The sequence below is a fragment of the Pelophylax lessonae genome (assembly GCF_965119305.1).
Source record: "Pelophylax lessonae genome assembly, chromosome: 1".
In the NCBI taxonomy this organism is placed as follows: domain Eukaryota; kingdom Metazoa; phylum Chordata; class Amphibia; order Anura; family Ranidae; genus Pelophylax; species Pelophylax lessonae.
In genome coordinates this window covers 522,031,140-522,175,318 of record NC_138768.1, presented here as the reverse complement: position 1 = coordinate 522,175,318, position 144,179 = coordinate 522,031,140, and the positions used below count along the sequence as shown (strand labels likewise).

Here is a 144,179-nt window from a genome sequence, read left to right as displayed (position 1 = left end):
TATTGCAAATCACGGGCAACGCACAGGCGTCCCGCCATTTGCAATGATTTCTGGATCGCGGGCGGAATCGCAGTGATTCTGCCCATGATCGCTACGCTCACATGTGAACGTAGCCTAAAGTTCACCGGTCACCAGAGACTGCCATCAGTACCGCCGTGCACCATCGCCCGTCACCTGTCACCCATCAGTGACCATCGCCCGTCACCTGTCACCCCATCAATCACCGTCACCTGTCACCCCATCAGTCATCGTCATCTGTCACCCCATCAGTCATCGTCATCTGTCACCCTTTCAATCATCGTCACTTGTCACCTCATCAATCATCGTCACCTGTCACCCCATCAGTCATCGTCACCTGTCACCCCATCAGTCATTGTCACCTGTCACCCCATCAGTCACTGTCACCTGTCACCCTATCAGTCATCGTCACCTGTCACCCCATCAGTCATCGTCACCTGTTTGCCATATGCATGCAATCACTTACTGACCGCCTAACGACTATATGCGTCGGCCATTAAAAGCTAAATACTGGGGTTATGGCAGCAGATAGCCCCCATAACCCCGGTATTTTTTGAAATGGCAGGTGGTCGGATTTCAGATAAGGGTGGTCCCAGTGGCGGATTCGCCGCGGAATTACCCTTACGGTGCAGGGGAAGAGGTGCCCCCCCCCCCTCCTGCCGCGTCCCAGATGTTTTCCCAGCTTACCGGACCCGCCGGCAGCGGGGAAAACTATCCGGTCCCGGATCCTCAGAGACAGGAAGTCGAGTGAGGGCAAGATGGCCCTCACTCGACTCTATGGTCTTGGAGGACCGGAGCTACGTGAAAAGACGTTGCCTAGCAACCGGTTTAAAGGGCCGCTTTTTTTTTTTCTTTTTTTTTTTTCCTCTTTCAACAATTTTTTTTTTTTTTTCTTTTTTAGTGTAGTTGTGAGGTGTGAGGTCTTTTTGACCCCAGATCTCACAATAAAGAGGACCTGTCATGCCTATTTCTATTACAAGGGATGTTTACATTCCTTGCAATAGGAATTTAAATTGATCAAAACATTTTTTTTTTAAACTGTGTAAAAATAAAAAAATAATAAATAAAATAAATAGGAAAAAAAAAAATTAAAGCGCCCTGTCCCCGTTAGCTCGCGCGCAGAAGCAAACGCATACGCAAGTCCTGCCCGCATATGTAAACGATGTTCAAACCATACATGTGAGGTATCGCCATGATCGTTAGAGTGAGAGCAATAATTTGAGCCCTAGACCTCCTCTGTAACTCTAAGCTAGTAACCTGCAGAAATTTTTAAAATGTTGCCTATGGGGATTTTTAAGTACCAATGTTTGGCGCCATTCTGTGAGCATGTGCAATTTTGAAGCATGACATGTTGGGTATATAATTACTCGGCGTAACATTATCTTTCACATTATGGAAAAAAATTGGGCTAAATTTACTGGTTTCTTATTTTTTAGTTCAAAAAATTGAATTTTTTTCAAAGAAATCGCATTTGGAAGACTGCTGCGCAAATATGGTGTGATAAAAAATATTGAAACGATCTCCATTTTATTCTCTAGGGTCTCTGCTAAAAAGAAATATATAATGTTTGGGGGTTCTAAGTAGTTTTCTAGCAAAAAAAATGATTTTAGCTTGTAAACACCAAGTGTCAAAAATAGGCCCAGTCTTAAAGTGGATAAATGGACAACTTTGTGTAAAGCGCTACTTGGATGTTAGGCCTATGTATGTAGCCAGGCTGTGAAAAAGTGTTACACATGTGGTATCGCCATACTCAGGAGGAATAGCAGAATGTATTTTGGGGTGCAATTTTTGCTATGTACATGCTATGTGTTAGAAATATTGCATAAATGGACAGCTTTGTGTAAAAAAAATGTGTTTTCATTTTCTTTCCACATTTTCCAAAAACTTGTGGAAAAAAATGACATATTCAAAAGACTCATTATGCCTCAAAAATTATACGTTGGGCTGTTTGCTTTCCAAAATGGGGTCATTTTATGGGGGGTTTCCATTGTCCTGGTGCTCCAGGGCCTTCAAAAGTACGATAGGTTGTCAGGAAATTATATGTGTAATTTGTGCTCCTAGAATGCCGGACGGTACTACTTGGATGTTAGGCCTCTGTATGTGGCCAGGCTGTGAAAAAGTCTCACACATGTGGTATCGCCATACTCAGGAGGAGTAGTAGAATGTGTTTTGGGGTGTAGTTGCAAGTATACATATGCTGTGTGAGAGAAATAACCTGTTAATACGTCAATTTGTACAAAAAAAAAATCTTCATTTTGCAAAGAGTTGTGGGAAAAAATGATAACTTCAAAAAACTCACCATGCCCCTTATTAAATACCTTGGAATGTCTACTTTCCAAAAAGGGGTCATTTGGGGGGTATTTGTACTTTCCTGACTTTTTAGTGTCTCAAGAAATGAGATAGGCCTTCGGTACATCAGGTGTGGTCAAGTGTGATCAATTTTCAATGAATAGCACCATAACTTGTGGACTCTCTAACTTTCACAAAGACCAAATAATATATACTTATTTGGGTTATTTTTACCAAAGATAAGTAGCAGTATAAATTTTGGCCAAAATTTGTGAAGAAAAATTACTCATTTGCTAAATTTTATGACAGAAACAAAGAAAAATGCGTTTTTTCACAATATTTTCAGTCTTTTTTTATTTATAGCACAAAAAATAAAAAACCCAGTAGTGATTAAATACCATCAAAAGAAAGCTCTATTTGTGTGAAAAAAAGGACGCACATTTTTTATGGGTACAGTGTTGTCATTCAAAGTGTGAGAGCGCTGAAAGCTGAAAATCAGTCTGGGCAGGAAGGGGGTGAAAGTGCACTGTAGGCAAGTGGTTAATGCGATTTGTATAGCCGGTTGCTAAGAGGAGGGCTGGGAAGCCAGCTGCTGCGTCCTTAACAACTGATGAGTCATTCAGCTGTCAGCAAAAAAAAAAAAAAATCTCCGCTCACAGCAAATGCTTCCACGGTCTGCCTGCTCTGCCGTGTTACATTTCTTAAATAGTTAACGGGTGGGGCCAACCGGCGATGTCACCTGGTGGCAACTCCCCCCCTGTGACGTCGGCGGCCCAGCATGTACTAGTCACTGATGTCACAGGGTATTCTATTCCTTTATTTTTCTGTTTTATTTCCCCCTTTGTATTGGGGAATTTTGTTTGTAACGAATACTAGTTAGTTCTGGATAGCCTGTGCCTGTGTGTGCTGGGCTACCAGCTATTGTTTTTTTGTATAACTACGACTGTTCCTGATTTCGAGGGACTGTCCCTGATTTGGAACAAAGTCCCTCCCTCTTTCCTTCTCATTTGTCCCTCATTTTGATCTGATCTATATAGTTATATGTTAACCACATAACAACCGCCCGCCGCAGTTTTACTGCGGCGGGCAGCCACTCCTGGGCAAAGCAACATTATGTTACGTCGCTCGCTCAGGAGACTCTAGGGAGCGAGCACAGACCACAGGACATGGTTCCAGTGCTCCATGTCCTTAGTTTGCTTGTCTTCAGCAAATTGTTTGCAGGCTTTCTTGTACATCATCTTTAGAAGAGGCTTCCTTCTGAGATGACAGCCATGCAGACCAATTTGATGTAGTGTGCGGCGTATGGTCTGAGCACTGACAGGTTGCATTCAACTTCTTTGGTGAGGCCTGTTCTAAGTGGAGCCTGTCCTGTTAAACCGCTGTATGATCTTGGCCCCCATGCTGCAGCTCAGTTTCAGGGTCTTGGCAAACTTTTAGCATAGGCCATCTTTATGTAGAGCAACTTATCTTTTTTTCAGATCCTCAGAGAGTTCTTTGGCATGATGCGCCATGTTGAACTTCCAGTGACCAGTATGAGAGAGTGAGAGCGATAACACCAAATTTAACACACATGTTCCCCATTCACACCTGAGACCTTATAACACTAACAAGTCACATGACACTGGGGAGGGTAAATGGCTAAATGGGCCCAACTTGGACATTTTCACTTAGGGTGTACTCACTTTTGTTGCCAGTGGTTTAGGCATTAATGGCTGTGTGTTGAGTTATTTTGAGGGGACAGCAAATTTACACTGTTATACAATCTGTACACTCACTACTTTACATTGTAGCAAAGTGTCCTTTCTTCAGTGTTGTCACATGAAAAGGTATAAAAAAATTATTTACAAAAATGTGAAGGGTGTACTTTTGTGAAATACTATATATGTGCTGTCTTCAGCTTTCTATACTCGTTAGAACGTGCACATAGTGTTAGACATTTTTCTTCCTGTTTCAGCAGTGGGAGGGGAGTCTGGGCAAACACTGTGTGTGAGCTGATTGGAGGAAAGGCACCCCCCCCCCCCAGTGGCGTAGCGTGGGTTGTCAGCGCCCGGGGCAAGGTAAGTAATTTGCGCCCCCTACACAGACCACTACACTGACACCTACACTGACCTAGCTGACCACTACAGAGACCTACCTTATTCCTACACTGACCTACCTGATTACTATACTGACACCTACACAGACCTACCTGACCACTACACAGACAACTACCGAGACCTACCTTATTCCTGCACTAACCAACCTGATCACTACACTGACCTAACAAAATTCTATACTGACACCTACACTAACCTACCTGACCACTACACAAACCTACCTGACCACTACACAGACCTACCTGACAATTACACTGACCACTACAGAGCCCTACCTGATTCCTACACTAACCTACCTGATTACTATACTGACAATTACACAAAATGAAATGAATGGGCTGCCTACATGCAGAACACAGGTAGCAATGTTATAAAGCTAGCCTCATATCCTTCACATCACAATCCTGTCATTACATCAGTGTTCTGAGCCCCCTGCACATCACAACCCCCACCCCTTCACATTACTGTCCTCAGCCCACCTTCATATCCCCCCCCTCACATCCTTGTCATCACCCCCCCCTTTCCCCTTTTACATTCCTATCCTTATGCCCCTTTATATCATGCCCCTCCTCCTTCACATTTTTGTCCTCCGACCCCTCTGCATTCCTGTCCTTAACCCACTTATATCACCTACCTTCCGCCTTTACATTCCTGTCCTCAGCCCCCCACCCCTTTACATTCCTGTCCTCACCCCCCCCCCCACCCTTTTACATTCCTGTCCTCATCCCCAGTACCCCTTTACATTCCTGTCCCCCACTACCCCTTTACATTCCTGTCCCCCACTACCCCTTTACATTCCTGACCCCCACTACCCCTTTACATTCCTGTCCCCCCACTACCCCTTTACATTCCTGTCCCCCCACTACCCCTTTACATTCCTGACCCCCACTACCCCTTTACATTCCTGTCCCCCACTACCCCTTTACTTTCCTGCCCCCCACTACCCCTTTACTTTCCTGTCCCCACTACCCCCTTACATTCCTGTCCCCCACTACCCCTTTACATTCCTGTCCCCCACTACCCCTTCACATTCCTGACCCCCACTACCCCTTTACATTCCTGTCCCCCACAACCCCTTTACATTCCTGACCCCCACAACCCCTTTACATTCCTGTCCCCCACAACCCCTTTACATTCCTGTCCCCCACAACCCCTTTACAATCCTGACCCCCACAACCCCTTTACATTCCTGACCCCCACAACACCTTTACATTCCTGTCCCCCACAACCCCTTTACAATCCTGACCCCCACAACCCCTTTACATTCCTGACCCCCACAACCCCTTTACATTCCTGACCCCCACAACCCCTTTACATTCCTGAGCCCCACAACCCCTTTACATTCCTGACCCCCACAACCCCTTTACATTCCTGAGCCCCACAACCCCTTTACATTCCTGAGCCCCACAACCCCTTTACATTCCTGACCCCCACAACCCCTTTACATTCCTGATTCCCCACAACCCCTTTACATTCCTGACCCCCACAACCTCTTTACATTCCTGTCCCCCACTACTCCTTTACATTCCTGTCCCCCACTACCCCTTTACATTCCTGACCCACACTACCCCTTTACATTCCTGAGCCCCACTACCCCTTTACATTCCTGAGGCCCACTACCCCTTTACATTCCTGACCCCCACTACCCCTTTACATACCTGTCCCCCACTACCCCTTTGCATTCCTGACCCCCACAACCCCTTTACATTCCTGACCCCCACTACCCCTTTACATTCCTGAGCCCCACTACCCCTTTACATTCCTGAGCCCCACAACCCATTTACATTCCTGTCCCCCACTACCCCTTTACATTCCTGTTCCCCACAACACCTTTACATTCCTGTCCCCCACTACCCCTTTACATTCCTGACCCCCACAACCCCTTTACATTCCTGACCCCAACTACCCCTTTACATTCCTGAGCCCCACTATCCCTTTACATTCCTGAGCCCCACTACCCCTTTATATTCCTGAGGCCCACTACCCCTTTACATTCCTGACCCCCACTACCCCTTTACATTCCTGTCCCCCACTACCCCTTTACATTCCTGACCCCCACAACCCCTTTACATTCCTGACCCCCACTACCCCTTTACATTTCTGAGCCCCACTACCCCTTTACATTCCTGAGCCCCACTACCCCTTTACATTCCTGAGCCCCACAACCCCTTTACATTCCTGTCCCCCACTACCCCTTTACATTCCTGTCCCCCACTACCCCTTTACATTCCTGACCCCCACTACCCCTTTACATTCCTGAGCCCCATTACCCCTTCACATTCCTGAGCCCCACAACCCCTTTACATTCCTGTCCTCACCCCACTACCCCTTTACATTCCTGACCCCCACAACCCCTTTATATTCCTGTCTCCCACTACCCCTTTACATTCCTGCCCCCCACAACCTCTTTACATTCCTGACCCCCACAACCCTTTTACATTCCTGACCCCCACAACCCCTTTACATTCCTGACCCCCACAACCCTTTACATTCATGTCCCCCACTAGCCCTTTACATTCCTGACCCCCACAACCCCCTTACATTCCTGTCCTCAGCTTTACCCCATCTTCAGATTCCTGTCCTCAGCCCCCCCCCCCATCTTCAGATTCCTGTCTTCAGGCCTCCCCCCCCCATTTTCAGATTCCTGTCCTCAGCCCCCCCCCCCATCTGTAGATTCCTGTCCTCAGCCCCCCCATCCCCCCTCTGTCCTCAACTCCCTGTCCTCAGTTCCACCTTCACAGCACCCTCAGCTTCCCTCACAATGCTCATTACTCACAGAGGAGACAGCAGTGGAATGGACCGCTCCGCATGGATGGCAGCAAGCATGAAGCTGACATCAGAAGCAGGACAGCTCTGGAAGGAGGGCGGGATCTGCACAACTTTTCCAGGTAATCAGCTTGTGATTGGTTGAAAGCAACTTGAAGTCCCGCCCGCCATCCGGAGCTGTACTGGCTTTAATATCAGCCTCCCGAGTCCCGCGGTCCATGCAGGGGCTTGTTCAGGATGGCTGAGCAGGCTCCTAAATGGCAGCATGACACTGCGCCCCCCCAGATTTTGCGCCCGGTGCGGCTGGCCCCCCCAGCACCCCCCACGATACGCCACTGTCCCCCCCCCCCTACATAGGCAGAGTAATGAAGAAACTTGCAGAGCTGTGCTGTGAATAGACAAGCGCGCTGCTTATATGTCTCTTAAGTCCCTTTCCAGAAACAAATTTCCAGATGCTTTTATCTCCTGTGTCTGAACTTGTCAGTAATTATCATGCTGATAGCAGAGGAACGGAGCAGCAGAAAGACACAGGACTTGGAGGTTTGGAGAGAAATAAGTAAACACTACAGATATATGTGTTTATTTATCTATATAGATTATCTGTTATATATTATATAACTTATATATATATGTGTCTAGGTCAGATTTCATTTAATAGTTTACATCCACTTTAATAAGTAAAAAAGAAAAGAAAGAGAAAAATAAATCACAAGGTCTTTGTGGTCTTCCTTCAGCAGGTACATAATTAGGCCCCTTTCACACACTCCGTCCGTTGGACGGAGTCCGTTTTTCTCAGCGGGGGATCGAGCCGCCGATCCCCCACTGAGCAGCAGGAGGACAGCTGTGTCTCCGCGCTGTGTGCGGAGACACAGCTGACAGTTCCCCATGCATCTCTATGGGGGAGATCGGATGTCAACGGACCGTCAGTCCGTTCTCACCCGATCCCATCCGATCCGATCCGCTGGACGGATGGAAAATAGGGTTTCCATCCGTCCAGATTTGACGGATCGGATCGGGTCGGATGTCAGCGGACATGTCTCCGCTGACATCCGATGCCCCATAGGAATGCATGGGGGGACCGTTCAGATCCGCCAAAAAAACGGACAGGTGGATCTGAACGGTCCGCCTGTGTGAAAGGGGCCTTAAGCTGTTCAGGGACTTGTGTAGTAATCTGGTAGGTTCAGACTGAAGAAGATTTAGCATATAGCATTAGGTGAGCAGTTAGACCCAAAAGGAAACACCAGAACTACTGCAGGAAGATCTTGCTGCCATAGTCTTCATGATATACAAGAAGTCAAAGAATAACTCCCGAGACACCAACTATATTTTGAATATCAATTTTGGGTTGGCTGACCCTTTAAATGTATTTTTACATAAATTAAGCAGAAACATCTAAATCTGTGTTACCTTTTTAATCTAAAGTCCATTCAAACAGCTATACACACACAGAAGAAATAGTGTACATACTGTATACTCTTTAGGCCTCCTGTACATAGGCCATCCAGCTGCAGCGTGTCCCTCCTGGAATTTTAGTGCACCCGGGAGTGACAGGTGCAGCACCCAACCCTGCCGCAGGCAGCCTGTCATAGTCAATGGCTGGATGGGGCTGAACATTGTACTGAGTGGTAGTCAGCATTTATTTAGCTTTGTCTACCCCTTCTTGCATCAATGTATCACTATCACAATTTTTTTTTTAGCATTTTATTTATTACCAACATGCAGTGCTGTAGGGAGACTACTATATCGTTCCTATCAGACCCTGGGTCAATGCTACAGAGAACTGCTATGACGTCAGCGCCCCTTTTTGCCCCCCCCCCTTCTGCCCATCTTTCTCGCTCTCTCCCCTCTCGCTCTCTTCCCCCCTCTCATCCCTGCTTTATCCCCTTCCCCCTTTTTCCCCTATCTCTCTCTCTCCCCTCGTTCCCCCTTTCAATCCCCTCTGCTCTTGCTTAATCCCCCTCTCCCCCTTCTCTCTCTCTTACCTCTCTCTCCTCTCCTCCCTCTTCATCCCCCTCAGCCCTCTACCCCCTCCCTCTCCTTCTCTTATCTGTCTCTCTATTCCCCCCCTCTCTCTCTCTCCCCCTCCCTCCCCTCTATTCCTTCTCTCCTCTCTCCCCCCCTCTCTCTCTGTCTCTCTCTCTCTCCCCCTCCCAAACCCTCCTTCTCCTCCCTCTATCTCTCTGTATCCCCCTCCTCTCAATTCCTCCTCTCCTCTCTCTCTTCCCCCTCTCGCTCTTTCACCCTCTCTCCTCCCACTTCATCCTCCTCTCCTCCCTTCTATTCCTCCTATCATCTCTCTCTCCACTCCCTCTTCTTCTCCACCCTATCTCTCTTTACCCCCCCCCTTCCTCTCTATTCCTCCTCTCCTTTCTCTCCTCCCCCTCTCTCTCTTTCCCCCCTCTCTGCCCCACTGAATCCCCTCCACCCTCTATCTCTCTGTATCCCCCTCCTCTGTATTCCTCCTCTCCTCTATCTCCTCCACCTCTCTCTCTTTCCCCCTCTCTCCTCCCACTTCACCCCCTCTCTCCCTCCATCCCTCCCCTCTATTCCTCCTCTCCTCTCTCTCTTCCCTCCTCACTCCCCCTGATTATTTCCCACTCTCCCCCTCCCCTCTCTTTGTTCCCCATACTCTCTCACCCCCCTCCTCTTGCTCCCCCCCCTTTCTCCCGTTTCCCTTCCTCCCCTTCTCTCTTTCCCCCCTGTTCTCTCTCTCTTCTCATCCATCTCCCCCTCTCCGCTCTCTCTCATTTAGCCACAAAGCAAACCATATGAATGCCTCTGTCTGCTGCCCTTTCAGCTCAATAACGTTTTTTAACACCTCCCGCACAACTGAGTGTCTAAAAATCCTTACAAATAAAAACATTCCTTCCCCATATTAACACCCAGGAGACAACAATGATGTCGGATGGTCTGGATGACATCTGCGTTTACTGCACAAGCCTCAAATGACATTTGGCCGAACACTAAACAATCTGATGGTACAATCTCTGTACAGTCTTCTTTAGATATGCCAAAACTGCATAATAGGAGGACACGTTTAAAAATATATTCAGATTGTATCAATCCAAGCAGGCCCATGCCCTACGGTAGTTGATGGCAGATCTAAAGAAGAAGATTGTACACTTAGATTGTATAGTGTATGGCCACCTGTAGTGATCACAAATTTGTAGTGCTAATTCTTGCCCTTGTGAACACGACTTATTGCTACCAAGCTAAAGCCCTATCTGCCCTGATAATACGAAGTCAGGGTAGACTGCAAAACCTAAAATGTAATGTGTGTAAGGAAGACATTCCTGGGGAAAAAAAATGCTTTCTGATTTAAAGCGGAGTTCCACTGGTTTTTGTGTTTATTAAAAGTCAGCAGCTACAAAAAGTGTACAAAAACACACACTCACCTTCCCACGGTCCAGCAATGCAGCCAGCAGGAGCCTCAGCTCTCTCCCTCTTCTCCCCGCGGCTCCGGCATCACTAGTGGGGGCACCTGGCTGTGACAACTTACGGCTTCACAGCCGGGTGCGCACTACGCATGCACGAGTTGCGCTGCGCATCCTGAGTGGACGGGCAATCTCCTGGGACCTGTGACGTGTCCCAGAAGATTGCAAGGAGGGAGGGGAGAACTTCCGCTCGGGCTGCCTAGTCAAATCTAGGTACCCACTCCCCCCCCCAAAAAAAAATGACATGCCAAATGTGGCATGTCAGGGGGTCAGGAGGCCTTAAAGCGGAAGTTCCACTTTTGAGTGGATCTCCGCTTTAAAGAAATTCAGGGTGTAAAAGACCCTGGGACTAAGATAAGATATTTAAAATTTAGATATTTGATTGTAGTCTCTGTAATGATCACCTATTTATATTAATAAAAGAAAGATAAAAAAAAATGTTTTGCACCTTTGGGGGTTAAAATTTGAAGTTTAAACACTTGCCGACCAGCCGCCAACGATAAATGGTGGCAGGTCCCCACGAATCGCCTTACCTGTGCGGCGGTTCATGGGAGCGATCCTGGGGGTGCGCTCCCCCATTCGCCAGCGGGGTAGCTAATTCACGGGGCCAGCGGCTGCGATTGCCGCCAGGCATTTGCGGTTGCTCCCCGTGGAGAGATAACAACGGTCTGCTGTTGTAAACATTAAAGACCGTTGTTCTCTCAGGAATCAATACAGAGCTCCTGTGTTCCTCCTATTTAGGATCACAGGTCTCTGTGTTGATTCCACAAGCCCACCCCGCCCCCACAGTTAGAAAACACCCCCTAGGCTCACATTTAACCCTTTGATCGCCCCTGGATTAACCCCTTCCCTGCCAGTGTCATTATTACAGTGACAGTGCATATTTTAGCACTGATTACTGTAGTAATGTCATCGGCCCCCCAAAAGTGTCAAAAATGTCAGTTAGGGGTCCAATCTGTCTACCGCAATGTCGCAGTCCCGCTAAAATGCCGCCATTAGTAGTAAAAAAATAAATAAATAAAAATGACATAAATCTTTCCCCTAGTTTGTAGTCGCGATAACTTTTGCGCAAACCAATCAAAATACGCTTATTGGGATTTGTATTACCAAAAATCTGTAGCAGAATACAAATTGGCCTAAAATGATGAAAACATTTCATAATTTTTTTTTTTTGGGAATGTTATATGGCAGAAAGTAAAAAATATTGTTTTTTTTTTTTTTTTTTCAGAATTGTCGCTCTTTTTTTGTTTATAGCATAAAAAATTAAAATGGCAGAGGTGATCAAATACCACCAAAACAAAGCTCTATTTGTGGGGGAAAAAAAGAACAACAATTGTATTTGAGTACAGCTTCGCACGACAGCGCAATTGTCAGTTAAAGTAACATAGTGCCAAATCGCAAAAAATGGCCTGGTCATTAAAGGGGGAAAACCTTCCGGTCCAGAAGTGGTTAATAAAAGAAGGGTAATAAAAAAAAAAAAAAAGTATGTAAGTATGTTTTGCACCTTTGAGGGTAAAATTTGAAGTTTAAATAAACATCTGATTACATTCCGGTGCACCACCACATATTATATATATGTATGTATGTATATATATATATATATATATATATATATATATATATATATATATATACACACACACACAGAACAGTGGTATGTTGTTCCTATACACTACAGCTACAGAGTTATAAACACTGAGCAGCAGAGTGTCAAGCCAGCGGTGGGCGTGGTATTCCACATTGCAGCATCCCATTGGTTGAATAGACACACCCTCCTTCCCAGCTGACAGAACAATAGGCTGCTATGTCTCCAGTGTTTCTCAGGCAGGGAGAGAGAGAGGGGTGTGTCTGTTAGTGACTGTTAGTGACTCTTCACGCAGCACACAGGGAGGCAGACGTCACACAGAGGTCACTCATCGACCAGCCAGCAGATCTGATCCCTCCGCACTGTGAACTTAGGGAAAAATAGTCTGGTGCTGGCTTATGCTGCAGTGAGGATAGCTGGGCTCATGCAAATTGCAATTCTGATTACAGTAAAGTAGTCTGACTAAACAACAATCAAATAAAAATGCTAGAATGATTATTATTTAGGATTTATAGAGCGCTAACAGTTTGTTCTGCACTTCACAATATAAAGGGAGACAGTACAGATACAATAAAATTCAAGAGGGTAATGGCACATATATACGATCAGAAAATCGGACGCAAAATACCTCTTTCGAAGCAATCTTACAATAATCTGATCGTTAGTACACAGCTTTCGAGAGCCGATCGCGAAAATTTATGCGAAATTATCCAATGGGACAAGCACAAAAAATGTTCTCGTACAATACGAGATCATACGTTTGTCGTTTAACCACTTCTGGACCGGAAGTGTTTACCCCCTTAATGACCAGGTCATTTTTTGCAATACGGCACTGTGTTACATTAACTGACAATTGCGCAGTTGTGCGACGTTGTATTCAAATAAAACTGTCCTTTTTTTCCCCCACAAATAGAGCTTTCTTTTGGTGGTATTTTATCACCTGAGCGATTTTTTTATTTTTTTGCGCTATAAACAAAAAATAAGCGACAATTCTAAAAAAAAAACAATATTTTTTACTTTCTGCTATATAACATTTAAAAAAAAAATGTATAACTATCAATTTTTTTTTATCATTTAAGGCCAATTTGTATTCTGCTACATATTTTTGGTAAAAAAATCCCAATTAGTGTATATAGATTGGTTTGCGCAAAACTTATCGCGTCTTCAAACTAGGGGAAAGATTTATGTAATTTATTTATTTTATTTTACTGCAATTTTTTTCTAATCTAATTGGGACTGTGACATTGCGACAGACAGATCGGACCCCTAACTGACATTATTGACACTTATGGGAGGACCAGTGACATTACTACAGTAATCAGTGCTATAAATATGCTCTGTTACTGTAATAATGACACTTGCAGGGAAGGGGTTAACCCAGGGGCGGTCAAAGGGTTAAATGTGAGCCTAGGGGGTGCTTTCCAACTGTGTCAGGGATGGGCTTGCTGCAAGAACACAGAGACCTGTTTTCCTAAATAAGAGGAACACAGGATCCCGATGTTCATAACTGACAGAACAGCGGTCTGCCGTGTATACAACGGCAGACCGGCGTTCTGTCTCCGCAGGGAGCAATTGCGGGTGCCTGGTGGCAATCGCGGCTGCCGGACCCACTGATCAGCTTTCCCAGTAGCAAATAGGCGCGTGCGCACGCCCCCCCCCCCCCCCAGCAATCCTGCGAAGCGACGTATAGGTACCTTGTTTCACGGGACAGAGCCGACCTGCCGCAGTAAAACTACGACGGCTGGTCGGCAAGCAGTTAATCAGTACAGTTGTTATTCGAAAATACAATACATATACACTACAACACATTACATCTCTTCTGAATTTTTATTCTGTCGCACGAGAAAATTCGTAACTTCAGTAAACTTTTTATTTTCAAAATGAGACTAAAAAAATAAACAGGCGATCATTCATCTGATAATCTCATTGCGTGTACTGGGCTTTAGGAGGGCCCTGCTTGTTAGAGTTTACAATCTAAAGGGGAAGTGACACAAAAAGTAATAACTGGGGAGGATGAATTGATTAAGGATTGAGTAAGGCTTGGTTCACACCTATGCAGGTTGCAGTTTGCATATTCCAGGTGCATTTTGTGTTTTTCAATACACGTTTTTTGATCCATTGAAGTCTATGGAAAGCCAGAAAAAAGTTGCTGGCCCTTTCCATAAATTGCATAGATGTGAATGTGACCCATAGGAAACCATGGTAAATGGACTGTAGTGTGTTCCTGCAAAACTGAAAATGCACTAAAAAATGCATAGGTGCTTGCTGGGCAAAATAAACTTTCCTTACTAGAATGTTTCTTTTTGATGGCAAGGAGAGTAACAAAGGGTTAAAACTCCTGACAATGCTTTTTTATTACTGTCTGTGCCTTCCTGTCTTGGAGACATTCACACCCCCCTATTGGCAACAAAGGAACAGGAAGTGAAGGAAAACCTCCTCCAAGGGGTCACAGATCCTTTCAGAAATGTATGACTCACTCTATCTAAAATGAAAAGAAATTGCAAGGGTTAGGTAAATAGTATAGTTTGGTTCACTAAATGTTTGCATGGGCTATATGGAGTTTTTCAGGTTTTGTGACGGTCTGTGGATATGAATTAACGTAGTGCCTAAGCAGGGGTATGTCCCACATTGCAGCTGAATGGGCGGTACTAAATACTGTATAAAATGGAATGCCCAAGGCTTTTATACACAAAAAACGAAAGAATAAACATTCTTACAACTACATTATTTTACTGATTAAACAAAAGAGAAAAAAGTGTATGAACATGTATTCTATACAGAATCATTTCTCCACTATAGTTGGTGCAAGAATCAATACTCATCCACACTTTGCTAAGCGCATTTTGTACCAAATCACTGCATCCAGCACCCAAGTAGTGTCCGGATAGAATAATATACTTGCGGACTCTGAAATGGGGCACTTTTCCTTCCACTGATAACAACCATGGGGTACTATCAATGATCAGGCACTATTGCTCCCGCCGATACCAACAATGGGACAGTGTTCCTCCCACCGATACCATTGATGGGGATCTATTTTGCCCACTGATTTGAGACACTATTGCTCCCACTGACACCAGCGAAGGAGCACTATTCCTCCCACTGATACTAACAACGGGGCACTATTCTTTACACTGATACTAACAACGGGGCACTATTCTTTACACTGATACTAACAACGGGGCACTATTCTTTACACTGATACTAACAACGGGGCACTATTCTTTACACTGATACTAACAACGGGGCACTATTCTTTTCACTGACACCGATGTGGAAATATTCCTTCCATTGATACCAACAGTGGGGCACTGTTCTTCCCACTGACACTAGCAACCAGGCACTTTTCTTCCTACTGATACCAACGATGGGGCACTATTCCTTCCACTGGCACTGATAAGGCACTAATCCTTCCACTGATACTGATATGACAATATTCCTTCCACTGACACTGATAGGACACTATTCCTTCCACTGACACTGATAGGACACTATTCCTTCCACTGACACTGATAGGACACTATTCCTTCCACTGACACTGATGGGGCACTATTCCTTCCACTGACACTGATAGGATACTATTCTTTCCACTGACACTGATAGGACACTATTCCTTCCACTGACACTGATAGGACACTATTCCTTCCACTGACACTGATAGGACACTATTCCTTCCACTGACACTGATGGGGCACTATTTCTTCCACTGACACGGATGGGGTACTATTCCTTCCACTGACACTGATAGGAAACTATTCCTTCCACTGACACTGATAGGACACTATTCCTTCCACTGACACTGATAGGACACTATTCATTCCACTGACACTGATAGGACACTATTCCTTCCACTGACACGGCACTATTCCTTCCACTGACACTGATAGGACACTATTCATTCCACTCACACTGATAGGACACTATTCCTTCCACTGACACTGACAGGGCACTATTCCTTCCACTGACACTGATAGGATACTATTCTTTCCACTGACACTGATAGGACACTATTCCTTCCACTGACACAGATAGGACACTATTCCTTCCACTGACACTGATGGGGCACTATTCCTTCCACTGACACTGATGGGGCACTATTCCTTCTACTGACATGGATGGGGCACAATTCCTTCCACTGACACTGATAGAACACTATTCCTTCCACTGACACTGATAGGACACTATTGCTTCCACTGACACTGATATGGCACTATTCCTTCCACTGACACTGATGGGGCACTATTCCTTCCACTGACACGGATGGGGCACTATTCCTTTCACTGACACTGATAGGACACTATTCCTTCCAACGACACTGATAGGACACTATTGCTTCCACTGACACTGATAGGGCACTATTCCTTCCACTGACACTGATAGGGCACTATTCCTTCCACTGACACTGATAGGGCACTATTCCTTCCACTGACACTAATAGGGCACTATTCCTTCCACTGACACTGATATGACATTATTCCTTCCACTGACACTGATAGGGCACTATTCCTTCCACTGACACTGATGGGGCACTATTCCTTCCACTGACACTGATAGGGCACTATTCCTTCCACTGACACTGATAGGACACTATTCCTTCCACTGACACTGATGGAGCTCTATTCTTCCCACTGACACCAAGGACTGGGCATTATTCCTTCCTACTGATACCAACAATGGGGCACCATTTCTCAAACATACACCAATACTGGGGCACTATCTCTCTCACTGATATGAGATACTACTCCTCCCACTGATTATTCCTTCCACTGATTCCAACAATAAGGCACTATTCTTTCCACTGATACCACTAATGGGGAACTACTGCTTCCACTAACACCAGCAGTGGGGCATTATTCTTCCTACTGATACCAACAATGGGGCACCATTTCTCCCACATACACCAATTCTCCCACTGATATGAGATACTACTCCTCCTTCTGATACCAACGATGTAATGCCATTACTCCCGCTGACAACAATAGGGGAGTACTATTCTTTCCACTGATACCAGTGACAGCATACTATTCTTCCCACTAATGCCAATAATATGGCACTATACCTCCAACTGATACCAACGATGGGGTACTATTCCTTCCACTGATACCAATAAAATGATGCCATTACTTCCACCATTTCTGACACCAACAGCAGAGCACTATTCTTCCCACTGACACCAGCGATGGGGCACTATTCTTCCCACTCATACCAATGATGGGTCATTCTTTCTCCGACTGATACTTTCTACTGATATCAAAAATAGGGCACTTTTCTTTACACTTATACCAACAGTGGGCACTATTCCTCCCCCTGATGCCAACATTAGGACACTATTCCTTTCAGTGACACCAATGTGGAACTATACCTTCTACTGACACCAACAGTGGGGCACTATTTCTCCCGCTGACACCAGTGGGAGGGAAATATTTGTCCCACTAATACCAACAACGGGGCACTATTCTTTCCCCTGACACCAACAAGGGGGCATTATTCCTTCTACCGACATCAACAATAATTCCTCTCATTATTACCAATGATGGGGTGCTTTTCCTCCTCCTACTGACCACAGCTGCTATGTAATATTTTTACTCCCACCACCACCAAGCCTGAAAATGTGTCCTTTCACACTGACATTGGGGTATTTTCTACTCCCACTGTCCAACGTTCGGCCCCACTAAAGTTTGGAGGACACTAAACTGTCCCTTTGTTTAGAAAGTTTGGGAGCCCCATGCTGTAGTGCAGCCTTTATCAATCTTTGTGTCATGAAGAAACCCTTAAAATAATTTTCAGGTCTTGGAGAACCTAAAATTCTACCCACATATTCATGATATATTAGCATGGTCATTGAGTTGTAGGAAGTTGAGTTGTAGGAAGTTTTAAATTACCTAGAGCAATCGACATGGCATGGCTGATCAATCAGAATCTGTCTGGTCCATACTGACAGCGCTGGATGGAGAGGAAAGAAAGCAGCTAGGAATTTTCAAATTCCCCAACCGGTGGAGCGGCTTGCGGGAGCCTTGACAGCTCAGGATAACAGAGGTAAGTATAGCAGGGACTGGGGTGTGGGGAGGGGTCCGGTCTTAGGTCACCTTTACAAATTTTCTGAACTAACTTTAACAGTCACTATAGCCCTCTATTAAGACCAGACAGATTATGATTGGTCAGCACTGTCCATGTGAAGGTGCTGACCAATTTTAATCTGTCTGATCTGTACTGGCAGTGCTGGGTGGAGAGAAGAGAAAGCAATGGGGATTTACCAGTGGAGCGGCTTCCAGGTCAGGATCATGGGAGGTACTGTAAGTGCACTGGGGATCTGGGGGGAAGGGGGTCCAGTGTTAGTTCACCTTTCCAGATTTCCTGTAAAGGTGAAATAATGTTTTAACAGTCACCATAGTCCTCTATAAGAATATTATTCCTTTTAAAACAAAATGGCGCCACTTCTCTAGGTTTTTTTCTTTCGTGACCCTAACATTTCCATTCTAGACAGCTCTCATGTGCCTATATTCATATTTTTCTTAATTAACATAAAAAACATGTAGATACAGCTTTCCAGAAAAAAATCACTGTGATTGGGGTTAGGACAAATTATAACACTGCAAGGGTGCTTAAGATTTTAGGACTGCAAAAGAGCAAATGACTTGGATGCTGGCAGCAAGATCCTACATAAAATGTTGTCTGTACAGTGGATGCAATGTTGTGCTATGTTTACATGCATAAAATGTTAGCATCCTTGGTTGCTAGGACACAGATGGTCCCTTCCGCCTAGTGGCAGCATCTTTGGTGCCTGTCAACTAGTCTCCTTGGTTTCTGGGATAGAGACAGCATCCTTGGTTGCTAGGACAAAGGAGGCCCCTACTGTCTAGTTTCCTTAGTTGCAACGATGCAGACAGCAGCTTTTAGCTTTTGTCCTTAGTTTCTAGGATGCAGGCAGCCCCTGCTGCCTAATATCTTTGGTTGTCAGGACTCAGGAGGCTCCTGCTTCCTAGTGTGCTTGGTTGCCCAGACACAGGCAGTTCCTCCTGCCTAGGCCGTTGCTTATTGGGCATAGGCAGCCCCTGCCGCCTAGTGTTTTTGGTTTCTAGGACATAGGCAGCTTCTGATTCCTAGCATCTTTTGCTATTGGACATAGAAAGCCCCTGCTGCCTAGTGTTTTTGGTTGGTAGGCCACAGGCATCTTCTGCTGCCTTGTGTGTTTGGTTACCAATATAGCTTGGATAACTTGCCAAAAATCTGTGGCAGTGTTGAATTGTTAGTCTGTTATCTTGCTGCACATTTTACTGGCAAATTGTACACTTGCAGAGCACTTGAAGCACAAGCTCTAGTGGACACGTTTCCAATTTGTAGAAAATTTGCGTGGCAAGTCTTAGCAAGTGGTGACTCTACAGCAAGAGCTCTGCAAGTCTACAGCATGAAAATTCAGCCACAGCAACCCCTGTGGTGCGATAACTATTTCACAACATAACTGAACCAGAACTTGCAGCAGACTTGCAAAAAAACCTGCAATGGTGTCTGTCATACAAGCGAGTCAGAAGAGTAGTAAGCAGTTTCACAAAGCATTTTTAAACTTAGCCACGGGGTGAGTGAATTTTGGCTGGTTCCTAATGAATATGCTCAATTTCAATTTGTGGGTGATACCATTGGCACCTCTCCACTCAACATCCTGTGCAGATTCAGGCAGTTTGGGCATTCTGACAGCTGGAGGCATCTGCTGTCAGAATACAATTGCTGCAGTGGGAGGTTTGTTCACCCAGGCTGTTTAGTGTGGAAGGAGCAAGCTGTTAGGCCCCTTTCACATGAAAGCTACGATCGGGTCCGCCTGAAAAACAACCCGCCATTCTCCTTTATACGTAGTCGGATGTAAACTGACTTGTGCCTGTTTAAACATCGCTACCTCTGATCTGATCCAGCAAAAACAAACGAAAGGGGATCCGTTCCTCTCCGTCTGGCCTGGATCAGGTTGGAGGGTGTAATTAGACAGCCGGTCTGTTTTCATCTGACTGCCCATAGAGCAGAGCCTGATGTGTCCATATCCACTCAACATAAGTGGAGTGGTCATGGACCTGTCTACCAGGCCCCTCTGTTCAGCTCAGCAGGGGATCAGCGGATGGATCCCCCCGCTAAGAAAAAAACGGATCCAGCCCGTATGAAGGGGGCCTCATGGTGGCTATACACGGTGTGATAAAACTAAACGAGCAATGTCTAATTTGACAGTACGATCCAATTGGACATTGATCAAAAATTATATGGCTAAGCAATGAGTGACAGATAGTGACAGTTTCGACCATCAACAACCTAAGTTCAGCCAAGTTGTGGTGGAAGAAAAATCAAATGTACAGGGTTGATTGATGGTCACTTTGTGCCCTAAGCAGTTTACCCCTTCCGACTGCTTAGGAGCACAAAAGGAGACCTGTGCTTCCATCTGATTGAGTTGACAAAATTGATTTATTTACAGAGTTGATTAAAACTCAGGGTGCACATACAGGGGTTGGACAAAAATATGGAAACACCAGGTAAAAGAACAAGATCGCTACCTGATATGGTGTTGGACTAGCTTTGGCATGGCGCTTTTCCATTGCATGGAACCGTACCGGTTCGGCACGCTTTTGTGCTTTTCCACTGCGGTACCGCATGGTATAGGGTCGGAACGGTTCGGTACGGTACGGTATAGGTTTGCTTTTCCACTGCATGGAACCGAACGGTACGGTACGGCTCTGAAAAAACAGTACCTACTCGATTGTGGTTCCAACAGGTACCAAACTGGTACCATATCCCACAATCCTTTGCATGCAGTCACTACTAGCCACTGATTGGTCAGAGAATCACACCCACCCCGTTGTTATCCTACCCACTTAACTTTAGTACTACTTTAGTGGAAAAGCAAACCTATACCGTACCGTACCGAACCGTTCCGACACTATACCATGCGGTACCGCAGTGGAAAAGCAAACCGGGCCAAGCAGGGCCGAGTAGAGCCGATCCGGTACTAGCCGGTACTTGCAGTGGAAAAGTGCCATTATGAGCCTGAATTCCCCTGGGAATTGACAAATAATAATGCGGATCACAATCCTGCGTAATGTCCTGTTGTCTGTTTTGGTCAGTTGACCATGTCGATTGCACTTATGCTTATCAGATGACGTTTTCCCAGAAATTGTATATGCCGTCATAACCTTTGATACTGTACTTCACGACATGGCAAATAAATTGGTAGCTTCAGTCACAGAGGCACCAGCTAAGTGGGCACCAACTATTTGCCCTCCTTGAAACTCAGTAAGCTCTGACATGACTCTGTATTACTAGCAGCGCACACAGTGAATGACAAAGGTGAGGCTTCCCACCTGTTAGCTAGGTGTCTCATCACACAGCGGAAGCAAAATAATGCAAGGAAAGGGGGGATAGCCGGTTCTAAGGCCCCCTCTTTCCCTCATGAGATGGCGCTTGAAGGAGTTTCAAATTTTCAAATTTTTGTGATCGGTCAAAAAAGTTCAGCTGATTCAGAATGTTCTGGAAGTTCTGAGGGGTTCTCTAGGATAGGTTATTTAAGGTCACCTGACCCCCCCCCCCAGAACATTCCAGAAAATTCCCAAGACCAATATTTAAGCAGGAGGCTTGAGGGGGGTCTTTGCCAGTCGGCATATTTAAAGATGCCCTCACTGATTGTGGCTGATTTTCTTTACAGTTTTAAAGTATTCATTGATTATTTCATTGCCGACCACCCAACTTAGGAGTATGGTAGCAGAGTGGCTCTCCTGCGCTGGATCACGTATCTAATACCTGATCCAGCTCTTCCGGGTGGGGGGGTGCACGCACGGTCACCCACCACCTTGGCTGTGCTGTGATTAGTCACAGCACTAGGCAATCAGCGGGTCCCGGCCAATAATTGCCAGCTGGAACCCACTGATCGGCGAAGAGGATGACAAAACAATACAGGGCTTCGTCAGTGTGTATTATTAGCATTGATCACTCTATTAGTGTCAATGGTTCCTTCAAAGTGTCAAAAATGTCAGTTAGTGTCAGATTTCCTGCCACACTATCATAGTTCCGCTAGAAGTCGCTGATCACCGTCATTACTAGCATTAAGAAAAAAAAATTCCAGTATATGTATCATTTGCATAGCGTTGGTAGACACTGTAACTTTCGCGCAAACCAGTCAATATACACTTATTGTATTTTTTTTTACCAAAAACATAGCAGAATACATTTTGGCCTAAATTTTTTGAGAAAATACATTTTTTTCCTTTTTTTATAATTGTATATGTTTTATAGCAGAAAGTAAAAAATATTTTTTTTTTTTTTTTTTTTACCTTTTTTTGCTTATATAAAATACAGAACAGAAAACCCAGTGGTGATAAAATACCACCAAAAAAAAGCTCTATTTGTAAGAAAATAAAATTTCATTTGGATTCAGTGTTGCGTGACAGCGCAATTGCCAAAGTAATGCAGTGCCAAATAGCAAAAAACGGCCTGGTCATGAAGGGGGTGAAATCTTCTGGAGGGCAAGTGGTTAAAATAGTTATGGTGAATTGTTAATTGGTTATATTTATTTAAACCAGAAAACTAGGCCACGCCCATTATTAACCACTTTACCTCCAGGAGACTTACCCCCAGGATTGCCGGAAATGCCAGATCACGTACATAGCCTATTGAATTAGGGTGTGCAACCCAAAGCTCAAACACAGATGTGTTTTTCTGCAGCCTCAGATGCACTGGACAGTGAATGAATGGAAAGTGCTCTGTGCTGAACGGCTTCCTGTTTATTCACAAACTGAAGCACAGGAAACACAGTTTACTATGCTTCAGTTATGATTGAACACAGTGAGTAAGTGTGTTCACTATGTTCATGTAAAAAATGGCAGTAGGGGGAACTGGCACTGCACAGAGCGATTAGGGTGTGCCCAGGCTCAGGCACACCTGGCACACACCCTGTGCGTGCCTATAATCACATAGCTAGTATGTATATCTGTGTTATACTGTCAGCAAGCAGTTAATCCAATTTGGTGTGCCCATTGTTCTTTGTATGCTCAGCATGGAATAACGGAATTTTTGTAAAATCTTACCGTAAAATTCCTTTCTCTGAGTCCTCTGACAGTCGCCGCCTACTCATACAGTCTTCACCAATGGGTATTGACTTCTTATCCATAGGAACAAGCTAGGCATAAGACTTGTTAGAAACAAAGCAATTTACATAGACACACCTGTAGGGGGCTGTCCCTCTGGTCCAATACCCCCCTGCTATCAGCATTCCCAACTCAGTTTGGTAGCAAGCAGTTCAAGTCCAAAAGAACCCCACAAGAGGGGCAGGGGCGGCGACTGTCAGAGGACTCAGAGAAAGGAAGTTTACGGTAAGATTTTACAAAAATTTAGTTTTCTCTTACGTCCTCTGACAGTCGCCGCCCACTCATACAGTCTTCACCAATGGGATGTCCCAAAGCAGTGTAGACATAAGGGGTGGGAAGCGCAACTGTCACAAAGGCAACACAGCACCCAGGTCAGAGAAAGGAACCTTATCTGAGCAGAAAAGGTAAAAACTCTGGGTAACAGAAAAGCTCAACTGGAGCAAACAACCCAGGAAGCAAATAAACAAAGGGAAAAACAACCCCCAACAGGCAGGGACAGGCAACGCCATGTCCCCTTCAAGGCACTGCCGCACACAGAACTTTGTGGCCAAAGGAGGCATCTGCTGATGCCAAAATCAAGTTTGTTGAATTTGGAAAAGGTGTGCACGGACGACCAAGTCGCTGCCTTGCACACCTGGGCCACCAAAGCCTGATGTTGGATAGCCCAGGATGCACTCACCGCTCTGGTAGAGTGCGCTTTGACAGGGAAGGGTGGAACCCGTTCCCTAATTGAATAGGCCTGTACAATCGTCTGTCTGATCCATTTTGAAATGGTTGCCGCAGACGCAGCCATACCCTTCCGTGGGCCCTCGGGAAGGACCAAGAGAGAATCCGACTTCCTAAAGGATTCAGTAGACGACAGGTGCACCCTGATCGCCCGGACTACATCCAAGGAATGCAAAGCAAACTCCTTAGGATGCTTAGGATTCGCACACAGCGAAGGCAAGACAATATCCTAGTTAAGGTGAAAATCTGAAACCACCTTAGGAAGGAAAGATTGGTTAGGTCACAAGACCACCTTATCCCTATGAACCACCAGGTAAGGGGAGCGGCAGGACAGAGCCGCCAACTCCGACACTCTGTGGGCAGATGTGATCGCCACCAGAAAGGCAACCTTTCGTGACAGCACAGGCAGAGGAATCTCCCTGATGTTCTCAAAGGGAGTACGTTGCAAAACGGACAGGACCAAATTCAGGTCCCAAGGAGGTAAAGGCGCTCTCTTAGGAGGAGCCAAATGACGCACCCCCTGAATAAAGGTGTATCAAAGAGTTTGACGCCAATGGGGCGCTGGAAAAGGATTGCCAGTGCCGACAACTGACCCTTAATCGTGGTCAGCGCAAGACGCTGGTCCACACCCAGAAGGAGCGAGGATGTATGCCCCTGGATTCACAACAGGCAAAATAAGCCTTCCAGGTACGGTAATAGATCTTACCAGACGAGGCCTTCCTAGCCTTGAGTAGGGTAGGAATGACCGCCGATGAGAGACCCCTGTCTCTCAGGACCTGGCTCTCGACAGCCACACCGTTAAAGCCAGCGACTGTAAAGCAGGATGGAAGATCGGCCCCTGAGACAGTAGATCGTCTCGCAACGGGAGCCACCATGGAGGCTCGACGAACAGTTGTATGATGTCCGCGTACCAAGACCGGCGCGGCCAGTCTGGTAACACCAGAATCCCCAACTTCGGTTCCGAGACCAACCTGCGAAGGAACCTGGACAACAACTGAATCGGGGGAAAGGCATAAATCAGGCGATACTGATTCCAAGGCACCACCAGCGCATCCGAGGCGTCTGCCAGAGGATCGCGCGTTCTTGCCACGAACCTTCCCACCTTATTGTTTAGCTGAGATGCGAACAGATCCACATCCGGGGATCCCCATCGCGCACACAGCATCTAAAACACCTCCAGGTGTAGGGACCATTCCCCCTGGTCCAGGGTCTGGCGACTCAGATAGTCAGCCTGCCAATTCTCCACACCTGGAATGTGAACTGCCGAAATCTTGGGCCGAGACGTGCGTCTCGGCCCAAGACAGAATTTTGGTCACTTCCTGGGCCGCCCGGTCACTCCTGGTGCCTCCTTAGTGATTGATGTAAGCCACCGCAGTGGCGTTGTCCGTCTGCACCCGCACAGGGTGGCCCCGAAGCTGATCCGACCAACGGAGAAAGCACAATCTGATCGCTCGCAGTTCCAAGACGTTTATCGGCAGGGAGGATTCCTCCTCCGACCAAGTGCCCTGGGCAGACAGAATGCCCAGTACGCCACCCCAACCCTACAGGCTGGCGTCCGTGGTGATCACTGTCCACAACAATGGGCAGAAGGATTTCCCCTCCGTCAGAGCCGGAGACTGGAGCCACCAGAGAAGATCCTCTCTGACTTGTTGGCTCAAAGTTATCCTCCTTTCCAATGATTGAGGATGCCTGTCCCATCTGGCCAGGATCTCCACTTGAAGAGATCGTGTGTGGAACTGTGCAAATGGTATTGCCTCGAAGGCCGACACCATCAACCCCAGGGACCGCATGCAGGTCCTGAACGATGAGGATTTGTTGTCCCTGAGGGACCTGACCTCGTCCTGTAGAGTCCGGAGCTTGTCCTCCGGCAGAAAGACTTTTGCTTGGACAGAGTCCAGGACCATTCCCAAGTAAGGGAGGCGAACAGAAGGGGACAAGGTCGACTTCTGAACGTTGATGGCCCATCCAAACCCCTGGAGCGTCTGAACGGTAGTCGACAGATCGCGTAACAGACTCGGGCTGGCACTCGATCTTAACAGGAGATCGTCCAGATATCCCAAGATCGCAATCCCCTGTGCCCGTAACAGGGCCAGAACAGGAGCCAGCACTTTGGTAAAAACCCTTGGAGCCCGAAGCAAGACCGAAAGGTAACGCCACAAATTGATAATGTTCCTCCGCTATTGCGAATCGGAGGTACCTCTGAGGACCCTCGAATATGGGGATGTGTAAATACGCATCCTTCAGGTCGATGGAAGCCAGGAAATCTCCCGGGCTCAGGGAGGCTACGACCGAACGAAGGGATTCCATGCGCAATTTTTGAACCCGCACAAAGCGGTTCAGAGCCTTCAAGTCCAGAATCGGACGTACCTTGCCCTCCTTTCTGGGCACAGTGAACAAATTTGAGTAAAACCCCCGAAATCTGTCCCGATGTAGCACCGGGACGATTACCCCCTGGGCGAGGAGATCCTGAACCGCCCGTTGAAGATCTTGTAAACAATCTGGGGTCAAATGAAGATTTGAGGGAAAGAATCTGTCCGCTGGACGTAAAAGGAATTCGATCTTGTAACCTGATGGAATGATTTCCTGAACCCACCTGCCCGGAATCCGGAGTAGCCAAGGTTTGAGAAAACTGCGCAGACGTCCCCCCAACCCCTGGTACGGATGAGGGCGTCCCTTCAGGTCGAGAAAGGACCCCTGATTTGGTTTAAAGGAAGGGCCCCGCTTACCGCAGAAAAACTTACCCTTGGGATTCTGGGGCAGCTCTTGCCCCCAGCGACTCCTTTAACCAATTCGTCCAGGGAGTCCCCAAAAAGGCGAGTCCCCGCATAAGGGATGTCAGACAACGTCTTCCTAGAAGTCTGGTCAGCCGACCAGCTTTTCAGCCATACCAAACGATGGGTTATCACCGCGACAGCAGATAGTCGTGCGGCTAAAGGGGCCTCATCCAAGGCCGCGTCACACAGGTACAGAACAGCCTGAATAATCTGGTCCACCATCTCCAAAGTAGTAGGAGGGGCGGAATCAGCCACAAGGGTGCGTCTGAGCACCTTGGCCCAATCTGCCACAGCCTGAGAGACCATCACTGAGGCGAAAATAGGTTTCATCATGAAACCCACCACCATATAGGAGTGGCGAGCAAGAGATTCCATCTGCATATCCGTAGGGTCCCTGAACGCCGGAGAATCCTCTGTGGGCATAAGAGTGGCCTTGTTCAATCTGGACCACCGTGTGATCCACCTTAGGGGCCACAGACCAGCGCAAATCCGTAGGAGACGCAAAGGGATAATGGAGTATAAACCGTTTTGGCACCACAAAAGGGTGCTTCAAATTGCGCCATTGTTTGTTCACCGTTTCGTGAAACTCAGCGGGACAAGGAAACACTTGTGCCGCCTTCTGGGTTCTACGGGTCCCAAAGGAAGACCGCTTACCCGGCGGGTTGGGCTCATCCTCTAAATGTAGTGTATCCTTAACAGCGGTAATAAGCGCAGACATAGCCGCGCGTTCCCTGGCCGTCCCAGGGGGGAATCATCCCCCTCCTCATCCTCCGCCTCCCCCTCCGAGTGAGAGGACTGAGACCCCTCAAGGGGTACACTGTCTATGGCAACCATATCAGACTCTGAATCAGAGGAGAGAGAAAGCCTAGGCCTCTTTCTAGAATCCCGTTCAGACATCAATAGATCCACCTTGGACGCTAAAGTCGCAAGTGCAGCAGTAATCGCAGAGGATTCAGATGTACCTGAATAATCCACCAAAGCTGGGGGGAATTTGCTGTCCTGAGACTCCATAAAAGCTTTTATGGTGCTGGCCCTTTAAATCGCAATATCGGCGATCCCACCGCAATGTACCATAATAGGGACAATACTGAAATACCCCACAGGTTGGAATAAAACTGATAGCCAGGAGATATCTCCCAAAAAACAGCAATAAAAGACCCCCAGGAGTGTTACCACGCTTGCTGATGATCTCTCTGCATGAGGAAAGGAAGTGATGTCACACGGCTAGAGGCTAAACAGGACTCTGGCCAAGGAAAAATGGCTGCCCATAGAAAACAATGGGAGGCTCCGGGAAAATGGCCGCCAAACACATGTATAAATCAAACCACCACACACAAGATGGCGCCCGAAGGGCGCAATACACTGCAATAGGAAATGGCTGCTGAAGTGCCCATAGTGAAGCCAGAGCAGCCGCCCATACCCAAAATGGCGGTCCCGCGGTTTTTCACCACTGCGGGCTGCCCACACATGCCTGTACCCCAGTAAAACACACAGTAATAGTACCACAGGGTTTAGGGACCCCCACAACCCCCTACAGAGCGTCCTGGACGCGGTAGTGCCCCTGCAGGGACCAGGAGGAATGCGAGCCCCAGACACACAGACATGAGGGGAGAGCACAGACACAGCAGACTGTATCCCCAGACAGAGGCCCCACACAGAATGTACTCACCGTTCCATGATGGCGTGGGCGCCTCTCTGCGACGGGAAGCCTCCCACCCCAGGTGGCGGGGTGCCATCAGCCAAACAGGACTCTAGCAACGCACGGAACCGCGGTTGAGGCGTCCTAGCGAGGTGGCCTTTTCGTGGGCTTTTGTCCCTGAGGACAGGGACAGGTCGTTTGCGAGGCCAGGGCGTACGCATAGCCTGCTAAATGCTCGATGGTGGGCTGGGATTCCATAAGGTTCTCTGTCCTGGGACACCAGGACAACCAGTCCGACTCCCAGCTCCGCAAACGCTGTAGTCTTCCGAGGATCCAACTAACTAAGCGCAGGAACAAATAAAAAGCTAGTAGTGCAAAGAAAACACTTTTGCATAAATAAAAGTAATAAAACAGAAGAAAGGCTGAGACCGTAGCCCCAGCACAGGGATAGCCTATCTTACTCCTAACTAGGCAGAAGACAAACTGAGTTGGGAATGCTGATAGCAGGGGGGTATTGGACCAGAGGGACAGCCCCCTACAGGTGTGTCTGTATAAATTGCTTTGTTTCTAACAAGTCTTATGCCTAGCTTGCTCCTATGGATAAGAGGTCAATACCCATTGGTGAAGACTGTATGAGTGGGCGGCGACTGTCAGAGGACGTAAGAGAAATTCGTTTTTAATCACTTTCAGGCCACCCATCGTACATTTACTGCGGCAGGGCGGATGCTCTGTGCCAAATTACGTTTCACTACTTAACCTGACACTTCCGGGGCTGCGCTGCCAGCGACCCGCTGTGTGTGATCACAGTGGGTCCAAGCCATGGGTACCGCAGACTCTATGTCTATTGGCTCCTGCCGATTACAACACAGTACAGAGGCAGAACGGCAGTCTGCCTATGTAAACAAGGCAGATTGTTGTTCTGTCAGAAGGGAAGGCAGGGATCCTGTGTTTCTGCAAAGCACTGTGAGTAAGCACAGTCTAGGCACACAGTTAACCCTTTGATCACCCCTGATGTTAATTCCTTCCCAGCCAGTATTATTAGTACAGTGACGGTGCATATTTTTTTAGCACTGATCACTGTATTAGTGTCACTGGTCCCCAGAAAGTGTCAAAAGGGTCAGATAGGTGTCCAGATTTGTCGGCCGCAATATCGCAATTCCACAATAAGTCACTGATCACTGCCATTACTAGCAAAATAAATAAATAGAAAATATTCCATAGTTTTGTAGACTCAGTAACTCTTACACAAACCAATCATTATACGCTTATTGGGGTTTTTTTTTATTTTACCAAAAATAGGTAGCAGAATACATATTGGTCTAAATTGATGAAGAAATTCGATTTTTTACATTTTTTATTGGATGTGTTTTATAGCAGAAAGTTAAAAATATTGTTTTTCTTCAAATTTCTGATTTTTTTTTTTTGTTTATAGCACGAAAAAAAAAAAAACCGCAGAGGTGATCAAATACCACCAAAAGAAAGCTGTGGGAAAAAATGACTGCGCAATTGTCAGTTAAAGTAACGCAGTGCCGTATCGCAAAAATGGCCTGCCCATGAAGGGGGGTAAATCTTCTGGAGGTCAAGTAGTTAAAGAGGCTGTAAAGGCAATATGTTTTTTTTACCTAAATGCATTCCATGCCTTAAGATAAATAACGTTCAGTGAGCAGCAGCCCCCCCCCCAAATACTTACCTGAGCCCCATCTCGATCCAATGATGTTCACGAGTGCCTCAGCCCGTCCGTGACTCTCCCTTCTGATTGGCTGAGACACAGGAGTGGCGCCATTGGCTACCGCTGCTGTTAATCAAAGTCAGTTAGCTGATAAGGAGAGGGGGGGGGGCGAACCGCAGCTTTGTGTCTGAATGGACACACGGAGCTGCAGGATGGATAGCCATGTTTTTACTGGCATTTCCAAAAGTTACAAAAATTACAGTTTTAGGTGCAAATTTCAGTATTAAGGCTACAAACAAGTACAATATGCAATTAACAAGGTGATTTAAGGTAGGTATTAGGGCAAAAACATATTTCTTATTTTATTTTCGATATAGTAAGTAAGTAGCAAAAAATTAGAATGGCCAGGCATACACACATGAAACTGACTATCATAGTGACACTGACAGCAGTGTGCAGCAGCACCGATCACCAACACGTCCCCTCCTGAGCCACAGTGACAGTCTCTCTCCACGCCAGGTGGACCCTTCAGTCCATAGGTGTTCGCAGCCTATTGCATTAGAGTGTGCACCCCAAAGCTCAAACATTGGTGCGTTTGTATGTACGTACTATATATATAAGATATATATATATATACACACACACACTTATAAAAAACATTTTAAAATGTATTAAAGAGGTTGTAAACCTCCCCCCCAAAAAAAGGTATAATGAGCTAGTGTGCATCGCATACTAGCTCTTTATGAAATACCTTAAAATGAAGCCCCCGCAGCACCGCCCGCACAACACTTACACGGCCGACATGTTAACCCATCTTCTTTCCGGGTTTGCGTCCTCCAGCCATCTGATTTGCCGGAGCCGCGATGATGTCACTTCTGCGCATGTGCACGGGAGCCATCGTTCACGGCACAGAGCTCTGATGGCAAGGGCGGCCATTCCTTCAGAGCGCATGCGCCAGTGATGTCACTGGATGCATGCAAAGTATATATCTCCTAAACGGTGCATATTTAGGAGATATTTACATTACCTATAGGTAAGCCTTATCATAGGCTTAGCTATAGGTACAAGTTACAGAGGAAGCTTTACTTCCTCTTTAAAAAGGACATTACCATCACTAAGAAAAAGTAAACTGCTGTGGTTGTTAACACAGTGTGTAGCAAACAGACACAGCAGAGACTTACAGAAGAATCTAGTTGATAAAGGTTTGTGTGTTTGCGTCACGGATGGCCATGGCCTAGAAGGGCTCATTATTGATAAAATGAAGGAATAATATGATAGCTTCTTTGAGCTTGTCTGTTGCTATCACATGGCCAGCTCCCTTCACAGTCAAAAGAGTAAGGATGGCGTATTGTTTTACAAATCCCCCAATCTGTGGATGGTTCCCTTCCTAATACAGCCTTGCATTGTAGGGTACCTGCAACTCCCGTTTAACCACTTAAGCCCCGTAGGATTTGGCTGCTAAAAGACCAGGGGGTTTTTTGTGATTTTTTTACTGCGTGACTTTAACGGACAATTGCGCGGTCCTGCGATGCTGTACCTAAACGAATTTGACGTCCTTTTTTTCCCACAAACAGAGCTTTCTTTTGGTGGTATTTGATCACCTGTGTGATTTTTTGATCATGCGCTATAAACAAAAAAAGAGCGTCAATTTTGCAAAAATAACAATATTTTTCACATTTTTTTATATGAAATTCCCCCCAAAAAAATGTAAAAATCAAAATTTTTTAACATTTTTGGCCAATTTGTTTTATGCTACATATGTTTGGTAAAAAAAAAAATCGCAAAAAGCGTATTTTGATTGGTTTGCGCAAAAGTTATTGCGTTTACTAACAAAGGGAAAGATTTTTGTCATTTTTGGTGGGTTTTTTTTAACGCGTAATGGCGGCGATCTGCAATTTTTTTTTCGGTACTGCGACATTGCGGCGGACAGATCGGACCCTTGACTGACATTTTTGACACTTTTGGGGGTACCAGTGACATTACTGCAGTAATCAGTGCTATACATATGCACTGTTACTGCAAAAATGACACTGGCAGGGAAGGGGTTAACTGTATTGGACAGGGAGGGGTTAAGTGTGTCCTAGGGACGTGATTCTAACTGTATAGGGACATGGCTATTGGTGTAAAAACAAAGATCAACGGTCCTACATAGTAGAACCGTCTGATCTTCATTTTTACACCAGGGAGAATGACGGGCGGCTTGTTTACATAAGCCGCTCCGCCTTTCTCCCTTCACCGGAGCGATCGTAGTGTGACCGGCGGATATCGGGTCCGCCGGTCACACGCACTGACTTGTCAGTGAACGAGCCTCGGCGGGCGCGCGCCCGCCCGCAATTGGCTCTCAAGTCAGTGACAGGCGAGTGACGTATCCATACGTCACTCTGCCTGGCCGGGGCTGACCGCCACAGTATATAGTCGTGCGGCGGTCGGCAACCGGTTAAGGGAATGCACAAACTATTCAATATCTAGAAAGTTGCACGCCATGTCTGTATCTCCACTGCATACAAATATACAGTAGCCCTTGTTCAGGAGCTCCATGTATTGAGCTCGTACATTCCTCAACTCTCTGATGAAAAGCCAAAATACATCTGTACTGTAAGAAAACAGAAACCCTGTGTCAGTAATTTTTTATTTTATTATTTTATTTTGGTATTATTTTCTCCAATTTTATTTTGGTATTGTTTTCTACATTTTTATTTTGGTATTTTTTCTACAGTTTATTTTGGTATTATTTTCTACAATTTTATTTTGGTATTATTTTCTACAATTTATTTTGGTAATTTTTTCTACAATTTTATTTTGGTATTGTTTTCTACATTTTTATTTTGGTATTATTTTCTACAATTTTATTTTGGTATTATTTCCTACAATTTTATTTTTAGATTATTTTTTACATTTTTTTTGGGAGCCCCATTGGGGGGCTTTGATAAAATATCAGCAGAGGGCACACCTGGCACACCCCCTGCGCACATCTATGCTTAAGTCCACACAGCGCTGACAGTCCCGTTCCCCGTAGGGTGACCACTTTTCCAAACTGCCATTCAGGGACTCCCCAAACCCCGACAACTCCCCCGCCCATTTTTTTTGCCAATTAGTTAAAAAACAGGTTGCTTACAATGTGCACCTGCTTTAACTAAGTCCCCTTCTTGATTACTACCCCCCACTTGCGTCACCTTCTTCTTGATTACTGTCCCCCACTTTTTTCAACTTCTTCTTCATTACAGCCTCCCACTTGTGTCAACTTTTTTTTCATTACTGTCCCTCACTTGTATCTCCTTCTTCTTCATTACTGTCCCCCACTTGTTTTACCTTCTTCTTCATTACAGCCTCCCAAACGGTCTGGTGTGCGGCGGGTTACCCCAGGATTTCTGAACTAACTTCTTTTCAGAGTTCTCTTCACACAGATCTGCACAAAAAGTTCCACACAACTCACTACTGGTTGAAAGGTGCCTAGGACCTCCTTTAAAAAGGAACTGCACACAGGTACTAAGACTCAGAACTTAGATCGGTATTCACTGTGCCACAGAAGCATCCTTCGTCTCCTTCAGATATCCACGAACACTCCTTAACGAGGGAGACACAGACTCCCAATATCACAAGACAGCTGAACACTCTTCCCCCCAACTTCCACCAGTTCTCTTCAGAGAGCTCTCCAGAGTCCAGACCATAAAATTCCCAGAACAGACTTTGAGGATAGGCCCCCAGCTTATGTTCCAGCTGGGACCTCGATGACCTTTGAACGATGCTTCCAGCAACCTGACCTTAGGACTTAGACTGCGGCCGCCTAGCCCGACCGGAGCCAGTCTGCGACTCTGCGTTGAGCTCCCTCGGTGCCTGTGAGCACCGGGAGGGCGGCGCACGCTGATCATGACGTCACCGCGCAGGACGGGACCGGAAGTCCGTAGATGGCCAGCCGGAGGAGTCACCCGGAAGCCGAGAAGAGCGGAGGACTGCACTGGATACGTTCGCTTCTGTGACTGTGGAGCCAAAATCATTCCGGGACACTGCATTGAGGGTGACCGGGACAGACTCTCCAAATGCGGGACTGTCCCGGGCGATCCGGGACACGTGGTCACCCTAGTTCCCGGGCTTGCCTTGTTCCCATCCCGCAGACCAGCACACGAAGTTCCGGTCACTCCCCTCGGCTCCCTTGCACCATGACATCACATACAGCCTCCGACTGGCGCCGCCTGAACATAGTGCAACAGGCACTCGGATGGTCCCTTCGGCTCCGGACCGGAACTGCGCATACGCAGTTCTAAGCTGAGCATCAAAGCCATATTTTTTACTGGCAACCTTTTCCTGTCACTGCCATTTACTGGCCCATTTTTTTTTACTGGCTGCCAGTAAAAATGCTGACGGTTGGAAACACTGATTTAACTACCTCCTGTTGTTCTGGGATGACATCATATGACGTTGCCCCAGTCTCACTGCACTCGTGTGCCCATGGGGGCCCGCAGCGCGGTGATTGCAGGCGTTGTGTGTCACTGGGATGCGGCACGACCCTGATCTCGGTAAAGAGCCAGTGATGAGGCTCTTTACCCATGTGATCAACTATGCCCAATCACAGCTGATCACATGTAAACAAGGAAATGGCGATTGTCAGGATCTCCTCTCCTCACACTGTCAGAGTGAGAGGAGAGCTCATCAGCAGCATCTCCTCACAGGGGAGACCTGTACAGATAATCAGCGCCCTGATTATCAGTGTAGTCCCAACAGTGCCCATCAGTGATGCCAATCTGTGCCCATCAGTGAGGCCAATCAGTGCCTATCATGATGCATGTCAGTGCTGCCTTTCAGTGCCCATCACTGCTGCGTATCAGTGCCACATATCGGTACCACCTATCAGTGCTGCGTATCAGTACCACTTATCAGTGCACATTAGTGCTGCATATCAGTACCACCTATCAGTGCTCTTTAGTGCTGCATATCAGTGCTGCCTATCTTTGCCCATAAATGCCACCTATCAATGCCCATCAGTGCTGCATATTCGTGCTTCCTCATCAGTGCCATCTCATCAGCACCCATCAGTGCCACTTCATCAGTGGACATTAGTGAAGGAGAAAAATGACTTATTTACAAAATTTTCTGACAGAAACTAACGAAAAAGTTTGTTTTTTTTTCAAATTTTTTTTGTTTTTGTAGGCGGAGATTAAATAACACCAAAAGAAAGCTCTGTTTGTGTGAACAAAATGATAAAAATGTCATATAGGTACAGTGTAGCATGACTGCGCAATCGTCATTCAAAGTGCGACAGCGCTGAAAGCTGAAAATTGGCCTGGGCAGGCAGGGGGTGAAAGTGCCCGGTATTGAAGCGGGTAAAGGGGACTATTTTTCATGCACTTTCGATGCGCTGAGCAGGCGTGTTTTAGGTATGTAATGGATTCTGACTCCCAGATGCAAAAATACACTGAAATCTATGGGTGTCTGGTCCTTTGCACCTGTGTGAATGAGCCCTAAAGGTGGAGCCTTTGATACTCCTGATTTTGAAGTAGAACATTTACAAAGGTGAGTGAAAAGAAACAAAAGACTGTGGTAAGAATGAGAAGAAGGCACCCCTGAGGTAAGTGTGTAAGAATGGGAATGTGTAATGAGGAGAAGGCACCCCTGAGGTAGTGTGTAAGAATGGGAATGTGTCATGAGGAGAATGCACCCCTGAAGTAGTGTGTGAGAATGGAAATGTGTAATGAGGAGAAGGCACCCCTGAGGTAGTGTGTAAGAATGGGAATGTGTCATGAGGAGAATGCACCCCTGAAGTAGTGTGTGAGAATGGAACTGTGTAATGAGGAGAAGGCACCCCCGAGGTAGTGTGTACGAATGGGAATGTGTAAGGAGGAGAAGGCACCTCTGAGGTAGTGTGTAACAATGGGAATGTGTAATGAGGAGAAGGCACCCCTGAGGTAGTGTGTAAGAATAGGAATGTGTAATGAGAAGGCACCCCTGAGGTAAGTGTGTAAGAATGGGAATATGTAATGAGGAGAAGGCATCCCTGAGGTAGTGTGTAAGAATGGGAATGTGTAATGAGGAGAAGGCACCCCTGAGGTAGTGTGTAAGAATAGGAATGTGTAATGAGAAGGCACCCCTGAGGTAAGTGTGCAAGAATGGGAATATGTAATGAGGAGAAGGCATCCCTAAGGTAGTGTGTAAGAATGGGAATGTGTAAGAAGGAGAAGGCACCCCTGAGGTAGTGTGTAACAATGGAAATGTGTAATGATGAGAAGGCACCCCTGAGGTAAGTGTGTACGAATGGGAATGTGTAATGAAGAGAAGGCATCCCTAAGGTAGTGTGCAACAATGGGAATGTGTAATGAGGAGAAGGCATCCCTGAGGTAGTGTGTAAGAATAGGAATGTGTAATGAGAAGGCACCCCTGAGGTAAGTGTGTAAGAATGGGAATGTGTAATGAGGAGAAGGCATCCCTAAGGTAGTGTGTACGAATGGGAATGTGTAAGGAGGAGAAGGCACCCCTGAGGTAGTGTGTAACAATGGAAATGTGTAATGATGAGAAGGCACCCCTGAGGTAAGTGTGTACGAATGGGAATGTGTAATGAGGAGAAGGCATCCCTAAGGTAGTGTGTAACAATGGGAATGTGTAATGAGGAGAAGGCACCCCTGAGGTAGTGTGTAAGAATGGGAATGTGTAATGAGCTGAAGGAACCCCTGAGGTAGTGTGTAAGAATGGGAATGTGTAATGAGGAGAAGGCATCCCTGAAGTAGTGTGTAAGAATGGGAATGTGTAATGAGGAGAAGGCACCCCTGAGGTAGTGTGTAAGAATAGGAATGTGTAATGAGGAGAAGGCACCCCTGAGGTAGTGTGTAAGAATGGGAATGTGTAATAAGGAGAAGGCACCCCTGAGGTAGTGTGTAAGAATGGGAATGTGTAATGAGGAGAAGGCACCCCTGAGGTAGTGTGTAAGAATGGGAATGTGTAATGAGCTGAAGGAACCCCTGAGGTAGTGTGTAAGAATGGGAATGTGTAATGAGGAGAAGGCATCCCTGAAGTAGTGTGTAAGAATGGGAATGTGTAATGAGGAGAAGGCACCCCTGAGGTAGTGTGTAAGAATAGGAATGTGTAATGAGGAGAAGGCATCCCTGAGGTAAGTGTGTAAGAATGGGAATGTGTAATGAGGAGAAGGCACCCCTGAGGTAGTGTGTAAGAATGGGAATGTGTAATGAGGAGAAGGCACCCCTGAGGTAGTGTGTAAGAATGGGAATGTGTATTGACTTGAAGGCACCCCTGAGGTAGTGTGTAAGAATGGGAATGTGTAATGACGAGAAGGCACCCCTGATGTAGTGTGTAAGAATGGGAATGTGTAATGAGGAGAAGGCACCCCTGAGGTAGTGTGTAAGAATGGGAATGTGTAATGAGGAGAAGGCATCCCTAAGGTAGTGTGTATGAATGGGAATGTGTAATGACGAGAAGGCACCCCCGAGGTAGTGTGTAAGAATGGGAATGTGTAATGAGGAGAAGGCACCCCTGAGGTAGTGTGTAAGAATGGGAATGTGTAATGACGAGAAGGTACCCCTGAGGTAATCTGTGGGAATGTGTAATGGGGAGAAAGCACCCCTGAGGTGTGAGAATGGGAATGTGTAATGATGAAAATGCACCCCTGAAGTAGTGTGTGAGAATGGGAATGTGCAATGAGGAGAAGGCCCCCCTGAGGTAATGTGTAAGAATGGGAATGTGTAATGATGAGAAGGCACCCCTGATGTAGTGTGTATGAATGGGAATGTGTAATGAGGAGAAGGCACCCCTGAGGTAGTGTGTAAAAATGGGAATGTGTAATGACGAGAAGGCCCCCCTGAGGTAGTGTGTATGAATGGGAATGTGTATTGAGGAGAAGGCACCCCTGAGGTAGTGTGTAAGAACTGGAATGTGTATTGAGGAGAAGGCCCCCCTGATGTAGTGTGTATGAATGGGAATGTGTAATGACGAGAAGGCACCCCTGAGGTAGTGTGTAAGAATGGGAATGTGTAATGAGGAGAAGGCACCCCTGAGGTAGTGTGTAAGAATGGGAATGTGTAATGAGGAGAAGGCACCCCTAAGGTAGTGTGTATGAATGGGAATGTGTATTGAGGAGAAGGCACCCCTGAGGTAGAGTGTATGAATGGGAATGTGTATTGAGGAGAAGGCACACCTGAGGTAGTGTGTATGAATGGGAATGTGTAATGAGGAGAAGGCAACCCTGAGGTAGTGTGTATGAATGGGAATGTGTATTGAGGAGAAGGCACCCCTGAGGTAGTGTGTATGAATGGGAATGTGTATTGAGGAGAAGGCACACCTGAGGTAGTGTGTAAGAACTGGAATGTGTATTGAGGAGAAGGCACCCCTGATGTAGTGTGTATGAATGGGAATGTGTAATGACGAGAAGGCACCCCTGAGGTAGTGTGTAAGAATGGGAATGTGTAATGAGGAGAAGGCACCCCTGATGTAGTGTGTAAGAATGGGAATGTGTAATGAGGAGAAGGCACCCTTGAGGTAGTGTGTAAGAATGGGAATGTGTAATGAGGAGAAGGCACCCCTGAGGTAGAGTGTATGAATGGGAATGTGTATTGAGGAGAAGGCACACCTGAGGTAGTGTGTATGAATGGGAATGTGTAATGAGGAGAAGGCACCCCTGAGGTAGTGCGTATGAATGGGAATGTGTATTGAGGAGAAGGCACCCCTGAGGTAGTGCGTATGAATGGGAATGTGTATTGAGGAGAAGGCACCACTGAGGTAGTGTGTGAGAATGGGAATGTGTAATTAGGAGAAGGCACCCCTGAGGTAGTGCGTATGAATGGGAATGTGTATTGAGGAGAAGGCACCCCTGAGGTAGTGTGTGAGAATGTGTAATGATGAGAAAGCACCCCTGAGGTAGTGTGTATGAATGGGAATGTGTAATGAGGAGAAGGCACCCCTGAGGTAGTGCGTATGAATGGGAATGTGTAATGAGGAGAAGGCACCCCTGAGGTAGTGCGTATGAATGGGAATGTGTAATGAGGAGAAGGCACCCCTGAGGTAGTGTGTGAGAATGGGAATGTGTATTGAGGAGAAGGCACCCCTGAGGTAGTGTGTAAGAATGGGAATGTGTAATGAGGAGAAGGCACCCCTGGGGTAGTGTGTGAGAATGGGAATGTGTAATGAGGAGAAGGCACCCCTGAGGTAGTGTGTGAGAATGGGAATGTGTAATGAGTAGAAGGCACCCCTGAGGTAGTGTGTGAGAATGGGAATATGTAATGAGGAGAAGGCATCCCTGAGGTAGTGTGTAAGAATGGGAATGTGTAATGAGGAGAAGGCACCCCTGAGGTAGTGTGTAAGAATAGGAATGTGTAATGAGAAGGCACCCCTGAGGTAAGTGTGCAAGAATGGGAATATGTAATGAGGAGAAGGCATCCCTAAGGTAGTGTGTAAGAATGGGAATGTGTAAGAAGGAGAAGGCACCCCTGAGGTAGTGTGTAACAATGGAAATGTGTAATGATGAGAAGGCACCCCTGAGGTAAGTGTGTACGAATGGGAATGTGTAATGAAGAGAAGGCATCCCTAAGGTAGTGTGCAACAATGGGAATGTGTAATGAGGAGAAGGCATCCCTGAGGTAGTGTGTAAGAATAGGAATGTGTAATGAGAAGGCACCCCTGAGGTAAGTGTGTAAGAATGGGAATGTGTAATGAGGAGAAGGCATCCCTAAGGTAGTGTGTACGAATGGGAATGTGTAAGGAGGAGAAGGCACCCCTGAGGTAGTGTGTAACAATGGAAATGTGTAATGATGAGAAGGCACCCCTGAGGTAAGTGTGTACGAATGGGAATGTGTAATGAGGAGAAGGCATCCCTAAGGTAGTGTGTAACAATGGGAATGTGTAATGAGGAGAAGGCACCCCTGAGGTAGTGTGTAAGAATGGGAATGTGTAATGAGCTGAAGGAACCCCTGAGGTAGTGTGTAAGAATGGGAATGTGTAATGAGGAGAAGGCATCCCTGAAGTAGTGTGTAAGAATGGGAATGTGTAATGAGGAGAAGGCACCCCTGAGGTAGTGTGTAAGAATAGGAATGTGTAATGAGGAGAAGGCACCCCTGAGGTAGTGTGTAAGAATGGGAATGTGTAATAAGGAGAAGGCACCCCTGAGGTAGTGTGTAAGAATGGGAATGTGTAATGAGGAGAAGGCACCCCTGAGGTAGTGTGTAAGAATGGGAATGTGTAATGAGCTGAAGGAACCCCTGAGGTAGTGTGTAAGAATGGGAATGTGTAATGAGGAGAAGGCATCCCTGAAGTAGTGTGTAAGAATGGGAATGTGTAATGAGGAGAAGGCACCCCTGAGGTAGTGTGTAAGAATAGGAATGTGTAATGAGGAGAAGGCATCCCTGAGGTAAGTGTGTAAGAATGGGAATGTGTAATGAGGAGAAGGCACCCCTGAGGTAGTGTGTAAGAATGGGAATGTGTAATGAGGAGAAGGCACCCCTGAGGTAGTGTGTAAGAATGGGAATGTGTATTGACTTGAAGGCACCCCTGAGGTAGTGTGTAAGAATGGGAATGTGTAATGACGAGAAGGCACCCCTGATGTAGTGTGTAAGAATGGGAATGTGTAATGAGGAGAAGGCACCCCTGAGGTAGTGTGTAAGAATGGGAATGTGTAATGAGGAGAAGGCATCCCTAAGGTAGTGTGTATGAATGGGAATGTGTAATGACGAGAAGGCACCCCCGAGGTAGTGTGTAAGAATGGGAATGTGTAATGAGGAGAAGGCACCCCTGAGGTAGTGTGTAAGAATGGGAATGTGTAATGACGAGAAGGTACCCCTGAGGTAATCTGTGGGAATGTGTAATGGGGAGAAAGCACCCCTGAGGTGTGAGAATGGGAATGTGTAATGATGAAAATGCACCCCTGAAGTAGTGTGTGAGAATGGGAATGTGCAATGAGGAGAAGGCCCCCCTGAGGTAATGTGTAAGAATGGGAATGTGTAATGATGAGAAGGCACCCCTGATGTAGTGTGTATGAATGGGAATGTGTAATGAGGAGAAGGCACCCCTGAGGTAGTGTGTAAAAATGGGAATGTGTAATGACGAGAAGGCCCCCCTGAGGTAGTGTGTATGAATGGGAATGTGTATTGAGGAGAAGGCACCCCTGAGGTAGTGTGTAAGAACTGGAATGTGTATTGAGGAGAAGGCCCCCCTGATGTAGTGTGTATGAATGGGAATGTGTAATGACGAGAAGGCACCCCTGAGGTAGTGTGTAAGAATGGGAATGTGTAATGAGGAGAAGGCACCCCTGAGGTAGTGTGTAAGAATGGGAATGTGTAATGAGGAGAAGGCACCCCTAAGGTAGTGTGTATGAATGGGAATGTGTATTGAGAAGGCACCCCTGAGGTAGAGTGTATGAATGGGAATGTGTATTGAGGAGAAGGCACACCTGAGGTAGTGTGTATGAATGGGAATGTGTAATGAGGAGAAGGCAACCCTGAGGTAGTGTGTATGAATGGGAATGTGTATTGAGGAGAAGGCACCCCTGAGGTAGTGTGTATGAATGGGAATGTGTATTGAGGAGAAGGCACACCTGAGGTAGTGTGTAAGAACTGGAATGTGTATTGAGGAGAAGGCACCCCTGATGTAGTGTGTATGAATGGGAATGTGTAATGACGAGAAGGCACCCCTGAGGTAGTGTGTAAGAATGGGAATGTGTAATGAGGAGAAGGCACCCCTGATGTAGTGTGTAAGAATGGGAATGTGTAATGAGGAGAAGGCACCCTTGAGGTAGTGTGTAAGAATGGGAATGTGTAATGAGGAGAAGGCACCCCTGAGGTAGAGTGTATGAATGGGAATGTGTATTGAGGAGAAGGCACACCTGAGGTAGTGTGTATGAATGGGAATGTGTAATGAGGAGAAGGCACCCCTGAGGTAGTGCGTATGAATGGGAATGTGTATTGAGGAGAAGGCACCCCTGAGGTAGTGCGTATGAATGGGAATGTGTATTGAGGAGAAGGCACCACTGAGGTAGTGTGTGAGAATGGGAATGTGTAATTAGGAGAAGGCACCCCTGAGGTAGTGCGTATGAATGGGAATGTGTATTGAGGAGAAGGCACCCCTGAGGTAGTGTGTGAGAATGTGTAATGATGAGAAAGCACCCCTGAGGTAGTGTGTATGAATGGGAATGTGTAATGAGGAGAAGGCACCCCTGAGGTAGTGCGTATGAATGGGAATGTGTAATGAGGAGAAGGCACCCCTGAGGTAGTGCGTATGAATGGGAATGTGTAATGAGGAGAAGGCACCCCTGAGGTAGTGTGTGAGAATGGGAATGTGTATTGAGGAGAAGGCACCCCTGAGGTAGTGTGTAAGAATGGGAATGTGTAATGAGGAGAAGGCACCCCTGGGGTAGTGTGTGAGAATGGGAATGTGTAATGAGGAGAAGGCACCCCTGAGGTAGTGTGTGAGAATGGGAATGTGTAATGAGTAGAAGGCACCCCTGAGGTAGTGTGTGAGAATGGGAATATGTAATGAGGAGAAGGCACACCTGAGGTAATGTATGAGTGAGAGGACTGTTACATCCTCTGTGAGTCTGTGTACTGTGTACTCCTCCCCCTCCCCTATTCATCGTGCGCGCACACCCCCGCCTTGTCAGCCCTATCACCTCGCACATATCCTTCCTCCTCCTACCGGCCCTTCTTTTCCTCCCCACCCCCTTAGGAAGTAAAGTAGTCCTCCCTTCCTCTTTCTCTCTGTCTTCCCCCCCCCCCTCATTCCTCTGTTGTCACCCCATCAATTCACCTTCCCCCCCTCCCCCAGCACAAGAAGGAGACGGGCAGTTGACCGGGAGAGGCTCCAACCATGCGCCCCTCCAGCTTCCACAAGCACGGAGGAGAAGCCCTCATCTAAATACATGGGGGTGCCGTTTTATAAGACATATCCCTCTTTATTTTTTCATTTGATTTGTATTATTTTTTAATGGACCGGATGATCTCCAAATGGAGCAGTGAAAGCTACAGCTTTGCGGGGGAGGTGAGCTGTCAGATGACCTCCACCTAGGGGGGGGGGCGGGATTGGGATGGATGGGGGGAGGGTAATGTCTTCATGGACTGTGTACTGTACTAATAAACTGTCATTTCTTCTGCACACTATACACTATGCATTGCGTCCTTGCCACTGTGGCAACCTACCTGCCCTTACATTCATGGACATTACATCACTAAAACTGGACTGACCAATCCGCTTCTACCTTCAGCTTCTTCTGTTAAGCTTTGAAAATGAAAGCTAGAAGCTGATTGGTTGCCATGCAGCACAGCTGCTCCAATGCTGTGTCATAGGTCCCTTGTTTAGGATTCATTTGCAATGATTTATTTTTTTTTTTTGAGACACCTGTTTTGTTGCATTGTAAATATCTTTAGATTGCAAGCTCTTGGGGCTAATACCCCGTCTTGATTGTGTTGTGCATGCAGTTTCCAAGCAGTGACATCATCCTGTGTACAGTCAATGCAGTCACATACAGTACTTGTGCAAGTCCTTTTGTTTGGCATTGTTCTCCGTATCCTATCATGTAGTCACTTGTGTGTTTTTCTTTTTTATTCCATGATTTATAGAAGGTAATCTTTGTGCATTGTGAAAGCTCACCATCTATCTCTGTTTTCTTTTCAATGTAGACTCCTTCCTTGCATGCAGTACCATTGTATTGTATTTACTCTGGATCTTGCTGGGAGATAGTAAACAATGCGAGTACGGCCGATGCTTGTGTTTACAACCATGTAGAGGTGTAAACATTCATATATGTGCATATGCATACAAATTTCAAGAATGCTTTTTCTAGCTCTAAAATTAGAAGTGTGTGGGAGGGGGGAATTGCATGCATATTGATTCATATAGGTGCAGAATACTGACCTGCAAGGCCGCTTGTACACGGGAAGTCTAGCTCCTGTACCTGAAATCCTGTGGTTTTAGTGTGCCCAAGAGGCAGCGGCGTAGCCTCCGTGCCCAAGAGGCAGCGGTGCAGTGTCCAGGCCAGGAGGCAGCGGCGGGGCTTGCAGGCCAGGAGGCAGCAGCGGGGCGTGCAGGCCAAGTTTCAGCGGCGTGGCGTGCAGGTCAGGTTTCAGCGGCGTGGCGTGCAGGCCAGGTTTCAGCGGCGGGGCGTGCAGGCCAGGAGGCAGTGGCGGGGCGTGTAGGCCAGGTTTCAGCGGCGGGTCGTGTAGGCCAGGTTTCAGCGGCGGGTCGTGTAGGCCAGGTTTCAGCGGCGGGGCGTGCAGGCCAGGTTTCAGCTGCGGGGCGTGCAGGCCAGGTTTCAGCTGCGGGGCGTGCAGGCCAGGTTTCAGCTGCGGGGCGTGCAGGCCAGGTTTCAGCGGCGGGGCATGCAGGCCAGGTTTCAGCGGCGGGGCGTGCAGGCCAGGTTTCAGCGGCGGGGCGTGCAGGCCAGGTTTCAGCGGCGGGGCGTGCAGGCCAGGTTTCAGCGGCGCGGCGTCCAGCGGCGGGGCATGCAGGCCAGGTTTCAGTGGCGGGGCGTGCAGGCCAGGTTTCAGCGGCGGGGCGTGCAGGCCAGGTTTCAGCGGCGGGGCGCGCTGAACGTTGTACCAGATGGTACTCGCATTAAGGGCCCTATGCATTTGGGGAGGTATGCCACAGGCTACCACTAGGTACAGTGTTGGGCCCATTCAGCTGCAGCATATTTCAGCCTGCCATAAACTTTAACAGACAACTGGCAGTGGGGCTGGATACTGCACCTGTGCCTCTCGGGTGCACTAAAATGCCAGGATTGCACACACAGGAGTTAGACACCCCATGTGCAAGGGGCCTAATGCATATTTTATGTATGTATAGTGTGTATGTATATATGTATAATTATTTCCCAAAAGTATTGGGATGCCTGCCTTTACATGCACATTAACTTTAATGGCTTCCCAGTTTTATGCTGGCCATACACCATACGAAAAATTTTGTCATCAGGTGTCCTAATACTTTTGACAATACAGTGTATATAAAACATTTTCTCTGTTCTGAACACGGCACTATTTTAACTACCTTTACGCATCTGAATGCCTTAGGCTGATTTTACACTGCTCAGTTGTGAAAACATGGTAAAAACGCTTCTGCATTTCCAGTTTGTTTTCTGGGTGCTTTTACCCAGCATGCATCTGTGAAGCTTGGACATGTGACTCAAAAAACACACCATTTCAGTGGAGACCTGCGCACCAATGATGCAGCATGCAGGGCTTTTCAGAACGCACCACACCTGCAGTGCAGTGGTATGAAGAGTCCTATAGAATTTAAAGCATGGGTGCTCAACCTGTGGCCCTCCCAGCTGTTGCAGAACTACTGACCGTTACAAGCACGACTCCCAAAGTCAGAGGCTTGATTGGATTTGTAGTCCTGCAACAGTTGGATGGCCACAGGTTGAGCAACCATGATTTAAAGGGATTGCTTTTTCTGTTGCATCTTTAGCATGGTAAAAAACGCATAAGTGTGAAAGCAGTCTAAGGCCTCTTACACACGATACTCCTGTTTGAGCATCTCCTTTTGGCCTCTTGCACACAATACTCCTGTTTGAGCAACAACTTTTTCCAGAATTTTTTTTTTTTTATGTATTTGCGCGTATTCGTGCGTATTTGCGTGCATTGAGGCTTAAATTACTGACCAAAAATGCAGATTTTTCTATTTTGTTCTTACTGAAGAATGCACAGCGCTTGTTTACGCGCCTGTGTGCACAGGCACATTACAATGAATGGACTGTATTTTAGCTGTACTGAGCTTTTTCAAGCTGCGAGATGCGCAAACGGGAGTATCGTGTGCAAGAGGCCTAAAAATGCTGCGTTTTTGGCCCCAGATGCAGGAGCCCTCTCTGTGTTTTCTATTTTCATGTTTACATAACAAAATGGATCTACTGTAGTCTTTAGGTTCTGTTCACATTTAGGCAATTTTCTGCTCTAAGCCTCAGCTCTAAAAAGGCCCAACAAGACAAATCCTATTCATTTCAGTGGCCCCTGTTCACATCTGAGCTTTCCGTCGCTTTAAGCAAAATGCCCGTCACTCAAAAAAAGTACATGAGCTTCTTTTTTGCCAGATTACAGTCGTTTTTCTGCTTTTCTTTGATCACTTGTCAACTCAAAACGCATGTACAAAAAGCCTGAAAAAGTAGCAAAGCCTAGATGTGAACGGAGCCTTATATTAAAACAGGGTAGTAGTTGTGGATTCCCAGCACACTGTATTGACAGTACATGGAAGAGCTAATGTATTGGCAAGATATTGTTGAATCAATGCAACATGTCTGCAGATTCAATATATCAGTGCAAAAGCAGTGCTGTAGAATAGCCAGCCTCATCCTAATGCTCTGGGTTGCTACAGTCTTTACATTCTCTTTGCATTGCAGGAAACTTGTCTTAAAAGCTGCCCTTGTTGACCTCGAGTCTCAGTACATTGAGTACTGACTGACCTAGAACAAGTATGCAAATGATTTCTGATTTTTTTTTTTTTTTTTTTCCCCCCACAAATTACTCCAGTTTACGTATTTACGTATTTGGTTAAGGTAAAAACATGAATCGACTGGCTGTTTATATTGTCCCTTTATAAACGAGGCCTACATTTCCCAAGCAGCATACTTTAGTGAAATCACCGTGAGGTCACAAGTCTCAGCTACCATCTATACCTCATGTCTGCTTTAGGCTGAGTTCACACTATTTGAAGAGGAGGAGAATGAATGAGGCATATATGGACTTTAATGGTACCTTAACAAGTTCGGTAAGAAAAAAAGGGTTTCCTCAAACATCATTTTATTATCCAGAAATATATAAAAAAATAAAGGAGAAGCATCTCCATATGTAACCACTTTAAGACCGGAAGGATTTTCACCCTTCCTGACCAGGCCCTATTTTGCGATTCGGCACTGCGTTAATTTAACGGACAATTGCGCGGTTGTACGATGCTATACCTAAATAAAATTTACATCCTTTTTTTCCCACAAGTAGAGCTTTCTTTTGGTGGTATTTGATCACCTGTGCGATTTTTACTTTTTGCGCTATAAAGAAAATAAGAGCAACAATTTTGGGAAAAAAAAAACCCAATATTTTTCATATTCTGCTATATAACATTCTCAAAAAAAATTGAAAAATCTAAATTTTTTAACATTTTAGCCCAATTTGTTTTCTGCTACATATTTTTGGTAAAAAAATCGCAATAAGCGTATTGATTGGTTTGCGCAAAAGTTATTGTGTCTATTAACCACGGGAAAGATTTATGTAATTTTTTATTGTTGTTTTTTTTCTAGTAACGGCGGCGATTTGCGATTGTTTTGCGGGACTGTGACATTGCGGTGGACAGATCGGACCCCTAACTGACACTTTTGGGGGTACCAGTGACATTGCTACAGTAATCAGTCCTAAAAATATGCACTGTTACTGTAATAATGCCATTGGCAGGGAATGGGTTAACCCTGTGGGTGATCAAGGGGTTAAATGTGAGCTTAGGGGAGTGATTCTAAGTGTGTGGGGGGGGGTGTGGCTCCTGAAATGACCATAGAGACATGTAATCCTATATAGAAGGATCACATGGGCTCTTGGATCGTTCCAGAGAGAAGAACGGTCAGCTGTGTTTACAACAGCTGCTCATCCTTCTCTCTCAGCGGGGAACGATCGCGGGTGTCAGGCGGGAATCGGACCTGTGCATCGACTTCCCCGCTGCCAAGTGGGGGCGGGAGCACGCCCACCCCCTAGAATCCCGCATGCGACCGACGTAGGTCTACGTCGGTTTGCACAGGAGAGCCACCCTGCCTCAGTAAAAAGGCGGTGGGTTGTCGGGAAGCGGTTAAAACATAAATACTAAATGTTCAACTGCGATTATTCAGTACTTTTACACTTGTGCTCTACAAATAATACATCACAGATGGAGTCACCCCCCCCCCCCAAAAGTATCGCGGCTATTAGTATTAACAATACCATCTGGAATGATTGGTTTCGCGAGACATTTGCCGATTCTTCAGGAGCCTATTATATCCTCATACAGAGCATCTAATACCTTATTCTACGCAGAGCCCCACCCCAGGAGCACAGGGAAAACGCTTTCCCAAGCAAATGTGGGAATTCCATTCCTCAATGGGAGGGTCAGAATGCAGGGTTCCGTTATCGTGTTTGTATATGATGGGCAACTGAATCGTATCCTCCAAAGTTGGCTCCTGAAGAAGCGGCAAATGTCCCGCGATACAAGTTAATTACAAGTGTAGAAGTACTGAATATTTGCAGTTGAACATTTTGTATTTGTGTTTTAAATATGGAGATGCTTCTTATTTGTTACGGTACCATTAAAAGTCCATATACGCCTCATTCTCCTCTTCAAATATTAGGCTGTAGGTAACCCTTTTACCTTTTATTCTATCGACACCCCCTTTGTTTCTTGGGGTCACACTATTGGGAATTGGATGTGGGTTCCCTGCATCCAATTTACATGTCAGGAGCCTGTGTCTAGCCCTCAAAGGAGCCGGTTCACACCGCTCTGGGACGGCTGCGGAGTGAATTGCACAGGAGCCCTTTGCGTCTTCTGGTCCGTTTCAGGACCGGAATCGTACATGAAATGGTAAACAGGGACGCACCGAACCCCTGCTGTTAACTGCTCTGCCTTGAGGTATGAATCCAGCAAAGAGATCTCCTGGTATGCATTGTCTGCCCCCTAGGTTGGTGTCACACAAGTGATCCTGTCCTGGTGAAAACACCAGGACTATATTCCAAAACCATCCATGCTCCAACAGTAGTGACCAATTTACTTCTTTGTAGTGTGTTATCCTGTATTATTGCATGTTAACGTACGTTGTGTTAAGGCAGCCAAAATGCATTGGTTGCCAATGCACCTTTTACCGTGCCGCAAATCGTACACTTTTTTTTTTTTTTTTTGTGTGTGTAATGAAACACATTTAGTCTGTTACCTTGGTGCCTTTTGGGTGCTATTCAAAATGGAAAAAAGGAAATGGTGCCAGCAACCTGTAGTGGTAATAAGAACCGTCTGTGAGAAATCAGTGCTAGACTCCAGGCACTTGTCAGCCCATTCACACTGACGCGACAGGATTTTGTGGGGCGACCTTTGAAGTTGCGGTGCACATCGTGCACCGCGACCTCGGCGCGACTTGCACGGACTTCATATAATTGAAGTCAATGCAAGTCGCCTCCAGGTCGCCCCAAAGTAGTACAGGACCCTTTTTCTAAGTCGGAGCGACTTGTGTCGCTCCTATTAGAACGGGTCCTGTACTATTCAATGGCGAGCGACCTACCGCGACTTGTCAGGCGACCAAGTCACCTGACAAGTCGCGCTAGTGTGAATGGACCCTGTAAGTACCTGATTTCTAAAACTCAGCAGCTACAGTATTTGTAGCTTCTGACTTAAAAAAAAAAATAAAAAAAAAAAAAAAAGAAGATCCTTTTAACCACTTGACTTGACCTCTGGAAGAACTGACAATTGCGCAGTCATGCAACACTGTACCCTATTAAATTTATATAACTTTTCTTCCCACAAATAGAGCTTTCTTTGATCACTGCTGTTTTTTTGGTTTTTTTTTTGCACTATAATCGAAAACAAAATATATATTTTTGAGTTTCTGCTATAATACATATCTGGTAAAAAAATAAAAATCCTGTTCCTTCATAAATTTAGGCCAATATATATTCTACGCATTTTTTGAAAAAAGTGAATAAAATCCCAATAGGTGTATATAGATTGTTTTGCGTGAACATTAAAGCATCTACAAACTATGGGAAGTATACTGGAATTTTTTTTTTATATTAGTAATGGTGGTGATCAGCTACGTATAGCGGGACATTGACACAGTAGTATGGCAGGCAGTCTGGCACTAACTGACCCTTTGTGGGAACCAGTGATACAGTGTAATACAGTGATCAGTGCTAAAAATATACACTGTCCCTGTACTAATTTGGTTGGGAAGGGGTTAACATCTGGGGCGATCACAGGGTTAAATGTGTGCCTAACAGTGCTTGGTGCTTTTACTACGGGATGTGTTAGTTTTTATTCCCTGCTTTGCAGGGAAACACAAAACAGCACATCCCCGCTGACGGGATAGACCTACTGTATTGTTTACATTCACAGAGCTCTGTCCTGTCATCCTCTTTGCTGATCAGTGGTTGCCCACAGTCAATCATTGGCCAGAACCCACTGATTGGCTTATGCTGTGATTAATACCAGTACAGCCGGCGCGGCCCCTACCCAAACGTGCTGGATCGCGTATCTAGTACGTGATCCAGCACAGGAGAGCCGCTTTGGCCCTGTGCTCCTAAGTGAGGCGGTTGGCAAGTGGTTACTGTTGCTGGAAAATCATTTTATTTTACCAACTTACCATTTTTTTTTAAAGTATAAAGTTTTAGTTTAAAAAATAAAGTAGAAAAAAAAAATCTTAGAAATGTAATCACTGTAACTGCCTTTACTATACTATATGGCTGCTTGGCGCCATTCTATCTTTGTTTACACTTCTGCAGGTACCGGTTTCCGAAGCCTGAATCTGAGGAGGCAGTCCTGATTTAGCCAATTACAATGATTTTGTGTCTAGTTCCAAGCTAAACCTCCAGGCATTCGTTTTCATATTTGCTACTGTTGTAGCAGTTTAACCACTTAACGACTATTTACTGCGGCACTCAGCCGCTTACAGGCAAAGTGACGTAGTACTACATCACTCACCCACAAGCCTGTAGGGGGCGAGCGCGCGCCGCTCGTTCCCTGAGGAGCCAGCGCGTGTGACCGGCAGCTCCGATGTCCGCCGGCCACTCGCGATCTCCCGCAGGAGAGGGAGAAAGACAGACGGCTGATGTAAACACAGCCGTCTGTCATTCTCACTAAAGTAATCACAGAGGCTATGTGATCCTGCTATGTAGGATTGTATGTCTCTCTGATAACATCACAAGCCACGCCCCCCCACAGTTAGAATCACGCCTCTAGGGACATACTTAACCCCTTGATCACCAGTAAAGTTAACCCCTTCCCTGCCAGTTTAATTTTTACAGTAACAGTGCATATTTATAGCACTGATTACTGTAGTAATGTCATTGGTCCCCCCAAAAGTGTAAAAAATATCAGTCAGGAGTCCGATCTGTCAGCTGCAATGTTGCAGTCCCGCAAAAAAAATCGCAGATCACCGCCATTACTAGCTAAAAAAAAAAAAAATTACATAAATCTTTCCTGTAGTTAGTAAACGCAATAACTTTTGCACAAACCAATCAAAATACGCTTATTGTGATTTTATTTTTTAACAAAAATATGTAGCAGAAAACAAATTGGCCTAAAATGTTAAAAATTTTGATTTTAGATTTTTTTTTTTTTTGAGAATTTTTATATAAAAAAAAATGTGAAAAATATTGTTATTTTTTCAAAATTGTCGCTCTTTTTTTGTTTATAGCGCAAAAAATAAAAATCGCACAGGTGATCAAATACCACCAAAAGAAAGCTCTGTTTGTGAGAAAAAAAGACGTCAATTTCATTTAGGTACAACGTCACACGACCGCGCAATTGTCCGTTAACATCACGCAGTGCCGAATCGCAAAATAGGGCCTGGTCTTTGAGCAGCCAGATCCTCCAGGGCTTAAGTGGTTAATATTGTGTGTGTGTATGTATGTGTATATATATATATATATATATATATAGCACAATTGACACGATTCTAATCTTTTGGCTCTATACACCACCTCAATGGATTTGAAATTAAATAAACAAGATGTGCTTTAACTACAGACTTTCAGCTTTAATTTGAGGGTATTTACATCCAAATCAGGTGAAAGGTGTAGGAATTACAACAGTTTGTATATGTGCCTCCCACTTTTTAAGGGCTGCTCAGCTGTTCAATGGCCAGGTGTGTGCTATTCCCTCATTATCCCATTTACAAGGAGCAGATAAAAGGTCCAGAGTTCATTTCAAGTGTGCTATTTGCATTTGGAATATGTTGCTGTCAACTCTCAATATGAGATCCAAAGAGCTGTCACTATCAGTGAAGCAAGCCATCATTAGGCTGAAAAAAACAAAACAAACCCATCAGGGAGATAGCAAAAACATTAGGTGTGGCCAAATCAACTGTTTGGAACATCCTTAAAATGAAAGAACGCACCGGTGAGCTCAGCAACACCAAAAGACCTGGAAGACCACGGAAAACAACTGTGGTGGATGACCGAAGAATTCTTTCCCTGGTGAAGAAAACACCCTTCACATTGGTGAGCCTCAAAAACAGGAAGGCCAGATTAGAGTTTGCCAAACATCTAAAAAAGCCTTCACAGTTCTGGAACAACATCCTATGGACAGATGAGACCAAGATCAACTTGTGCCAGAGTGATGGGAAGAGAAGAGTATGGAGAAGGAAAGGAACTGCTCATGATCCAAAGCATACCACCTCATCAGTGAAGCATGGTGGTGGTAGTGTCATGGCGTGGGCATGTATGGCTGCCAATGGAACTGGTTCTCTTGTATTTATTGATGATATGACTGCTGACAAAAGCAGCAGGATGAATTCTGAAGTGTTTTGGGCAATAGTATCTGCTCATATTCAGCCAAATGCTTCAGAACTCATTGGACGGCGCTTCACAGTGCAGATGGACAATGACCCGAAGCATACTGCAAAAGCAACCAAAGAGTTTTTTTAAGGGAAAGGAGTGGAATGTTATGCAATGGCCAAGTCAATCGCCTGATCTGAATCCGATTGAGCATGCATTTCACTTGCTGAAGACAAAACTGAAGGGAAAATGCCCCAAGAACAAGCAGGAACTGAAGACAGTTGCAGTAGAGGCCTGGCAGAGCATCACCAGGGATGAAACCCAGTGTCTGGTGATGTCTATGCGTTCAAAGTCCCAATATTTATGGACCTGACTGTATATGTGTATGTATGTATATGTGTGTGTGTGTGTGTGTGTGTATATATATATATATATAATTTGCCTTGGTGACCATTAGCTCAGTTGCTATGAGCCAAAGACCATATAGTAATCTAAACATTTGGTGATGATTCCTTTTTTTTTAAGTGATTATCTCTTAAGCTTTGCCAAATTCCTGTAAAATATTAAACAATATTTTTTTATTGCAGAGATTCATGTGATATAAACTATTTCATCATGCTTGTATGGCAGGCAGCTTGTAGTATATAGGCCAAGAGTGAAGGTAATAAAGCAGTAGAATTAGTTTGTACTGAAATTCAGAATTATTCAACCTTACTATCAATGAGTCAACTTATTTGTTTTGAAAGCTCTTAAAATCTTGAACAGACCTACTATTGAATGGAATCCCAGACATATTAAACAATTTTTAATATGTAAACCACATTCACCGTTACAATTCCATTTGTTCGATGGAAACTTTCCATCCTTCTCCCTTGAATTTTCTCATGCCTATGGTGGAAAACAATAGTCGATTTGACCCCACTAACCACCATTAGAAAATCAAACTAATGTTCCAAACGCAATGCTATGCTACTAGTGTATGGTCAAGCTGAATGGTAGCAGATTGCTTTCAGACACAAGAGCTACAGTAGATAAAGATAAGGCTGGGAAGTCTGAAATTTTAACTTTAGTTAAAAATAATAAAATAACGTGAATGAAATTCTCTTACACAAAGCTCTACCTGTTTGTCTGCAGTCTTCTCTCCTCTACAACCTTCCAAGGTACACAGTTTAGATGGCCTTTTTTTAGCTTCAAGGAAGCAGGAGGCGGGAATCTGATGTCAAATACTGAACAGAACCATGCAGCCTATAAAGCCTGGTACACAATATTCCTGGGTTAAAAAAAAAAAAAAAAATTGTCTGCTTCTGCCGGAGCTGCTGTACTAATGATCCGGCGTTAGTACAGCTACCCCCCCCCCACCACTGAGCTGTTGTGTTCTGATAGGGAGGGGGCCCACCTGTCAGAACACTGATCATCGCTCTCATCCATTGGCTGGGCTTTGGAGCCATAGGGAGCCTGCTTTTTGAGTTAGGAACACAGTGCAGCTTGAAAAATGTTCTAAAAACCGGTGTGGATGGAAGGTGTATTGGCTATTGTGAAATATGGTGTGTTTTTAAAGGAATTTTACAGCAAAAGTCATAGAGAAGAGCAGAGAATGTTGATAATCTGATGTTGTAAGAAGATAATTTTGCAGGGCTGATTGCTCCGAAAGCTCATTGCATGGTTTAAAGGATGTTACTATCTGGAGCTAGGACCTGTCATTTGTGTTAGCTATTCGTTTTTTTCTGGTTTACATTCAGGCCCCATGCACACGGGGCGTTTTTAACGCCGCTGTAAGTAGCGTCAGGCGTTTTCTTTTTGCAGCCTAAAAACGCACCTCCATGTTGTTCTATGGCCTCAGACGTTTTTGAGCTGTAAGTGGCCTAGGCGTTTTTAAGCTGCAACAAGAACCCACGACCCGCGCATTCTGAGGACCAGCGTTACAGCTGTAAAAACGTCTGGCGCTGCTAAAGGCTGAATAACGTTGCTATAACGTTGCTTAACGTGCGTTAAGCCACGTTATACGTTTTTTTTTTTTCCATTCAAAATCAATGGAACCTATTGATTTGAATATAAGTCGCACCGCAAGTCGGATCCGACTTGCGCTGTGAGAATCTTGAGGGGGAACTCCACGCCAAAATGGAAAAAAACGGCGTGGGGGTCCCCCCCAAAATCCATACCAGACCCTTATCCGAGCATGCAGCCCGGCAGGCCAGGAAAGGGGAGGCGACGAGCGAGCGGCCCCACCCCCCCTGGACCACACCAGGCATCATGCCCTCAACATGGGGGGGTGTTGGTGCTTTGGGGCAGGGGGGGCTCTGCACCGCCCACCTCAAAGTACCTTGCCCCCATGTTGATGAGGACAAGGGCCTCATCCCCACAACCCTGGCCGGTGGTTGTGGGGGTCTGCGGGCAGGGGGCTCATCGGAATCTGGAAGCCCCCTTTAACAAGGGGGGCCCCCCAGATCCTGGACCCCCTCCCTATGTGAATGGGTAGGGGTACACTGTACCCCTACCCATTCACCCCATAAAATATGTGAATTACGACAGGAGACGTTTTGGAAAGTTTATTTAAAATCTTCATCCGGTCTTCTCCACTCCGGTCTTCTCCACTCTGCTCTTCTGATCTTCTCTCTGCTCTTTTGCTGTCCGCTCTTCTGCTCTTTTGCTGTCCGCTCTTCTGCTCTTTTTTTTGTTTTTTATGCTCTTCTGCTCTTGGCTCTTCTCTTCTTCTTCCTCCGGTCCTCCTCCGATGTCTCCGGTGATTATGCCGGTCTCTGCAGCTTGTTATATAGCCATTAGGGGCGTGGCCTATAGATGACGTCACCGGTAGACCCCGCCCCCTTATGCCACAGATGACGTCGTATGTGACATAAGGGGGCGGGCCTCCCGGTGACGTCACCGAGCGGCCACGCCCCTAATGGCTATATAACAAGCTGCAGAGACCAGAGACCGGCATAATCACCGCAGACATCGTCGGAGGAGGACCGGAGGATGAAGAAGAGAAGAGCAAAAGAGCAGAAGAGCAGAGTGGAGAAGAGCAGAGTGGAGAAGACCGGATGAAGATTTTAAATAAACTTTCCAAAACGTCTCCTGTCGTTATTCACATACACTGCCTTTTATGGGGTTAATGGGTAGGGGTACAGTGTACCCCATACCTATTCACATAGGGAGGGGGTCCGGGATCTGGGGGGCCCCCCTTGTTAAAGGGGGTTTCTAGATTCCGATGAGCCCCCTGCCTGCAGACCCCCACAACCACCGGCCAGGGTTGTGGGGATGAGGCCCTTGTCCTCATCAACATGGGGGCAAGGTACTTTGAGGTGGGCGGTGCAGAGCCCCCCCTGCCCCAAAGCACCAACACCCCCCCATGTTGAGGGCATGATGCCTGGTGTGGTCCAGGGGGGGTGGGGCCGCTCGCTCGTCGCCTCCCCTTTCCTGGCCTGCCGGGCTGCATGCTCGGATAAGGGTCTGGTATGGATTTTGGGGGGGACCCCACGCCGTTTTTTCGGCGTGGGGCTACCCTCAAATTCCATACCAGACCCGAAGGGCCTGGTTTGGAACCTGGGGGGGACCCCCACGCCGTTTTTTTCCCATTTTGGCTTTGAGTTCCCCCTCAAGATTCTCACAGCGCAAGTCGCGCCACAATTCGCATCATCCTAATCCGACTTGCGGTGCGACTTCCATTCAAATCAATAGGCTCCCATAGGGAACCATTGATTTTGAATGGAGGCAGAAAAAAAACGCTGCTAAAAGCAACGTGGCAAAATGTGCAATAACGCTAATGGAAAAAGCTACTGAAAGCACGTTTTTACAGCTGCGTCAGAACTAACTTTGACGCACGTTTTTTTTCTAACGCTCTGTGTGCATGGGGCCTCAATTTTGAATGGAACTAACAAAAACAGTGTTTGGTTTAAATAGTTACCTCCTTCCAGGTTTTTTAATGCATGGTTTAAAGTTAAGTTAACTTAAGTTAAGGTTTAAAACATTAATGTGGCTGGAGGAATCTCCCCTGCTTGCTGTCGTATTCTGACACCAGCAATTGCATTTTAGTGGTAACCTTGTTGTAGATCTACCCTAATAATATTTTGTGTGGGCAAGCTAAAGGCTATGTGTTTTGAATATATTCTTTTTAAAAATCCATATTTTTGTATTTCAGGTAGCTGTATCTGGTTGGGTGGCAGGCGTATCCAAGGGGTACCATGAAGTACTCTGGACCCCTGGAGAGCCAGAGACTGTCCTTTCTTTTAGAAAGGGCAGTCTCTAGAGAAGCCCAGATGTGGAAGGTGTGCGTGCACAAGACCCCAACCAACCAGGTAAGATCTATATATATATATTTTTTTGAAATGGAAAAATATGAATGAAATATATATTTTATGTTTAAATAATATTTCCTGTGCTAAAACCGGAAATGTGTACTGAAACTTTGGTTTACTGTTTTTTTCTGTGGTTATATAATTTAACATGGATTAGCACGCTAAGAAGAGCCCATGGGAAAAATAAGGCTTATGGGTGACTTTTTTAAAGCCTGCTTGACCTAAGTTATGCAGCCTTTGTAGATATGCAGGTGCTTCCTATGCTAATGTCATGTTAAACAATAGGTCTTTAGAGAAATAGGTCTGTGCTGTACACAAAATGACTTATTTTAGTCTTGTTAAGGTTCTTTCAGCAAACCGAGAATGCAGCTGACAAAGATGGAAGCTAGTACATGTTTTCTTAGTGTTTTCAGACACGTTGCACTCTTAAAAACCACTTTAAATTTGTTTATTCCCCTTCTTTGGTAAACTTTTTTTTTCTTTAGCATGCATTGCCATAGTAAAATCGCAAAGAAAAATATTTCCTCAACACCACTTGATATTCAAAGTGGTCCTTGCACTAAAAGGCATAGTGGCTTCCCATTTGCCGCATTAAAGCATTAAAAAAAAAAAAAACCCATGTGGGTAAAAAAGTTAGAAAATCTACTTGCCTTATCCCCAGCTTTGGAGTGAATGACACAACCTTTCGGGTAGGATGCTGGGAAGGAGGAGTTTCTCGCATCTTATAAAAAAATGCTCCAGCACAGTGCAGGAGTGTCTTCAAGGATCTTACCAGAAGGATCCTTTAGATGAGTGGATTTTTTAACTTTCTTTCAGACTGTTTGTTTTTATTTATTTTTATTTTTTTTAATTTTAAAGCTGTGACTTAAAAAATGGGGTGGCAAAATAGAAGTGAACTTTTGCCTTTTTAGTACAAGGTCTGCAGTGCAAGGTCTGCTTTAAAGTCTAACCTGTCATAATAAATTGAATTTAGCAAACAGAAGTGCCCTACAGGGGTATATGTACCACCAGACACCATCAGTAGATGTCTTCTGCTATGTCTCAGTGATATGTACTGTAAACCTTCTCAGTATCACTTAAAACTGTTTCTCAGTGGGGGGAAAAAATTTCACTAAGCCATTAGAGGCAATGAAGGGTAAAAAACCTGACATGGCATAAGTGCGGACAAAATCCCGCAGGAAGTGTCTGTCTTCCATTTGTATCACGACTTTCATCTGTGACCAGAGGTGGAAATGCAGTATAGTTGAAGGAACCACTCTAGAATGTCTCCATGGTTCAATGCACCAGATACGCAGACAGAACATTGCAGTAGTTAACAGGTATGTTTTTTCATAATGCCCTTTTTATGGTTGACATACTTCAGCCAAACTGTGTTTAAACTGATGTGATTGTGTACAGCCATTTTCAGTATTTAGTTATATAATTACATTTTTAGCTAAACACATTTTAGAAACTATTTTTAACTCAAACTCCACTCTAGAAAGCAAATTAATAAATTAGCTATTGTCTATTGACTAATGCTACTGACTTCAAACAGTCTTCCTTTATAATAAATACTGAATATCTCAGCGTGGTTGCATTACTTTAACCACTTTACCACCGGAGGATTTTGCTGTCTTACGTCTGGGCCACTTTTTGCGATTCTGCACTGTGCGAATTTAACTGACAATTGCGCGGTCATGCAACACCGCACCCAAACTAAATTTACATCCTTTTTTTCCCACAAACAGAGCTTTCTTTTGGTGGTATTTGATCACCTGTGCGATTTTAACTTTTTGCGCTATAAATAAAAAAAGCGACAATTTTGAAAAAAATAACAATATTTCTCTTACGTCCTCCGACAGTCGCCACCCCTTCATAATCTTCACCAATGGGTAATTGACCTTTGCTCCGTAGGAGTAGCTAGGCAACAAGATTTGTTAATATCAAAGCTTTTAGCATATCACACCCCTAGGGTGCGGTCCCCTCAGTCAATACCTCCATGCTTCCAGCATTCTCAACTCAGTTTTCAATTGCCTAGCTTAGGAGTAGCTGGCTGTTCCTGTGCTGGGGATTTCAGTCTCAGCCTTCTATCCTCTTTTTGATTTTATTTCAAGTATTTTTCTCTTTCTTTTACTTAGCTGTTTTTTTCTCAGCATTAGTTTAGTTTTCTTCGGATGAAGATGATCATGCGGAGCTGGGTCTCGGACTGGCCACCCTGGATCCCAGGGCTGAGAGCCAGGGGTTTCCCCAGCCTGCCATCGAGCGTTCAGCTCAGGTTTCCCTGGCATATTGAACGACCCATCCCTGTTCGCTGCAGGAATGCTGCCTGTGAGGTGGCTACCTCACCGGACGCCATGTGCGGTTTCGCACCGCAGTCCACTGCGTCCTGGCTGCGACACTCCCTGTCCTCAGTACAGTGGTTTGGTCGCTAGAGAAGGCTCCCCACGCCATCCGGAATGGTAAGTGTTTTTCTATGTGGGGACCTGTCTGTTTGGGTGTCAGTCTGTGACTGTGTGACCCGCATGTCTGTGTAAGTGCTGAGCTCCCTGTCAGATTCCTGTGATAGCTGCCTTTCTGTGGGCTGCGGGGGGGGGACTCTCCCGCTCTGCTGTGTGAGAGGTATGGGGCAGACTGGGCTCAGACATGCTGTGCGGTGACCGCTGATGCGGCCCGCCATTTTTTTCGGCAAACTGTGGTGACCGGCCCTGTGTGGTACAGCGCGGTGTTTTGGCGCCAAACGCCGCCATTTTGGCGGCGATCGCTCATACAAGCACATGTCGGCGCCATTTTCTTATTGCAAAAATTCCCTCAGCCGAGCGGCCATGTTTGTGAAGCCTTCATAGGCTATATAGGGCGGTCAGTCATTGCATCACTTCCTTTTTCACTGGAACAGCGATCGGTGGCAGCAGCTGTGTGGTCTCTCCAGGTTTTTACTTTCCTTTTCCTGTATTTCCTTGCTCAGTGCTCCTTATCCCTGCGGGGGTCGGTACATCCAGTAGTGTGCGGCGGGCTGCGCTCGCCGCGGTCTTAAAGGGGCAGTCCTTTATTTCAGTTGATACTGGGGCATGGATTCTCAGGATTGCAAGTTTCCTCCCACCCTGGTGGGGGGCCAAGGGGCTGCTGCATCCCCCGAGGGGGCTGATCTGGCTGCTGTTGTAGCGAACTTGGCTTCTCAGGTGCAGATGCTAATGGATGATTGATCCGCAAAACGGCCCAGGTTGTCTATTTCCTCTGATTCAGAGGGCGATGGGGCTGCTATGGCTGGAGTGCCCTTCTCAGGGTCTCGTTCATCTCTGGACCTTGTGGGGTCTGAGGGGGAGGCTGAGGTAGAAGGAGTTGATACTTCTCCCCCTGGCTCGCCTGAAGAGCTTGCACTCATGGATGAGTTGATTACTTCTATCAAGGAAACACTGCGTCTGCAGGATGAACCAAGTCCTCCTGCTTTGATGTCCTCTTATGGGACGCAAAGGAAACGCAAAACAGCGCAGGCTTTTCCCTGCCCTGCGGAATTTCAGCGCGCTGTTGATGAGCAATGGCGCAATTTAAAGAAGCCCTTTACTGTGCCAAGTAAGTTCAAGCTGCGTTATCCATTTACACCCACCACTGATGAGCGTTGGTGTGTGCCGCCTCAGGTGGATCACGCGGTGGCAGTTTTGAATAAATCTACTGCGATTCCTGCTGAGGATACCCCGGTGTTCCGCGACCCTACGGACAGGAGATTGGAGTCTCTGGCCCGTCATGCTTATACGGTTGCTGGTTCTATGCTGAAGCCTATTTTTGCTTCCATTATGGCAGCCCAAGCTATTGCGGATTGGACGCAGGTGCTCAGGCGCACCCTGGTGGCTGACTCTGCCCCGCCGACAACATTGGCTATGGTAGATCAAATTCATCAGGGTGTCATGTATTTGTGCGATGCGGACATTGGATTTGGTCCCTTTGGCTGCACGCCTCTCCAGTGTAGCGGTGTTGAACCGTCGCCTGATATGGCTGAAATGTTGGTCGGTTGACCAATCCTCTCGCAAGACTCTAGCTAATCTTCCCTACGCGGGATCTCGCCTTTTTGGCGAGTCTTTGGATACTCTGATAAAGGGAATTTCCGGGGGTAAGAGCACTCTCTTACCCCACACTCACAAGAATAAGTCGGTTCGCGGTAAGAAGAATACCTCGTTTAGGCCCTCTCAGGGGTCCTTTCGTGCCTTTCGGTCGCAATACAAGGGCAAGTCCTTCAAGGGCCAAGGCTCCCAGAAGAAGCCGTGGGCAGGTAAGCAGAAGTCCGGCCAGTCCGGGTCCGCTGCCCATGACAATTCGGCCTGAAGGGGCGCCCTCACCCGGTTCTGGGGTGGGGGGACGTTTGCTCGGTTTTCTTCAACCCTGGCTGGCCCGCATTCGGGACAGGTAGGTTCAGGAAATCGTTTGATCTGGATACAAGATCGAGTATCTCTCTCGGCCGGCGAGCAGATTTTTCCCCTCAAATCTTCAGCTGTCTCCGGAGCGTTTGCAGGATCTGCACCTGGCGGTGCGGGACCTGCGGGCCCAGGGAGTGGTGGTTCCGGTGCCTCATCGGGACAGATTTCGGGGGTTCTACTCCAATCTGTTCACTGTGCCCAGAAAGGAGGGCAAGGTACGTCCGATTCTGGACTTAAAAGCTCTGAACCGCTTTGTGCGGGTTCGCAAGTTCCGCATGGAATCCCTGCGCTCGGTGGTGGCTGCCCTGGTTCCGGGGGAATTTATGGCCTCCATCGACTTGAAGGATGCGTACCTTCACCTCCCCATTTTCGAGGGTCACCAGAGGTACCTTTTTGATTCGCCATTGCGGAGGATCATTACCAATTCGTGGCGTTACCCTTCGGTCTCGCTTCGGCTCCGCGGGTTTTCACCAAGGTGCTTGCGCCGGTCCTGGCTTTATTGAGAGCCCAGGGCATCTCTGTCTTGGGGTATCTGGACGATATCTTGCTTCGGTCTGCGACCAGTCAGGGCCTGGTGAACGACCTGTCCACCACGATGCAGACTCTGCAGGAGTTCGGTTGGACGATAAATTTTCCAAAATCAACGTTGTGTCCGTCGGTTCGTCTTCCCTACCTGGGGATGATCCTGGACTCTGTTCAAGCGAAGGTCTTCCTGCCGGAAGACAAGCTCCGGACACTTCAGGACGAGGTCAGGTCCCTCAGGGACACTCAGTGCTCGTCCCTCCGGACATGTATGAGGTGTCTGGGATTGATGGTCTCGGCTTTCGAGGCGATTCCCTTCGCCCAGTTTCACACGCGGGGTCTTCAGGCGGAGATCCTGGCCAAGTGGGACGGGCGTCCGCAATCTCTGGATCTGCGGATTTCGTTGAGCCGCCACACCCGAAGGGGTCTTTTGTGGTGGCTCCAGTCCCCGGCGGTGTCGGGGGGCAAGTCCTTTCGTCCTTTGTCGTGGACGGTGATCACCACGGATGGCTGCCTGTCGGGCTGGGGTGGTGTTTGCGAGCGATAAAACTTTGCCTTCTGCATTGGTCGGAACGGCTTCAGGGCCGTCCGGTTCGGGTTCAGACGAACAATGCCACAGCGGTGGCCTACATCAACCATCAAGGGGGCACCAGGAGTGCCCGTGCGGCTCGGGAAGTAAACGACATTCTGTCGTGGGCCGAGACGCACGTCCCAGCGATAACGGCTGTGCACATTGCGGGGTTTGGAGAACTGGCAGGCGGACTATCTGAGTCGCCAGACCCTGGACCAGGGGGAGTGGTCCCTTCATCTGGATGTCTTCCAGAAGTTGTGCGCGAAGTGGGGTCTTCCTGTTGTGGATCTGTTCGCGTCTCGTCTGAACAACAAGGTGGAAAGGTTCGTGGCAAGGACGCGCGATCCGCGGGCGGACGCCCCGGACGCGTTGGTGGCGCCCTGGCATCAGTATCGCCTGATGTATGCCTTCCCTCCGATTCAACTGTTGTCCAGGTTCCTTCGCAGGTTAACCTCGGAACCGCATACGGTGATTCTGGTGGCACCGGACTGGCCTCGCCGGTCTTGGTACGCAGACCTCGTAAATCTGGCAGTCGACGCTCCGTGGCGTCTGCCGCTTCGGGAAGACCTTCTGTCGCAGGGACCGATAGTCCATCCTGCTTTACAGTCGCTGGCTTTGACGGCATGGCTGTTGAGAGCCAGGTCCTGAGGGATAGGGGTCTTTCCCCTGAGGTCGTCCCTACTTTGATTAAGGCTAGAAAAGCTTCTTCCGGTAAGATATACTACCGTACTTGGAAAGCGTACTTCGCTTGGTGTGAGTCCAGGGGGTTTTCTCCGCGCTCATACTCGGTGTTGAGAGTGTTGGCTTTCCTCCAAACTGGAGTGGACACGCGTTTGGCACTGGCCACGATTAAGGGTCAGATTTCTGCGCTGGCCGTTCTTTTTCAGCGCCCAGTGGCGTCTAATTCGTTGATTCGCACTTTTGTTCAGGGGGTGCGACACTTGGCCCCTCCTAGGAGGGAGCCTTTGCCTCAATGGGACTTGAACCTTGTTCTGTCCGTGTTGCAACATGCTCCTTTTGAAAAGATCAGGGAGATCTCGTTGTCTCTGTTGTCCAAAAAGGTTGTCTTTTTGGTGGCTATAACTTCGGCTCGTAGGGTGTCGGAGCTGGCGGCTTTGTCCTGCAGCTCTCCCTACTTGGTGATTCACTTGGATAAGGTGGTCTTGTGACCTAACCCTTCCTTTCTTCCGAAGAGGATCTCGGAATTTCACCTGAATGAGGACATTGTCTTGCCTTCGCTTTGCGCGAAGCCTAAGCATCCGAAGGAGGTGGCTTTGCATGCCTTGGATGTTGTTCGGGCGATCAGGGTTTACCTGTCATCGACTAAGTCCTTTCGCAAGTCGGATTCCCTATTCGTCCTTCCAGAGGGACCTCGGAAGGGCATGGCGGCGTCGGCTGCTACCATCGCCAAAAGGGTCAGACAGACAATTGTGCAAGCCTATGCTTTGAGGGGGAAGGTTCCTCCTTTCCCTGTGAAGGCGCACTCTACCAGATCTCTGAGTACGTCTTGGGCCTATCGTCATCAGGCTTCTGTGGCCCAGGTGTGTAAGGCGGCGACTTGGTCGTCCGTTCACACCTTCTCCAAATTTTACAAAGTGGATGTTCAGGCATCGGCAGATGCTTCCTTTGGCCGTAAAGTTCTTAGTGCGGCAGTGCCTTAGGGTCCCTTGTTTGGGCCCTTGGCTGTTGGGGTGTTTTTACCCCTGGGTTACTTGTTCTTCCTGGGTTGTTGCTCCTGTTGAGCACGTTTTCCTGTTGCCAGGTTGGTTCTCTTACTTTGGTAAGGTTCCTTTCTCTGATGTGGGTACTGCGTTGCTTTATGCGCGGCTGCGTTTTTTTCCCACCCCTCATGTCTACACTGCTCTGGGACGTCCCATTGGTGAAGATTATGAAGGGGCGGCGACTGTCGGAGGACGTAAGAGAAAACGGTATTTTGTAAAATCTTACCGTAAAATTCCTTTCTCTGAGTCCTCCGACATTCGCCGCCCCCGCCCCTCTTTTGGGGTTTGTTTATGTACTCTACTGCTATGCTACCAAACTGAGTTGAGAATGCTGGAAGCAGGGAGGTATTGACTGAGGGGACCCCCCCCTAGGGGTGTGATATGCTAAAAGCTTTGATATTAACAAATCTTGTTGCCTAGCTACTCCTACGGAGCAAAGGTCAATTACCCATTGGTGAAGATTATGAAGGGGCGGCGACTGTCGGAGGACGTAAGAGAAATATTGTTATTTTTTTTCAAAATTGTCGCTTTTTTTATTTATAGCGCAAAAAGTTAAAATCGCACAGGTGATCAAATACCACCAAAAGAAAGCTCTGTTTGTGGGAAAAAAAGGATGTAAATTTAGTTTGGGTGCGGTGTTGCATGACCGCGCAATTGTCAGTTAAATTCGCACAGTGCAGAATCGCAAAAAGTGGCCCAGACGTAAGACAGCAAAATCCTCCGGTGGTAAAGTGGTTAAAGTAATGCAACCACGCTGAGATATTCAGTATTTATTATAAAGGAAGACTGTTTGAAGTCAGTAGCATTAGTCAATAGACAATAGCTAATTTATTAATTTGCTTTCTAGAGTGGAGTTTGAGTTAAAAAATAGTTTCTAAAATGTGTTTAGCTAAAAATGTAATTATATAGAAAGGAATTTTACGGTAAGATTTTACAAAAATTCTGTTTTTTCACATTTTTCACAAATTCCCCCCCAAAAGAATGTAAAAATCAAAAATTTTTATCATTTTAGGCCAATTTGTTTTCTGCTACATATTTTTGGTAAAAAAAAATCGCAATAAGCATATTTTGATTGGTTTGCGCAAAAGTTATTGCGTTTACTAACTAAGGGAAGGATTTTAACAAGTAATGGCGCCGATCTGCGATTTTTGCGGGACTGCGACATTGCGGTGGACAGATCGGACCCTTGACTGACATTTTTGACACTTTTGGGGGTACCAGTGACATTACTACATTAATCAGTGCTATAAATATGCACTGTTACTGTAAAAATTACACTGGCAGGGAAGGGGTTAATTTTTATTGGTGATCAAGGGGTTAATGTATGCCTAGTGTGTGGGGGGAGGGGACTGAGTGACACGGGGACAGATCGCAGGTTCAGCTATGCTGAACCCTGCAATCTGACCCTGCCTGTCACTTCAGGAGATCCACCCGCTTTGTTTACACAAGCAGGCGGATCTCCACACTCGATTCCCCGACGATCGGGGAAGAGCGGCGGTGATCACCGCCGCTCCTCCCCTGGCCCGACTCCCGCTGTGACTGAATACAGCAGGAGCGAGCATCCGGCGCCGTGCACGCGCCGCCGAGAGAGGGGAATGTCTGGCGACGTAGGTCTACGTCGCCAGATGTTATTGAGCCACTTTGCCGTGTTGGTAGCATTACTTAAATTCATAGTGCTACAAAATAGCTGTAGCATCAGGGCATATAGATTGTGTTTAAATTAGCTGTAATCCCTAGCTGAATGACATTTAGGGACAGAACGTTGCCACCCTTTAACAGGAAGTACAGGAAATGTTTGAGGCAGATGTGTTTTTTAAGCTGCTGATTTAATAGACCAAGATTTATACTTGGTACACACAATGAGATTATCAGACGAATGATTCTGGTTTTTTTTTGCATGCTAGTCACATTTCAAAAATGAAGAGTTTACTAAAGTTACCAAAGTTCTCGTACAACAGAATAAAAATTCGGAAGTGATGTCATGTGTTGTAGTGTATTTTCAAATGACAACTGTGCTGATTAAACAAAAATCATACGATCTGGTATCGTATGAGGAAAAATGTTCGTGCTTGTCCCGTCAGATAATTTTGCATGAATTGCTGTGATCGGCTCTCGGAAGCTGTGTACTAGCGATCAGATTATCGTATGATCGCTTTGAAAGCGTGTTTTATGGTACGATTTTCTGATCGTGTGTATGGCCATTACTTTTAAAATTGCCTTAAAGTATAGCATATATGAGACTTTTTATGAGACTTTAGTAATTGGAAAAAGGCAGGATTGAAGCACTGGCTGGGCTGATGAGGTTTTTTTACCTTCAGAAATTTTATAGTTATCCCTTTATCCTGAAAAGCAGACACTGCGTAGTTGGGTACTTAATTAGGCAAGCGTTTCCATAGTTTTCTTAGTTTGGTATTGCATGTTTTCTATAGTAATGGTACATGCATATACATGTCTTCTGTGGGTATTATATGGTGAGTTATGAGTAGACTTCTTATGCCATGAGACGAGACTAAAACAAGTCCATTTTGTTAGTCACAACTTATTCAGAAACTTCAGCTTCTTTAAAAAACAAAAAAAAAACAGACACATCCCCTTGGCAAAAAAGTAAGTTGTAGAGCACAGTAACATATTGCAGTTGGTAAGACTTTGCCTTTTAGTGGAGGTAATTTTGGTAAGTGGAGTGTGATTGGCCTCTGTGGGAGACTGCATTTCCCTAATAGTAATTTGCACAGATGTAGGGATTATTTTTTAAAGTGATATTTAGGCTCCGTTCACATGTAGGCGTTTTGGGGTGTTTTGGGGGCGTTTTTCTGCTCTAGGATCAGCTCTCAAAACGCCCAACAAGACAAATCCTATTAATTTCAATGGCCCCTGTTCACATCTGAGCGTTTTGACGCCGTGAGCAAAACGCCCAACGCTCAAAAAAGTACACGAGCTTCTTTTTGGGCAGATTACAGGCGTTTTCCATTGGTCTCTATTCAATCTAAAAACGCCTGCACAAAAAACGCCTGTAAAAACGCCTGAAAAAACACCCATAAAAACGCCTGTAATAGCAACGCCAAGATGTGAACGTAGCCTAAAGGTCCGGGTTAAAAAAACAACAAAAAACAAACATGCCTATACTTACCTGCTCTGTGCAGTGGTTTTGCACAGAGCAGCCCCGATCCTCTTCTTCTCAGGTCCCCTGCCGCTGCTCCTGGCTCCTCCCCTTGACCAGTTCCTCCAATAGCAAGCCGCTTCCTATGGGGGCACTGGTGTGTGACTGCTCCCAAACCTTACTCTATGTGTCCATAAAACACAGCCCTGCCCTGACTCGGCCCTAGCCCCCACTCTCTCCTCATTGACTCAACTGACTGTGATTGACAGTAGTGGGGGGCTCAAAAAATGAGGAGAGGGAGTCCTGGGACAGCCAAGGCTCTCCTGCATATCACTGGATCAAGAGAGCACTCAGGTGAGTATTACTAGGGGGGGGGGGGGCTGTGAGGGGAGTAGCATCCAGTAGATTTTTTTACCTTCATGCATAGAATGTATGAATGTAAAAAAAAACCTCGCCCTTTACTACCACTTTGAAGAAAATCTGTATTGTGTGCATTTTTAAATAACCAATTTCACAGCTTGGTGTTGGATGCTTTCTTGTACTCAAAATAAAGTGCTACATGCAATTTTCTATTAAAACGGTGCTAGAAAAGATATCTGTGAAAGGTTCAATTGTAATCCTTCAAATATCAATATTTAAATGAGATAGTCCAAAAGAAAAAATTATATAGAGAACATCCAAAATAGCTTGTGTGAATACGTTCCTCGCTTATATCCGTGCTTCACTCATGCAGTTAAGTGACTATGATCTCCTTCACCTTGTGTGTCACCTCTGAGTGCTCTAGCCTCTCACCTTATAGGCAAGATCAATTTGCCTTTGGTATCTATCCAAGCTCAACGATAGACTCAATTTCTCTCAATCCGGATCCTTTCTTATTTAATGGAGCTGCTTTCTTGGATCCCTCTAAGTGTTTGTCTTGATCGTTTTTAGTACTATCCTCTTTGTCCGATCTTTAGTGTGCCTCAGAGACAAAGACTATTCATGGTGCAGTATATCCAACTCATTTATTAAAATATAAAGATTTACACTTACAATTTAGGCATGATACTTCAGCATGTAAACAAAAAACCAGCCGCCGCTGTGGAGATCGGGCTCCGTTGTAACGTCACTTCCGGCTCCTCCTACGCGTTACGTCACGAGGTCACGTGACTTCCTCAGGGAGTGGTTATAGCTGGAGTGACGTTCATTATTCCTTAAATGACTGCATCAAGTGATATAATAGCATAAAACATGTGTTGTGTCTCGAATCTTAGGTCGATTCAGACCTAAGATTCGAGACACAACACATGTTTTATGCTATTATATCACTTGATGCAGTCATTTAAGGAATAATGAACGTCACTCCAGCTATAACCACTCCCTGAGGAAGTCACGTGACCTCGTGACGTAACGCGTAGGAGGAGCCGGAAGTGACATTACAACGGAGCCCGATCTCCACAGCGGCGGCTGGTTTTTTGTTTACATGCTGAAGTATCATGCCTAAATTGTAAGTGTAAATCTTTATATTTTAATAAATGAGTTGGATATACTGCACCATGAATAGTCTTTGTCTCTGAGGCACACTAAAGATCGGACAAAGAGGATAGTACTAAAAACGATCAAGACAAACACTTAGAGGGATCCAAGAAAGCAGCTCCATTAAATAAGAAAGGATCCGGATTGAGAGAAATTGAGTCTATCGTTGAGCTTGGATAGATACCAAAGGCAAATTGATCTTGCCTATAAGGTGAGAGGCTAGAGCACTCAGAGGTGACACACAAGGTGAAGGAGATCATAGTCACTTAACTGCATGAGTGAAGCACGGATATAAGCGAGGAACGTATTCACACAAGCTATTTTGGATGTTCTCTATATAATTTTTTCTTTTGGACTATCTCATTTAAATATTGATATTTGAAGGATTACAATTGAACCTTTCACAGATATCTTTTCTAGCACCGTTTTAATAGAAAATTGCATGTAGCACTTTATTTTGAGCACAATATATATTTGTTTTACTGTTTATGAATCAGATTGAAGACCAACACTGGATTTATATAATTTATTTATTGATGTCACTGGTAAAGAAGTAGCACTCTGATATTTATTTATTTATTTATTTATCTATTGACACACACCGTACTTATATATTTATTTATTTTAAGAAAATACCTTGATATCTACTGATTTGATTAACACACCTGCACTTTCATCACCTAATCATTTTAAAAATATAAATATTATATTTATCACGCGGAGCACCTTTAAAGCAAGAATTGTACACATCACTGCCACCAACCCAAATAGAGATCCATTAGAGCTGATCCCTGAAGCGCACCACTACCCTTTTAATTATATCATTTACTGCTTTAGTATCAGTCCCAGTGGCGCTGCAGCAGGGAGTCTCTGGCCACCTCAGACAGCGCAGGGATCACACACATCCCCTGCTTTCTTGTACTCTTACCCCATCTCCCCACCCACCACCGGGCACTTCCAGAAGTTCTTTAACCACTTAAGGACCAAGCCAATTTCTAACAAATGTTGTTTACAAGTTAAAATTAGTAATTTTTTGCTAGAATATTACTTAGAACCGCCAAACGTTATATATATTTTTTAGCAAAGACTCTGAAGAGTAAAATGGCGATCGCTTAAATATTTTTTGTCACGTGGTTTTTGCACAGCGGTCTTTAGAACTTAATTTTTTAAAAATACGGTAAATTAAACTTCACTGAATTAAAAAAAAAAAAAACAGTAAAGTTAGCCAAATTTTTTTTATATATTGTGAAAGATGATGTCACGACAAGTAAATGGATACCTAACAGGTTACAAATTGCGCACACTTGTGGAATGGCGACAAACTACGGTACTTAAAATGTCCATAGGCGACGCTTTAAATTTTTTTAACAAATACCAGTTTAGAGTTACAGAGGAGGTCTTTTGCTAGAATTATTGCTTTCACTCTGACGATCGCGGCGATACTTCATGTGTGATTTGAACACCGTTTACATTTGCGGTTGCGACTTACTGATGCGTTTTCTTTGGTGTGCGAGCTCACGGGGAATGGGGCGCTTTAAACATTTTTTTTTTTCCTATTTATTTTTAAGACTGTGTTCCTTTTAAAAAGAGAGAAAAATAATCTGATTACTTTTTTTGCTGTCAGAAGGAATGTAAACATCCCTTGTGACAGTAATAGGCAGTGACAGACCCCAAACCCATTCATTTGTATACAAGAAAAGATCCCCATTGGAGTGGGACTGTAAATGCCACTGGACACTGTATATTGTAAATAAAAATAATTTTATTGATGAAAATACAAATATATTAGACAAGCAAAATAAGGAATACAAAAATCACAAACCCATACAGGGCATTAAAATATGCATGCATTTGACAGACCATGTACCAGACCACATTGAAGACGCTCAGATGCATATGGTGATCATAGAACCGGAAACGACCCTACGCGTTTCGGGCACAAAGTAAGCCCTTCCACAGGGGTCAACCAAAGTTCCAGATAAAGCACCTATTATGCCCTTTGCGTCTAAACAAGGGATTGGACAGGTCTGTCGCTTAAAAACGGTAGATCATACCGTGTGGGGGGATGCCCAGATTCCCACGGACCCGTTCAGGGCGAAAAATAGTGAGAGAGGGAAAGAAATGTAGTAGCTGCCCAGGGGGACCACCAGGGCACCACGATGATCGGAAACGTATGGCTCAGCAGGGACCACTCCCATGGAGGGGTATACTCATATGGTGAACCTGTAGTGTATGAAATAAATGAGACGACAGTGGGTCATATATAGTAAAAGGTAATGATAATCCCGTATTGAAAGGGTCACAGCGTATAATTATCTGTCTGTGTAGGTCCCAGGGCTTGGCATCCTCTGCGCAGAGCGTCTTCAATGTGGTCTGGTACATGGTCTGTCAAATGCATGCATATTTTAATGCCCTGTATGTGTTTGTGATTTTTGTATTCCTTAATTTGCTTGTCTAATATATTTGTATTTTCATCAATAAAATTATTTTTATTTACAATATACAGTGTCCAGTGGCATTTACAGTCCCACTCCAATGGGGATCTTTTCTTGTATACATATTAATTAGGAATGATGGCCACTGGCACTGGGTGCTGAGTGTGGGGAATACTGCCTTTCTCAAACCCATTCATTGCACTTCAAAGTATTCAAAATGCCAAAATCAGCATTTTTTTTTTTTTTTTTAATAACTGTCAGTTTTTTTTTTAAATCGGCACCGTTAGCAGCCAAGTAAACCGAAAGTGACGTTGCTTCTGGGTTACTTGATTGGAGACTCGATCTAAGCTGATTTCGGCTTTGTTCGGGACTTTACGCTGGCTGGTTGCCTGGGTCTCCTGGTGGGATGGGAGACCTGGGCAGAGCAGTGGAAGGCGACGGGGGGGACATCCCCTTCTGCTCGCTGGCATAACAGCCGATCGGCTGCTGAGCCGCATCGGTTGTTATCACCAGAAAACCGACGGCCGGCTCTAAAAACCAGTACCGGGTTGATGCTTGCACCTGCAGGCATCATCCCGGTGTAACGTGAGAATTACCTACCCCGTGAGAAAAACCTACCCTCGTCACTTCCGGCCAGGAACAGCTGAGCAGCGCAGCAGTGCGCATGCTCACTGCCCCGGATACGTAATTGAAGAGCTGAGGAGCGGAGTAGTGAGCATGCGCACTAGTATGAAAAGATCACTGTGTTACGTGAAAAAAACCTACCCACGCCGCGGGTACATTAAAACATCTCGGCTGCAATATGAGTCATCTCCGCTCCTTTCCCTGTGACTTCCCTCATCTCGGCTAGTAAATATAAAAGCGGCTGGCGGCTGCGTGATTTATCTTTTCATACAGCCGCCGCCGCTTTTATATTTAGTAGCCGAGATGAGGGAAGTGACAGGGACAGGAGTGGAGATGACTCGTATTGCAGCACAGCTGTTTTAATGTAAACGCTGCATTACAAACAGTGCCGTGCAACCGGAAGTGACGAGGGTAGGTTTTTCGCACGGGTAGGTAATTCTCACGGAACACCGGTACAACCACTTCTTCAAGCCGACGTAAAGGTACGTCGGTTTGCATGAAGTTGTTAAATGACTTCATAGTACAGTTAGGAGGTCAGTTGAGTCTGTTACATAAGAAAGATGTCTCTGGTGAGGCTTTTTGGTACCATGACAAGGGTTTGCTGAAAGCCATCACAGGTGAAAGAGTAAACGCTAGGGGCCACAAATTATTTCAGTGGTACTTAGCCGCTTTGCTTCATTCCCCTTTTTATCTTTTGGGTCCAGTTAATCATTATTTTGTTTATGGTTAGGTGGGGATATTCCAGTTATTGGTTAACTTATTATTATAAAGTTTTCTTTAGAAATAAAAGTCTATAAAGTGGAAAAAAGATGTACGTTTATTTGTATAATGCAAAATGTGTTAAACCCATTGTAAATTGTTAGACTGGTAGAGAATAAATCTGATCCTGACACACATGATTTCCAGACACAGTTATATATATATATATTTATTATTATTATTATTATTATTATTATTATTATTATTATTATTATTATTATTATTATTTTTTTTTTTTTTTTTTTTTTAAAGGTAACTATTTATTGTTTGCAAAGGAAAAGTTACCAACAAGAGAAAAAAATGCTCACATACAAATAGAGTACAAAACCTAAGCAGACTGCATTCAGTAAAATGCCATCATATTGTAACGCTCCGGCATTTTAGTGAAATGGATATGTAGCTGCAGAATTTCCACTCAGTAGTCGTGCAGAGATGTGTTGAATCACCATATCCAACTCTCCAGACTCATCATTGTGGCCCAGCCTGCCTCAGCATGCAAATATACAGGCACTCAGTTAAGATGTTCCTGGAGTGATAGGTTGTATACGATAGTATAGAGGTGATGTGCTGGAAGGACAGGCGTGAGTAGTGATAGCAATGATAGGCACTCAATAGTAATGTTCAGGAGTGTTAGCAGATGGTGATAGATAGTATGCAGATAGGTTAGCAATCATGTACAATTAACAGGTGGTAGGGGACAGCAGATGAAGTGTACAGGAATTGCTAACTCAGTGCAAGGATATAGATGGTAGTAGACTCAAGAGCTAGCAATCTATGTAACAGTGCAGATGATAGAAATAGTAATGCATAGATAGCAACAGTCTTTAGTATACAAGAGTAGATAGTGCAAGTTGATAGGAAGGAATCCCCTGCGGGGTACTTATCACTAGTTGGTTTTAGAGAGATGAGGGGTCCGGTAATGAGGAGAAGGATCGGTAGCGAGATACAGGATCCGTAGCGAGATACAGGAAATAGCTGGAGGCTTCGGCAGCGTCAGACAAGGCTGTGTAACAAGCGGTTTGTACGAACACCTTGTGAGTGAAAACCGGCGATTGAAATAGCCGCTCAGAGCGGCGCCTAGTGATGACGTCACGAGATTTAAAGGGACAGGTAGCTATATGCGGAAGAATTGGGCTGGAAGGGTACCGAAGGTACCAGAATCTTACACATATATGGAAAGATCAAGCGTACAATAAAAACATACCAAAACATAACTTATGCAGAGTCGAAGAATTACAAAAAGCAATGAGGATAAGATTATTAGAGTATCTTTGCACCGTAAACTGCATAAGCAAGGTACATATGTGTAACAATCAGTACAGAACTAGTAAAACCTGGTCCGGAAATATATCTCAACAGTCATTTGAAATGATTTGCACAGACTCTGTCCATGGGGTCTAAATATTATGGAATAATTTAGGGCAGCCCCTGGCCTACAGTTATACATATCTGAAAACTGCATAAAAATTTAAGATGCACTGTATTTTTACATGCTATTATAATCTAAAAAGTAATAAAATCTAGAAACCAAAGAGATTTGTATGGAGCTAACACATGATTATGGATAACAGACAGAAAAGTGAAAGATTTGAAAATAAGGACAGAGATTTTTTTCCTACATGTTTAACCTAAGGCAGTGAAAGATATCTGGTTTCCTCTGCTAGCAAAACTTTTTGTCCATTAAAACATATCACAATTACAGGCAATCAGAGGACACGGTAAGGAAGTGGTTTTGGTGGTTTCAGAAATGTATTATGGAAAATTATACACGTGCATTTTCATTTTTTGTTATGTAGAAGAAGTTCCTACAGAATTATATAAAGAAGATGGAAAAAGTCCCAACAGTAAAGGGAAAATTGTCACATTGCCAGAGTTAACAATAGAAACAAAGGGTTTACCTTTTAATAGAAGTCTGCCTGACAAAATTGAATGGTAAAACATGGCCGTCTAACTCAGTTTCTCAACTCCAGTCCTCAGGACCCACTAACAGGCCAGGCTTGCAAGATAACTGAAATATATCACAGGTGATATGATTTGCTGCTCAGTGATTGCAGTATTGTAGTCTGCATCTCCCCAAGGTCATACTTAAAATCTGGCCCGTTAGTGTGCCCTGAGGACCGGAGTTGAGAAACACTGCTCTAACTTATGTAGCTGGTTACCTGTTACAGGCTGTTGTATTCTTTATAGAGAAAGGTTATGATTGTAGACTGCTAAGAGACATTAGGAGAGCATTCCATAGATAAAAGCTCTTCTGATCTCACAATTGTGTCTCCCACTCTCGCATGGCAAAAGCCACATTTTTTTTAAAACATTGGCTTTGGGTACATTGGGTTTTTACAGACTGGAGCAAGATAAATAAGTACAAATGTTTAAACTTGATTTTATTTCTGCGCCACTCGGAATCTGACAAAAAGCTGAAGCTATTTTTATTAGAACTGCAGGGAGATGCCATGGGGATTTAATGTAACAAAGTCTATACACAAAGTTTTAGGCTTTCTAAGATTATTGAGGAAGACTACAATCCCATGTTCTCTTCGGGCAGCTTATTGGGTAAAGAATAAAAGCACAGGTTGGTTTGTATTCTGTAAATTATCAACCTATGGCCTCTGTCCTCCTCTGCAAGCCAAGTTTGGTTGCTTTAATTTTTTTTGTGATAATTATAGCTCTAACATGAACACATTAGGGGTCTGTGTTGGTTTTTGTTTGCGTCAGATTTTCTCTCTCTACATACAAGTCACAGAGACTGTAAAAGGATCTTGATGCATCTTAAGCTGGCCATAGATGGATATTTTTTTTTCATTCAGCCATTGGGATGAATGAGAAAAAAAAAAAAGCTTCCTCCATCCACAGAAGCGGAGTGGATGAGGAATTCCCTCATTTTCCCACCAACACCACCACCACCTGGGCATTGTTTTCTGACAGTGGGACTCTCTAGTTTCAGAATACACTTATCAGTGGCTTTAGCCAATCGATCGACAAAAAAGTTTTCCCACATTACTTTTCCCACAAAAATCGATCTAGTGATCGACTTCTGTTGAACCAGAAAGGCTACGTACTCAGCAAGATTTGGCCGATCCCTACTGAACTGGCCAATTTTCAATCCATGTATGATCAGCTTTAAAAGGAAGTCAACTGCATCTGTGAATAAACTCCTAATCTCGACTACAGTCTCATATTAGCAGGGATGGCTTCACTTATGTATCAGTAAACTCATAGTCTATTTATAACAGGTACTTGTATAGTGCCATTTAATTTACACAGCGCTTTACATATATAAAAACATTCAACTGCGCTGCACTATAATAAATAAAATGCTGCAATAAAAATAAAATAATAAAAAGCCTCATATGTAGCTAATTGTGTCACTCCACAGAATTCCCCCAAATTATTATTTGTGCTCAAAAAACATTGAGTCCATGCTTAACAAATGCATTTGAAAACATGCGGTGATCAAATTAGAATATAGTCCACAACGGTGCAGTTCATAGTAATGCCCCGTACACACGTGCAGATTATCTGAAGACTTTTGTCTTCAGATTTACCTTTTCTATGTAGTGCAAGGGCCTGCCGGATTGCATACAAATTGAAAGTGTTTAGGTTTGACCTCATATTATCAGAGATGTATAGTAACGAAGTAGAACTACTTAAGTACTGTACTTAAGTACCGAAATGCGGTATCTGTACTTTCCTAGAGTAGAATTTTTTTCTCCTACTTCTACTTTTACTTCACTACATTTTTTCGATGATTTCGATACTTCTACTCAAGTATTTTTTTTTTGTGCTGCATAGTTACTCGTTACTTTTAAAAAAATTACCAGTGCCAGAACAGTAGATGGCAGGTTGCATAAAGCTCAAAAAAATGTGTATAATGTCATTTGTAAATCAGCGCATACGAAAATAAAGGCTGTGTATAATAAAAGCTGCTATACCAAATCTTTCCAATAAAAAGAAAATATGAAACAAACAAATAAATGGTGCTACAGCGCTTAAAGTGCATCAAGAAACTACTAACAAACACAGGTTAATCATTTGAATAAATCATTTGAAATAATAAAAACAATATGATGTTCAAACTTTTGACTTATTTCTTTAATAACTACATAACACAGTACTTGTACTTCTACTTTCAGTACTTGAGTAGAATTTTTTTTTTCAAAACTACTGGTACTTTTTACTTTTAGTACTTAAGTAGCAATTTTTTTGAAAAAACTACTTGCAATACTTAAGTAAAAAAAATGTTGAATACTTTAGTACTTCTACTTAAGTAACTTTTTCTGCGAGCACTTCCACTTCTACTCAAGTAATTTTTTGATCGAGCACTTGTACTTTTACTCAAGTAGAAATTTCGAGTACTTTATACAAGTCTGCATATTATATGGTTTTGGTAAGTCTACAGACAAAAGTCTTCAGATAATCTGCACGTGTGTACGGGGCATAACTGTGATGCTCCTCCTACTAGCCAGTCACCATCCTTTTATAGGTGCTTCTCAATCTACCTCCCTTTTTTATAGTGCTCCAATACACACACTTCAGATGAACTCACATCTTCAGCAATGCAAACTTGTAATTACACTTGGTCAAAATGGGCCTTTTAGTCTCTCCCAGGCTAGAGCAAAGGTTTTCTGTATCATCCTGATAATATCTCCTTGCTACGTTGCCACACACCAATCAATGTTATCCAGATAGCATATGCACATTCTCAATAGTGCTTATATCCTTAAAACAATCACTTTATTTAAAACCTATGGGAGGTACTCGTACGTTCCTGGTGCTTCTAGTGCACTAGGCTATACACGCAACTGACTCCTTTGCAATGGTTCCATTTGTTCGCACAAGCCGTTCACACACCCTGCGGGCAGCTGGCTCCACTAAGGATCCGGTAGCTGTCACTGTCTTAGCTCCTCCCCAACCAAACTCTCAATTGGTTTCAAAAAAGAAAATAAAGCTTTAGCCCCAGGGGAGGAGCAAAGACAGTGACTGCCCCCGAATCCTTTGTGGAGCCAGCTGCCTGGTAGACGCCCCTAACAGCTTTGTTAAAAACGTTCTTTATGCATGAGGCCTCTTTTTTTTTTTTTTTTTTTTTTTTTTACCATAAGGCTTTCAATTCTCTGGAATTTTGTTTTTTTAATGCTCACATCCTATACACTTTATGTATACTATAGTGTGTGTGCATATGTGTTTTATACTGTATATATTTTTATTTAAATATTGTGTGTAAATCTATATTTGTATGTTAGTACTGGGTCAAGCATTTCAATGGTTTCATTTAGTACAGTATATCATCATTTTTTGTATAGAATTTTATTCCTCATTTCAGCTGTGGAAATGACCTGGGAATGACGAGGAAACTGCATCTGATTATCTCTCTCCTTGTGCTTTTAGGACAAGCATGCATGGAAATATTAATGAAAATGTTAGTGTTTTTTTTTTTTTTTTATAAATGTAAAATAGCATAAAATTGTGTGCTTCTTTTAAATAATGATGTGCATTTACTCTAGGTGCACATTTTAGATAATATCGACTAACATCCTACCGTAATATACCACATTTTCTTTTCTTAATTGACTTTAAAAAAAAAAAAAAAAATTAAAAAAATCCTAAATATTTTATAGTCTGTCCCTCTATCCTCCTTGAACCAGAATGATCTCTTCTACGCAAAGTTATTTTCACATTAGTTAGGTTTAACTGTTATTCTAGGCCATTTTATTTTATTACATTTTTATTGGACTACATACACAGTGGGTAAAATAATTATTGAACGGGTTACCATTTTTCTAGGTAAATATATTTCTAAAGGTGCTATTGACATGAGATTTTCACCACATGTTGGTAACATACAGTACAAAGAAACAAAAACAAATAAGTTCAGAAATTAAGTTGTGTAATAAAATGGAATGACACAGGGAAAAAGTATTGAACACGCTAACTGAAATTCATTAAATACTTCGTACAAAATCCTTTGTTGGTAATGACCGCTTCAAGACTTCTCCTCCTGTATGGAGAAACTAGTCGCATGCATCGCTCAGATGTGATTTTGGCCCATTTTTCCACACAAACCGTCTTCAAATCCTGAAGGTTCCGTTGGCTTCTTGTATAAACTCTGATCTTTAGTTCTCCCCATAGATTTTCTATTGGATTCCAGTCAGGTGATTGGCTGGGCCATTCTAGCAGCTTTATTTTCTTTCTTTGAAACCGATTGAGAGTTTCCCTGGCTTTGTGTTTTGGGATCATTTTCTTGCTAAAATGTCCACCCTGGTTTCATCTTCATCATCCTGGTAGATGGCTGCAGATTTTTTTCAAGAATATCTTGGTACATTTTTCCATTCATCCTTTTCCTTCAATGACATGAAGTTTGCCAGTACCGTATACTGAAAAACAGCCCCACACCAAGATGTTCTGACCTACAAACTTCATTGTTGGTATGGTGTTGTTGGGGGGTGGTGCATTGCCATTTGACCTCCATAGATTGCATGAATGTAAAAAAAACTTTACTCTCTACAACCACTTTAACTTTGTAGCAAGTCACAAGGTGTGAGGCTGCTGCAGAGGAATGATCTGTTTCAGCCATGTGGAACCACAGCCTGAAACGGAACATGAACCAAGATTCATATAATTGTTTCATCTCTGAGGCTAGGTTCACATTTGTGTGTTGCATGAATGCTCACAAAATCATGCGCTTTCCTGCAAAGCAGCCCTTTAGTAAATCGAATTCTTAATGACAAAGGCCCCCCCACCCCACATCTAGCAATGCATTCGATTTTTTTTTTTTTTTTTTTTTTAAGTCACGTAGAATAGTCGATTGAAGTCAGTGGGCTTCCCTAAACTCAACGTGTAAATACATATGCGCTCCAATGCACCTGCATAGATGTGATCGGAGCCTGTGCCTTTATCCCAGACCAGGTAGTAGATGGGTGACCCTTGATACCTGAACCAACCTGGTATGACCCTCTAACTATTTAACCCAGCTGGAGTATCTGGATTTAAGTTTAATGCCATCAGGGTTATTCTGAGATTAAAAAATCCAGTATTGATTAAAAAAAAAGTTATTGATTAAAAAAAAAGTAACACAAAAGAATAAAAACATTATAGGGTTCAGTTGTAAAGTAGATTATATTGGCTTGCTTGTTTTTAGATCTTCAAAAAAGTGCTAAAATTGTTTAGAATTTGGCATGATACGTATATGTATTTATGTGTCTATCTATCGGTCATCTGTACAATTTGTCCCAGATCAGTCCGACATCATGTCTGTTCATTCTTCGACTGGTTTTCACGAAAGAGAAATATTACGGAACATTTTCTTCCACATTGTTCATAGTGTTCTTGTTAAGTTTATGTGTTGTTTCTTTGTCCTGGGGGCATTTATCATGGTAATAATGCAGTATGTGCTCATGGAACAGTTTTATTTGCTTCTGCAAAGCTTAGTACGTAGGTGCAGAACAATTACGGTGTAAAACAAATTATATCCTAGCAGTCTTCAGACAGGTTTTATAATTGTGCAGAAAGAGCTTATAACAACATTACAAAAATGAAAGGCTTTGCCTGTCTTAAACCTTTTGCTGGGGCTACATTTTGCTTAGTTATGGGATTAGTGAAACCCTTAATCTAAAGGGCAAATCCAAGCAACTGCTAAAATTGATCAGTGCACATATTTTCTTTATTTCTTGTATCCTTCACAATACGCTGTGTTTGAGAGCCGGCACACACTTATCCGACTCAAAGTCGCCCCGACCTCAGGTGACTTTGAAGTCGCCCGTGCAGCGTGACTTCATCTAGGCTTGCAAACGACTTCTCATAATAGAAGTCAATGCAAGTCGCTCCGACTTCGCCAAAAAATAGTGCAGGAACCTTTTTCTAAGTCGGAGCGACTTGAGTTGCTCTGATTAAAACGGTTCCATTGCACAGCATTGGGAGCTACTTGTCAGGCGACCAAGTCACCTGACAAGTCGGAGTAGTGTGAACCGGCACTAAGGTGTTAGGAAAAAGATTGCAATGATTAGAAAATGGATATTTATATAAATGAAAAATAACTTGTTTGCAAAATATCATGAAATTTGCTGCCTCACTGTATACAGTTTTCTTTAGGTGAATTTCTACTTTTATAGCAAAATTGGGCTAACACCTACTTTTTAAATTTGTTACATGTTACCATTCATATACAATTAAAAAAACTTAAGCTGTATTTTTTTTTTTTTTTTCATCTTAAAATTAATAGAGGCTAGGGTTCTAAGTAATTGTATGTTAATGAAGAAAGACTTGGAACCGTCTCATTCTAAAACTGAGCATTCTAAAGTTATTTATTTATTTTTAACTAGATTTCTGAATCCACAAAATCAAGGTTCTGACAGCAGGACTCTTCTGCTGTCAAAATACACTGATCAGCTCTGCAGCCTTATTGGCTGCAGGCCACTAATCAACGGAGGTTTTCCAATAGGACAGTTTGACAGAAGCCAATGTAATGACTAATGATCGACTTCTGTTGAATGGGGAGGGCTACACTCATAGAACTAGGCTGCTACCTGCTGATCCAGATGATTTTTGATCTGTCCATACCCAGCTTTCCATTTTTCAAAAAACCTTGCAGTCAGCCATGACAACTCCTCATGAGAAACACCCAAAAGGTAAGAAATATTTAAAAAAAAAAAACATTTTTAGGCATGTGAATGGGCACACACAAAAAAAAAATCTATATATATTGGTGTTTTTACAAATTTTGACTGAAAAAGTGGAAATACTCTTTAACCCCTTGCCGACCGCCCCATGTATATATACTGCGGGGCAGCAGCTCCTGTGCGCAGAATCACGTACAGGTACATGATTCTGTACCTCAAAGTCTGGGGCGCGCACGCATGCCGCCGGCGGGAGACAATCAGCGGGTATGGTGGACCCGATTTCCACTAGGACCTGCGGATCGTTCCTGAGAGAGGCAGAACGGCGGTCTGCCTATTTTAAACAAGGCAGATCGCCATTCTGTGACAAGGGAAGATGGAGATCCTTTGTTTTTGCTAAGCAGGAACACGAATCTCTGTCTTCCCACAGTTAAAGCACCCCTCCCCCCGCACACACAGTTGGCAAGCACTCCCTAGGAACACATTTAACCCTTTGATCGCCCCTGATGTTAACCCCTTCCATGCCAGTATCAGTACAGTGACAGTGGTTATACTGTCCCCCACAGGAGTAGGATACTAGGCAGAAAAAGTCTGGCTATGCCTATGGACAGTCCCAGGGGGTATACGCCCTCTCTCTGTTATAGGTACTCCGTTTTTTTTCTGCCTAGTCAGGAGTAAGGACCTAGTTCCTTGCTGTGATCTCTGGTCCTTACATTTTTTGCTGTTTAGATAGAATTTTCTTTTTTTTTTTTTGCTAGGTCGGCTGCGACATGGCCCCACTAGACGGGGTCCGGGTCGCATACGACCAAATCTTGGCCCGAGTCGCAGCGTTCCTCCTGGCCGACAGCCCCACCATCAATTCAATGGAGAAGAGGTTCTGTCTGGAGCAGTGCCCTCCTGGTTCCTGGTATGGTAAGTGACTGCCCCCCTCCTCTCGCCCCCTAAAGGGTTTTGGGTTGGACGTGCGCCTCTCCATGGGACAATCGGACCCCTGGGTTCCCTTTGCTGACTCCTGGATCTTTTCACTTTCTGATCCCTGCACATGGAGTGCAGATTATCCTGGTGGCTGCAGGTGCCTGTTTCTGGTGGGTGGTGAGTCTGATGGGGTCCTCTCCCTCTCTTAGGATCGATTAGGTGCTCTGTTATTGGTGACTGAGTGGTGCTGCCGGAGCGGCGGGGGTTTACCTTAGCAGTGTTTTTACACCTTTTCTTGTGGGGTCCCCCTATTGACTGACTCATGGAGTCTTTGAAGTACATTTCCCCACCTGATCGCCTCTCAGAGGCTGTGGGCCCTTAGGGTCCCAACCATCCATCGATGCACTGACAGGGTCTTGGAGTTCTTTTGTGCCCCGGCTGGAGGTGGTTTTTTGAGAGATGGGCTAGCAAAAAGCACCCTCTGCCTCATCGGTCTCCTCCGATCCTGAATCTGATTCGGCCGCCGTGGATGTGGGACACTCTGTGACCATGCACCCTGAGTTCCTCTATTTCTGCAACCGCGTATGAAATGGCGCTGGTAGATGCAGTGATTGTATCTGTGCGTGAGACTTTAAAAATGGAAGACGCAGCGAGAGCTGCAACAAAGGCGTCAGTTCCCTTTGGCACTCACAAGCCATCCAGCGTGGCATAGGTGTTTCCTTTCCTTGCCTATTTTGACAGAATTGTCGCTAAAGAGTGGGAATGGCCAAAACGTCCCCTTGTGATCCTTAAGTGAATTACTATGCGGTACCCCTATGAGGAGTCCCTTTAAAAAGTGGACTGTTCCACCAGTTGTGGAGCCTCCGGTCTCCAGATTGAATAAAGCAACCATGATTACGGTTGAAGAGTCCCCGGCCTTTAAGGACCTGGCTGACAGGAAACAGAGGCTGTGGCCTGCAACATGTACACCCTGGCTGTTCCACACTGAGGCCGGTATTTACCATTGCACTGGTGTCGCAAACTCTGACCGAGTGGGCTAAGCTTTTACGCTATGAGAAAACTCTGACCAAGTGGGCTAAGCTTTTATGCCGTGACCTGGAGGGGAGCATGCTTCTCTCTGCCTTTGCTGAGCTGGCGGACCAGTTGGTCCAGGGGCTGCAGTTTGTTTGTCATGCCTCTTTGGATGGGGCTCCTATTCGCTAGGCTCTCTGTTTGAGCAGTGGTCCTTCAGCGTATTTTTTGGCTCACATGCTAGTCTGCAGACCAGACGTCTAAGAAGGCCTTGACTGATCTTCCTTTTTAAGGAGATCACCTGTTTGGAGCTACCCTGGATGACATCATTAAGGGTCTCACTGGAATGGAAGAGTACCTTTTTGCCGCAGGCTGCTAAGGGCAAGGACCCTCGTAGACATTTGCCATCCTTCTTGGCTCATATGTTTTTTTTTTTTCGACCCTCAGGGGCGACTGACAAGGGATCAAAGACGTTGAGGGTCTCCTCTGGTGGATCCAAGTGAACTTGGTCTAGCAAGGTGCGTCCAATCCTGGACCTCAAGGCGCTGAACTGCTTTGTGCGGGTGCAGAAGTTCAGAATGGAGTCCATTCGCATGGTGGTGGCATCCCTGCATCAGGGGGATTTTCTTGCTTCTATCAACATCAAGAATGCTTACTGTCACATTCCAATATGTGCCTGTCACCAGCGCTTCCTCCGCTTTGCCGTGGGAGAGGAGCATTATCAGATTGTGGTGTTACCCTTTGGTTTCGCCTCTGCTCCTCGAGTCTTCACAAAAGTGTTAGCCCCGGTGCTAGCATTGTTACGCCAATGGGGGATCGCGGTACTGGGCTACTTGGATGCCCTCCTGCTCTGGTTAAAGACCTGGAAATCACCATACAAACTCTGAGGGAGTTTGACTGGATTCTGAATTTTCAGAAGTCTGCTCTGGTTCCATCCACTAAGCTGGACTATCTGGGTCTGACTCAGATTCGGCCTTAGCCAGAATGCTCCTTCCAATGGACAAACTCCAGAAACTGCAGGTTGCGATTGGTTTCCTGCTGTCCAGCAGATGGTCATCCCTCCAGACTTGCATACGGGGGCTGGGCCAGATGGTGTCTACCTTCAAGATGTCTTCCGTTTGCACAGTTCCATATGAGGTCCCCGCAAAGGGAGATTCTGGCCAAATGGGACAAGATTCCGCGGTCTCTGGACAATCCTATTCGACTGAGCTGGGGAATGAAAGAGTCCCTGATATGGTGGCTTCATTCTCTGGTGCTTCGGCTATGCAAATCCTTCCACCACTTTGTATTGGACAGTGGTCACCATGTCTGCCAGCCTGTCCGGCTGGGGATGCATCCTCTGCAAAAATTCTGTTCAGAGGATCTGGACGCTGGAAGAGTCTAGACCAGTGTTTCTCAACTCCAGTCCTCAGGGCACACTAACAGGCCAGATTTTAAGTATTACCTTGGGTAGATGCAGACTAGAATACTGCAATCACCGAGCAGCAAATGATATCACCTGTGATGTATTTCAGTTTTCTTGCAAATCTGGCCTGTTGGTGTGCCCTGAGGACTGGAGTTGAGAAACACTGGTCTAGACTACCGATCAATGTCTTGGAACTCCAAGGGATCAGACTGTGCCTGGAACATTGGACAAATCATCTTCAGGGATGTGCAGTTTGCATACAATCGGACAATGCCCCGCCCGTGACTTATGTCAATCACCAGGGGGGCACAAGAAGTGTCCTGGCGGCTCTGGAGGTAGCCAGCATTCTAAGGTGGGCAGAACAGTTAGTTCCAGCCCTCTCCACCATACACATTCCGGGGGTGGAAAACTGGCAGGCGGATTACCTTGGTTGGCAGGCGTTGGACCAAGGGTAGTGGTCCCTTTTTTATCTGGAGGCGTTCATCAGTTGTCTCCGGTGGGGCATTCACAAGGTGGATCTGTTTAGCGTCCCGGCTCAACAGAAATTTGTGGCTTGGTCACTGGATCCTCTGGCGGACGCCACAGACACGCTGGTGGCCCAGTGGGGTCAGTATAATCTGATTTACAACTTTCCTCCTCTCAAGCTTCTGCCAAGACTTCTATGCAGGATCGAGGCAGAAGGGATTCCTGGCATCTTTATGGCCCCGGACAGGCCTTGCCGGGCTTGGTACGCCGATCTGGTGTGTCTCATCCCCGACGTTCCGTGGAAGCTTCCTCTCAGGGAGGATCTGCTGTTCCAAGGACCATCCTGCTTTACAGTCGCTGGCTTTGACGGCTTGGCTGTTGAACGCCAGGTGCTGATCGATAGAGGTTTGTCTGAGTCGGTAATACCAATGCTGTTAAAAACTAGGAAATCTACTTCTAGGAAGATCTACCATCATATGTGGAAGCCGACGTATATTGCGTAGTGTGAGTCTCTTAGGATTCATCCTCGCTCTTTTTCAGTGGCTTGGCTCTTGACCTTCCTTCAACGGTGGTTGAGCAGAAAATGGCCTTGAGTACTATCAAGGGCCAGGGATCGGCCTTTGCGGTCCACTTTTTACGGCCCTTGGCCACACACTCTCCGGTGCGTACTTTTCTTTAGGGAGTCCGTTACTTGGCTCCTCCCAGTGCCGTCTCCTTTACCACCTTGGGACCTCAATTTGGTGCTCTCAGTCCTCCAGAAGCCTCCCTTTGAGAATCTTCAGGAGATTCCCCTGCTTACTCTGTCCCAGAAGGTGGACTTTTTAGTGGCTATCACCTCTGCGCGCAGGGTGTTGGAACTAGCGGCGTTATCCTGTCGATCAGCTTACTTGGTGGTTCACAGAGATAAGGTAGTTCTTCACCCCTGTCAGTCGTTCCTTCCAAAGGTTGTCTCTGATTTTGATTTGAATGAAGACATTGTGTTGCCTTCCGTGTCCCAGGCCAAAATATCCAAAGGAAATTGCTTAGCATGCCTTGGATGTGGTCCGGGCAATTAGAGTGTACCCTGGCATCTACGGAGTAGTTTAGGAAATCAGACTTACTATTTGTGCTCATGGATGGCCCTTGGAAAGGGTTCTCCGCTAACTCTGTGACCATTTCCAGATGAATTAGACAAACAGTGGTTCAGGCCTATTCCATCAAGGGTCAGGTTCCTCCTTTCCCTGTCAAGGCGCATTCTACTCGGGTGCTCAGTGCCTCCTGGGCCTTCTGTCATCAGGCGTCATTGACAAGGGTTTGCAAGGTGGCCACCTGGTCGTTGGTGCACACTTTCACAAAGTTCTATAAAGTAGATGTGTTTGGCATCTGCGGATGCTTGCTTTGGCCACAAAGTTTTGCAGGCTGTTTAGAGGACCTGGTCCTCTTTGAGGGTGTATTGTTCTTTTGAGGTGGGCTCCAATTGTTTTGGTTGAGCTACGGTTTACCTGGTTGGCTATATAGTTTAGCCTTGGGAATTTATTTTTCGCTGTTCCCACCCCTCATGTTTAACACTGCTTTGGGGCGTCACAATGGTTAAGAAGATCAGGAGCTGTGTCCGTCAATGAACGAAAGCCAAAATGGGATTTTTGACTTGCCGTAAAATCCATTTCTCTGATGTTTGTTGACGGACACAGCACCCACCCCTCTGTGGAGTTGTATTTCTTCGGACACTGCTTGTAACAAAATTGAGTACCTATAGCAGAGAGTGGGAGTATTTTTTTTTTTTTTTTTTGCCTAGTGTCCTACTCGTGTAGGGGGCAGTATAACCCAATGGTTAAGAAGATCAGGAGCTGTGTCCGTCAATGAACATCAGAGAAATGGATTTTACGGCCAAAAATCCCATTTTTATTTTTTTATTTTATTTTTTTAGCACTGATTACTGTATTGGTGTAATTGGTCTCCAAAAGTGTCACTGTGTCTTTGTCCACCGCAATATCTCAGTCCAGCAATAAGTCTCTGATCGCCGCCATTACTAGTATAAAAGAAAAAAAAATGAAAAACATCTCATAGTTTGTAGATGCTAAAACTTTTGTGGAAACAAATCAATAAATGCGTATTGGAATTCCTTTTTACCAAAAACATGTAGCAGAATACATATTGGCCTAAATTGATGAAGAATTTTTTTTTCCTTTTTCTTTATTGAATATGTTTTATAGCAAAAAGTAAAAACCACAGAGCTGATCAAATACCACCAAAAGAAAGTTCTGTTTGTGGGGGGAAAAAAAGGACATCAATTATATTTGCGTACAGCTTGGCACGTCCGTACAATTGCCAGTTGAAATAACGCAGTGCCGTATCACAAAAAATGGCCTGGTCATAAAGGGGGGGGGGGGTAAACCTTCTGGAGCTGAATTGGTTAGGCAAATATTTGATTTGCAGGTTGGCAACGCTGCAGATAATTGCAAGGCAGTTGCTCGGCATTGTCAGCCTGCAGCTGGAAACTCTGTTACTTGCCGGATCTCCTAGTAAGAACAGATTCTTAAACAGTTTGCTTCAGTTCGGCTTGCTGAAGGGGCATGCATAAATAGAAGCGGACAATGGTGGGGGACTCCAGAAGAGGAGGTAAGGAACCTCCTTTGTGCAATACCATTAGACAGAGCAGGTAAGTACATATATTTTTTTTAAATTCTAAATAAAAAAATTCCTTTACAATCACTTTAATCGTACAGGATAATTAGCATTTAATAGTGCTTGTATGGAAGGTACAGTTGTCCTCTGACGCATTTTTGTTACTTGACAACTTACACCAAACCAAAATCTGGCATAGCAATAATTGGTCTACATGTCTTGATTAATCGTAAGGAATTCCTAAATTATAAAGGATGGAGGGGAAGTTTTATAAATCTAAAATATATATTGTATTTTATTGTGGAGGTTCAAAGAAACCAGATCATTTCAAGATTCTGTTTTTGTTTCTTGTATTGCTCTATATAGTGTGGGAGCCTAAGCTAAACAGTTTTTCCCATGTGGATTATGGGATTATGTTGGTTTTTAAAGTTCACATATGAGACACACTTGATTTCACTTTTGAAGTTGACACCAAAGTTGCCAGTTCACTGCTTAAAGTGCACGCAGCTACAATGATTACAGTTTCTTGGACTTTCTATCCAGTGAATGCCAAATATTTCATCACTTTCTTTAGGGAGATTTAATTGTTAAGCATACCCAAGTGCAGATAAAAACAAAGACCACAGATGTAAGATACATGCAGCTAGTGGAGACAGCAGAATAAAAAAGTGATCCTAGAGGTGCAGAGAACGAGTAATCGTAACTCGTACCATGTGTGAGCTGACAATACTTTACCATTCAATACTTATTTACTTGGGCGTAGTTTGGACAAGATGGAAGATGTCATTGCTTGATGTATGCATTGGCATGTGTATGCTTGTGTTGATGATGAACATAAATAATTTAACCCGCATGGCTTCAAGCTGGGGATACATGGCTCCGTTTTTTTTTTTACATGGCTCCATTTTTTTTAATTTAAATCAGCCAGTAGGTTGAACGCATCCCCCCCCCCCCCCCATCCACAAAAGGAAGGTGGATAGGGGGATCCTCCCCGCTGTGCTGAAAATGGGGACTCCTCACTGATTACACTGATCAGCACTACAGACTATGGAACACAAATTTTCTAACAAGCCCATTCGTGGGAAGTCAGTCATTCGATTGACTTCTCATGAACTGGAACTGTCATAGGTGAATCGAAGTTCGGCCACTACCTGCTAAACTGGCTGAATTTTAATCCATCTATGACCAGCTTCAGATATTCTATTTCAGGCATAAAAGTCAGCAGTTACAGTGTTTGTAGCTGCTAATTTTTATTTTATTTGACTTTTTGGGGGCGGAACTCCTTTTTATCCCACTTGCACTTGAGATAAATCAAGGGACATTTTTTTTAATTATTTTTCTGACAGTGTGGAAAGTGCTGATCTATTGCTCACACCACAAATTGTTTGTTCCACACACATCCCAGATATTGAGGGAAAAAAAAACACCTTTACTATAACGGGGGATTTTGATTTTCAATAACACTTTAGTAAGTTCAAGTCCTTGCAGCATTGTAAAGCCAACAGAGGCTGTCAGACCTGCTAAAAATAAGTCAAACAGGGTGGAAACCTATACTGTTGACCAATATGTTCTGGAGATTAGACTTGTAGATTAGGACTGCACTCTGACAAAAAACATGTTTTTCCACAAACTGTAATAGATGTAGGTAAACAGAACATAGTTTAGGAGATCATTTAATAAACATAGTTACTTACAGTACCAATAGTTGCTTCATGCAGTAATAAAACTAAAACCAAAAATGTATTTTATTGCAGCTTACCAATCATTAGAACTGGTGGCTGCATCAGTTTTCTTTTTCTTGGCTTTTCCCTTCTTTGTTTTTGTTGATTATCTGGCCAGCTACAGACCTCCTCCTATATTAGAAGAGAAAAGAAATGCTCCTGCGCTTGAGGGGTTGTTCATGCGCCTTGGATCGCTGGACACAACCTTGGCTGGAATTATCGTCGTCCTGCTGGGCTGCCACTCATAAATGGTTGGGGAAACCACAAGTGAACTAAATGAGAAAAAATACAGAGGGCGCACCACCTAACCCATTACCTTAAAAACTGTTTATTGTTAAAAACATGTATATATCATACTCACAAAAATGGATGGAACATTGGCACAAAATAGAGATGGTGAGTCCAAGGAGGTCCACTGGGTATGCAGGTACAAACCGTATAGAGATGTGGAACCTCTAAATGCCGTTTACGTATTTCAGGGGCGTACCCCCTTCCTCAGAGCTAATTCGAGGTGCCACTGACTATGCTTTATATACACATAATAATGATGGTAGGTCACATGGGCAATGGGATAAGACCCGCCTCCTTTGGGCGGATCAAATCATCACATGATTATTTAGCTATAAGCTATTAGTGAGACACAACTCTGGATGAATGAGCACTGGAGGCACAACAAATGGCACCACTATTGGTTGGGTGTCGGGGGGGGGGGGTGTTTAGCGTTAAAGAGGAAGTAAAGTCTTCAAAAAAAAATGTTTGTTTACCTGCAAAGTAAATGCATAACGTGCAACACATACTAGCACATTATGTGACACTTGCCTGCAAACAAAGCCCGCGTCATCCCCGCTGGAGGCCACATTCATCTTCGCCCGTCTTCCTACCGGGTCCGCGGACTCCGGCTGTGCTACTGGCTGCTGCTGCACGACGTCGCTCTCGCGTATGTGCGTGGGAGCCGTTAGTAACGACACAGGGCTCTGAAGAAATGGCACGGGTGGCCCTTCCTTCAGAGCACATGCGCCGATGACCTCATCAGCTGCATGAAATGTAAATATCTCCGAAACAGTGCAAGTTTAGGAGATATTTACAGTACCTATAGGTAAGCCTTATTCTAGGTTTAGCTATAGGTACAAACATTACAGGGGGGTTTACAATCACTTTTAAAGTGGTTGTAAACCCAGATACCAAAAATGAAACTGAGCATTCTAGCTAACTCATTTGTGCACAGTCTCACAGGGATACTGAGCAGCCTGTCCTCTGTAATCCTCCACGCTTTGCTACTGAAGAAAAACCTAAAAAAAAGCAAAAAATTACGCCACGCCCCTCTCCTTTGATTGGCAGACATGCAGCGGAGACTCATGCATTAGTGAAAGGTGCGTGTCTCCCGCTGCCCCAGCCTGAGTAAAAGTGTGTTTTAGTGTTAAGTGATTGTGAACCTCGTATGCATCAATTCCCAAAGATATGCACCATTTTATAGTTCTGAAAAATCCAAAGCACTGTTTTTTTTTAAATTCTTCTTATTATTTTGATAAACACAAACAGCACCTGCACAGGGGCAACCTGAGGCAAACCGCCAGTGCACTGCACCGCAGCCAACAACAAAAATAGTAATACAATACAACTTAGGCTGGGTTTACACCTACACAAATTGGATGCGGGTTTCTCCACATCCGATTCACATGACAGGAGACTGTAACTGGCTCTCAATTGAGCCAGTTCACACAGCTCCGGGGATGGCTGCGGAGCGCACTCCCGAAGGGTCCTGTGCATCTTTTGCTCTGTTTCAGGTCTGAATTCAGGCAAACATTCACCCCTGAAACAGTGAACAGGGACGTCCCGGACCTCCTGCTGCGAGCCGCTTTGCAAATAGTGTGAACCCAGCCTAAAGGTGTCTGTGTGTGTGTGTCTCACCCTGGTACTTAAATGTAAATCAAACAGAAATGGCAACCCCATTTTGACGACCTGGCCTTGTTCACTCTCCCACTGTATTAAGATGGCAAAACAAAAAGAAGGGGAAAATATATAATATATAATTTTATTTTTTTTAACCCTTATTGAGAAACATCAGACGTGTGCCGTAGAATCCTCATTAAGCCATATACTCCAGACTATTATAGGAAGTGTCCTTATAGAATGGTATTGCAGAGTTGACCAACTTCATCTAGGCCGATTCTGTTGGAGTAGTAGGTGTTTTTCAGGCCAGGGTTATTATAGCCTTATTGGCATAAAATAGGAGACCCAGCAACATCCGATCCGCCACTGTAAGGGCCAGCTCCTTAACCAGTAGGCAGAATCGTAAGGAGAGGGAGAAGTCCTGACCGGAGACCCTTTTAAGAACACGACCCACTGCTTCCCAGTATTGTGTGATGGCTGGTCATGGTGGCCAAAAAATGTGAGTAAAGTCTCCTCTGGGATGAAACATCTTTAACAGTCAGGTGGTGCGTTCGGATCCATTTTATGCTATTTGTATGGCATATAGTAGGCTCTGTGCACGATTTCAAATTGGAAGACGGTCTCTGAGGGAGACAAGTTGTTTAAATGGGAAATCCCATATATCTGACCAATCATCCCCGTCAAGATCCAAAATATCTACTAGCCATTTGTTCCATAGAGCTCACAGCTCCCTGAGTGTAACAGAGGACCGATATAGGTTTTGTTGAGCAGTCAGACTGTACAGTCTCCTCAAGAGCTGACATGGAGAGGCACACTGAAAAGTCAGGCAATTGGCTGCAAAAGGCATGGGATAATTGCCAATATCTAAAATAATAGGACAAAGTGCTGTATTTTTACCTCTGTATTTTCATCTCCAAACCTATCACAGCTCTCTGCAAATCTCCGGTCCATGTGAGTTGTAACATCACAGGCCCTACCTTCCAGCTGTACACTCCACCCCCCAGCAGGGAGTGACGTGCGCACAGGTTTCCAGCACCCGGCACGCTGCTAAGCCGGTGTTCCGTGAAAAAACCATACCCTCGTCACTTCCGGTGCACCTACGGAGGGTATGGATTTCTCACGGTAGTTACACTTGCCGCAGTTACATTAAAACAGCTCCTCTGCAACATTAATCATCTCCGCTCCTTCCCCTGTCACTTCCCTGATCTCGGGTAATAAATATAAAAGCGGATCACGGAGCCGACATCTCCGTCATTTCTAATTCATACACCCCCCACCGCTTATATATTTACTAGCCGACATCAGGGAAGTGACAGGGATAGCAGAGGAAATGATTGATGTTGCAGCCGAACCGTTTTTATGTAACCGCCGCAAGTATAACATTATACACACATCCGTAATAATTTCATACCCTCCGAGCATGCGCACTTCTAAACTTCACAGCTGTTCAATGGTGTTTTCGGGGCTCTGAGCATGCGCACTGCTACGCTGCTCAGCTATTTCGGACAGGAAGTGACGAGGGTATGGAAATCTAACGTTACACCGGCATTAGTGTGTGTGTACAGCTGGGATGTGGGGCCAGTGATGTCATGACGCTACCTCCTGAGCTTCGGTCCATAGATACAGACACGGATCAGAGATTTTCAGAGAGTTTTTATAGGCTTAGAGACGAAAATACACAGGTAAAAATATAGCGTTTTTGGATTTTTACAGAACAAACTATAAAATGGTGCATGTATTTGAGAACTGATGCATTTGAGGTTTACAATCACTTTAAGTGTATTAGCAGATTTACATACGCACACACGTGCACGCACACACACACACATCAAACTCCAGCTCACACTTTATAATCAGTTACAGCAAACCGTTTTTTTTTTTTTTTTCCTTTTTGGGACAAAGGGTTTTTTAAATAAAAGCTGATCCTTTTTAATCACCCCAGCCAGTATTACTTGGTTTGTCTCATCCAGGTAAATTAAACGGATGCATTCTGCTGTAGAGCTAGTGCTTTTGATAAACAGACTTAAGGCTCCATGTACACGGGACGTTGTTAAAAGTCCCTTTGAATGCTGGAATTTTTAGGACGTTTGAAACGTCCGTTAAGTCGCGTTTGCACCCGTTTTTAGCGGGCGTTTGCGTTTAGAACCGTTCCTAGAGGTCAAAAAAATTATTCCCCTTTAAAATGGAAAAACGCGAACGCTAAACGCGGGTCATCGCGTTTGGCCGTGTTCGGTCGCGTTTTTGCGTTTGAAACACCGGGAAACACACGTTCGAACGCAAATAATTGCTTTCCAAAAAACGTCACTGAACTCAACTGCCTGCAAATGACTGTAAACGACCTGGTGTACATGGACAGATAAGATAACATGTAGGTGGGTTCAGGGGCTTCTGAAAAAAATGCCCAACTGCTCCTAAACGGCCATTTACAACGTCCCGTGTACATGGAGACTTACTGGCTTGATCTCAAGATGAAAATAGAGGAAAGAAAGCCTAAAAAAGGGAACTAATGCAACCATTACACCTAAAGATAAAGAAAAATAATTGTAAAAGATATTTATAATATATAAACGTTTGCTTTTGGGTTTATTACTGCGTTAATGTGGGCATCTTCAGACATTTTTTAGGACAAGTTTATGTTTATGCCAGTCTTTTGACTGTACATAGAAACATACTTTTGGCTGAGCCGCTGTACATAAAACTGAATGGAATGTCGCTTTGCGATGTTCCGTTTCTGTTTAGAAAAAAAGGGGAAACCGTGCCCTGCTTCCCAGCTGCAATCCAGCTGTGTATGAACCCGCTCTAAGGTGTATCTAAAGGCAATATTTCTCTTTTTTGTTTTGGATAAAGTTTTGTCGGTTTAGGACCATTGTCAGGTTTTTTTTGCTGTCTTTGTGCCCCTAAGGGAGATATACTCTTTCTTTTTGTCCTGGTTGTCGTGGTCACTGAGATTGATAGTGAAAAACCCCTACATTTGTAGTTGCCATCAGAACAGGAATACAGAGGAAATCTTTCAAAGGGGACACACGTTTTTATGGCAATTTTATATGAGGACATCTCCCTACTTTAAAAAGATTTCCTCTAACTTCCTGCTGAGTCTACTGGACAGGAAGTGAGGGGAGATCTCGGTAAAGAGACACAGGTGGCAGAAAGGACTGTGATTGTAACTGTTCCCTAGTCTAACCAAAGCTTAAAGTGATTGTAAAGTCTCGTTTTAAAAAAAATAAACAATTTATACTTGCCTCCTCTGTGCAGTGGATTTGCACAGAGCAGCCTTCTTCTCAGTTCCCTCTTCTGTGCTCCTGGCTCCACCCATCTGTTAAGTGCCCCCACAACAAGCAGCTTGCTATGGGGGTACCCTAGCGGAGTCACAGCTCCCTGTGTCCATTCAGACATAGAGCTGCAACCCAGCCCTGCCCCCTCTCTCTCCTGCTTGGCTGACTGACTTTGACAGCAGCGGGAGCCATTTGCGCCCCACTGCTGTCTCAGCCAATAAGGAGGGGTGTCCCGGGCAGCTCAGAAACTTGGATAAAGATGGGCTCAGGTAAGTACACTGCTCAAAAATATTAAAGGAATACTTTAAAAACACATCAGCTCTCAATGGGGAAAAATCTCATGCTAGATATCTATACTGATATGGACTGGGTAAAGTGTTAGGAACGAAAGGATGCCACATTGTTTGATGGAAATTAAAACTATCAACCTACAGAGGGCTAAATTCAAAGACACCCCGAAAATCAAAGTGAAAAAATGATGCAGCAGGCTAGTCCATTTTGCTGAAATTTCATTGCAGTAAGCCAAAATGATACTCAGTAGGTTGTATGCCCCCCCCCCCCTGTGCTTGTATGCATGCCTGACAATGTTGGGGCATGCTCCTAATGAGACGACGGATGGTGTCCTGGTGTATTTCCTCCCAGATCAGGTCCAGGGAATCACTGAGCTCCTGAACAGACTGAGGTGCAACCTGACGGCGTCAAAATGACCGAAACATAATGCCCCAGAGATGTTCTTTTGGATTTAGGTCAGACAAGCGTGGGGGCCATTCAATTGTAATATTTCCTTCATCCTCCAGGAACTTGCTGCATACTCTCGTCACATGAGGCCGGGCATTGTCGTGCACCAGGAGGAACCCAGGACCCACTGCACCAACGGAGGGTCTGACAATGGGTCCAAGGACTTGATCCTGATACCTAATGGCAGTCAGGATGCCGTTGTCTAGCCTGTAGGGGTCTGTGCGTCCCTCCATAGAAATGGCTCCCCAGACCTTTACTGACCCATTACTAAACCAGTCATGCTGAACAATGTTACAGGTTTCACGTCTGTCACATGTGCTCAGGGTGAACCTGCTCTACTGTGAAAAGCACAGGGCGCCAGGGGCCGACCTGCCAATTCTGGTGTTCAATGGCAAATGCCAATAGAGCTCCACGGTGCCGGGCAGTTCCACCCTCTGTTTCTGATTGTTTGGTCAGTGACATTCAAACCAGTGGCATGCTGGAGGTCATTTTGTAGGGCTCTGTCAGTGCTTATCCTGTTCCTTTTTGCACAAAGGAGCAGATACCGGTCCTGCTGATTGGTTAAGGACCATCTACGGCCCTGTCCAGCTCTCCTAGAGTACCTGTCTGTCTGGAATCTCCTCCATGCTCTTGAGACTGTGCTGGGAGACACAGCAAACCTTCTGGCAATGGCACGTATTGATGTGTCATCCTGGTGGACTGCCTGTGCAACCTCTATAGGGTCCAGGTATCCAGGGGGTTGCTGTACACAGGTCTTTTTATCTTAATGCATAGAATGCATTACAATAAAAAAAACCTTCTGCCTTTACAGTCCCTTAAAAAAAGATTTCCTCTAACTTCCTGCTGAGTCTACAGGACAGGAAGTGAGGGAAGATCTCGATAATGAGACACAGATGACAGAAAAACTGACTGCGAGTGTAACTGTTCCCTAATCTAGCCAAAGCTTAAAAAATAAAAAGCGATTTGGCTTTAGATCTAATTTTGAAGCTGTTGTAAACCTGGGGGAAAAAAAAAAACACAAAAAAAAAGCCTATAAGACAACGGCATAATGAGCTAGTATGCATTGCATACTAGCTCATTATGAAATACCTTTAGAATGAAGCCCTCCAGCGGTGCCAGCACACCGCTGAGATGGCTGACATCTTCCCTGGTGTTTCTACGGGTTTGCAGGCTCCGGCACTGTGAGTGGCCGGAGCCGCAAAGACGTCACTCCCTTGCATGCGAGTAGGAGCTGCTGTTTACGGCACGGGCTCTGAAGGCAGACCTTCAGAGCGCATGCACCAATGACGTCATCAGCTGCATACATTCGAAATATCTCCTAAACGGCAAGTTTAGGAGATATTTACAGTATCTATAGGTAAGCCTTAGTATAGGGTTACATGTAGGTACAATTAAAAAAGAAGCCTTTACTTCCTCTTTAACCACTTGAGGACCGCCCTACGCAGATCTACTGTATGTTCTGTATTCCTGTACATCGGCTCGTGGTCTGGGGGCACATGCGCTGCGGCAGCGACCCGATTCTGCTGTGATTGGACACAGCGGGAGCCAATGAGCAGGTCCCTTGGATGCAATTTCTGCCGGGACCCGCTAATCATTCATAGGAAAGGCAGAACCGCTATCTGTAAACAAGGCAGACCGTGGTTTTGTCACAGTGGAAGTTGGAGATCTTGTGTTTCTGATTAGGATCTCTGCCTTCCTCCAGTTAGGCCACCCCCCCCCCCTCACAGAGTTAGTAATCCCTTTCTAAGAGCACACTTTGATCACCCCAGATGTTAACCCCCTTCCCTGCCAGTGTCAATAGTACAGTAACAGTGCATTTTTTTTTTTTTTTAGCACTGATCATTGTATTGGTGTCACTGGTCCCCAAAAAGTTTCACTTAGTGTCAGATTTGTCCGCTGCAATGTCGCAGTCCTGTTAAAACTCACTGATCGCCGCCATTACTAGTAAAAAAAAAATTCAAAGAATTCCATAAATCTATCCTATAGTTTGTAGACAGTTTAACTTTTGCGCAAACCAATCAATATACACTTATTAGGATTTTTTTTTTACCAAAAATATGTAGCAGAATACATTGGCCTAAGTTGAGTGAAAAATTTAGATTTTTAAAAATATTTTTATTGGGTATGTTTTATAGCATAAAGTAAAAAAATATTTCATTTTTTTTTTTTTTTTTTAAAAACTGTTGGTCTTCTTTTTTTTGTTTAGGCCGCCTCATGCATACTGGACATTATCAAAACGCCAGTAGAAAGCTGTAGCAGGCGTTTTTATAGTTTTTTTTTTTTTAACTTTTTTCAGCTGTAGCATTTTTTTAGCTTTTTTTTTTTTGTTTTAGCAAAACTATACTTCCACAAAAGCTTATGGCTCAAAAACATTGATAAATGCCGAATAGCCGCGTTGTTTGGCGTTTTGCAGCGTTTTTTAGCTTTTATCAGAGTTGGAGCGTTTTTTCAGCTGAAAAACTCCTCCTAAAACCCAATAGTTCTGGGGGGTTTTTTCCAGCCAGAAAACGCCCCTACCAAAAACTGTGGATAACAGCCTATGTGTGCATGGGCACCTAATATAACATGTTGGAGAGTTTACTGGCTGCAGAAAAAACCTTGTGCCGCCAAAAACAGCAGCTGTAAAAACTTCCAGTGTGCATGAGGCCTTATAGCGCAAAAAAAAACGCAGATGTTCTCAAATACCACCAAAAGAAAGCACTATGTGTGGGGGGAAAAAAAAGGACAAACATTTTATTTGGGTACAGCATCGCACGTCCACGCAATTGACAGTTAAAGTAAAGCAGTGCCATTTGCATGATAGTTAGTAGTACTGTAATTGTCCTATCAATTATCATGACGCAGTTCCTGTCTTGTAAATGCCACCGTTAGCTGTGTCTAACCAAAATAAGTCGAATGTCTCAGTCAGTTTCAGACAGTAGATTGGCATAGTTCCTCCTCCTTTCCATTACTCAAGCATGATGATACAAACTTTTTACAGAAATAAGACATTGACAGTAGATTAGGAATAAATCTGGGAAGGTTGCCAGGATTTATGACCCTGATACTGTGCAGGGCTTGTGAACTTTGATCACAGCACATTGGTAAATGTGTGTGACTGAGGTGGAATCTGATTACTGCACTTTGCTTGTCTTCCCACAGAAAGTCTGCTCAAATGACACCCTTCTTGCCATGTCCTGTGTGGTGATAAGATAAGGCTAATGCATGGCCTTTTACCTCCTATCACAGCTGCATGATCCTAGCCTGGAAAGTCTAACAGCTAAGCATGAGAATAAGCTTGCACTAGGAACTACCCAGCAATCCAACGTCGTAACAGCCAACATGTATTTTCTGCTTTACACTAACTCTAGATGCTTGAATGTCTGCTTCAAAAATACTTTTTTTTTGGTCAGTTATACTTTTAATCTGACAAATAAATAAGAATGGAGCAAAATTAAAATGGAGTACCAGCCAATACCAAGCAATAAGGTTTTTATATTAAAATTAGAAAAATTATGCATTGTTAAACAATTGCTACTTTTTGCTCTGACCATTTTAAGGCCCATGCACACCGCAGAGTGTAGCTGCATAAGCCAAAACTAAAATAACCTGCGTTCACCATCATGCATTTGGACCATATAGTACTCATGTAAACGTTTGGGATAACGTTTGCATATATACAGCATAACAGACCCAATGTGCGGCTACCACGCCAACATGTAATAAGCAATTTAGATGGCATGAGAGAACACTTAAACCACTTGGGCCCCGGAAAATTGACCCCCTTCATGACCAGGCCATTTTTTGCGATACGGTACTACATTACTTTAACTGACAATTGCGCAGTCGTGCAAAGCTGTAAAATGTACTGTATTTTCTGGCGTATAAGACTACTTTTGAACCTCAAAAAAATCCCCCAAAAATGGGGGGTCGTCTTATACGGCGAGTATAATATCTCCAAGGTAACCTAAGTATAAGTATTACCGGTAGATGAAAATTAGGGGGGGTCGTCTTATACGCCCAGTCGTCTTATACGCCGGAAAATACGGTATGTCTCCCGCCACACACACACAAATAGAGCTTTCTTTTGGCAGTATTTGATCACCTCTGCGCTTTTTGTGTTTTCAGAAACTTAAAAATAGACAATTATGAAGAAAAAACAATATTTTTTACTTTCTGCTCTAAGAGCCGACTTTGGGGGGCGACCTGTGAAGTCGCGTGCACCGCTGTGCACCGCGACTTTGGCGCGACTTGCAGGGACTTCACATAATGGAAGTCTATGCAGGTCGCCCCAAAGTAGTACAGGCCCCTTTTTCTAAGTCGGAGTGACTTGTGTCGCTCCTATTAGAACGGGTTCTGTACTACTCAAATGTAATTTCTTCATCAATTTAGGCCAATATGTTTCCTACTACATATTTTTGGTAAAAAAAATCCCAATAAGCGTTAATTGATTGGTTTGTGCAAAAGTTTCATAGTGTCTACAAACTATGGGATATATTTATGGAATTTGTATTTATTTACTAGTAATGGCGGCGATCAAAATTTTTTTTTTTTTTTTTTTATAGTGGGACTGCGATATCGCAATCAGACACCTACCTGACGCTTTTTTGGGAACCAGTGACATTAACCACTTTAAGACCAAGCCTATTTTTGACACGTGGTGTTTACAAGTTAAAATCAGGTTTTTTTGCTAGAAAACTACTTGGAACCCCCAAACATTATATATTTTTTTAGCAGAGACCCTAGAGAATAAAATGGAGATCTTTGTAATATTTTTTATCACACCGTATTTGCGCAGCGGTCTTCCAAATGCAATTTTTTTGGAAAAAAAATCACTTTTTTGAATTGAAAAAATAAGAAAACAGCAAAGTTAGCCCACTTTTTTCCATAATGTGAAAGATAATGTTACGCCGAGTAAATAGATACCCAACGTGTCATGCTTCAAAATTGCGCACGCTCGCGGAATGGCGACAAACTTTGGTGCTTAAAAATCCCATAGGCGACACTTTAAAAATTTCTTCAGGTTACCAGCTTAGAGTAACAGAGGAGGTCTAGGGCTCAAATTATTGCTGTCGCTCTAACGATCGCGGCGATACCTCACATGTGTGGTTTGAACATTGTTTACATATGTGGGCGTTCGCTTCTGTGCGCGAGCTAACGGGGACAGGGCGCTTTAATTTTTTATTTTTTTTTCTATTTATTTTATTTATTATTTTTTATTTTTACACAGTTTTTTAAAAAAAAAATGTATCATTTTTATTCCTATTCCAAGGAATGTAAACATTCCTTGTAATAGAAATAGGCATGACAGGACCTCTTCTTTATTGTGAGATCTGGGATCAAAAAGACCTCAGACCTCACAAGTACACTAAAAAAGAAAAAAAAAAATGGTTAAAAAAAATCGGCTCCTTAAGCCGGTTGCTAGCCAACAACGTTTGACGTTGCTCCGGTCCTCCAAGACCATAGAGTCGAGTGATGGCCATCTTGCCCTCACTCGACTTCCTGTCTAATCCAGGACCGGATCGTTTTCCCCGCTGCCGGAGGGTCCGGTAAGCGGGGAAAAGTACTGGGACGGAAGGGGGGGCACCTCTTCCGCCACACCGTAAGGGTGATCCTGCAGCGAATCCGCTGCTGGGACCACCCTTACCTGAAACCCAATTGCCCGCCTGCCATAACCTGCTGCCATAACCCTGGTACTTAGCGTCAAAGGACCGACGTAAATCGACGGCGGTCGGTAAGTGGTTAATAAAGTGATCAGTGCTTAAAATATGCACTGTCACTGTACTAATGACACTGGCTGGGAAGGGGTAACATCAGGGGCATCAAAGGGTTAACTGTGTGCCTAGCTGGTTTTTCAGTGTAGTGGGGCAGGTGATTTTACTAGTGGAAGGCATTTACAGGAACACAGGATCCATGCCTTCTGTACTGTCAGAACGGCAATCAGCCTTGTTAACATAGGCAGATCACTGTTCTGCCCGTGTAAAGAATGATCAGCAGATGCTGCAGCAAGCCTCCGGCGACGCACTGGCACCTGATACCCAGGCATGCAGGATCACATGTGTGCATATATACGTGATTCTGTGCAGCGCGGCCACCCTGTAGCAGTAAATGTGCTAGAAGACTGTAGGTAAGCTGTTCAAGCTGGCCATAAATGGATCAATTGCTCAATTTCCCCCATCAACACAGTCAGTGTTGATAGAGGAATGCCTCCGGAGCTCTGGTGAAGACTGGTTAGTGCTTAGAGCCCATACCACCTGCCAGGGGATTCTGCTTGTGTATCTGCTGGTTTCTGTGTGATCCCTTCCACTGCTGTAGCCATTGGCCTGTTTTTTTTTTTTTTTATTCTGTCTGAAAATTTCTCTTAAAAACAATACACTTTCTGGTATGTAAGGATGCCTGAACACGCCTTTGCATCCTGAAATATATGCATTGTGAGAGTGAAGACCTCTGACCTCCTAGTATTAGAAGATTTGGAGTGAAAATTAGTGATTGCACTACTTTGCTGCTAACTGTTCTCCTTGCGGCTCTGACGTAAAAAAGCAAAGCTTTGCTTTTACCAAGATGGCTGCCTCTTCACATAAGACCTAGTGCAAAGCATTGTAAGCGAGAGATCAATTAATCTTTAAAAAGAAATGCAGTATGTGACGACATGAGAGAACAGAACATCTAGGAAAGAGGAGGGCACCATAGATATCAATAGGTTAGAGCAGCTTTTTTTTTTCTTTTTTCAACCAGAGCGCCCAGGCATCCTGGGGTACCTTCAGGTTTCTTCAGGGATGCCTTGGCAAAAGGGCAAAAAAATTGCCCAGTTTAGGTATACAAGCCAGCGAAGGCTTACCTGCCTGGCTTTTTGTTCTACAAAGCCACAAGTTTTTCTTGTGCACTATTACAATCTTCCAGCCACCGGTGTCCTAACAAACAGGGACCTCATTGGTTGATAAGAAGAATGTTGGACACCTACACAGCGTACTTGTATGGCCCCCCTCTTCATGGAGTCACATTAGCTGAGTGTTGGAGAGAAACTGAGGGAGAAGAGAAACATCGGATACTAATCAGTACCAGTGTGCAAAGGTGTATTAGTTTTGGAAGAATAAATCGCCTCCAATGTTGGGTGTCCTATGTGTGTGGATGTTGCTGTGATATGTAAAGCTATTAGTTTAGTTTTTTACATTTTACAATGGGGTGTCTCAAGATTGTGCATAATTTTAAAGGGTGCCTTGACTTAAAGGTTGAGAAACACTAGGTTAGACTCCCAAGCGCAGTAACCAGTAAATCAGACCTGCCTTGAAACTGAGACCAAAAGCTTGAAGTTACATAAGGCCTTCACAATTAGTGATGTTGGTGGTTTCCCACAGAGCATAACGTATGGGAATGGCGTTACTATATGACCCGGAGGTACAGTTTGTAGTGCTGATCTTTATTTTGTCAAGCTTGTAAAGGCTGTTTTGCCTGCTTAATCCAGGGGTATGACTGCTATTGTGCTCCGAAAATGTACATGCAAGGCCTTTTTTTATTCTTGAGGCTGCTAGCTTTCCTTGCGAGTCCTGCATTGCAAGAAAAAACGTGCGCAAGCCTGTGAGAATGACTACTACTAATCATGGTAAATTTCAAAATATACATAGCCTCCGGCTTAGCATGCGTGCTTACAATGTAAACCCTAACATCGCAGTTGTGAGATTTTAATGTCGGTATTCATAATGAACACATACAAGCAAGAATTACCACACTCTGTATGTCTAATATAAACATTTACGTGTATCTTTTTTTATTTAAATAGGGCTTGTCTGCAGGATTATGGAGTAATAAAAAAATCACTCCACCCAACACGGAGTTTAATAGTATGGAAAATGCTGCAGTAGAACTGAGCCCCCCCCCCCCCCCGGTTGGGCGCGGTGGGCAACAGGTTCAAATATTAGACCGGTGTCTAGAAGACTGGACATTGGCCTAAAGCAGCAAAAGCAACCAACCACCATGTGGCAATTCTGTAAAAGGATTGTGGCATTGAAAATGTAGAACTCTTTCAACATCCTGATTGCAATGAGTAGGATAGTAGCTGACCTAATTTTAGGAGAATAGCAATTTGTCTGCAAAATACACTTTGGGAAGTCCACACCTTACTGGGAACTGAGCCTCTGACCGACCCTAGACGCAGACAGTGTGGGGGTTATTTACTAAAACTGAAGCATGCAAAATCTGGTGCAGTTGTGCATAGAAACCAATCCGCTTCCAGGTTTTATTGTCAAAGCTTAATTGAACAAGCTGAAGTTAGAAGCTGATTGGCTACCATGCACAGGTGCACCAGACTCCGCCTGCACTGATTTTTGTAAATTTTCCACTGTGTGGCCAGGGATGGCCTTTCAGCAAAGTTTTAGCTGCACACAAACTTGCCGCAGTAAATCCACCAATTGTATGTAGCCATAGCATAATGTTTAAAGTGAAAGTGCGTGGAGGTTGATACAGGCGCTACCTATAAATGTGACCTATGAGTCACATTTATAGGTAGCGCCTGTATCAACCTCCACGCACTTTCACTTTATTCTCACCCTTGCACCCCAAGGGTTGGTTGGTGGCAGCTTACACCTATTTTTATGGTATCTAATATCCTCTATTCACAGTAACTTCATAGCGCTGGTCACTTTTCTTTGTTATAGCATAATGTTTAGCTGCCTCTGAATGCAGGAAACAATGCACCCCTAGCCACTGATTTGATTGTAGCTTTAAATGTCGTCCATTTGAGGTTTACACTGACTTTTTAGTGAATGGTACTATAGTAGAATTTTTACACCTTTCTTTTACTTGTCTGTTTTGGCTGCTAGAATTTCTGCCTATCATTATGACTTGTTTATTGATTTATACTCGGATTGTGAAGGGTTTGGTCAAAGTGTGGCATCTAATGCACCTTGTTATGTTTAGTATAGTGAAAGTTGCATAACTGGCTACTTTGTGTGCAAAATGTTTCTGCAATAAAGAAGTATGCTGACCTAGGTGGATGCTGCCAAACTTTATTATTGAAACTCTGATCTTTCTTTTGAACAGGATACAGCTATTTCTCCACAACAGCGGGATGATGTTATCCAATGGTTGGCCGAGTTGAGACACCAGTTCCAGGTTTACCCAGAAACACTTGCCCTGGCCATAAGTATTTTGGACCGATTCTTGGCCTCAGTCAAGGTGATCATTTGTATTCTGTATTATGCCCTAATTCTGAAGCAATAAAATCCCTGGTGCCCAACCTGCGGCGACATGAAGCCCTTTTGTATATGATTAGCGGGCCTAGGACCTCAGCAGTCTATAGTGGGGACATTGATTAGGATAATAGCATTGATCTCTACTAGCCTCGTGTAACATGTTTCCAGTTTCATATTGTCTTCTGCAGCATATCCCCAGCCAAAAATGTAGCATGTCCACACTCTCTCCGGCCTTCATTTTGCTCTATTAGGTCTGCAGTTTCTGACAGTCCTTTCAAGCGTTATATATATTGAATAATATGTGCGGCCATTTTGTGATGTCAGGGGCCGCATTAGAAGCCCTTATTAGCTCATTTTAGCCTTTTTAGTTGATTATTACTGAATAAAATACTTAAATGTGAGCAGCACAATAAATAGACCTACTGTAGTTCAATATCTATCCGAAACGTACTATTTCAGTTTTAGGTTGACCCCACGAGTTAACACACTGATCTCCTACATACTTTAGGGATACTAGTAGTATGATCTCTACTCTGGTCTTGAAGTTTGGGTGCTGTAGTTTGTGATAATATAAAAAGCATATATGTTACCCAGTTTTTTAAGCATACTGTATGTTTGAAGTTTTGTGCTAAGATTGTTTGATCAAAAAACACACAAGGTGAAAATACATTTCTGTCTGTTGATAATACCTTACTCAATTTCTACAATGCAAAATTGCGAACACATTCTCCTCGCAACGCTAGGCAAACTAAGCTGCAAGGAGATAAACAGTTACATAGCAAATACCCATTTTTTTTTTTTTTTTTATCCTTTATGACCCATGTACATTCTGTTCTGGGTATATTAAGGTTTTCTGGCTTTTAACTTGAAATAATACATATTGCATCTGCACTGTTAAGATTTAGCACTAAGAGTCTCCAGTGATAATCTCCTCATGACTTACTCACTACTGCCTTTTACAATTTAGTGTTGGCCAATTTGACATTATTGGGGCTCCCCTAATGCCAAGAAAGGGAAGAAGAGACAGACTGAATTCCAGAACATATCCTGGGCTTATGTTAATGGTTTGGAAATAAAATAATGGGAATGGCTATAAATATCCAAATATTTTGATTTTAACTTTACAGGCTCATCCAAAATACTTGAGGTGCATTGCAATCAGCTGCTTCTTTCTTGCTACTAAAACCATTGAAGAGGATGAGGTGAGTCCTTAATACACAATGTGATGGTGACTTAGAACTAGATTGTAAACATATGAGTGGCATACAGGTACCCTATGGCACTATATCCTTAAGAAGACACTAACTTGGACATGTTGTATCAAGGCCAAAGTTATGACATTCATCTGCACATATATACAGTGGCTCAGTGGTTAGCACTTTCACCTGGCAGCACTAGGATCATCTGCTCAAATTCAAACCACGGCACCATCTGCCTGGAAATTGTATGTTCTCCTCCCACACTCCAAAGACAAGCTGGTAGGTTAATGGGCTACTGTCTACACTAAATTTGTGTATTTTATATGAATGTGAGTTACAGACCTTGGATTGTAAGTTCCTTAAGGGCAGGGACTGATGTATATGTACTATATATGTAAAGCTCTGCGTCAATAGTCGGTGCTATATACTGTAAATACCTGTAATAAAAATTATACTCTGTGCCACTAGGCCCAAAATATAACCAGTTTTATCCACCCCAATTGCTTTGCAGCAGTAGCAGCTAGTGAGTGGTTCGCAGCTACCCCTTGTTGAGAAACGCATAATGTGGTCTGCTGACAGCAATCTTACAACTTTTATAACCACAAACAGCAGGCCATAGCGTACTCCCCTTTGTCTACAGTGGTAGGAACCAACTTATGATCTGCCTTTAGTGGAAGACCATGGGCATTGCAGAGATCTAGGATCTGCCTTAATGTTCTTGCTGTAATAGTAGTTTTTCTTCCTGGGCAAGTGATGTAACCTAACATTTATCGTATATATTATGTGTGTGTATTAGGGAATTAGGGAATGTTGGGTACCATATGATGCCATGCAAGAATGTGCTCTAGCCCTAGATGAACCTTAAGTTATGCTTGTACGTGAATGGTTTTGATAATAAAATATTATAAGATCAAGTGGTTATTCAGTAGATTACGTGACTTTCGGAATTCTCTTTTAATCTTTTCGATGTTTGTTTAAGGTTTGCTATTGACATTTTTTCAAAATAAAGAAACTGGAACTTGTTCTGGCCTTTTTCCATATATATATTTTTTTGTACCTAAAGTGTAGTTTCCTTTTTTTATGAGGAAAACCTTTTCTGTATTTTGGGCCAGCAGTCCTATATATCAGGAGTCTTCAGATTTTTTAAACAAGGGGCCAGTTTACGGTCCTTCAGGCTTTAGGGGGGCCAGATTGTGGCCATTGAGAGTAGAAATTGTCCTGGCATCAGTGGGAGTAAGCAGTGCATCTTTCGTATTTAGGTGGAGGAATAGCACCCTGTCATTGGTATCAGTGGGAGAAGGAATAGTGTCCCACCATTGGTATTAGTGGGAGGAATAGTGTCCCATCCTTGGTATTGGTGGGAGGAATAGTGTCCCATCATTGGTATTGGTGGGAGGAATAGTGCCCCATCCTTGGTATTGGTGGGAGGAATAGTGTCCCATCATTGGTATTGGTGAGAGGAATAGTGTCCCATCATTGGTATTGGTAGGAGGAATAGTGTCCCATCCTTGGTATTGGTGGGAGGAATAGTGCCCCATCCTTGGTATTGGTGGGAGGAATAGTGTCCCATCCTTGGTATTGGTGGGAGGAATAGTGTCCCATCATTGGTATTGGTGGGAGGAATAGTGTCACATCATTGGTATTGGAGGGAGGAGTAGTGCCCCATCCTTGGTATTGGTGGTTAGGAATAGTGCCCCATCCTTGGTATCGGTGGGAGGAATAGTGCCTCATCCTTGGTATCTGTGGGAGGAATAGTGCCCCATCCTTGGTATTAATAGGAGAAATATTGCCCTGTTGTTGTCAGTGGGAGGAATAGTGTATTGAATTAATGGAAGGAAAAATGCCCCAAAGGCTAGATAAAGGTGAGCAAAGGGCTGCATACGACCCCTGTGCCGTAGTTTGAAGACCCCTCTAGATGGACCTGATTTGACTCCCCAGTGGAAAATCCAGTTGTTATGGTTTTAACATAATTTCAAAAAAATAATTTTTACATTGCTAGTCATTATTGACATACCTCATAATCCAGTACTGAACCCCCTTTGCTGCCATGCAGTAGAGTGATTAATTTATAAACCGTAATAAGACCGTGACATTGGTGCCATCCTTTGAAGCTGCTTAATACTTTTAAAACAATTTGTTTATCGTATAGTAGCGTATTGTTTTCATTTTTTTTTTTTTTTTTTTTTTTTTTGGGCGTGTTTCAGGCCTTTTTTTAGGTGTTTTTTGCAGGTGTGTGGAGGCAGGTATTAACATCTAACAAAAACTCTTGTAAATTGCTAAAAAAGAAGCTCATGTACTTTTTTGCGCTTCAGGCGACAAAACGCTCATATGTGGACAGGGGCCAAAGAAATTAATAGAATTTTGCATGTTGGGCGTTTTGAGACTTCAGAGATGAGCATTGTACGAGCTGAAAAATGCTCAGGTGTGAACAGGGCCTAAGTGTTTAGCTTTGTATACACTTGTTGTAGTGGAACTGTCAGCTACAAGGGGGAAGTGCTTGTTTGCTGTTTTTCTATTTTTCTCAAGATAACATTTCATGGGCATGGAGAAGTGGGCTCTGCAGGATGTCATGGAGGAAGGTGCACATTTGTGCATCAGTTTGTTAATTTGAATATTGTAAAACGTAAGGATATATGAAAATGTAATAAATTAACTGATCAATGAAAAAAGTGTAATGCTCATGCATATGTTCTGTTTGCAATTGACTAAATGCTATACAGGTCATAGAGCTTTTACAGTGCAATCAGAAGAAGACAGTACTAAATGCAGCTTAGCTTAGGCTGGATTGATACTTATATTGCAGTGACATGCGTTGGTGCGCAGCAGTGTCATTCATTCTGAATAGCATCCCAACAAATCTTTCTCAACACACCCTAGTTGCAGTGCACTACAACACATAACTGCATTACTGTTGCTAAAAATCGTGCCCTTTTTTTTGGTGGTTTGGAAGCCTATTCAAATGAATGGGTTGTATAATGCACATGCAAAGATATAAATGGGTCTTATAGTCTGCTTTAACATCTACCCAAATTATGTTTTTGATTTGTTTACATTACAGCCTTCCGTGAGTCATTTGTATGAATATTCACTTCATGTGCAGATAAAATAAGTAAACAGTGATTTTGGATAATTTAATTTTCTTATTGTGTGAGCATTCCTAAATCCTTTAGTAAACCAGTCTCAATGTGTTTCTCTTGCAGCGGATTCCTGTCCTAAAGGTTTTGACACAGGAAAGTGACTGCGGCTGCTCTCCAGCTGAAGTCCTCCGGATGGAGAGGATTATTCTGGACAAACTGAACTGGGACCTTCACACGGCAACACCTTTGGATTTCCTTCAAATTGTAAATGCCTTTTTCATTAGTGATTTTTTTTTTTTTTTTCAAACTCTATTTTGTATTTATTTTTTTATTTTGTATTAGAGCGTAACTCTACTTTTGTTGAGAGAAAAAAACATTCCCCTCTGGGTGATCTATGTACATCACAAGGATTTTAACAAACGTTGTTGCAGATTCCTACCTTTTGTTATTCTGAAGAAATCCCTGTTTGTTCCTCTGTGCCCCTGTGCTGAGTAAATCTAATGGGAGTGCTTTCATAATTATCAATCAGTTGTGGCAACTGCAGGGCACTAATGAGGAAATCTGCTGGGTCTGCATCCCTTTAGACGTGTTCCTATTGGGAGTATCTCACCAAAAATTATATTTTTGTAGCCGGGGATACCAGAAATCTGACTTGTATCTTAGTGCAGACTTCTGGGAAAATTGGTGAGCCAATCACACAAGCAGGAAATGATGTTTCTGGGGTGTGGTCAGTATACATTCTGTGTACAGAACAGCTCCAGGTAGCCATATTGCATTTTCAGAAAATTACAACAGCTGCAGATAGAAAAGGAAAGGTAATTTTAAATAACATTCAATTACAATATGACTTGTGTCACAATTATAAACGCTATATTGTTTGTTCTTTATTTGCAATTTTTTTTCCCACAGCCAATGATTGCCTAAGTATTTTTTCTTACACAACAATTTTTATTTAAAAACAAAACAAAAAACTATACAAGCAAGAAGTACAAAGACAACAGCCCCTACATAAGGGCAAACAGGGACAATGTACATAGTCCAGCATGATCAAACAACTTTTTTGAATAACATACATAAATAGGAGTAATGTGAGTTGAAAGAGGCAAAAAAGAGTCAAGAAAAAATTACATGAAAAAGGTAAAAAAAAAAAAGGGGGGGGGGTTTAAAGGGGAAAGATTTGGGGGGATGTAGAGGGTAAGAACAGATAAGTCCTGGAGGACGGAAAAGGGTAGCCTGCCCGGTAGAGCGTCCCTCCAAACTGATATAGCAAGTGGACTGTCTGTCACAGATCTGTTACAGAAGGGAGGCCAAAGGTTTCAAATAAAACCACCTTCAACTGGACATGATAGTGGTGTAAATTTATGTAGACGTAAAATTAATCCAGCAAGCCCAAGTTGTAATGAAGTCTATCCTGTGAAGTGTAAATCCGTTCCTCTATTTTCAAGACTCTGTTCAGTCTTGCAAACCATTCTTTCAGAGATGGAACCGAGGGTTGATTCCAGTGTGTGGTATGCACATTCTGGCTGCATTGACCATACGAGTCGCAAGAGACCTCCGATATTGCCCGCCTGGCAGGGAGGGGTAGTGCAGCAAATATTGGGCAGGGAAGAAGTCAAGCACATAAGCGGTTACTTCCTTAACAATCTGGTGAACCTGCTGCCAGTAGGGTTGTAGTCGAGGGCAGTCCCACTAATGGTACCTTTTTCAAGTAGACAGTGCCAGCATCAGTTCGATACAGAAGGGTTAAATCTATGCAGCAAAGTCAGAATCCTGTACCAATGAGTACAAAGTTTATAGCCGTTTTCCTGAACATTTGCCAAAGTATTTTTAACATCTATATTTGGTAAATGGGCTATCTTGTGCTTTGTTACAAAGAAAAAAAAATATAGAAGAGAAGAAATGGCCTTTCCATTCATATGCAACCAGCTGCTGTTTTCTAAAACTGGCAAAAAATTCAAACTTTTCTTCTGAAGCCACGGAAACTGCAGGCATTCTTTAGACTTTTTTGCTTTGGTGAGATGGATATTTGTACTAAATACCTGCATGTCTGAGGGGATGTCAGTATGCTGGTTTTGTGTTTTCAAGAAACCGAAACTGGTTGAGTGATGATAGTAGGTCACCTCCTAACTTGGCTGTCTGTTTCAGACATGTCTGATTATCGGAGCAGAAATTGGTAACAATCTAAAATTGAATTTGATGTACATAACTAGCCTATAGGTGATTGATTGTTTGTTTCTCATATTAACTGTTTATGTTCTTCAGATTGATCACTCTGAAGCACCTTGGATTCTTAGCCCAGGCTGCACACAGGACTTTGGCTTGATTACGCCCCTCCCTATTCTGCCACTAAGCCCTGTCATTCAGCTATAAAATACTGCACAATGAAATTTTCTGAATGTATACTATATGTTGTATATCATCATACAGATTGCACTCACACCTATGTACCTGGTATGAAAACAACATGATTGTGGTTGCTGCTTGATGTCATCGTGCTAACCGCAAGGGTGCCTTTACATTTACTTGTGTGCATTAAAGGCCTCAAGCAGTCAGTTCAACTGAAGCAGCTAGCATACAGCAGTGATGCTACATAAAACTGTTTATTATTGGTACTCCATATACTGCTCCTATACAAATGATATGAAAGGATCCAGGTAAACTGTAAAACTCAACGTTAAAGCCAGGCTGAGCTTTCAGTTTAAATCAATTACATTCCAGATACAGCAAAATAAAAGGTGTGCAGTCTTACAGTTAATCTTCTTTTCTCTGTCGCTCATTGACAGACGTAGTCCTCCTTGATTAATATCAACTCGGGTTATACTGCCCTCTACAGGAGTAGGACTAGACAGGAAAGAAAACGTTCTGGCCACACCCTAGGGGCAGTCCCAGAGGGTATATCCTCTCACTTCCTGCTACAACAAATCAGTTTTTTTCTGTCTAGTTAGGAGTAAGGACCTAGATTCCTTGCTAGGATCTTCGGTCCTGGCAGGATTTTTTTTTTAGAAATACTTTTTTAGACAGCTTTTTTTTTTCTCCAGTGTTCCTGTGAGATCTTCAAGCAAGTACGCTGAAACTGGGCGACGGGCTGGATGTTGAGATCCAGTGGTCACCCCAGTTCAGCCTACGAGTGCGTGCAGGCCATAGCTCCGCGCTGGGTCGGCCGCGACATAGTCCCACTGGACGGGGACTGACCCTGCGAGTTAAACGTCTCGCCTGGACGCCAATGACCAACAGAGTCACGGCGTCCGTATTGGTCGACAGCCCCCCCACCCCGGTGGAGAGGGGTTCTGTCAGGAGTTGGCGCCCGCCTGGTTCCGGTATGGTGAGTAGAATGTTCCCCCTCTCCCCCTGTCGGGTTTGTTGGTGGACGCTGGCCCCTCTCTGGGATGGTCGGACACTCAGTTTCTAGGTCTCCCCTCTATCCTATAACAGGTCACAGATCCCCCAATTTTGAGTGTGATTTTGTGAACAGAAACCAGGAGGCTTGGTTTGGGAGCTGACGATCTAAAGTCACTATATGACTGTAAGGGTGACTGAAGTCAGTGGCAGACTACTAAAAGGCATTACTAGTGAGGTATAGAGGTATCCTACCTGTCCTAGTGTGTACACAGGCCGATGCCTATGCCTGAGTTACTGCAGCCACAGATCGCTATCCCTCCAGAAAGCCGGTCACTTCCACAGGCCGCACAGCCTCCCGCAGGCCGAGGACACCTCACCCAGGCCGAGGCATTCCCGTAGGCCGCACAGGCCGAATGCACTCATCCCGCAGGCCGCTGCTAGCTTGCAAACCGCCGCTATCCTATACAGACCGCCGCCATTTTTTCTTGCAGATCGCACGAGGCCGCCATATTTGCGTAGCCTCGTGTCTCCAGCATGGGGGCGGCCATGTTTGAGGTGACCAAACACCTCGTGGAGTAATTGGGAGGCACCGGAAGGCGTGTAAAGGGGCGGAGCCGCCTCCTTGGCCCAGGGAAAGCAAGCCAAAGACTTCCTGTCTGTAACAGACAGTGCTGGAAGCAAGTTGATAAGAAACTTCTGTGCATCAGGTGAGCCTTGGGGTCTCTCTCTCTCTCTCTCTCTCTCTCTCTTTCTGAGGGGTCCAAGCAGGTAGACTGAGGAGCGCTATTGCGCTGGGGGACGAAGTTAAAATAAAAAAAAAAAAATGTTTTTTTCTTGCAATTAATTTTTTTGTGTTTGCTGGCAAGTGTCTTGTTACATGAACCCTGCCACACATGTATCCCCACCTGATCCCCTCAGGATGGTCGCAGGACCCTCCAGTACCCCACTTGTGATGATGCATTATCAGCAGTTTTGGAGTCTTTGGTATCCCGGGTGGAGGTAGCCTGTCAGGGACGGGGGTCAAGAAGAGCGACCCCCGCCTACCCCTATGTCATCTGATACCTCAGATACGGATTCTGAGCTGGTCATTGCAGTCCCTTTTCTGGGGTTGTTGTCTCAGGTACGGTCTCTTTAGACAGTGAGGAGGACGCTTCTGCCTCCGCCATAGCACAAGAAGCGTTGGTGGAAGCACTAGTTGTGTCTGTCCGGGAAACCTTAAATCTTGAGGTTACACCGGCAGAGGTAGCGGAGACTCGTATTCCTTTTTTGGTACTAGCAAGCCTACCAAAATGATGAAGGGTTTCCCTTGCTCAAATGGGGTCGTCCGTAAACGAGCCCCTGCTATTTCCAAACGCATTGCTAGGCGCTATCATTTTGAGGAATCCCTCATTACAAAGATGGACAGTACCACCAATAGTGGACTCACCGATTTCCAGACTAAATAAAGCCACTGTTATCCCGTTGGATTGACAGAATGGGCCCCACCCATCTCTAGGGTGGGGGGACGTCTTCACCGGTTTCCGGATCCAGGGCTTTCCAGAATCCCGGATAAAGGGGTTCACAAGGTCATATGGTCGGGATAATCACTTCCACCGGTGCGATTCTTCCCTTCCAATATTCGACATCCCCGGGTCGCTTAAAAAGCTTTGCTGGGGACAGCTTGATGCAACAAGCAGTGGTAGTTCCCATTCCTTGGAGGATTTCTAGTCGAACCTGTTCACAGTGCCCAGGAAAAAGGGCTAGGTGCGTCCAATTCTGGTCTTGGAAGAGATGGAGTCCATCCATACAGTGGTGGCCTCCCTGCATCAGGGGGATTTCCTGGCGTCCATAGACATTTAGGATGCCTATCTTCATATCCCCATCTTCGCAGGACATCAGCGTTTTCGTTGCTTTTCCCAAAGATCATCCCTGGTTCCCACCAGGAGACTGAACTATCTGGGCCTAATTTTGGATACATCCTTGGCAAGAGTGTTTCTCCATGCGGAGAAACTCCAGAAGATTCAGTCAATGATTCGGATGTTGCTGTCCGTCAACTGGCTGGGATTGATGGTCGCCTCTTTAGAGGCAGTACCGTTTGCCCAGTCTCATACCCAAATTCTCCAAAGAGGAGATTCTTCTCATATGGAATCGTAATCCCGATTCCCTGGACAATCGGATCCGATTGAGCGAGCGGACCAGGGAGGCTCTGGTCTGGTGGCTTCGGTCTCCGATGCTCAGCCAGGGGAATTCATTTCTTCTGATAAATTCCAGGTTACCGATAAATGTGTTGGAACTGAGAGCGATCAGACTTTGTCTGATTTACTGGACCGAGCAGCTCCAGGGCAGCCCGGTTCGGATCCAATCGGACTATGCCTCGGTCATGACTTATGTCGATCACCAAGGGGCACCAAGAGTGCCCTGGCGGCCATAGAAGTGGCCAACATTCCTATTGGGGGAACAGTTGTTCCAGTTCTCTCCGCGATATTTATCACGGGGGTGGACAGGCAGATTATTTCAGCCGTCAAATTCTGGATCAAGAGGAATAGTCTCTTCATCCAGAGGTATTTCACCAGCTGTCCCTTCATTGGGGCACCCCGGAGATGGATCTGTTGGCAGGTTGGCTCAACAGGGCTCGCGCCCGCGATCCTCTAGCGGACGCAGCAGACGCTCTGAGCGCCCCGTAGGGAAAGTATCAGCTACTGTATGTTTTCCCCCTTCTCAAGTTACTGCTGAGATTTCTCCGCAGGATAGAGGTGGAGGGAACTCCAGTTATCCCGGTAATTCCGGGCTAGCCTCGTCAAGCCGGGTACGCCGACTTGGGCAAGACTAGTCGCGGACACTCCTTGGAGACTTCTTCTCAGGGAGGATCTGCGGTCTCAAGGACCGATCTTCCATCGTGCTTTACAGTCGCTGGCTTTAACGGCCTGGCCATTGAGACCCAGGTACTGAAGGACAAGGAATTGTCAGCTTCAGTTATTCCTACTCTAATTAAAGCAAGAAAAGCGACTTCCAGCAAAGTCTATTATCGCACATGGAAGGCTTATATTGCGTGGTGTGAATCGTAGGAGATTTCCCCCACGTACCTATTCGGTGACCCGAATCTTGTTTTTTTTCTGCAAAAGGGGGTTGAGCAGAAACTATCCTTGAGCACTATCAAGGGTCAGGTTTCAGCGTTAGCAATCTTCTTCCAGAAGCCTCTGGCTACTCATTCCTTGGTGCGGAATTTCATCCAGGAGGTGCAGCACTTGGCTTCGCCAGTGCGCGCGCCCTTACCACCCTGGGATCTTAATTTGGTGTTGTCGGTTCTTCAGAAACCTCCCTTTGAAAATATCAGGGAGATCCCCTTGCTTACATTATCCCAGAAGGTGGCCTTCTTGGTGGCTATCACTTCTGCACGCAGGGTGTCCGAACTGGCTGCATTATTGTGTCATTCCCCATATCTGGGGATTCATAGGGATAAGGTAGTTCTTCATCTGAAGTCATCTTTTTTTCCTAAGGTGGTTTTCAGACTTTCATCTGAATGAAGATATTGTGCTACCTTCCTTGTGTCCTAAGCCCAGTCATCCTCGGGAATGTGCGTTGCATTCCTTGGATGTGGTGCGGGCAATCAGGGTATACCTGAAGACTACGGAATCGTTCCGTAAGACAGATTCACTTTTTGTGATCACGGATGGCCCCAGAAAGGGGTTGCCTGCATCTGCCGCGACTATCTCCAGATGGATTAGACAGGTACAGGCTTATTCTATTAAGGGTCGGAATCCTCCGTTCCCTGTTAAGGCGCACTCCACTCGAGCGCTCAGTACTTCCTGGGCCTACCGCCATCAGGCGTCAGTGGTCCAGGTGTGCAAGGCGGCTACCTGGTAGTCGGTGCATACCTTTACAAAATTTTATAAAGTTGATGTGATGGCATCGGTGGATGCCTCATTTGGCCGCAAGGTTTTGCAGACCGCAATTTGAGGAGACAGGTGGTCTACCTCGAGGGTTTTTTTCCGTTGGAATTTCTGTTGAGTCTCATCTTTTGATTGATGAGCCTTTTAAGCTTCTAGTTGGCACCGGTTGGGCCTTCTAGATTGGATTTTGATTTCCATTTTCCCACCCCTCATTTGTGGCACTGCTTTGGGACGTCCCGAGTTGATATTAATCAAGGAGGACTACGTCTGTCAATGAGCGACAGAGAAAAATGGATTTTTGTAAAATCTTACCGTAAAATCCTTTTCGCTTAAGCTCATTGACAGACGTAGTACCCGCCCCTCTGTTTTTGAGTTGGGTTGGGTTAAATTCTCTAAACACTGCTTTGTGACATAACTGATTTGCTGTAGCAGGAAGTGAGAGGATATACCCTCTGGGACTGCCCCTAAGGTGTGGCCAGAACGTTTTCTTTCCTGTCTAGTCCTACTCCTGTAGAGGGCAGTATAACCCGAGTTGATATTAATCAAGGAGGACTACGTCTGTCAATGAGCTTAAGAGAAAAGGATTTTACGTTAAGATTATACAAAAATCCATTTTTTTTTTTTTTTAACTGAAAAAGTTTATTGTACAAATCGGCATAACAAAAAGTAGCATTCACAGACATAAAGAAAATGCACGACAACATTCAATCATCATGTAGAATACATTTCCAATGATAGTACGAGTAAGAGAATCCCAACCAACACAATAGTCTGCTTAGGGGAATTACCCTAAGCCACCTCATACCCAAATTAACACAGTCCCAGAGCCCTTAATACGATACCAACTACGCCATACACAACTTCGCCAGGCCCTACCACCCACCCTCCTCCCCACCAACTAATGAGGACAATGTTTCAATACCCCGACTAAGCAGTAGACAGAGGAAGAGACCTCAGCTAACCGTCCGCGTCAATCCACCTGGACCAAATTTTGTCAAATTTCCTCGGACATTGGCAGCTCTCATAAGTAATTCTGTACAGAGGCAGAGCCAACTCAACCGAGCACCGCCAGGAGCTGTGGGTAGGAGGATCTCTGGACTTCCACTTCAGCTGAATTTCCCGTCTAGCATAAAACAGGGTGTAGATCAGGCATAGCTTGAGACATCTATCCCCCTCAGTATCTTCAAAATTACTCAGTAACAGAATCAGAGGGTCTAGGGGGATCATCACATCCCACAGCCCACCAAGGTTGGATGTTACTGCCTCCCAAAAGAAGCGCAGCATGGTGCAAGACCAGACCATGTGCCAAAGGGAGCCCTCTAGACCACACCTGGTGCAATTGGGATTCAGCTGGGGATATATGCTGGATAACCTACGTGGAGTATAGTATGCCCTATGGAGGAACTTAAGTTGTATAAATCTATCCCTGGCTATCAAAGAGGGGATTAAAGCAGTTACACAGTCCTCCCACCCCTCCTCAGTGAGTTCAGGAATGTCCGCCCTCCACTTGTCAAAGGACCTAGTCAGTTTGGTGTCATAAACTACAGTCAGGTACAGATAAATAGTGGACAGTGGCTTATTCAATATCCCAGAAATAAGAAGTCGATCCACCGAATCAGATTCCAGGATCACAGGTTCCGGGAACTGGGCCCCAATAGCGTGCCTCAGCTGCCAGAACCTGAACTCTTATGATCTCGGAAGCTGATATAGTCATCTAAGGTTCCATAAGGGCATAAGCTTCCCCCTCCTTCAGTACATGCCACAGAGTAGTGATCCCCTTCCTGGCCCACACCGAGGGATCCGGGATCGAGTTCAAATGGGGAAGCAAGGGATTATTCCATAAGGGAGTATGTGAAGAGAGATGGAGAGGCTTCCTATAAACTGCTCTAGCACCCTGCCAGACCCGTATAGTCGTCCTGATAGGGGTAGTCCCCTCCGGATGCGCCTTAGGTCCCCGAAACACTAGATTGCTTAGTGCAGTGTAGGATCCCAGGATCGCCGCCTCCAAAGTGACAGCAGGGTTCTGCTTGGGCTGGGAGAACCACCACCGCACAGTAACCAAGACCGCAGCCCAATAATAGATCAGGAAGTTTGGCAGTGCCAAGCCACCCCCAGACAGGGGAAGATACAGTATACACCTTGCCACCTGAGGGGGCTTTCCAGACCATACAAAATGTATCACCAGCCCCTCCAGTCGTGCAAAAAAGGATTTGGGAATGCAGACATGTTCCTGAAAAATTGTAAAAATTTAGGGAAATAGACCATTTTCAACAATTTTTCTCTCTGCCCACAGGAGTCAGCGGGAGCATGCGCCATGCCACACATCTGTTACAGTTAATCTTTTTAGAGCAGCCACATGCTAAGTAGAAAAGCCTGTCCCCTACCAGCATTCAGTTATGAAGTACCCTTGCTCTCTGAATGTTTCTACACACTACCTGTTTAGTCAGCGTCAGAGTTTTTCAAACAGTGAGGAGTATGAGCTGTGCTGACTTAGCAGGTGGTTTGTGAGACCCAGGTATCCTTTGGTATCCTTTGTAACCATAGAAGGTCTTCCACTGAATTTATGTTGTATAATACAATATACTTAAATGATATGTCTACAATAGAGCATCCAAGCATTATCATAATGGCTCTAGTAAGAGTGTACAATGATCTAGGCCTCAAGTTTTTCTTCTTTTATGCAGTTCCATGCCATGGCACTGACCAACACCCCTCAGATGTTAGACAGGATGCCAGAGATGAATCCATCGCAGCACTTGGCTCTGCTCACCCGCCAGCTTCTTCAGTGCGTTGCTTCTCACCAGCTCCTGCAATTCAAGGGCTCCATGTTGGCATTGGCTGTCCTCAGCCTAGATATGGAAAAACTACTTCCTGATTGGCTGGGGCTTACCATCAAACTGCTTCAGACTGCACAGGTATGTTCTGTATTCTGAGCTTTGAAGGGAATTTCTACTTTCATTCAATTTGAGTTTGATTTTTATTGAAGGAAATTTCCACTGTCATTCAATTACATTTTTTTTTCTTTTTTATCTTATAAGTAACAGTGGTCCCATTTTCCCTAGCTACTTGTAGTATGTTATTAAAACCTTTTTCCAGCAAACTGACACATCAATCATTGCCACTTAGGGCCCCCTGCAAACAGGGTTTTTTTTTCTCTTCTGAATATCTTTTTACTCCTGGCAGGAAAAAGCAGTTTGAAAAACGCGTACCTAAAGTCACATATTGCACACTCCTAGATGTCTCTAGCATTGAGCGTTAATGGATTCCATTGGCTAGAATTATAATTTATTCTTGCTATTGGAATGCATTAGCCTGTAATTTCTCCTCTTCTTATACACCTGTAAACACCTATGTGTGCATGGACACATAAGCATGGAAGATGGGCATGGAACGCCTGTAAAAGTGGTGTTTTTTTTTTTTTTTTTTTAAGCCTTGTGTGCACAAGCCCTAATACTTTAGAGAAGTAGTTGTCAAAAATGGCATTGGCTGATTGACGGGACACATGGAAGAATTTTTATTTATTGGTAGTGGAAAGCCTCATTAAACGTTCATCACAGTATAGTACTAAGAAGAATGTACATCTTGTTGGCTTTTAGGAGGTTAGTGGCATATTTGGGCAATGTTGACCATCTTTAAAATCCTGTCAAATAGCAAGGTCCCTTTTTAAATACCTTCCTGTAAAGTTCCTGGGCATGCGCGCTATGTAGCTCTTGATTGGATTACTACATCCACAGGCCCATTGCATTGTAGGATGTTTAGGGACATCCCAGTGCCCTTTTTGGTGTCTTCAACCACCTTTTGTTTTTAGGTTGTGTTTAATAAAGTGGAAGGTTTTTTTTCTTTTTACCTTAATGCTCTCTATTCATTAAGGTTAAAAAAACTTCTGTCTGCCTCTGAGTCGGACATATATCCAGCGCTGTGCTCAAGGGCAGTGGCTCTCTCCACTCTCTCCCTCTTAACTGGCCATTGGCTCTTGCTGCTCTCAATCAAATCCTGTGACGAGGGGGTGGGGCCGTGCCACACTGCCTGTGTCTATAGATGTAGGTAGCGCAGCTTGGGATCGAGCCTGCAGGTGTGCCACAATAAGAGGCGGCTTCATATGGTGGCACGCCAAGAATATCCAAGAAGAGGAGGATCGGTGCCGCTCTGTGCAAAACCATTGCACGGAGCAGGTAAGTATGCCATGTTTGTCCTTTTAAAAAAAAAAACAAATATGGCTTTACAATCCCTTTATTTGACTGTACTTGGCAATAGGTTTAATAAAACTGTATCTAATTATAATGATTTTTCCCCAAAACGTGTTTCAGGACAGCACCTTGAGAGATGGCTCCTCCCACTTGTCAACAGGAGACACCAATTCTACCAAACTCTAAAAGGAGGCTTCTCCCCACAGCTCATCAGTTTTTGTGTTTCCTCTGGCCGAGGAACACATAGTGGGGAGTCAGGGACTCTTAAGGTGCTGTCCTGAGAGACCAGGCTCCCTGCTCCACCATACCCTTTCTTCTTTTTGGAGAGTCCATTCTCTCATCCGCACGAATGGTCGTGTTGTATGGGCTCCCTCTTCCCCCTTCGGTGCTCGTGGAGAGCCAGTACTGCATGTGAAGCACAGCTCCTTGGTTGTAGCAGACACAGGCCATGGATCCCTTTTTTTTCTTTTTCCTGCCGGCTCATTTGAAATGCCGCTGTCATCTTGCGGATGCGAGAAGTGACTCGCCCGGCCTGTAGTGAGGTACCCGGAGAGGGGCGGTGCTTGTGGAGCAGGCACACTGCGTCCCTTCTGCCGGTAGTACAGGGGGAGAGGGTAGGAACAGAGCTAGTGCTAACACCACTATGGACGTGGTCTCCGCAGTAGTTGGGACAGGCACCAGCAAGGCCCAGGTAAGGGGGTGATTGTGCACTTGCACTTTTTTACTGTGGGGTCTCTCTCCTTCTCTCCTTTTCCCCCCCTGGTGGCTGGGGGCCTGTCTGGGCACATGGGAGTTTTTTCGTATGCTTCCTGTGCACCTGGTGACCCTGAGGTGTAATAGGTTGATTCATTAAGATGGTTTGTCTGTGTTTTTTTTTCTTTGCGTCATGGCAGGCTAAGCGCTCTAACTTGACGGTTATGTCTGAAATGCGTTGACTCCCTGGTTAAAGAGGAAGCGTCTATGGCATGCAGCGATTTACTACCATACAGTCCTTTCGTTCCTCACTCACAGATCCATCCTTGAGTCAGCCATCTACCTCACAATCCTCTAAGGGCCCACAGTTAATCCCTATGGTAGGAGTGGAGATGGGTCCTCCTACCCAAGAGGGACTTTCCCCCTCTCATTCCAAAGAAGATTCGGAGGAAGAAGAGGAAGGGGTAGAAAAAAATACCCTCAAAATACAAGTTGTCTTTAGAACAAGTGGATGGTTTGTTAAAGGCAGTTTATATTACTTTAGGCTTAGGAGAAGAGAAAAAGGAATTATCTCTGCATGATAGGATGTATGTAGGTCTAGGTGAGCCTAAAGGTTGTACTTTTCCGGTGCATTCAACCATCTCTGAGGCCATTAAAATAGAACGGCCTCTGACAGTCGCCGCCCACTCATACAGTCTTCACTTATGGGTATTGACCTCTTATCCATGGGAGCAAGCTAGGCATCAGATTTGTTATAACACAAAACACTTTGCATAGACACACCTATAGGGGACTGTCCCTCTGGTCCAATACCCCCCTGCTAGCAGCATTCCCAAATCAGTTTGTCTTTTGCCTAGTCAGGAGTAGGCCGGCTTCCCTTAGCTGGGGCTACAGTCTCAGCCTTTTCTTCGGTTTTTCTAAATTTTTATTTCTGCTAAGTGTTTTTTTCTTTACACTGATAGCTTTTTATTTGATCCTGCGTTTAGTTAGTCAGACTTCGGAAGACTACAGCGTTTGCGGAGCTGGGAATCGGACTGGTTGTACTAGAGCCTTACGGAATCCCAGCCCGCCATTGAGCGTTTAGCAGGCTATGCGTACGCCCTGGCCTCGCAAACGACCTGTCCCTGTCCTCAGGGACAAAGCCAGCGAAGTGGCTACTTCGCTAGGATGTCTCAGCTGCGGTACGCCGCGTGTTGCTAGCATCCTGTATGGCTGACGGCACCCCCGTGCTTACGCTGGATCGGTGAGTACCATGCTACCCCCTCTGTCTATGGCATTGTATGTCGGGGGGGTGTGTGTGGGGCCTCTGTCATGGGGATGGCAGCCTGTTTGGAGTCTGTGATATCCCCCTCATGTCTGTCCGTGTGGTCCCCGTGTGTCCCTCCCGGGCCCTGCGGGGGCGCTATTGTGGTCATGCCGTGCTGTGCGGGGTTCTCTGAGTCCCTGGCAGTGCTTGTGCTACGTTTGGGGGTTCAGACATGGTTGTGGGGGCCGCTGTGGTGTAAAAATCGCGGGGCCGCCATTTGGGGTGTGGGCAGGCTGTTCGGCTTCATGTGAGGGCATCAGCAGCCATTTTCTCTGTAGTGTTCTGTAGTGTTCTGGCGCCCTTCCGGGCGCCATCTTTAGTGTGATCAATGTATTCTAACATGTGCTCGGCGGCCATTTTCCCAGAGCCTCCCCATAGCAATACATTGGCAACCATTTTTCCTTGGCTCAAGTCCTATTTTGGCCTCTAGCGGCGTGACATAATTTCCTTTCTCCAGGCAGTCGGATCAAGCTACAAGCGTGGTATTGTACAGCTACACTTCTGGGGGGATTTTTCTGCTATTTTCATGGGATAATACCTTTGCTGGCAGTTATATTCTTCAATATTTGGTAACTCAGGCTAGTCCTCATTGCGGTGCATTGCTGTGGGATCTGCCGCTATCGCGAATTTAAAGGGCCAGTGCCATAAAATTTTTATGGAGTCCCAGGACAGCAAATTCCCCCCAGCTCTGGTGGAGGGTTCAGGTACGCCTGAATCCTCTGCGATGGGCTCCCTTACTGCTGCACTTGCGACTTTAGCGTCTAAAGTGGATCTGTTGATGTCTGAGCGGGCTTCTAAGAAAAGGCCCAGACTTTCTCATTCTTCTGATTCAGAGCTAGATATGGTTGCCATGGACAGTGTACCTCTACGACTCCCCCCCCCCCCCCCCCCTTGGACGGCCAGAGAACGCGCTGCTATGTCTGCGCTTATTAGTTCTGTTAAGGATACCCTACATTTAGAGGATGAGCCCCACCCGCCGGGTAAGCGGTCTTCCTTTTGGGACCCGCAGGACCCAGAAAGCGGCACAGGTGTTTCCCTGTCCCGCTGAGTTTCACAAAATGGTGAACGAACAATGGCACAATTTGAAGCGCAATTTTGTGGTACCAAAGCGGTTTCAGTACCGTTATCCCTTTGTATCTCCATCGGATTCGCGCTGGACCGTGGCCCCTAAGGTGGATCACACGGTGTCCAGGTTGAACAAGGCCACTCTAATGCCCGCGGAGGATTCTCTGGTGTTTAGGGACCCGACGGATAGATGGGTGGAATCTCTTACTCGCCACTCCTATATGGTGGCGGGTTCTTTGATGAAACCTGTTTTTCGCCTCTGTAATGGTCTCTCAGGCTGTGGTGGAGTGGACCAAGGTGCTCAGACGCACCCTTGTGGCTGATTCCGCCCCTCCTGCTACTTTGGAGATGGTGGACCAAATTATTCAGGCTGTTTTATACCTGTGTGACGCGGCCTTGGATGAGGCCCCTTTAGTCTCATGACTATCTGCTGTCGCAGTGATAATCCGTCCTATGGTGTGGCTGAAGAGCTGGTCAGCCGACCAGACTTCCAGGAAGACGGTGTCTGACATCCCTTATGCAGAGAATCGCCTTTTTGGGGACTCCCTGGACGAGTTGGTTAAGGGGGTCACTGGGGGCAAAAGCACTCTGCTCTGCTGCCCCAAGCACCCAAGGGTAAGTTTTTCCGCGGTAAGTGGGGCCCTTCCTTTAAACCGAATCAGGGGTCCTTTCGTGCCTTCAAGGCACAAGACCAGGGCAAATCTTTCAAGGCCGCTGGTGGCCAGAAGAAGCCTTGGACGGGCAAGTCAAAAGCTGCCCACGCTGGCACGGCGGCCCAGTCCGCCTCGGCCTGAAGGGGCGCCCTCACCCGTTTCAGGGGTGGGGGGGACGTCTGCGCGGCTGTCCCAGATTCCGGACAGGTGGGTTCAGGAACTCATTCGGTCAGTGTACAAGATTGAATTCCGATAACGTCCAGCAGACAGGTTCTTTCCCTCAAATCTTCATTTGACCCCAGATCGTTTTCAAGATCTTCAACGGGCGGTTCAGGATCTCATCGCCCAGGGGCACATCGGGACAGATTTAGGGGGTTTTACTCGAATCTGTTCACAGTGCCCAGAAAGGAGGGCAAGGTGCGTCCAATTCTGGAGTTGAAATTTCTGAACCGCTTTGTGCGGGTTCAAAAATTCCGTATGAAATCCCTTTGTTCGTTGGTGGCCTCCCTGAGCCCGGGAGATTTCCTGGCTTCAATCGACCTCAAGGATGCGTATCTACACATTCCCATATTCGAGGGTCATCAGAGGTACCTCCGCAATCGCGGAGGAGCACTATCAGTTTGTGGCGTTACCTTTCGGTCTCACTTAGGCTCCAATGGTGTTTACCAAGGTGTTGGCTCCTGTTCTGGCCCTGTTGCGGGCGCAGGGGATTGCGATCCTGGGATATCTGGACGATCTCCTGTTAAAATCGAGTTCCAGTCCAATTCTGTTGCGCGACCTGTCAACCACAGTTCAGACGCTCCAGGAGTTCGGGTGGACCATCAACTTTCAGAAGTCGACATTGTCCCCTTCTGTTCGTCTCCCTTACTTGGGGATGGTTCTGAACTCCGCCCATGCAAAAGTTTTCCTGCCGGAGGAAAAACTCTGGACTCTGCAGAACGAGGTCAGGTCCCTCAGGGACAACGACTCCTCATCGCTCAGGACCTGCATGCGGTACCTGGGTTTGATGGTGTCGGCATTCGAGGTGATACCATTTGCACAGTTCCACACACAATCTCTTCAAGCGGAGATCCTGGCGAGGTGGGACAGGCATCCTCATTCCTTGGAAAGGAGGATATCTTTGAGTCACCAAGTCAGAGCGGATCTTCTGTGGTGGCTCCAGTCTCCGGCTCTGACGGAGGGGAAATCCTTCCGGCTGTTGTTGTGGACAGTGATCACCACGGACGCCAGGCTGTCGGGCTGGGGTGGCATTCTGGGCTCTCTGTCTGCCCAGGGCACTTGGTTGGAGGAGGAATCCTCCCTACCGATAAATGTCTTGGAACTGCGAGCGATCAGACTATGTTTGCTCCGTTGGTCGGATCATCTTCGGGCCCAGGAAGTGACCAAAATTCTGTCTTGGGCCGAGACACAGGTCCCGGCGATTTCAGCAGTTCACATTCCAGGTGTGGAGAATTGGCAGGCCGATTATCTGAGCCGCCAGAACCTGGACCAGGGGGAATGGTCCTTACACCCGGAGGTGTTTTCAGATGCTGTGTGAGCATTGGGGATCCCCGGACGTGGATCTGTTCGCGTCGCGCCTAAACAAGATGGGAAGGTTCGTGGCAAGAACACGCGATCCTCTGGCAGACGCCTCGGATGCGCTGGTGGTGCCTTGGAATCGGTATCGCCTGATTTATGCCTTCCCCCCAATTCAGCTGTTGTCCAGGTTCCTTCGAAGGTTGGTCTCGGAACCGAAGTTGGTGATTCTGGTGGCCCCAGACTGGCCGCACCGGTCTTGGTACGCGGACATCATGCAACTGGTCGTCAAGCCTCCCTGGCGGCTCCCGTTACGAGACGATCTGTTGTCTCAGGGGCCGATCTTTCATCCTGCTTTACAGTGGCTGGCTTTAACGGCGTGGCTGTTGAAAGCCAGGTCCTGAGAGATCGGGGTCTCTCGTCGGCGGTCATTCCTACCTTACCCAAGGCTAGGAAGGCCTCGTCCGGTAAGATTTATTACCGTACTTGGAAGGCTTATTTCGCTTGGTGTGATTAGCAGGGTTTCCATCCACGCTCCTTTTTCGGTGGCGAGGGTGTTAGCCTTCCTGCAATCTGGTGTGGACCAGCGTCTTGCGCTGACCACCATTAAGGGTCAGTTGTCTGCGCTGGCAATTCTTTTCCAGCGCCCTTTGGCATCAAATTCCTTGATCCACACCTTTATTCAAGGGGTGCGTCATCTGGCTCCCCCTAGGAGAGCACCTTTACCTCCTTGGGACCTGAATTTGGTCCTGTCCGTTTTGCAACGTCCTCCATTGAGAATATCAGGGAGATTCCTCTGCCTGCGCTGTCACAAGTCGCTTTTCTGGTGGCGATCACATCTGCTCGCAGAGTGTCATAGTTGGCGGCCCTGTCTTGCCGCTCCCCTTGTGGAAAACAAATAGTGCAGCGCTAACATGAGAAATAGACGTGAAAGTAGAATTGAAAAAAAACATATGATCATGAATAAATCACAGAAATTATATATCACAAATCTGATAAATCACAAATCGCAAATAATTGGTGCAACTCTAAATGAATAGAAAGTGGCCAAAGGTGCATATATTGACAATGTTCAACGTGCACATAGAGTGGAAAGTCCCAAAATAAAACTTCCAGAGTGGATATGCAGTTCCCAGAGTGGATAATAGATGGAGAGGAGGCTGAGATCCCAAGAAGATGTTACAGCTGGAATACACCCGTGACAAATGTGTAATTTAGGCTGCTTACCAGAAAAATATGACCCCCAAATCAATGGTCAGGCCACACACGCTGGGATGTATTATCTGTAAACTCCTTCCTACTATATAGGGGAATCTATCTCCTCCAGATCAAGTTAGCACCGATCCAGGCACATATATATCATATATATGGGAAAGAGACAAGGAGACCCATAGCGTAATCCAGTAAAATATATTCAGTAAAATTTATTCAAGGTTGCACTTAAATAATGTAGATAAAAGAATCGCATCATTGGAACACATGAAATCCGCGGCGTCCCGCGCGTAGTATGCAAGCCAGGCGTCTAGGGGGCGTGGTGGTTGAGTGTCGGGTACCGCCCGACCGGTTTCGTCATACGTGACGTCGTCCAGGGCGTGGTGCCGCTCCCCTTACCTGGTTGTTCATAGGGATAAGGTGATCTTGCGACCTCACCAATCTTTCCTTCCAAAGGTGGTTATTCGATTTTCATCTTAACGAGGAGATTGTCTTGCTTTCGCTGTGTGCGAATCCTAAACATCCTAAGGAGTTTGCCTTGCATTCCTTGGATGTAGTCTGGGCGATCAGGGTGTACCTGTCGTCTACTGAATCCTTCAGAAAGTCTGATTCTCTTTTTGTCCTTCCTGAGGGACCTCGGAAGGGTATGGCTGCGTCTGCGGCAACCATTTCTAAATGGATCAAACAGACAATAGTTCAGGCCTATTCAATTAGGGAACGGGTGCCGCCCTTCCCTGTCAAGGCGCACTCTACCAGAGCGGTGAGTGTGTCCTAGGCTTTCCGCCATCAAGCATCGGTGGCCCAGGTGTGCAAAGCAGCGACTTGGTCGCCTGTGCACACCTTTTCCAAATTTTACAAACTTGATGTTTTGGCATCGGCAGATGCCTCCTTTGGCCACAAAGTTCTGTGTGCGGCAGTGCTTTGAGGGTGACATGGCGTTTAGCTTGTCCCCGCCTGTTAGGGTTGTTCCCCCTTTGTTGATTTGCTTTCCTGGGTTTGTTCGCTCCTGTTGAGCTTTTATATTACCCAGCGTTTTACCTTTCTGGTTCAGATAAGGTTCTTTTCTCTGACCTGGGTGCTGCATTGCCTTTGTGACAGTTGCGCTTCCCACCCCTCATGTCTACACTGCTTTGGGACATCCCATAAGTGAAGACTGTATGAGTGGGCGGCGACTGTCAGAGGACGTAAGAGAAAATAGAATTTTTGTAAGAACTTACTGTAAAATTCTTTTCTCTGAGTCCTCTGACAGTCGCCGCCCCCACCCCTCTTTTTTGGGGTTCTTGGACTATCTACTGCTTGCTACCAAACTGATTTGGGAATGCTGCTAGCAGGGGGGTATTGGACCAGAGGGACAGCCCCCTATAGGTGTGTCTATGCAAAGTGTTTTGTGTTATAACAAATCTTATGCCTAGCTTGCTCCTGTGGATAAGAGGTCAATACCCATAAGTGAAGACTGTATGAGTGGGCGGCGACTGTCAGGACTCAGAAAATAATTTTACAGTAAGTTATTACAAAAATTCTATTTTTCCCCAAAGTGGCAGTATTATAGTTCTTGCTGTATACCATGGTGTCTCAGCCATTGGAGATCTGTTTGTTTTTACTAGTTCTCTGATCTCTTACAGATGGATAGCTCCCAGCTGTTTCGCTGTCGGGAAGAGGCAGCACGGCACCTTTCTCCTCTGCAGGCTTCCTTGCCTCCCAACGCTGTATATGTCTACAGCCCCTTCAAGCGGATGCTGGTAACCTGCAACAGAGGAGAGTACCAATTCCGTCCCTCCCCTGTCCCAGGGCCAGCAGTCCACAAACAGGGTAAAAGCACACCAGGAGCTCTTATGAAGGGAGCAACTTTCTTCTACCAGCGGCTAGCAGCCCCAGCTGCCTGCAAGCAGGCTTCCACCAAGCGTAAAGTGGAGCAGATGGAAGTTGATGATTTCTATGATGGGATCAAGAGGCTGTACAATGAAGATACCACTATGGAGGTTGGGAGTATGGAGATTGCTGCATGCAATAGCAGCCTGTCTAGGCAGGAGGGCAGCATATCCCCATGTCCCCAGTTACAAGCAGTGTCTGTCATGTAGTAATAGAAGCCTTTTTACACCTGTGAGTAAGATTCCTTCTGACACCCCTAAAGGCTGGGAGTTGCATCTTCCAATATGGTGCATTCCTGACCTCCTTAACAGGAATTGTGTTCAAGAACCATACAGAACGATATCCATTGTAGTAAAGGCCATACCATACCAGCTCTGGACAGAGGTCTAAGATTCCTGCCTGTTTTCTCATGCTGCTAATTCTAGTTCCATCGTTGTCATTATAATAGATAAAAAAAAATATATGAAAACAACACATAAAATGAAAACCTATTAAAAAAAAAAAAAATCCAAAACGCCTAAAAACAATAACAAAAAAAAGTAGCAAGATTGTTTAACTTCTCTAGTATTGTCAGTTCCATTGTGTTTTGCTGGCGTATTGTATACTGTGCACCTTGACATTTTGTATTTTTGTGCGAGCATATTTCTATCTGCTGTTCTCAAGTTGCCCTTAAGCATTATCTTTTATGTATGTCCAATATTTTTTTTCTTCCTGTGCTTCTGCTTCCTTGTGAAAACTGACTCTACACTAAAAATATTTTCATTCCTATCCAACCAACAGACAAAATGATAACCGTGAGTCCTATCAAGTTATTTAGTTGTGCTGTAATAGTTGGCGAGCACTCTGCTTACTCAGCATTGTGAGTTTTAATCTGACACCTACTATATAGATTAATCGGAATTCGGTTTAATTAGTTCTAGAACTCTCATCTGTGCTTCTTGATCAATAGCAACTGGCCCTGCAGTGCAGTCATTCTCTGCTTGAAGTGGGTTGATGAGATGTATGTTTTTTGTTTTGTTTTTTTTCTCACTCCTAGGAACACACCTACCAGATGCTGTTTTAATTCTATTTGATTCATTCACTTTTATTTGTTGTTTTAACAGTGCACCATGACTTAACCATGGCCGGTTTTAAAGAATATTAGAATCTTTTTTTATAAACATCAGAATTTTCTTATTATTTCCCCTGGGACAGCATTATCTAGAGTTTATAAATGCTGAAATAGTTTGTCCCAGCATGCATCCTTAACTTTCTATTGTAAAGCTGTACTATTCATAACATCATACTTTGTAAAGATCTCTGATCAGTCTGGGGCAGGCATGGCCTATGGAATCTTTATTCCCATGTAAGTTTTTCCTGGTTGCAATAAAGAATTGCCCTAAATGTAACATCCTTTTTGTTTGGTTTATTTGTGTTTGTTTACATTTACTTTATCCAGGTCTAAGCTTTGGCCTTGAGAAACGGAATAAGGGGTCACATGAGGTGTGACGGTTGCTTCGTAGTCAACTGACTGTGTTCATATTGATAACACATAGGTAAAAAAGTGAGGTCTGGCACCTGAAGAAGGAGCAACTGTCAGACCACGGGTGACCTTTTAGCTCAAAGGGTAGGTTCACAGTAAAACTGGACAGATGAAAGCACATATTTTTCATACGTTCACAATGCTGATTGAAGACTTGAATAAACAAATTCTATCACAGTTTTAATGTTTCTGTTTAGGAACCACCAATAAGGAAATGTGAGTTGTTGATAGTGTTGCTTTTAAAATAACCTCATTGTCTTGCGTATAAGGGTCAATAAAGAGGAACCTTCTATTTTGTATCTAAAAAAATGGAGGACAGGCAAGATTTTTAATGCAGAAGAAACCTGTTTTGTCTCTTCTGCATTAAAGCTACTTCCTTTCTTACTGCCTTTCCGACCCTGTACAGGTTCTGCAATGGGGAATCTGCCGGAACTCCTACATATGTGGGAGTGACATGATCTGGACCCGGCCAATGACCGTAGCCAGCGATCAAGACCCGGAACCTGGCCGCCCGAAGATGTCAGTGCCCGGTGGGGAGTTCCTGGGGGGGCGGGCCGGCGGCACATCGCTGGAGCCAAGGTGAGTACAGTTCCGCTTTAAGTAAAGTGGATGGAATCTGTATCCTGTACTGACCTAAAAAAAAAAAAAAGAACATCAGGTCCTAAATTTGCTTAAGTGTTCTTATTGTTGGGGTGTACTTGTTTGCACCCCACAATAATTGGGAAAGATATACAGTATCTCACAAAAGTGAATACACCCCCTCACATTTTTGTAAATATTTTATAATATCTTTTCATGTGACATTACTGAAGAAATTACTGCTACAATGTAAAGTAGTGAGTGTACAGCTTGTATAACAGTGTAAATTTGCTGTCCCCTCAAAACAACTCAACACCCAGCCATTAATGTCTAAACCACTGGCAACAAAAGTGAGCACACCCCCCAAGTGACAATGTCCAAATTGGGCCCAATTAGCCATTTTCCCTTCCTGGTGTCATGTGATTTGTTAGTGTTACAAGGTCTCAGGTGTGAATGGGGAGCAGGTGTGTTAAATTTGGTGTTCCGCTCTCACTCTCTTACTGGTCACTGGAAGTTCAACATAACAGATTCAGATCCTGGAGGATCTGAAAAAAAGAATTGTTGCTCTACATCAGTGGCGGCTGGTGCTCAAAATTTTTGGGGGGGGGGGCGCAAAAAGAAAAATGTAATAGGTATTGCTTTGCGGCAAAAAACGCGGTAAAAATTTGCGTGACTTTAAGGTCATGGTACAGGCATGGCACAGATGATGGTATAGCATGGCAGGCACAGATGATGGTATAGGCATGGCACAGGTGATGGTACAGGAGATGGTATAGGCATGGCACAGGTGATGGTATAGGCATGGCACAGGTGATGGTACAGGCATGGCACAGATGATGGTATAGGCATGGCAGGCACAGATGATGGTATAGGCATGGCACAGGTGATGGTATAGGCATGGCACAGGAATGATAAGAATGATTAATAAAGATAAACTAAATAACAAAAAAGGTAGGTGATCCAATAAAATGACAAAGTGACCAAATGAGTCAATATAAGTGACATAAATCTTCATATGGGTTACTGGAATCAACCCCGTGGTGGGTGGTAGATGAGGTGCTCGGTGCCCCTAAGGTAGGTAGCCCACTCACCAGAAATACCCACCCCAAACAGGGGTAAAGAGCGGGTATATAGATAATGGAGGTAATCCCTCTGGTGGATCCTGGTCCTCTCCGGGGGTCCTGGGGTAGGGATATGTCAGGAGTGCCCAGTAGGGCTCCGGAATGGTACAATATCTCAATGCAAAACGAGCGTGTAACAGGTATTGGAACGCAATGCGTTCCACGCAAATGCCGGAACCAGAAGTGATGTGATGACACTGTATGCGTTTCGTCATCCAACGTCTTCAGCAGCGTCGGGTCACCTCCGGTTGTCTCCCACTTGCATCATGCGGTTACCAAGCAACAGAGGACACAAGACCACCAGGGTTGCGGTCGATATATGACTACAATAGTATGGCAGACGTACTTCTCATAGAAAATGGGGAATATTTAGAAAAGTATAAAGGAGGAATATGGGAAATGAAAAGTACAATTATGTGTTGATAGACCAAATATAAATTAGTCCAAATATGACTAATATGAGCAATAAATAATAAAAACAAAAAAATAATAGATTAATGGATAAATAAATATCGGCGCCTGTGTGTATATATCTGTGCTTGGTAAAACCACGTAAGATAAAGCCAGGGAGGATAAATAACATAATATATGTATATTTATTTCAATAGATTAAAAGAAATGTAAACAAATGCAATATAAAAATAATGATAATATAAAAGACCAAGGAAACGTGTATTAATTATAAAACGTGTACATGTGAGGGAGAAATGTTATAGAGAGGAGGACATCTAGTGGATGTGTAAAGGAATAACATGAATATAAACTGGATGGGCATATAATTATATCTAAATAATGGCAAAATTTGATAACATTTTATTAATATGAAATAGGCATAAATAAATTAATAAAAAAAATATATAGTGTGTGTGTGTAAAGATCATGAGGAGATATATTAGATATTGAATATTAAAAAAAAATTAAAAACTTTTTTAAAAAAACTGATATTGGATGAGTAAAAATATATACAAGAAGATATATGATGGACTGACATGTGGAGACTGTAATTAGAATCAGAGTATATGGGAAGTGCATATATTATGTGGGTACTAGGGGGATAGCACAACTGTATGTAATTCAATATATTGGTAGTATAATTTGTTAAAAAATATATGAAAAATATAATAAATTACATTAAATCAGGAGTAAAAAAATGTAGTAAAAACTATAGAATACCAATGTTAAAATAGAGATGATAGAAATACTAATGTTAGAGTGATAAATAGTATGGGGGATAAGGAGTCTAAAAATTAGAAATAAAACACTTAAAGTCAATATCTAAGTTTAACCCTTTTGGCTGGAGTGTGTTGAGCCTATATATCCAAGCTGTTTCATTCCTGGAAATTTTTATCATTTTATTCTCTCCCCTCCAGTGGCCAGAAATGGAGTCTATTCCACAAAGGGTAAGGCCACTGGGGTCCTTATTATGTGCCTCGGCAAAATGTCTAGAAGCCCTTTCTTATACTGTTTGTGCTCTCTTATTCTATCAACTAAGTGACGTGAATGGTCTGACACATAATTAGTTTGTTGATGTGGAATTCCTCCCTATTCCATGTAGATTTAAACTTTAATATCTTTCTTGATTGGTTCCTTATAGTCTTACAAGGTAAGCATCTATTGCATCTGATGAAACCTTTAGTATCAGCAAACATCTTTATAGGTTTGGGGGGATCCACCACATTGTGTACCAATTGATTCCGTAATGAAGGGGCTTTCCTATAGATGAATCTTGGTTTTGATGGTAGTAGTTTGGATAAAGTTTTGTCTGACTTCAATATGGGCCAGTATTTTTTAATGATGTGTTCAGTCTGCTAAACCCAATTAAGCATCTGTGGGGCATCTTCAAACAGAAGGTGGAGGAGCACAAGGTCTCTAACATCCACCAGCTCCGTGATGTCGTCATGGAAGAGGACTCCAGTGGCAACCTGTGAAGCTCTGATGACCTCCATACCCAAAAGGGTTAAGGCAGTGCTGGAAAATAATGGTGGCCACACAAAATATTGACACTTTGGGCCCAATTTGGACATTTTGACTTAGGGGTGTACTCACTAATGTTGCCAGCTGTTTAGACATTAACGGCTGCGTGTTGAGTTATTTTGATGGCACAGCAAATTTACACTGTTATACAAGCTGTACTTTACATTGTAGCAAAGTGTAATTTCTTCAGTGTTGTCACATGAAAAGATATAATAAAATATTTAAAAAAATGCGAGGGGTGTACTCACTTTTGTGACATACTGTAGATACTGACGGTACCTTTTGTGGATGTATGGAAAACAAGAGATTCTTTCTTGTCCATTAGGGACACAAGAATTCAGAGACTGTTGGATTATATTCAGGGCCGACACTACCGCTAGGCGAACAAGGCAGCCGCCTAGGGCGCAACCATACCTCCCGCTCCCAAGCATCCCTGTTTCCCCCAGGATCGTCCCCGGCGAATCAGGGCTGAGTCCCGGAATGCTCGCGGTGGTGCGGGCAGCTTGGTTCCCGCACGCCGCCCGCGAGTTACACACACACACGGCAGCTGGTCTCTCTCCCCAGCTGCCTGTGTCAGTGCAGAGCAGATACGAGCACTGAACCTGCCCCTCCCCCTTCCTGTGTGTTTCCTGTACACAGAGGAGAGAGGCAGGCAGAAGCTCTTCACTCTCTGCAACAGCGCCTCTCTGATCTGAGGTCTGTGATGTTTATAACTAATACTAACTTGCAGGGGGGGTGTATGGTGCTAGGGGGGTGGAGAAGGGGGGGAGTGTATAGAGATGGAGGGGGGTGTATGGAGATGGAGGGGTGGGTGAAGCTGGGGGGGGGGCGGTGTATGGAGATGGAGGGGTGTGTGAAGCTGGGGGGGGGTATGTCATCTTCCTACCACCCCACTCCACCACATGACATCTTCATCCCCATCAGCTTCCCCCCATCCCACCCCTGTCATCTTCACCCCCCCTGTAATCTTCCTACCATCCCACCCCCTGTCATCTTCATCCCCCCTGTCATCTTCCTACCATCCCACCCCCTGTCATCTTCATCCCCCATCAGCTTCCCCCCATCCCACCCTCTGTCATCTTCATCCCCCCTGTCATCCTCCTACCATCCCACCCCCTGTCATCTTCATCCCCCACCCATCCCACCCCCTTTCATCTTCCTACCATCCCACCCCCTGTCATCTTCATCCCCCCCCTGTCATCTTCCTATCATCCCACCCCCTGTCATCTTCATCCCCCATCAGCTTCCCACCATCCCACCCCCTGTCATCTTCATCCCACCCCCTGTCATCTTCACCCCCCTTTCATCTTCATCCCACCCCCCTGTCATCTTCATCCCCCATCAGTTTCCCCCCATCCCCCCCCTGTCATCTTCACCCCCCCCCTGTCATATTCCTACCATCCCACCCCCTGTCATCTTCATCCCCCATCAGCATCCCCCCATCCCACCCCCTGTCATCTTCATCCCCCCTGTCATCTTCCTACCATCCCACCCCCTGTCAACTTCCTACCATCCCACCCCCTGTCATCTTCACCCCCCTGTCATCTTCCTACCATCCCACCCCTTCTCATCTTCATCCCCCCCTGTCATCTTCCTACCATCTCACCCCGTCATCTTCATCCCCCCTGTCATCTCCCTACCATCCCACCCCCTGTCATCTTCATCCCCCATCAGCTTCCCACCTTCCCACCCCCTGTCATCTTCATCACCCCTGTCATCTGCCTACCATCCCACCCCGTCATCGTCATCCCCCCCTGTCATCTTCCTACCATCCCACCCCCTGTCATCTTCATCCCCTATCATCTTCATCCCCCCTGTCATCTTCCTACCATCCCACCCCCTGTCATCTTCCTACCATCCCACCCCGTCATCTTCCTACCATCCCACCCCCTATCATCTTCCTACCATCCCACCCCCTGTCATCTTCATCCCCCCTGTCATCTTCCTACCATCCCACCCCCTGTCATCTTCCTACCATCCTACCCCCTGTCAGCTTCATCTCCCCTGTATCCCACTGTCAGCTTCTTCCCATCCCACCCCTTGTCATCTTCATCCCCCCTGTACCCCACTGCCAGCTTCCTACCAGCCAAGCCCCTTAAATTTTCTGGTGCACATCATATATGATGGACGCAGGGAAAATTTTTTTCTTTCAGTGACAACACGTACCCACGGACATTTGTCCTTCCAGTGAAACCACCAATGCAGGGATTTTTTTATTTCAATGACATCACAGATGCATTTCTACCCAAAACCCTGCTCATCCATAGTGCAGTGACCCTGTTTTTAAAATGTTTTTTTTTTGGGGGGGGCGTGGGTAGCTGGTCTTGCCTAGGGCGCAAAATAGTCTGGCACAGGCCCTGATTATATTGCTGTCTACAGGAGAATTGGACACAAACAAAAAAAAAAAAAAATAGTGGGCCAGCCCATTATAACCCCTCCTAATCACACTGAGCCTCAGTTTTGTGAGTAATCGTACACCTAGAAGAGTGGGACCTGTGCCCTTTTTTGGACTCCCTGAAATTGGATTTTACAGTGAGTTAAAAAAATCCTATTTTCTTTCTCTTTTCTCTTCTGATGTCAGTTTTGCATGTAAGGTACTGCAGGCAAGTCTTTGAAAGTCAGGCTGTCCCCAGTGGTGTTGTTTTTTTATGGACCTGTTAGTGTTTTGTTGCCTGTTGGGGGGGCCCCCTCCTGAGTTGCACTACCTTTTGGACATCTCAACAGTCTCTGAATTCCTGTGTCCTGCAATTACCAAAAAGAAAACGGGATTTTTTTTACTGTATGTAAAATCCATTTTTTTTTTTTTTTGAGGCCCTTACAATGGCATAGGTCCCACCCATCTATGTGTAGGATTTTGTTTTTTGTGCCCTTTTTATCACAAAACTGAGGTATGCTGGATGTGGAAGGGATTCTGTTGGGTTGGCCTACAATTTATTTATTTATTTATGTATTTTTTTTTTTATTTATTTTTTTTTTTTTTGCTTGTCAGTGTCCAATCCTCCTGTTGGGGACAGTATAACCCAGTTGTCAAAATTATTATTATTTTTTTTTTTATACCCAAGTTCTTTAAATGCAAGAATCCTAAATTAAGAATAGATATAGACGTTTGTCAACACTCTTCCCTTCCTGGTATTGGAGAATAGATGTGCTACCATCCAGCAACGCAATACTTGTAGTCTGAGCAACTAATTAGCAGGCTTTTGCACTATACATATGCATATTTTATATTTCCATTGCCACTAGAGAAGGGTAGCAGGTGATACGTTTGATGGAATCTGTTTGCCTATTTTCTCAGCTACCTTGCCTTGCTCTTACTTTTTCATTATTTTTCTCTCATAATTACATTTTATGTATTAAGGCTTTTTTTTTCTTTTTTTTTTTTTTTTTTTTAATTCAAGAAACATTAGCTGTCAAATTTTGATTTAGAATACTTATCTAAGTGAATCAGCCCCATTGTCTCCTACAGTATGCAGTAAGTATACAGCTTTGAAAAATGTTTGCATTCATCCAGCCAGGCCCAATTTAGAATAAGAGTTTGCAATCTGCTTTCTTGACATATGAGTAACACTTTATTTCCCCTAAGAGTGCTTGAATGACATCTTAGAAGTCAGAATGCAGATCAGACACATTTCTGCATTTTGATTACCAAGATGATGACAGCCAGACAATTTTCCACGTAACCCGTATGCCCTCTGCTGGAGTCTGATAGGAATTGTTGGTTTGAGCGTGTATCACGCTTTTCCAGCTGCTAGTTAGTAGGATTATTTAGAGACCCAAAATTTCTGTTATTTTTAGATTTCGCTGCAGGAGGTTGTTCGGTCTTTATAATACATGGGTAACAAAGAGACATGTAGGTAAATTGTTTTAGTATACTGATATCTTGTAGTATATTTTGCTGTGAAGGGGAAAAAAATATAATATGCAATCTGCTATTTTCTAGAAGACCTACTCCAAGAAAATATGGAAAATGTCATTACTCCCCTTCCCTATTGACAATGCTAATCAGGGCCGATCCTAGGGTCACAGGCGCCTGGGTGCAGACATTTTTCTGGCGCCCCCACATGGGCGTGGTCATCTTACTAACTCCTCCCCTTTATAAATGTTTCTATGGCAATGGCTCAAACACAGAGATGCTCCCCTAAGAAGTCTTCCTTACCCCGGGACCCTCCCACGATCTCTTAACAATAAACAAATTACAGTAAGAGAAGCAGAGTACTCTAATGGGAACTGGAGGGGGGGGTCTCTCTAATGGATACAGAGAGGCCATCTGTTAGAGAGTCTGTTAGACAGAGCCCCCAGACAGGAGATGGTAAGAGACTGCAGACTTGATACAAGAGATGGTCAGAGACTGCGGATAGAATGCAAGAGATCAATGCATTGATGCAGCCTCATCAGTGCCCACCAAATGCAGCCTCATCAGTGCCCATCAAATGCAGCCTCATCAGTGCCCACCAAATGCAGCTTACCGGTGCCCACCAAATGCAGGTTACCGGTGCCCACCAAATGCATCCTCATCAGTGCCCACCAAATGCAGCCTACAAGTGCCCACCCAATGCAGATTACCAGAGCCCCCCAAATGCAGATTACCAGTGCCCACCAAATGCAGATTACCAGTGTCCACCAAATGCAGCTTACCAGTGCCTACCAAATGCAGCTTACCAAGGCCCACCAAATGCAGCCTACTAGTGCCCTCCAAATGCAGCCTACCAGTGCCCACCAAATGCAGCCTACCAGTGCCCACCAAATGCAGCCTACTAGTGCCCATGAAATGCAGCTTACCAGAGCCCACCAATGCAGCTAACCAGAGCCCACCAAATGCAGCCTACCAGTGCCCACCAAATGCAGACTACCAGTGCCCACCAAATGCAGCCTACCAGTGCCCAACAAGTGCAAGCCTACCAGTGCCCACCAAATGCCAGTGCCCACCAAATGCAGCTTACCAGTGCCCACCAAATGCAGCCTACCAGTGCCCACCAAATGCAGCCTACCAGTGCCCACCAAATGCAGATTACCAGTGCCCCCCAAATGCAGCTTACCAGTGCCCACCAAATGCAGCCTACTAGTGCCCTCCAAATGCAGCCTACCAGTGCCCACCAAATGCAGCCTACTAGTGCCCACCAAATGCAGCCTACTAGTGCCCATTAAATGCAGCTTACCAGAGCCCACCAATGCAGCTTACCAGAGCCCACCAAATGCAGCCTACCAGTGCCCACCAAATGCAGCCTACCAGTGCCCAACAAGTGCAAGCCTACCAGTGCCCACCAAATGCAGCCTACCAGGGCCCACCAAATGCAGCCTACTAGTGCCCACCAAATGCAGCCTACGAGTGCCCACAAAATGTAGCTTACCAGAGCCCATCAATGCTGCTTACTAGAGCCCACCAAATGCAGCCTACCAGTGCCCACCAAATGCAGCCTACCATTGCCCACCAAATGCCAGTGCCCACCAAATTCAGGCTACCAGTGCCCACCAATTGCAGCCTACCAGTTCCCACCAAATGCAGCCTACCAGTGCCCACCAAGTGCAAGCCTACCAGTGCCCACCAAATGCCAGTGCCCAACAAATGCAGCCTACCAGTGCCCACCAAATGCAGCCTACCAGTGCCCACCAAATGAAGCCTACCAATGCCCACCAAATGCAGCTTACCAAAGCCCACCAAATGCAGCTTACCAGTGCCCACCAAATGCAGCTTACCAATGCCCACCAAATGCAGCCTACTAGTGCCCACCAAATGCAGCCTACTAGTGCCCACCAAATGCAGCCTACGAGTGCCCACAAAATGTAGCTTACCAGAGCCCATCAATGCTGCTTACTAGAGCCCACCAATGCAGCTTACCAGTGCCCACCAAATGCCAGTGCCCACCAAATTCAGGCTACCAGTGCCCACCAATTGCAGCCTACCAGTGTGCCCACCAAGTGCAAGCCTACCAGTGCCCACCAAGTGTAAGCCTACCAGTGCCCACCAAATGCCAGTGCCCACCAAATGCAGCCTACCAGTGCCCACCAAATGCAGCCTACCAGTGCCCACCAAATGAAGCCTACCAATGCCCACCAAATGCAGCTTACCAAAGCCCACCAAATGCAGCTTACCAGTGCCCACCAAATGCAGCTTACCAATGCCCACCAAATGCAGTTTACCAGTGCCCACCAAATGCAGCCTACCAGTGCCCACCAAATGCATCTTACCAGTCCCCGCCAAATGCAGCCTACCAGAGCCCACCAAATGCAGATTACTAAATAGAATCAATTTTTATTTGAAAACATTGTACACTAATCTACACTATTTTAATGTTGTACTACTCTGCCTCTGGTTGGTTGGCAAATGATGGAAATGATGTGTCTTGTCCCACCCACCACCGAAGCAACAGTGCAAAATGAGTTGTTTCCCGGTGTGACGCTTCATGTGTGTAGTTATGACTATGTAGTTAAGTCTATGGCGCTGGCACACTAATCCATGTCCTCCCTAGGATAGAAGAAAGATACTCACGTTTCCAACAGTCCCTCTGATGCTGGCATAAGCTCCTCTGTGGCAGTTTTCAGGCCTCTTTAGCGGTCAGTTTGGAGTCACATCACTACTGCGCATGCGTGGGAGCTAGTCATTTCAGGGATTGCTGTGAACAGGTAGGTCGGTGTCATTTATTGCAGAAGACACTTTGTCTTCTCTGCAATGAATGCCTCCCTACTCACACTGACTTACAATGGAACTTCATTTCTGCTTTAAGAATTAGTAAACTGATATATTATTTTTTGTTTTGGGGTTTAGTACCACATTAGGGAAACCACTGCACATCTTATACACAAACCAAATAAAACAAGAAAGAAACAGACACAGGGATACTCATTTAATACTAATCAGAATAATATAGGCAGCTCTAAAATAAAGAAATGATGTGATGAAGAATCCCAGTAAAAACTTCTGGTGGGACCCCACCACTTCAATAAGCATAAGGCCCCTTTCACACGAACGATCCGATCAGATCCGCCTGTCAGTTTTTAGGTGGACCTGGTCGGATGCTCCATGCATCCCTATGGGGCAGCGGATGTCAGCGGTGACATGTCTGCTGACATCCGCAGCTATCCGATTCCAATCCTGTCTGTGAAATCCGGACTGATGGAAACCCTATTTTCCATCCGTCCAGCGGATCGGATGAGAACGCACAGGCGGTCCGTTCTCTTCCGATTCCCCCATAGAGGACAGCGGGGAATCTGACACTGCCCTCTCTGCACACAGAGCGGAGACGGAGCTCTCATCTGCGAGCTGCACCGGACAGCGGACCATTTGAAAGGAGCCTAAAGAAAAAAACAAAAGAAGATCCCACAGTGCTTATACCTGAGTGATAGAGGGGGATGCACTACCCACTGGAAACACACATGGCTGACCCTAGTAGTAGTGCACTATACACATATTGTCAGTGATGCCCAGGGATGGAAAGTCAGGCTCAGGTCACCATCTTATCTGACTCACCTGTCTAGAGGAAAGAATATTCAGACCCCCCCTGAAATTACACAGCATTCTGGCACTCTTACTTCCATCTGCCAGGTAACAAGTGCCAGCAACACCAGCATTTCCTGCATGTGATGTGGATTGGTGCACTCTCCATACGGGCCCCAGTGTACTTTGTCACTGAACATAAAGTTCCTGCTTTTCCCTTCACATGATGTGTTAGTACAGTGCTGACATTTTCTAGAAGACATGCTGGCTGGGGAGGAAGGAGGCAGGGGGTAGGACCGATTGTAACTATTGTATATGCACCCACAGCAGTGTATAATTCAGGTTTATTATACACCACTATGTGTGCACATAGAGTAGTTACAATTGTCCCGCCCCCTGCCATCTATACTCCCCAGCAGCTGCTGTTAGTCTGTGTATGGAACAAGGGGGCGGAGCCCCGTATACCGGCCCCGCCCACCCTGACATCAATGCTTGATTTTGACAGCTCCACTCACTGTGATTGTGGCTGCCCCCTGCTTGCCCACCAATCATCACTGGATGTGGATGGATGTTACACTGCTGGCCACTATAGTAACAGCATTTTATGGTCAGTAACAACGGGGAAACAGTAATTAGTTAGATTACTAGTGCTGGAGGAAGGGAGGACTCTGCCACTGCCGGAGCTTCCGCGCCCCTCCTCCGCCTCAGCTTGCAGCGCCTGGGTGCAGTGCACCCTGTGCACCCGCCCAGGATCAGCCCTGATGCTAATTGCTTGGCTGTCATACTGGTCCAATGGCTTCAACTACATTAGGAGGATAAAAACCGTAGGTATTAAGACCAGAATTTTAGACGTTCTAATCTTTCTGCTTGGTACAGGTTTTTAGACGCAACCAGGAAAGTAATTTTTTCGAAGGAGTTCAGCATCAGTAGCCCCTGTATTTGCATACTACAAATTTCTTTTCAGTAGTACCTAGTGCTATATTATCAGATACAGAATTTCACTACTACCTGACATGAGAAAACAGATTGGTCCCCTTTAACATCACATCTTAAACTGTTGTTTAAACCCCACTATTTAATTTGATTAAGACTTTAAGGGCAGCTCCACTCAGTTTTGAGTATTAGACAATAATACAGTATGTAGACCAGCTAAAATGATATCTTGAACAGCATGTACTTTTTTAGCGAATGAAAAGTCTTACACTTTTATCTATACATTCTGTTGATAGATGTATGAACGCTTCTGTTCAAGTTAGAGCCAGTATTCTGAAAATTGGACTCCCATAAATCACACCACCTTGTAGCTTGACCTGTTATAATAAAAAAAACTACCCGAGTCAAGTGTGAAATCTTTCTTGACACCATTCTACTGTAAATTATTTTCAATGGTCCTTTCTATGATCATCCTGCTTTCTAGGGAGTTGTTTTCTAAAGAAATCTTTTACTGACCAAACAAGAAACTAACATTGCTAACCTCCTTTTGAAAATGTAACTGCTGGGATGTCTCTGGCTTCAATAGTTTAAAGTTCAACTCCACATTTAATGTCCTTTTATAATTTACTTAGGCTGAGCTAGCTATTTACTGCTATAATGGGTGTGCTTGTTGGGCATGCTGTAGTAACTGTATGTAACCTCAGCTACATATGGTATACACTACAGCAATGTGTTCCTGCAGTGGGACTTTCCAGAGCAAAATAGAGGTGGGCTGAGTGTGACGGTGGCGGGTATCAGATCCCTGCCCTTCTCACTAACTTGTGACCAAGGACCAGCCAATCTCACACCCTGCCGTCACTTGCGTAACAGTGCCACTCTCAGCTGCACCCTGCACAAAGATTTTCCAGCTTGCGGTGTGTCCGTGGCGGGTATCAGATCCCTGCCCTTCTCACTAACTCGTGACCAAGGACAAGGCAATCTCACACCCTGCCGTCACTTGCGTAACAATGCCACTCTCAGCTGCACCCGGAACAAAGATTTTCCAGCAGGCTGAGAGCGATTGTCACCGGGCTAATTAAGCAATTAACCCTTTTACTGCCACCACCGCTACGTTATGAGCCCAGCGGGCGCTCGTAATTTTAGAAATACCAATTATGACTTTAGAATAATCATTTGTAACACGCACTGTCACCACAGACAGGAATGTTCAGAGGATTTATTCTATACAGTAGCACTCTTCAAGAGACAGGTTCGTTGTTAGTTTGCATTAAGAGCTTAGGGACAAGATTAACACTTTTCAGAATAAAGTTTAATAATAAAAAGGTTAAAATTGGTGCAAATAAAATATTTACAGAAAAAGGTGTTTCAAAGAAATAGCGACATAATTCAGCAATTTAGAAAAATAAGATAGAATTGAGAAATGAGGATACTTGCATTCAATGTCCTGAGTATTATCAGAGTTCAGAAGCTGAGCCAGTGTGATCGGTTCTCAAACTTGATAGATGTTCCTTCTTGATCTTACCATGAGAACTGCCAACCCCGTCTGCTTCTCTCTTTTTCTCTGAGACCGCAGGGGGTGTTAACAAAGGTCCCTGACCAATAAACACAGTGGCCATGGGCGGCCCTAAGGTTTAGGACAATAACAAGGAACCTCCCGTATAGACAGACTTACAACATAATTCATATCTTCCAATATCTACCAGTTGCCTTCTTGAAACTGATAGATTATTGTGCAGCATTGAATTTTATATCCATAGATACCAAACACAGGCTATCTCAAAGTAACCTCTGACCCTTAAGGCATCTGACAGCTAGCTTGTCTCCCATAGGAGCTAACGTGGTCATGTATGATCTCGTTCCGTTCAGTATTTTATTTTGCATTTAACTATACAGTTTCTAGAGACATATCTTGTTTGTGTTTAAAGTTATGAATTGTGTATGTATTGTTACATTTTCAAATGAACAGCTGGGCTGCGTGGTATTTATGACACAGCTCTGCTCAGCCTTAATGGATTGGCTAAGTTTTACGACCGGCCTGTTCTGGAAGACCAGCATCTTGACAAGTATCCTGTCTGTGCTGAGATAAGGTTTCTTTAAAGTCAAAACCCTCTGCATTCCAGGAATTAATTGAGTTAGGGAGGGGGGGGAGAAAAATATCACTGAGTACACATTTGGCTTGCTAGACTGTATTTCTGAACAACATGGTTGCTGTGACAAAATGGTTGCTTGCGATAGCTTTTAGGATATCCAGTGCAGGATATCATTACACCTCCCCCCTCAGGTGGGTGCATAGGAGGGAACTGCAATTTCAATTTGTCACCCCACAGGTCCACCTTGCTACGGCGTTCACCTGTGTGAGGTCTGGTCCAATAGTATTGCTGGAGAACCAGGTTCCCTCTGAGG

At 45.0% G+C, this 144,179-nt stretch overlaps 1 protein-coding gene across 2 annotated transcripts; it reads left to right on the top strand.

The window, feature by feature from the left end:
* Positions 1-42,747: 42,747 nt before the first annotated feature.
* Positions 42,748-129,603, top strand: CCNI (cyclin I). 2 transcript variants are annotated; one of them, XM_082261663.1, is made up of 7 exons: positions 42,748-43,070; positions 56,649-56,805; positions 104,080-104,214; positions 105,359-105,433; positions 108,631-108,771; positions 118,400-118,630; positions 127,969-129,603. In XM_082261663.1, exons 2-7 carry the CDS (start codon positions 56,692-56,694, stop codon positions 128,422-128,424), a joined length of 1,152 nt encoding a protein of 383 aa, XP_082117789.1. In that variant the 5' UTR covers positions 42,748-43,070; positions 56,649-56,691; the 3' UTR covers positions 128,425-129,603. The 2 variants fall into 2 exon arrangements, with proteins under 2 accessions (XP_082117789.1, XP_082117790.1); XM_082261664.1 differs by lacking the exon at positions 118,400-118,630.
* Positions 129,604-144,179: the final 14,576 nt, after the last annotated feature.

What these genes read in the sequence shown, in the direction of transcription:
- CCNI (XM_082261663.1), top strand. Translation starts at nt 56,692, where the DNA reads ATGAAGTACTCTGGACCCCTGGAGAGCCAGAGACTGTCCTTTCTTTTA. An exon ending in GATTCTTGGCCTCAGTCAAG is followed by an intron (nt 104,215 to 105,358) that starts GTGATCATTTGT and finishes TTAACTTTACAG; the next exon opens with GCTCATCCAAAATACTTGAG. An exon ending in CTTTGGATTTCCTTCAAATT is followed by an intron (nt 108,772 to 118,399) that starts GTAAATGCCTTT and finishes TCTTTTATGCAG; the next exon opens with TTCCATGCCATGGCACTGAC.